We start from the raw sequence: 144,179 nt of genomic DNA, 5'->3' as shown, positions 1-144,179 counted from the left end.
TGCTACCTCTGCCTCCCAGGTTCAAGCGATTCTCCTGCCTCAGCCTCCCGAGTAGCTGGGACTACAGGCATGTGCTACCATGCCCAGCTAATTTTTTTTTCTTTTTTGTATTTTTGGTAGAGACTTGGTTTCACCATGTTGACCAGGCTGGTCTTGAACTCCTGACCTCAAGTGATCTGCCTGTGTTGGCCTCCCAAAGTGCTGGGATTACAGGCATGAGCCACCACACCCAGCCCTCAACTGGAGTCTTTCTTTTAACTTTTAGGTTAAAGGGTACTTGTGCAAGATGTTACATAGGTAAATGTGTGTCTTGGGGGTTTGTTGTACAGATTGTTTCTTCACTCAGGTAACTAGTACCCATTAGTTATTTTTCCTGATCCTTTCTCTCCTCCCACCCTCCACCCTCCAAAAGGCTCCAGTGTGTGTTGTTTCCCTCTATGGGTCTCTGTATTCTCATCATTTAGCTCCCACTTATAAGTGAGAACATGCGGTATTTGGTTTTCTGTTGCTGCATTAGTTTGCTAAGGATAATGGCCTCCAGCTCCATCCATGTCCCTGCAAAGGACATGGTGTCATTCTTTTTCATGGCTGCATAGTATTCCATGGTGTATATGTATCACATTTTCTTTACCCATTCTATCATTGATGGGCATTTGGGTTTATTCCATATCTTTGCTATTGCGAATAATGCTGCAATGAACACACACGTGCATGCGTTTTCATAATAGAACAATTTATATTCCTTTGGGTATATACGCAGTAATGGGATTGCTGAGTCAAATGGTAGTTATGTCTTTAGGTCTTTGAGGAATTGCCACACTGTCTTCCACAATGGTTGAACTAATTTACACTCCCACCAACAGTGTATATGCATTCCTTTTTCTCCACAACCTTGCCAGCATATTATTTTTTGACTTTTTAATTATAGCCATCCTGATTGGTGTGAGATGGTGTCTCATTGTGGTTTTGATTTGCATTTCTCTAATGATCAATGATGTTGAGCTTTTTTTTCATATGATTGTTGGTTGCACATATGTCTTCTTTCAAGAAGTGTCTGTTCATGTCGTTTGCCCACTTTTTAATGGCATTGTTTTTGTCTCTTCAACTTAAGTTCTTTATAGATGCTAGATATTAGCCCTTTGTCAGATGCATACTTTGCAAAAATTTTCTCCCAGTCTGTAGGTTGTCTGTTTACTCTGTTGATTGTTTCTTTTGCTGTTCAGAAGCTCTTTAGTTTATTTAGACCCCATTTGTCAATTTTTGCTTTTGTTGCAATTGCTTTTGGTGTGTTTGTCATGAAATCTTTGCCCATGCCTGTGTCCTGAATGGTAATTGCCTAGGTTTTCTTTCAGAGTTTTTACAGTTTTGGGTTTTACATATAAGTCTTTAATCCATCATGAGTTAATTTTTGTATATTGTGTAAGGAAGGGGTCCAGTTTCAATTTTCTGCATATGGCTAGCCAGTTATCCTAGCACCATTTATTAAATAGCATATCCTTTTCCCTATTGCATTTTTGTCATTTTTGCCAAAGATCAGATAGTTCTAGGTAAATGGTCTTATTTCTGGGCTCTCTATTCTATTCCATTGCTCTATGTATCTGTTCTTGTATCAGTACCATGCTGTTTTGGTTACTGCAGCCCTGTAGTACAGTTTGAAGTTGGGTAGTGTGATGCCTTCAGCTTTTTTTTTTTTTAACATTCTCTGAAGAGTTTATTATAAACCAGTTTCATAGGCCACAAGGAAATAAAAGGACTATGTACAGCCTTTCGGGAAACAGGCAGGGAGCTAGGAGGGCCAAGATGAGTCTAGGTCCTTGATGGGCACATTCTCAGGGGAGGGGGCTCTGTAAGGAAAATCAGACAATCTGGAGAGACTCTGTGAACAGCAGCATAACAAACAAATAGGCCTGTGGTAATGTGGCCCTGAGGAATCGAGCCCACGTCTCTGCGGAGCTACTTCCATACTCTGTGGCCAAGGGTCAAAGACGGCCTCGCATCCCATGGGGAGGAGGCTGCATTCCCAGAGGGGATATGCCCACTGGAGTCTGTCTTCCAGGGGAGATGCCCACTAGGGGACCATAGGAGGCCTCACACCAGGAGGTAGGCCCATCACGCCTTCAAGAGAAAAGCCCCAAGAATGTAACTCAAGTGTCTATCTTGAAAAGGTATCAGGAAACTATAAAGCTGTCCACCAAGTTCTGAGATAGATGGACAATTCCACCCTCTCAGTAGCTCCTAGAAAACTGACATTTGAGCCTAATACCTAGGGTTCCCAATGGCTTTGCTCTTTTTGCATAAGACTGCCTTGACTTTAGACTGCCCTGGCTATTCAGGCTCATTTGGCTCCATATGAATTTTAAAATAGATTTTTCTAGGTCTGCAAAGAATGTCAGTGGTAGTTTAATGGGAACACCATTGAATCTTTAAATTGCTTTGGGCAGTATGGCCACTTTCATGATATTGATTCTTCCTATCCATGAGCATACAATGTTTTTCCATTTGTTTGTGTCATCTCTGATTTTTTTGCGTAGTGGTTTCTAGTTCTCCCTGTAGAGCTCTTTCGCTTCCCCTGTTAGCTGTATTCCTCGGTATTTTATTCTTTTTGTGGCATTTGTGAATGGGAGTTTGTTCATGATTTGGATCTCGGCTTGACTGTTGTTAGCATGTAAGAATGCAACCGGAGTCTTTTACAATTCTAAAACGAGTGTGCTTTGAATTGTAACCTACATCAAGAAGTATATATTTTCTGAATCACAGAGCTAAAAAGTACCTTTGAAATTATGTAGCTTATTGATTTACAAATCTGTTTATGGATCCTCACCTGGGGAGGTTTTTTGTTTTTTTAAAAAAGGTAGATCTTCAGGACTTACCCAAAGCTGACTATAATTTGAGAATTAGGGTTCTTAAGAAATTCCTTAAATATGGCAATGCTGATGAACGGCTAGTTTAGCAAACTAAGAATAAATGTATTATTTCCAGTTTGTAGAAGATTGAGGCAGGCCAAAGGAGGTAAAGTGACTTTCCCAAATAACAGCAGATCTGACAGAAGATTCTAAGCCTCTCAACTTCTAAACCTGTGGAATTTCTATGAAAAAAATACAGAATTTTCTAAGTTATCTGAAAGACATGAATTAGCTAAGAGAATTACCCAAAACAGTGGACAATGTGTAGTTTCTGTGATTTCATATAATGGATGTCTAATAGATATAAAGTTGTTTGCTTCTTTCTTAGGTGCTGTTGGTCCACATTTTGAGAAAATTATATGTTTGCTTGAAATTTGCTGGCAGGAATTGAGGCCATGCCAACAAATGTTACTTGTGACAAGAGCAAGCATATTAATGTCAATAAAATATTCATATTATAATAGTATTTTACTCTCCTTGTAATTTTCTAAGAAACTCAATGTAATATTTTCCTTCAACTTCCAGCCTTGTGGTGTTTATAAGCTGGATTTTCAAGTGACATTGAAATGAAGCATTATGTTCTAAAAATATATTCACTTGTTTTATAATACAACATTCCTGAGATATGAGCAATTACTTTTTATGCTGCTGCAAAGCTACAATCATACTAAATTCTAGCCAAGTCAATAGGTTCAACTACAGCAGCCATTACATGAATCATAAATCATGGAAAAGGACCCCTATAATTCATTGTGGGTTTTTTTTTTTATCTCTGAAGAAACTTGCATTAATAAAGCAGCTAAAATCTATATGATCTTCATTAATTTCTACCTGTTGACATCCTTCAGTTTTACCTTAGAACTCACTGTTGATAATAAGCACTCTGAAACATTTATATGGTTCAGAATTCAGCTCCAAGTGCGTTTGGTTGAACAGCATTCTAGGTCTTTAAAAAATGATTTGTTTACAATAGTAATTATTTATTCTCATGCTGAATTGAAATTGCAGTTCTCTCCATGGGAAACCATCGCTATTCCATTATTTATTGGTTCTAGCGAGTACATTAAACTTTGATAAAGTAGACAATCCTTTTATTTTGCCATTGTAAAGCGTCTTCTAAAATGTATCAGCCAGTGCACTTTCCTGCTCTTAAATGAAAAGCAGGGGAATGTCTCTCTGGCCATTCTGTCATCAGTGTGCTTTGAAGCTTTTTATGAGGATCAATAATCATGGTATATGCCAGAGAAGTAGAGCCTTTGAAGAACAGAGAACTAGCTCTGTTCTGAAATAGCAGATTCAGGTTCAGTGCAACCACTGCAAAATGAGGGGCAGAAATAGAACATCTCCAAGGAACTTTTAGCTCCAAAGGACTATATGATTTTGTAAATGAGGGGTTGGACCACATCTGTACTGACTCTTGTTGATCATCTTCAATTTCTAGCATCAACCTCTTCTGTCATCTTTAGATTTCTATTGGAAGTAGAGAGGATATTCTGATTAAGTGAGGTTTAATCTTAATTAACTATTAAAAAGAATAATTAATCAGAACACTGATTCGCTGAGCATGCCAACTGATCAAGTAACGTGAACATTATCTGTGCAACAAACATGAAAAGAAATGCCTGATAAAACTCATTCTTGTTCTATGCTTCTCTCATACCTGTTCATGTTCTCTTATCTTGTCTACCATTCTTTTATTTTCTTTTGTTTGTTGAGACCAGGTCTCACTGTTGCCTGAGCTGGAGTGCATTTTGTAGCTTTTGTTAAACTTTTACTATGTATTTTACATTTTTAATGAATTTATAAGAAATTACATTTTTAAGTTAATAGACAACATTTTTTAGAATAGTTTTAGATTTACAGAGAAATTGAGCAGATAAAAGAAAATTTCCATCTACCTCAACCCCACTCCACACAGTTTCCCCAGTTATTAACATCTTACATTCGTGTGGTACATTTGCTCCCATTAATGAACCAATATTGATATAGCAGTGTTAATGAAGGTTCACCCTTTATTCAGATTTCATTTGATTTTACCTAGTGTCCTTTTTCTGTTTCAGGACCCCATGGAAGACACCATGTTACATTTAGTCATCATGTCTTTATAGGGTCCTCTTGGCTGTGACACTTTCTCAGACTTTCCTTGCTGTTGATGGCTGTGGCTATTTAGAGGATTACTTACTGGTCAGATATTTTTGCAGAATGTTCCGCAGACAAAATTCATCTGATTTATTTTAGGAACAGGCTGGGGCTCTGAATCTGGGGGAGGAAGAACACAGGGGTAAAGTGTCACTTTCATCATATCATATTAAGGGTACTTACTCTCTACATGATTTATAACTGTTGGTATAACCTTGATCATCTGTCTGAAGTAGTGTTTGTCCTTTTTCTCCATTGTAAAATTATTCTTTCTTCCCCCGAACCCTCATTTTGTACTTTTAGAAGGAAGTCACTATACGTAACCCACACTTCAGGATGGAGAGTTATGCTGCCTCCAAAATTACATTTTCCTTTCTTTGAAACAGGGAAGGAAAGCCTGGCTGAGTGCAGTCATGCGATCATGGATCACTGTAGCCTTGACCTCCCAGGCTCAACCAATCCTCCTGCCCCAGCCTCCCAAGTGGCTTGCACCACAGGCATGTGGCGCCACACTCAGCTAACGTTTTAAAGTTTTTGTAGATATGGGGTCTCTCCATGTTGCCAGGGCGGGTCTCGAATTCATGGGCTCAAGCCTCCCAAAGTGCTGAGGTTACAGGTGTGAGTCACAGTGCCCAGCCCAAAATTACATTTTCTAAATTGCATTATTATCATTTTTTGCTAGTGAACAGAAATTAGTATATTTATCTTTTATAACCAGAAAAATTGTTGAACTCTCTCAGTAATATTTCTTTTTTATGTGTTTTAATATAGACAATAACACCCTCTGCAAATAGTATTCGTTTTGGTTCTTGCATTCTTATACTTATTTCTTTTTATTTCCTTACTCTGTTGGCCAGATGCCCTGGTACAATTCTTAATGGAAATGTTGATATTGAATATCCTTGTATTTTCCTGTTTTATCCATATATCTGCTTTAATTTAAAGTGTACCTTGGTTGATTGTATCCTCAAGAACCTTGCAAAAGCAAATTTGGGAAAACAGATTTTTTAAACCAAATGTGGTAGATTATATTATTTTGTAGCAATTAATTTTTTTTCCAAAACTCACCCTTATTAGCATCAAGCTCTGGTTAAGTTACCTAAAACACAACTACAGTTCAATTTTGTGACAGAGCTAGGAAGTATACACCTTTGTTTTTGTGCAACTGTCACCTCTCCTGCCTACTCTGTATCCACCATACACTTTCCATTATTTCATTTTCTCTTTTTAACTCCTATCATCTCTACTAAGATTCAAACCTGCCTTAATTCAATTTCTGCTCCCTAAACAGGCATCCTGACTGTCATTTACATATTAGAGAATAAGACTTTTTTCAAAAATTGCAGCTCTAGTAATATTTCTATCTTACTAAAACATCTTAAATGTGTTGCCTTAAAGTTCTGAACCTGATGTTCAAAGGCCTCTTCAAAATAATGTCAATGTTTATTTTTTCAACATTTATCAGCATTGCCCTCTTAAATTTCTGAAGATATATTTATTAAATTCACAGTATGACTTGATAGTAAAGTGGAATTTAAAACGGATTTTTACGTCATACAAATAATGTTTTTCAGAAAACAGAGAGGATATCACCCTTTTAAATGTTCTGCAGTAATATGTTAATCTGCTCACAATCTTTAACACACTAATCCCAGTAAGGGAAGTCAGAAAACTGTTTTTTTAACCTGCTGCTGACCTATTGTACTCTCTTGTGCAAGTCTGCCTGTTCTTGTTTGCTTGCCTGTAAAACAGTAATCATAAAGTGTTTAATTCTTGACTATCAACAGGTGAATTATATTCATTGTGGATAACCTTGATTTAAAATCCTCGTTGGCTTAATTACACAGAGTAGTGGGAACTATCTTTAGCTGAAATTATATACTAACTCTTACTTACTTTCAATCTTTCTCCAAGCAATTTACTGCCCAGCAAGAAGCACTTTTTTATGAAAAAATAATATTTTCTTATTTTCAGAAATCTCTGAACAATTATTTCTTAGTAATATTTTTAAGCTGATACATTTTTCTTACGTTGAGAGGCAATGCTTGTTATCTCTAGCTCAGTGTGAGGAGTTAGGATGAGAGGTGTCAAGAAAAAAACATTAAGTAACGTTTTCTCATCTAATCAATAATTTTATGTTTTGAAACAGAAGTGCCTTGATACTTAATGCTGGGCCTATCAAACTATACATATTTACCTGGGATCATTTCAAATTCAGTTTGAATGTGGATTACAGCTTTCCTATTTCTGAACCTTGGTTATATTACTTAATCTCTCTCAACCTCTGTACGCTCATGTGCAAAGTGAGTATTATACATTTTTGGTTTGTACACAAAGTACCTTAAATAATAACTATGGAGCACTTAGCATTGTTGGAGAAACCTTGAACAAACATTCCTTAAGTACCAACTGTTACTATTTGCTTAATAAATTAAAATTCCAGGCCATTAAACATACACATAATCTCATTTTTAGAAATACTCAATTTCTGCTGATTCTTTGAAGAGACAAAGAATTATGATCACTTCACATTTTCCATGGAAGGACTGTAAACCTCTGAAGTATGAAAGATTTTTGTTTGACCCAAACATATATATTCTGTTTTATATAAGGAATTCACTTTTAAGAAATCATGTAAAAATTGACATTTTTACCATTAAATGAATTTTAATAAGTAGAAGATATCACCGTTTAAAAATTATTTCTTATACTATGTAGCCACACTTCACTTAGAAGATGCATCAGACATGTGGAATAACATTTGGAATAGTCAGAGTTAGAAAACATGAGACCAGAGGTTCTCAAGTGTGGTTCTTCAACTGCACCATCCGCATCATCTGGGGCCTTGTTAGAAATACCAAATCTTGGGCCCCATACCAGACCTACTGAATCAGAAATCCTGTGGTTGGAGCCACTGATCTGTGTGTTAACTAGTCCTCCACGGGATTCTGATGCTGCTGCTTTCTGGGAGCAATTGCATTAAAAATATAAAAAGATGAAAAACAACACTGGGGTGCAATTGTAGGAGGAAGGAGGGAGTGATCATCCTTCTTTGCTTGACGAAAATGTGAGATAGACACTACTTTTGAGCTGGTAACTTGTCCTTAAGCTGAGAGGCAATGCAGAACAGAAACATTTAGTCTGGAAAAATTAGGAAGCATTTCCAAGAAAACAAGGTGGGAACGAGAGTTAGGTCTCCACGTCACATTTAGGGAGTTGGGAGTTCTTTAGAATTCACAGAACAGAGGACAAGAGAGAACTTCAATGTATTTAGTTGAAAATATTTCTGTAAGTTTCTAGGCTGCAGAGTCGGTTTTAAAAAATCAAAAAGTCACTTTGTGGTTTAGCATATAATTAAGAATTTTCCAGCATCTAATGGTTCAATAGTGCGACCACATCATCCAAAAGCAGTGATAGAAAACTCAAGATGGCATGGGGAATTGCTATTCTCAAGGTCTTATGATTTTAAATTAAATTCCTAATTAAAGTAAGATAAAGAAAAAGGTGAAGTCTACATCTCAACAATTAAGATAGGTGTAAATTCTTTAAATTCGGTAATTTACTATTCCTATCTCCTGGTCACTAAGAAATATTTAAATATGTATTCCAAACTGGGTGGATTAGAACTAAGCTACTTTTAAGGTATTTTTTTCTTGAATGAATTATGTGAAGGTCAGAATTTAAAACAAACAAAACCCCCAAAATGCTACTAACAGACGAGCGTGCACATTTCAACCAGAGTGTGCTGCTTTGCTTCACTGAACAAATTCGTGATTGCCCTGAGGCAAAGCAATTCCCTTTCACTCCTGACCCTCTGCTCTCAGCCCTGCTTTGCCTGCTATGAGGTTTTTTGAGTTAGAAATATGTGATCCTAAGCATATGTTTGGAAATAATATTATTCTGGCTTCAAGGCATAAATTCTGCTACTTAAATTGTCAACTTGTATGTGCATGTTAAGACAGAAAGGTCTAGGAACTATTCGATATCATTCAGCAGCCTGCTGATCTGTTCTGCTAACACTGTCACCTTCTAAGGAGAAAACAGACACAGGGTTTTGCTTTGTTTTTTAATGTTTTTTTTCTCTTCTTCTTTTGTCTTTAATAAGTATTCATCTTTCTAATCAGGGGCAAGGAAGTCACCAGGGTTATAAGACCATTTAGATCTTGTTAAATCTTTGGGGATTAAATTTATCTTCGATGTCAACATCAAATATAATCCCTGAAGTGTATTAAAAATAGTTTTCCCCATCACTCATTTCTAAAAATTGTATTTGTCTGTTAATTTTTGCCAACATGCTGTTTTTAAAAACTGATTTTTAATCCCCATACAGTTGTGTGATTCTTCTATATTTTTCTTCATTTCACTCTTGAATTTCTTTGAGCAAAATTCTCGCCATCTTCAAGCTCCTTACACCTTCACTAGTTAACTGACACTCACCCTCTTCATGATTCCGCCTGCTCCTCAGATGCCCAGCTTATGGAGAATGCTCCTTCTCTCACCTTCAATGTGCCACAGGATCTCAAAACAAGGGTGGTGCTATGATTTGAAGGTATTCTCCAAAGTCCATGTCTTAGAAGTGTAATCCCTAATGCAACAGTGTTGAGAGGTGGGACCTTTAAGAGTTGATTACATCATGAGGACTCTACCCTTATAAATGGATTAATGTCATTATTTCAGGAGAGGGTTTGTTAGTACGAGACTGGGGTCCTTTTTATGAAGATTGGTTAGGTCCTCTCTCTCTCCCATGTGATGGCTCCTGCCTTGTTAAGATGAAGCAAGAAGGTCCTCACAAGATTCTAGTCTTCTGATCTTGGACTTGGATCTTGGTTCAGCCCCCAGAACCATGAGCCAAATAAATTTCTGTTCGGTATAAATTGCACGGTCTCACGTATTCTGTTACAGCAGCACAAAATATAATAAGACAGGTGATATCTCCTAATTCACTAAGGTGGCTTCCAAACCACTATCCTTGCTTTCTTTAAAAAATTATTTTAAATGTAATTATTTTTACCAAAATGAAACATGAATATACTTTAAATTTTTAAATAGTTTTACAAAGCTTATTATTTATTATAATTAAAAAAAAACAGTAGTCTCCAAAATACTAACCCACATCCCCCAGTCCAGAGATAACACTTTCATTTCTTAGCTGTTTCTTTTTGGAATTTGCTACCAGATTGCTAACTAGCATGTCTATATAATGTTTTCTTTTCTTTCCATTTTTGATATTAGCTATTGACTTCCTACAGAGGAAGAGGGAGACCTTACATTTATTACATTAATTTACCCCATCTACCCCGTTGTCCTTTATCACCTACAATCCTCCAAATATAGGTACAATTATTTAATATGTTATTTGATATTTACATTAAGATTGAGTGTTTATGTTATTACGATCATGTGATTATATTCACAGCTGAGTCATGTAGTGTTCTACACTTACATTTCTTTCCTTGTATACTTTTTTGCATGATATTTCTTCCTCCAGTAGTTGTTATTTCTCTCTCTGTGAATCTTTAGTTTTCTGTTTAACTATCACTATGTAACTATCCACAAGCTCTTTGTTATATGTGGAAGTCACATATCACTGCTTAATTTACTTTTCTGTTCTCCATAGCTGTTGTTACAAAGCCTCGCCTTTTCCTCACACTGTCTCGTTATGTGGACACAATCCTTCCGTCTAGAGACTTCTAACTTAACATCTAAACCTATATAGAAAATCAAGGTGATCAGCCATAGTTTATAAATTATAACCTCTCTGTTAACCACCCTCACCACCTTGCCTCTAGTCCTAGTAGACAAGCTTGATGCATGATAATCCTACCTTTTGTGCTCTAGACCATATCCCTTCAACAGGTCCGTAAATTACATACATCAGTAGTTTGCAGTCCATTTCTCACTCTTCATTTCTTATGCAACTACCTTAATCGAGTCCTGTCATCCTATGCTTTACAATTGCAACATTCTTGTGAGTGGTCTGCTTATCTCATGCTTCATGCCACTCCAATTCATTCTCATACTGCCACCAAAATACTGTCCTTGAACACATTTTGGGTCACCTAACTCCCTTGTCTAAATCTTTTGGAAACTCCCCAATGTATGTATGGTAAAATGCCTACTCCTTACACAAAATCACCTGTGATATGGCCTCTTCCTCTCCCTCCTACCTTGTTTCTTTTAAAATTGGCATCCCAGTTTTTAAAAGTGAGATGATATTTGTATATATAGAAATGCACAGTTGTAGGGGGCCGAGGTGGGCGGATCACGAGGTCAGGAGATCGAGACCAGCCTGGCTAACACGATGAAACCCCATCTGTACTAAAAACACAAAAAATTAGCTGGGCCATGGGCTCCTGTAGTCCCAGCTACTCGGGAGGCTGAGGCAGGAAAATGGCGTGAACCCAGAAGGCAGGGCTTGCAGTGAGCCGAGATAGTGCCACTGCACTCCAGCCTGGGCGAAAGAGCTAGACTCCGTCTCAAAAAAAAAAAAAAAAAAAAAAATGGAAATGCATGGTTATTAAGTGTCGTTCAATGTGTTTTGATAAATATGTACACTCATGGTATACATTTTAAAACTTAGGCTTGTAGAATAAGGAACTATTTGCATTTCCTCAAATATGTATGACTCTTTGATACTTGGTACTTCTGCACAAAGTACCAATGTCTTTTCTCCTTTGACCTGGGACATTTGTGGGCAATGTATCCACTCTCTCTTTTTGCTTTTGTAACTAATACATAAGTGTCATGGCATCCGTAAATCTTTATTGTCCTTTTAAATCTCATGTCTATATTCTACACCAGATTGTACACCTGCCCGAGGGAGGTTCATTTTTAAAATTTTCTGTAAATATTCAATACTTAATACCAAGTAGGCACTCAATAAATATTTGTGGAATAAAGGTACAAAATTAACACTGAATGCATAATTTTTAAAAAATAGGGCAGTTCAGGTGCATGGTGTAATGTGTAAGGGAAGCAGTTGAAGAATCTGACTGCCTGGTACAAATCAGGGCCCAGCTTCATGTTACCTGTGGGATTTGGGGAAAGTTATATAACCTAAACATGACTCAGGTTTCGAATATGTAAAATGGGGACATTCATTGCACTTATCTCATAGGTTGTTAAAAATTTTTTGAAAAATTAACCTTTTCCATAATGCTTGGAACACTTTCTGGCACCAAGTAAACATTCAACATTATTCTGCTTACTATTTACATGATTAATTATTAAGCAATAATTTAAAAATTTACATAAATAAGATAATGTTACATTAAAGATATTTAAAATTCCAGCTAATCTAATGGATGATCAAATATTCTATCTTATAAAAGTCATTTATTTTTATTAAATAGGAATCTCTTTCACAACATCTCTTATAGAAGGTAAGAAGAAACCACTGAAATATCAAAATCCTTTTATGACTGGAATGAGAATATATTAGTCTGTTCTCACACTGCTAATAAAGACACACCTGAGCCTGGGTAATTTATAAAGGAAAGAAGTTTAATGGACTCACAGTTCCACATGGTTGACCTCACAATCATGGCCTCACAATCATGGCAGAAAACAAAGGAGAAACAAAGGCACATCTTACATGGTGGCAGGCAAGAGAGAGCTTGTGCAGGGGAATGCCTATTTATAAAACCATTAGATCTCATGAGACTTATTCACTACCACGAGAACAGTCTGGGGGAAACTGCCCCCATGATTCAGTTATTTCCACCTAGCCCCGCCCTTAACATGTGGGGTTTATTACAATTCAAGGTGAGATTTGTCTGGGAACACAGCCAAACCATACCAGAGAATAATTCCAGATTCCTAGAATCAAGGTTGTTAATATATGTTATGTGGACGTTTACTTTTTATTGTTATCATTATTATTTTTATGGTTATTTTATTACTACCTAATACATAAAAACTAGTGTAACAAACTGAATTTAAACCTATATTGCCAGTATTCAAGATCACAAGAAGCCATATTAGCATATGTAACAGGATGATGTAAGCAAACCCCACCATCTAGAGCAGTTCAGGGAAGCATGGACAACTCATCAGTTTTTGAAAAATGAAGAAGGATAAAACGTTGGAAAATAAAGCAAGGAGGGTGTGCACGATTGAGAACAGGTGGGATTGATTTAGAATGCCTTCCAAAACGAATGTTGATTAGAAAGGAAATTCTTTTAATCTCCAAATCTGGTGGTAGCTTGTTTTTTAAAATGATTCTTTTAGAAGGCAACATAATCTAACTGATGGAAAAATAATGAGTTGGCAGCCCATTCAAATGAAAAAATTTTGTTAATCAAAAAATTTTTTTCTTATTTAACACATAGCAAAATTTTGCTGCAATGTATTTTTCTCTCTGTTCAACTAAAAATAAAATCAGAATGGAGACTGCAGTTAGTTTTTTCCATGTATAATTTGAATCTTTAGATTCTAAAATACTGTAGCTTTATTTCTGCCATCTGGTGGTAGAAAATATTGATGTTCTTGCAGTCTGTGAAGCTATATTAATTCTACATACACATGTATTAATATACATTGCTTCCCCAAGGAATAATTTGTCTTAACTGAAATTGGCATGCATTTTAGTATATTGCACAGGGAAAAATGGAATATATTTTCTGTCTCTGAATTTTTCAATCAAAATGTATGATGACCTATTTATTAAATTATTTGCACACAATTATGTTCTATTGTATTAAATCCTATAAATAGGTTTTTTTTTGGGGGGATACAGCTTAAAAAATAATTCAACATGCTCTAAGGCAGTGGTCCCCAACTTTTTTGGCATCAGGGACTGGTTTTGTGGAAGACAATATTTTCCGCGGATTGGGGTGGGGATGAGGAGGATGGTTTCAGGATGAAACTGTTCCACTGCAGATCATCAGGCATTAGTTAGATTTTAACAAGGAGTGTACAACCTCACACGCACAGTTCACAGCAGGGTTCACACTCCTGTGAGAGTCTGATGCAACTGCTGATCTGACAGGAGGCAGAGTTCAGGCAGTAATGCTCCCTAGCCTGCCGCTCACCTCCTGCTGTGCAGCCCAGTTTCTAACAGGCTGTAGACTGGTTACCAGTCCATGGCCCAGGGTTTGGGGACCCCTGTTCTAAATATATTTTTCTCCACATTCTTCTACTCAATGCATTTTCAGAACACCAAGACATTTTTAAGTAGCTTTCGGATAAATTATTAATTTTGGTTAATATCTATTCAAGAATGGGCAAGTAAAATTGAACACAAGATGTAAAAGCAAAGTGTAGTTACCAGTGGAGTAAAAGACAAATAGCTGGAAGATCGTTTTTCAGCATTTGGTACGTCCTTCAGTTCTGCAAAGTCCAGTTTATTGTATGTCTTCCTAATTATACAAAGTAGGTAATGCAGCAGGAGTACATGTAGTAGCAACGTGGGGAGTGAGAGCTATAGACGTTAAAGTCATTGTAGTAGAAATAAACTTCGGATAGCTCAGGCTATATGGTGAAGGGTCTCTTCTCCACAGTTTCAGGGTCAAACCTAATTGCTTACCTCTTCTAAGAACCTGACTCTGCACTCATGACTCCCCTTAAAATATTTTTCTCTTAGGCTGAAGCAGGAGAATCGCTTGAACCCAGGAGGCGGAGGTTGCGGTTAGCCGAGATCGTGCCATTGCACTCCAGCTTGGGCAACAACAGCAAAACTCCATCTCAAAAAAAAAAAAATATATATATATATATATATATACACATATATATATTTATATATTTTGTATATATAAATAAATATATATTTATCTATTATAGATTATATATTTATCTATATATATTTTTAATATAGATAAATATATATTTATCTATTATAGATATTATATATTATCTATAATAGATAAATATATATATAATTATCTATTTTATTATATATAAATATATATATTTATCTATTTTATATATATAAATATATATATTTCTTTTACTAGGTTATTGGGAACCCGTACTGTTCTGTGGCTACCAAGAGGACTTTTCAACGCTGTGGAAAGCTCCTCCTCTTAGAATGATGTTAGTCCTGTGTGGCTTATTTCTTTGTTTAAACCTTTGCAGCTGCATGTGCAAGAGGAGTGGTTCAGCTTAGAAAAAAACATGTTCAATATTGACTGAAGGTTTATTTGCTGTTTCCTTTGAGGTCTCTAGATCTTTCTTCTTTATTTATTTTATTTTATTTTTTGGAAGGGTGGGGAAGAACATGGAATTTGGAGGCAAACTACCTGGATTCTAGGCCTAGTTCCTTCTCTTAACTGACTTCATTGGATGATTTGAATCTCAGTAGATTTATCTGTAAAATGCGAATAATGGTAACACACACCCTACCTGCATCAGACATTTTTTGATGATCCATAAATACCCTGCTTCTTAAAGATTTTTAAAATTAGATTGTTAAAAAATGTAAACAATATTCCATGTCAACATTTGTTCTATTCTACTTGCTTTTTTCTATCACTGGCTCCAGCCAGTTCAAAACAAAGGAAGGAATAATATTTAATAGAGAAAGAGAATATTGTTTGAAAGAGAAAAATTTTCCACAAAGGCCAATTTACGATGTAGCCTAAGTATATGAAGAGCTACAGAATGTGCTTTAAGAATAACAGGCCGGGCGCAGTGGCTCACGCCTGTAATCCCAGCACTTTGGGAGGCCAAGGCAGGTGGATCACAAGGTCAGGAGATCGAGACCATCCTGGCTAACACGGTGAAACACCGTCTCTACTAAAAATACGCGCGGTGGCTCACGCTTGTAATCCCAGCACTTTGGGAGGCCGAGGCGGGCGGATCACGAGGTCAGGAGATCGAGACCACAGTGAAACCCCGTCTCTACTAAAAATACAAAAAATTAGCCGGGCGTGGTGGCGGGCGCCTGTAGTCCCAGCTACTCGGAGAGGCTGAGGCAGGAGAATGGCGTGAACCTGGGAGGCGGAGCTTGCAGTGAGCCGAGATCGCGCCACTGCACTCTAGCCTGGGCGACAGAGCGAGACTCCGTCTCAAAAAAATAAATAAATAAATAAATAAAAATAAAAATACAAAAAAAAATTAGCCAGGCCTGGTGGCGGGTGCCTGTAGTCCCAGCTACTCGGGAGGCTGAGGCAGGAGAATGGCATGAACCCAGGAGGCGGAGCTTGCAGTGAGCAGAGATCACTCCAGCCTGGGCGAAAGAGCGAGACTCCGTCTCAAAAAAAAAAAGAATAACAATTACTCCCTTTCCAAATGGCAACACCATCTACAGCTGCCAAACTCAAGTGAAAACATGCAATTAATGATGTATCCTTTTTTACATCTTCATGACACCTCCTCTTCAAAACATCTCTACCACAGTGAAAACACTTTGTAGGGGTCCAGAATTATTAGTTATCAAAAGCATCTTGACAGAAATACACATTGGATTCTATGGGTCAGAGGCCAAGCAATGTGTGTTGGTAAGAAAAGGAGAGGAGATGTTTTTCCTACACCTTTAACTTCTTAATAAATTTTCCCAAGGCCAAGCCCTATTTCCGTGATTTTTTTTCCAAAAAATTACATGGGTTCACTAGAATATAATTAAAATAACTCTTCACCAGAGATATAAATACTTAGGTTTGTTTTCCTTCAATATTTTCTAAACTTTCTCTGAGTTTAAGTTTGTTTTTTAAAAATATAGTTTTGAATTTGTACTGTGTGTAATTATCACTGTGGTAACCTTAGAAATAAAAATATCCCTAGCACATACAATATATCCAAAAACATTTTTGTAGATAACCTTAATATGTTGGTGATCGCACAGAAAACTTTCCATTCTCATTTAAGAAATCAGGGTGATAATTTTTGTCTTCCTAAAATTATTCCCCACCAAATATATTGTGTTCACAATCATAAAAATGGTGTTTAGTATGATGACAGGTTGTGATCACAATTTTCTCTGTGCCAAGGATAAATTTTAAAAAATACCAGTCTTGCAAGTTTGCCAATTATCATTTTATATTCCTTTCTCAATATATTTTTGAGAACTAGGTCTCTGAAATAGATAACATAAAAAGGAAACAATTACACCTCAAATGATATTCTCAATGTAGTAAAATCCTCTTAGACCTTGGGATTAGAAGGGCATAGAAATTACAAATGTGATTCTTCATTAAATATCATCAGAATATCTGTTCATTCATTTATTGCTAGAGCTAAGCCAAGAATTGTGCGGGGTAGTAAATATACAAAATGAAGTAAGTGGTAAGCGCAAAGATGCCTAAGTTGCTATGTGCTTGGATGATATGTGTAAATATTCAGCATGGACCCTGCCTTCAAGAAGCTCATAATTTCAAGAGAATGTAAGGGAGATAGTTTACTATGCAGCATAATAAGAGTAATATGGCAGATACTCAAAGGGAAAGATAAAATCAGAAAGAATGACAAATGATTCTGGAGAACAGGAATGAAGAAGCCTGCACAGAATAGAAAAAAAGATAATGCCTGCACAGAATAGATAAGAAATAAACTGAGACTTTAATGAGGAAGAGCATATATATTTTATTCACCAGGTAAATATGGTGAGTGGAGATGTGGGTAAGAATTGGCATTCTGAATACATAGGGTAACATATATAAGAACTATATATTACATAAACTAATATTTAAATAATAGATTTCAAAAGAATAGAAAATTATTAACATGACATTATACATCTAACGATCCATTAGGTATTTTTAAAATTCCCTCATTGGAGTAATAGCTACAAAAAGAATGAAGTTATTGTAAAACTTAATCTTTAGCCATTTTACTTATTTTTCTGATCGAATATTTTAAGATGTCAGTAAATTATACATGGTATAGGCATATTCAAGCATGTGTTTGAATGCTAAGGAAGCATATGAGAATTTATAAATCTTGTATTCCCTCCTCAAGATATGCTACCATGTTATAAAATTAACTTTGATATTTTTACATCAAAACATGAGACTATTTTAGTATTTCAATAATTTTGAAGTGTGTTTTTTCAAATTTTATTTAGGTAAATATGAAGACCATGATGAATAAAGATTTTGTAGACGAATAGAGTGACTACCAAATACTTATAAATCTGATTGCACACAGGACTAGAAAACTCTATTTTATTATTAAAGAATTATTTATAATAGTAAAATACTAAAACTACCCTAAATATTCAATAGTAGTGGAATTACTAGATCAATTAAGGTATATCCATAAGTTGGAAATACTATGCAGCTACTAAATGCTGATTTTTAACAACAACTTTTGGCAAAATTGTCAGGGTTAAATATTAAGTATGAAAACTGAACAAAACAGTTTTAAAATTTATTTTTAAAAATTACTTTTTTGGCTGGGCGCGGTGGCTCATGCCTGTAATCCCAGCACTTAGGGAGGCTGAGGCAGGCATATTACTTCAGGTCAGGAGTTCAAGACCAGCCTGGCTAACATGGTGAAACTCCGTCTCTACTAAAAATACAAAAATTAGCCTGGTGTGGTGGTGGACACCTGTAATCTCAACTACTTGGGAGGCTGAGGCAGGAGAATTGCTTGAACCCAGGAGGCGGAGAATGTAGTGAGCTGAGATCATGCCACTGCACTCCAGCTTGGGCAACAGAGCAAGATTCTGTCTCAAAAAAAAAAAGGAAAAAAGGAAAAAAAAAAAAAAAGAAAAAAAATTACTTTTTTTGTTGGTGTCGCAGACACCAAATCACAAAAGAAGGAGCCTGAACTAGTGTTTTATAGAGTCAGAACTCAGCTGACAGGTTGGTTCCGGGGAGGTGCTCTTAGCCACTATCCAACACTGCCTCCCTAGCAAGTTACTAAAATGTTAGTGATCATACTCTCTTAATGTGCAATTATAGTTGCTTTTAACTTTTTCTTTTTACTTCATATATTGGCTCAACTCTTTGTAATTAATATGTATTAACAGTTCTACTATAATATACCTCATTATTTTTTGGATAAAGAAAAATGTGACAAAGGAGTTAGTACTGAATTTATCAACTAGACTAACTGAAAATTTTTCTTTGTCTTTCTCACCTATATTAGTCTTGAAATAAACATGAGTGTTAATTGCTTCTATTCAGATAATAGATGAAGATAGATGAAAGACATCGCATTCATTCATTCATTCATTCATTCATGTGATAGCTAAAATTGTAACCACTGCATTTCCTATAGTTGTCTAGTAAATGATATAATTAGATTCTACTTTCAATGTACATTTTGTGAAGAAAACATGCCCATTGTTCTTGGTAGTATCCTTTAGAAGTGACATCATTTTCTAACATACTGGGTTTAATATCTAAATAAGCAGCTACATTTGGAATAGCTAACTGCAAAGTTAACCTAGGTATATATTCACTACCAATCAATGACTGAGAGTGATAACACTATACCAACTTATAGAATGCTAGTTGCAACTTAGAGATAATATAATTTAACTTTATTCAAAACTCTCATTTTTACAGATAAATAAATTATAGCCCTAAGGCTTCTGTGAAACAGTTATTCTGGCTAATTAGTAACAAAATTAAGATGATATTCGTTCATATTTAACAACTTGCATGTCAAATTCATTCCATTCTGTAATATTGCATCCAATTATCCTGATGTTTTACATATTTGTTTGAAAATATTTTAATAATTTATTTTTCAGTCTTCTAATGAAGACATTACAAATCTAAATGCAAATGTGTTTGTTAAATGAAAAAGAAATCCTAATGAATCCTGTATTGCTTTGGGTCATTTTGAGGGAGTATAATGTTTTTACAGTCTCTATTTTGTACTGCAATAAGTGAATTTACAAAGTTTCTCTGTGATATTAACATAAGTTATTTAAGGTGCTTATGTGATAAAATATATAAAACTATATACATAATTCTTAAATAGATATCAGTTTAAGGCCATTAACGGGAGACATCAAATGGACAATGTGTTTCATGGGAACTTTTTTATAAAAAGGAAACTTGGTAGCTATTGTGTAAAATAGGTATGTATAGCTTTTGAAAATAAATCATATATTTTTCTTCTTAATAATTTGAAGAGTCTATCTAATGTTATAATCTGTCTCACTTTTTAAAACTGTTTCTCACCCGCGGCATCCTTAAATTTAAAACTAATAAGTATGCTGGAACTATTTCTTATACTATGTCTCAATACAAACCAATCTATTATGCAAAAGAATGGTTCACTAAAAGCAATTTGAGAAAAGGGGGAAATAATAAGCAATTCAGGAAACTATCGGAATCATTATGGCCTGACTTAATCCATAGGTACATTTTTGAGAATCTGTAAGAATACTGCATATCCCCTGGGTAATACACCGTAGTTACTGTTTTGTTCATCTGAGCATTGAAAAATATTGAACAGTGATGTATTTTATTTTTTCTTCCTTACTGGTACATACATGACTAATTTGCCAGCTGCCAGTTATTTAAGTGCAGTCATGTCATAGATTGCTAGCTATAGAAAACAATCCTGTGTAATGCAGGATTGACTTCTGATATGGCTTGGGTCTATGTTCCCATCCAAGTCTCCTGTCAAAATGTAATCCCTGATGTTGGCAGTGAGGCCTGGTGGGAGGTGATTGGATCATAAGGGCGGATTTACCCTTTGGTGCTGTTTTTGTGATCGTTAGTGAGTTATTGCTAGATCTGGTTCTCCAAAAGTGTGTAGCTCCCTCTTCTCTTATTCCTGCTCTGGCCAGGTGAAGGTGTGCCTGCTTCCCGTTTGCCTTCGGCCATGATTGTAAGTTTCCTGAGGCCTCCCTAGCCCTGCTTTCTGTACCGCCTATGGAACCTTGAGCCAATTAAACCTCTTTTCTTTGTAAATTACCCCTTCTCAGGTATTTCTTTATAGCAGTGCAAGAACGGACTAATACAACTTCTTATGAAAATTAAATCCCTAACAAGGCTAAGTTTCTAAATAAAGGTTACCCCATTTATCCTACGAAGAGAGCCACGTAGAAAAGTGAGATAAAGACAAAGAACTGACACTCATTGATTCACAGGTGCTGTTAGAACAGAGTTGATGAGATTGTTCACAGAGAGCCTGAAAAAAATCCCAGAAAAGTGCTACATGAAGTGTACTTAGAAGCCAGAAGTCATATAGGCAGCATGAACATCAGAAAAAATAGTGCTTTTGTAGTCAAGGATGAAAATATTTCAATAATAAATTGGAGGCTGGGTGCAGTGTCTCATGCCTGTAATCCCAGGACTTTGGGAGGCTGAGGCAGGTGGATCACTTGAGGTCAGGAGTTCAAGACCAGCCTGGCCAACATGGTGAAAACCCATGTCTACTAAAAATACAAAAATCACCTGGGCATGGTGGTGGGTGCCTGTAGTACCAGCTACTCAGGAGGCTGAGACAGGAGAATCACTTGGACCTTAGGGGCATAGGTTACCGTGAGCCGAGATCATGCCACTGCACTCCAGCCTGGGCAACAGAGCAAGACTCTGTCTAAAACAAATAAATAAAAATAAAAAAAGAATAAATTGGCCTAAAATATTAAATGTCAAAGAGGAACCACATGAGATTAAACTGAAGGTTAGCTGTTATTTAGGCAATTAGGATGTTACTATTGACATTGTCTTTGACAAATAAAGACAGATTGACCTGCACTTAGCACTATGTGAGATATCAGAAGGTTCCCAGTCTTCAGAGAAATTTGACTGGTAGATGTTTGTTTGATGGTGATCTAGGGTAGATTTAGTTCATAAGAACAGAAACTATTTGTAGTCTTAAGAGGGAAGGGTTTTATAAAGGCACAAAAGGTAGAGAAGATACCTGATGGAGCAAGTCCTGGGGAGGTGGAGGAGGGTGAAATCAAGGTCACAAGTGAGAGAGGTGATCTTGGAAAATAGAGAGTATACCTACTAGAGAGAAAACAGAGATTCTAACTACCGGATAAGGTAATTGTCGTGAGCATAAAACAAAGATTTGCAGATAGTGCTCAAGATTTTAAACAACTACTTAGAGATCAGAGGTTTGGGGGCTGATTAGAGTAAATTAACTAGAGTTCTAAACAGAGTATGGGCTCATTCAAAAGAAAAACGTATCTTAGTAATCCTGAGGAGATGGAAGGCTTTCTGATTCTCCCTAGCAGTGCTTGGCAACCAAAGATTTGGAGTAGAGGAAGGACATAGATTTTTCTAGAAATGGGATTATTAGGATAGTTGTGGTAGAAAGACAATTAGACCAAAGAGATAATTGAACTGAAGAATGAAGGCTCTTTGGACAATCTGAATGAAACTACAAGTATTGGGATGCCAAACTAAATGTGGGTTCAGGAAACCTTTGGGGCTTAGAGTGTTGCTTCCAGTTTATTTTCTATATAGGTTTATCTCTAAATTTTTGTCAAAATTTGTATCAGGACTTGAATGATTTGACTACAATTACTACGACTGTAATTATTTATTTTCTATAAACACAGGCCAAAGGGAGTGAAAAAATATCAGGCACAAAATGGCATCCAGTAGTTCAAAATTTTCGCTAGTCTATACATGTGGTTGATATAAAGTAATGATGCAGGAGGCAACTTCATTATATAAACATTTTTCACCATGCAGTTGTATAGCTTAATGAAATTACAATGAAACTTTATTAGAAAGAATAGTTTAAATCCTAATTGCTCCCCAAAATGACAAGAGCCAAGGTCACTGTTGGTTAAAAATACAAAACTATATTTGATGTATTTTGTTTGTTCACAGTAGATTTCTTTCTACTCAGGGAGGCAGAGAAAAAGTGATGAGATAAGGTGACTATTTAATATATTCAGCTCATTTCACCCTTAAATGTGGCTTAAAGCCAGCTGGAAATGTTATTTTCTAGCTTTAGCCATTCCTTTATGTTTAATCAATGACACTTATATTTCTCCAAATAGGTCAATATTATACATATTTCATTGAGAAAAATTACTAATTAATTTACTTTACTTCTTGGTTATCTCAGATTTATTCTGAAATGTATTATGTTATTATCATAGACTGCAAATAGAAAAACTTGTCTTTTTCTCTCCTTAAAAAGCTAACATTTGCTGGGCACAGTGGCTTATGCCAAGAGGGGAGGATGGCTTGAGCCCAAGATTACAAGACCAGCCTGAGCAACATAGTGAGACCTTGTCTCTACAAAAAAGCTTTAAAATTAGCCAGGCATGGTGGTGCACGCCTGTAGTCCCAGCTACTCTGGAGGCTGAGGTGAAAGGATAACTTGAGCTCAGGAAGTTGAGGCTACAGTGAGTCATGTTCATGCCACTGCCCTCCAGCCTGGGTGACAGAGTGTGACACTGTCTCAAAATATGTAAATAAATAAATAGCATTTGAGAGTTTGGATTTTTGACCTCTGGAGCTGTTGTGAGGACTGAAGTTCAGTCAAGAGGGTGAGGATAGGCTTTGAACTTTAAATGTTAATCTTTATTAATTTTATCTTAAATGTGTGCATGAGGTGTTCTGGATAGAATACAGATTATTGCTATCGACTTAAGAAGCAAATAATGATTGTGTAATTCTCTTTACTCTGATTGTTACCCCTGGTCAATGTGATGAAACCTAATTATAATGCCCTAGAAAAGCAAACTTCTATCGTAAGAGAAAAAAGGAGAAAAATTGATTTTCTCTGCTTATGTACTGGAGAAAGACATAGCTGCCTCCTCCTACCCTCCCAAAATAAAGGAGAAAAATCTTTCCTTCTTAGACATGGATGAAAAAGAACCCGTGTTCTCACTGTAATATTTTGGAATGTAAATACATCTCTCCAAGGCCACTGGATTCTATGACAGAAAGATGTGTACATAGTTTCAGGCCTTTTTTTCCCTTGAAATATAAATTCACGCCTTTAGAATTAGGTCAATCTCTGGAGTTCTTTTACTATCTGTAGAGTTGTAAATAAACTTCCCAAGTCTTGCTCTCATTTGAAGATCCCAACTTTCAGAAAAATTTATTTAGAAGGCCCCACTCCCCAGAAACACAAAAGCACTTCCTCTTTCTCCATAATAGATTATCTAGGGCAATTTTGGAAAGAGGTGATAGGAAAATTGGAGAATAAGTTACAGGTAATAGGCAGATGCCCAGGACCACTCAGCCAGGATGTCAGCTAGAGTGACTACCTGACATGTGACACGTTTAGAACACGACCCCAGGGCAGTCCAGGGACAGATTCTAGGCAAAAGTCCTCACGTGAAAGAGGTCAGCATCAGGTATAAAAGCTTATAAGATAAACTTTGATTCAGGATGCAGAAAGATCTTTGAAGATGTATAAATTGCAAGGGAGTAGAAAACAAAGTAGAGAAATAGGATAATGTTCTGTGTTGAGCAGGTATGTACAAACCTGTCCCCAAAGGTGGAGGGAGCTGAGAAGCCAAAGAAAGAGGCTGACAAATCCAGTTTCTCAGAAAGAAATATTTAATAGGGACTTAGGAACAGAGCAATATCCAGGCCAGCCATGAGATGGTGGATCCCTGCACCCACTCTCCATTAAGTGCCCTTTACTTAGCAAGCTTTTATGGTAAAGACATGTACAGCTGAGCAAGGGGGGCGGTGAGATAAGCATCCTTATGTGGGGTTATCTATGCTCCAGGCATTGTTTAGAGACCTTGCTGCAGAACACCATATTATGCAGGAGTAAAATATCGATTATCATGGCAGTTTCGCTTTAAGATGGCATCACTCTTGCCATGCAGCAGGCCATTTTCCTATAGATAAGAACTTGGTTCTTTATATTATGAAATTCCTAAATTATATACCTAGATGGGTCATTTGAAAATTCATTCTTTCACACTTGTGTGCCCTTTCCTTTTGAAGACTCATGTCTCTTCCCTTCAGTCCTGGAAATTTTTCCTTTATTATTTTTTTGACAATTTCTTTCCTTCTCTGTTTTCTATTCTCATTTTTTAAAATTTCTATTAATTAGGTCCCAGATTTATTGGATTAATATTCTGCCTTGTCTTATATTTTCTGTATTTTTTCTTGACTTTTGTTCTATATTCTGTAAGATTTCCTCAACTATTGTTCTCTTCTTTCTAATATTATTAATTTATGCAAATATATATTTAAGTTCTAAAACCTCATTATTATTCTATTTGTCATAGCTTTATATTTTATTTTATGAATGGAATATCTTCATACATATCTGAGGGTAATATTCAGAATATTTCATTTTTTATTATTTTTTAAATTATCTGTTTTCCCTAAGGTTATTTTTTCCTATAAAGAAAAAAAAAAAGGAGCTCAGAGCTGTGCAAAGAATGTAAAATATGCAAAACTTACCAAACTCAGAGAGAAATGAGAATAAGCCTTCAGTCATAAGGCTGGGGGACACCCACCCACGCATGCCTCACTGGGGGGAAGTGTTTAAAGGCAATTTATTCTTTCCTTCCCTTTAGTTTCCACACTCACTGGTAAGTTACCTAAAATGCTATCACAAGTTGCACAATGTGACCCTCACCCATTATCTTCATGCTCCTGGAATTTGCAATGCAAAGAACAATGTATACTTAATCAATAGCTTATGTTCAACTTAGAAGCTGCCCCTTCATTTTTTCTTTAAAAGCACACTTGTAACTTTTGCTAATCAAACCATACAATCAGGGAAATTTGAATCTGTCTCTCAAGTTGAAGGACTCAAATTTGGCCCAAAGAAACCCTCTACTTATAATAATGTTGCCTCAGTTTCTTTCTTTAGGTTGATACCTGTTTGGGTATGCTTTTACAATAAAGCTTTTTTTCAAATGTCACATGATCCATTATTATCTGTCCATATTTAACAATAAAAAGTGTGACTAGGGGCAGTGGAAAGTAGTTGGGACTTCCTAACAGACAACTTCTTTAGTTTGGAATGAATGTTACAGAGCCAGCAGTTCTGATGGTGCACCCCAAATGCCAAAAGGAAGGAGTTTCTGCTCTGTGGTGTTTTCACACAATTTTTCCTGGTTCTCCTAAGACACTTTTATAAAAAGAAAGATTCCTGACCATTTTTGTTAAACTTAACATGTGACTGTAGGTCAAGTATTGAGGTATTGGAGGAAAGGATCTTCCTTATAGACTTCCAGTTAGTTCAAGTCTTCGATGCACCAACCCTCACTCCAGCCTTTCTTCAATTTACACTCCCTGAGTTCTTAGTTTTTCTGGAATTCCCCTTTACTTTATGGTTTCTCCAGTTGTAGCACCCATTTAGAATACTTTAGGTGAAGTTTGCTCTGCCCTTTATCAGTTGACACCCTTCCCTCTGCTTTCTGTATTCTGCATCTTTGTTGTAAATTTGCACCTGCTAAGGTGCCCTTTCCTGCTGTTTGTATTGCTGGGATTGTAACCATTTTTATTAATTTTCATCAATTTTTATGTTATCAAACATTCTGAATATAAACACATGTACTTGGTTACAGGCTAGGCACTAAGCCCAAGGTCTAACCTCTATAGCTAAACAAAAATATTCTGTGAGGTGCTTTGTGAAAGAATTCAGAGAGAGAAAGCAGAAATAAGGAAGCCAGATCCATGCTATCTACGCCTTAAACCAAATTTCATTCAGCCTGAAAAACAAACAAAAACAAAATACGCCCCAACAGGTAGAGGATGAGATGAAGCTGAATATAAAATCTTTAATATTCCACAAACAATGTGGTATATGTGACTGTTTAACAACTAAATACAAGGAGGCAGCCAACAAATATCTCTACTCTAGGAATATTCCAGCTATGAGACTCTTATAGATCAATCCTGTTCCCTAGAAAGCAGCTACTTAGGATTTCACAGCTGAGTTTTGGTGATTATCTCACTTACATGCTTTCCTAGTAGACCAACCATTCCTTGTAAACATTTACATGCTGCAGATGTTATCTCTAATAATTCCATCAAATCAAATGGAACAAAGCACAGTAATAAAAATCAGGATTGTTCTGTATTTGAGAGGATCTATTTCTTCCTAGCATCTGTGGGAAATCCTTGGATTCAGATAATGCTTTCATCATAGTCTCAGAAAAAGTGAATTATTACCGATTTGAATGGACAGTAGATAGTACATTTAGGCACTTTGTGTGTCAACAATTAATGGTTTGATTCTCTGCATGGTAAATCAATATGTACTTGGGATATATAATTGGTACACAAAATAAAATATGTGGCTTAGATATACTTTATAATTAAATTTTACACTTTTTGAAATGCTATAATTAACACAGACAAGGTTATTTTCTAATTGTGTGTATTAACTAAAATATTTTGCAAAATGAGTAATACTTTGAACTGTATATAAGTATTATTCTAAAAAATCAAACAACTATATAATTTTAAAATCATAGTACTAAAGCAATTATAATAAAATGTTTAGTGAAGTTTAAAATAACAAATACTTATGTAGTTTTAAATTTCATAATGCTTAAAAGTTTATAATAAAAAATAGTGTTGCTTTGTTCCCCATCTTCCAATATAATTCCTTGGGGTAATTAACAATTAACAGGCTAATACAGATGTACATTAAGATTTTTATCCTAAAACATATATAGGCATATTCTTCTTAAATGAAGTAGACAGAATTCACATACCACAAAACTAACCAATTTAAAGTGTACAATTCGGGAGTTTTAGTCTATTCAGAAGTCTATCACGGAGTTCAACAATCACCATTATCTAATTTCAGAACATTTTCATCACCTACCCCAACCACTAAAAAACTCACATACTCATTAAGCAGTCATCTCTTTCTACCCTACCTGTCTCTATGAATTTGCCCTTTCTGGACATTTCATATCCAAATGGAATAACACATATGTGGCCTTTTGCATCTGGCTTCTTTAACTTACCAAAATATTTTCAAGGTTCATCCATGTTGTGGCACATATCAATAGTTCGTTCCTTTTCATAGCTCAATAATACTCCATTATATGGATATACCATATTTTATTTATCCATTCATCAGTTCATATAATTTGTTTGGGTTGTTTTGTTGTGATTTTGCTTTGTGTTTCCATAATGATTAATAATGTTGAGAAAAATTTTCATATACCTGTAGGTCATTTGTATACCTTCTTTGGAGAACTGTCTACTCAGTTTCTTTGCCCATTAAAAAAAAATTAATTATTTGTCTTCTTGAGTTGTAAACACTCTTTATATATTCTGGATGCTAGACCCTTATCAGATATAGGATATACAAATATTTCACCCATCTTGTGGGTTGTCTTTTATCTTTTATTTTTTAAAAAAATTTACCTTAAATTCTGGGATACATGTAGAGAATAAGCAGGTTTGTTACATAGGTATACATATGCCATGGTAGTTTACTGCACCTATCAACCCATCATCTAGGTTTTAAGCCCCACATGCATTAGGTATTTGCCCAAATGCTCTCCCTCCTCCTTGCCCCCAACACCCCCCATGACAGGCCCTCACGTGTGATGTTCCCCTCCTTGTGTCCATGTGTCTCATTGTTTAACTCCCACTTATGAGTGAGAACATAAGGTGTTTGGTTTTCTGTTCCTGTGTTAGTTTCCTGAGAATAATGGTTTCCAGCTTCATCCATGTCCTGCCAAGGCCGTGATCTCATTCTTTTTAATGGCTGCATAGTATTCCACAGTATTCCACATTTTCTTTATCCAGTCTACCATTGATGGGCACTTGGGTTGGTTCCAAGTCATTTCTATTGTAAATAGTGCTGCATTAAACATATATGTGCATGTGTCTTTAGAGTAGAATGATTCATAGTCCTTTGGGTATATACCCAGTAATGGGATTGCAGGGTCAAATGGTATTTCTGGTTCTAGATCCTTGAGGAATTGCTACACTGTCTTCCACAATGGTTGAACTAATTTACGTTCCCACCAACAGTGTAAAAGCCTTCCTATTTCTCCACATCCTCTCCAGCATCTGTTGTTTCCTGACTTTTTAATGATCACCATTCTAACTGGCGTGAGATGGCATCTCATTGTGGTTTTGATTTGCATTTCTCTGATGACCAGTGATGATGAGCATTTTTTCGTATGTTTGTTGGCGGCATAAATGTTCTCTTTTGAGAAGTGTCTGTTCATATCCTTCACCCACTTTTGGATGGGATTGGTTTTTTTCTTGTAAATTTGTTTAAGTTCCTTTAGACTCTGGATATTAGACCTTTGTCAGATAGGTAGATTGCAAAAATTTTTTCCCATTCTGTAGGTTGCCTGTTCACTCTGATGATAGTTTCTTTGGCTGTGCAGAAGCTCTTTAATTAGATCACATTTGTCAATTTTGGCTTTTGTTGCAATTGCTTTTGGTGTTTTAGTCATGAAGTCTTTGCCCATGCCTATATTCTGAATGTATTGCCTAGGTTTTCTTCTAGGACTTTTTGGTTTTGGGTTTTACATTTAAACATTTAACCCATATTAAGTTAATTTTTGTATAACATGTCAGGAAGGGGTCCAGTTTCTGTTTTCTGCATATGGCTAGCCAGTTCTCTTATCTTTCTTGATAGTGTTCTTTGATGCATGAAATTTTTTAATTTTGATGAAGTGTAATTTATTTATTTTTTATTTTATTGCATGTGCTTTAGGTGCCATATTTGAGAAACTATTGTTTAATTCAAGCTAATAAACATTTACACTTATTTTTGCTAAGAGTTTAATAGTTTTAGCTCTTACATTAAAGCATTTGATCCATTTTGAGTTAATTTTTATACATGGTATGAGACAGGGGTACAACTTTAGACTTTTGCTCATGCATAAGTAGTCCTCCTAGCACCACTTGTTTAAAAGACTATTTTTCTGCATTTAATTTTCTTGGCCCCATTGTCAAAAATTAATTAATTATGTATAAAATTTAAGGCACTGATATAGTATCTTAGATTCTAGTAAAAAACTTCAGAAAGCCCATATTACTTTTATTCTCTATCTTTTATATTTTGTTATTTGGGATATTTGGAATTTGGTTATTTGGAATAAATACATCCAAGATTGGAATATCTTTTATATTTGGTTAGTCTGGAAAGTTTCCCTTTCCAGAAACTTTTAGAAATGTCTATTAATTCCAAGTATTTTGATATTTTACTATCAATTCATCGATGTAGGAAATTTTCAAATTCTCTATGCTAGACCTTTATTCTGACATTGAAACTGCAGCAGTTTTGAAACATGTCTACAAATCTTTGACACTCCTCCACTCAACAGGTGGGGTCTCTGTTCCAACTGCTTAAATCTAAGCTGAATATAACAACTTCTTTATAACTAAGAAGATTAATTGGTGAGAATATTATGTGACCTTCCAAGGCTAGGTCATTAAATATAATGAAGCTTCCATGTTGCATGGCTGGGACACACACTGGCTGCTTGAGCTACCATATAAGAAATGTGCCTACCTTGTAATCTCCATTTTGTGTGGAAGGCCAGGTCACATGAAGAGTTCAGACACAGTCCATATGGCTTTAGCTAAGGTCATAGATGAAAGTCAGCAGTAGCCAGGCACAGTGGCTCACGCCTGTAATCCCAGCACTTTAGTAGGCCGAGGCAGACGGATCACTTGAGCCCAGGAGTTCGAGGCCAGACTGGGCAACATGGCACAACCCAGTCTCTACAAAAAAATTTGCCAGGCATAGTGGTGCACACCTTTCATGGAAGGCTGAAGTGGGAGGATCACTTGAGCCTGGGAAGTGAGGTTGCAGTGAGCCGTGATCACACCACTGCACTCCAGCCTGGGTGATACAGTAAGACCCTGTCTCAAAAAACAAAATGAAAAAATCTCAGCATCAATTTCCAGGTAGATGAATGAGGATGACTCTAGATGATTTCAGTACCCTATAGTAATCTATAGCCATTGAGTGTTTCCAGCTGAGGGTCCTGAAACTGTGTAGCAGAAACAAGCCATTCTTCCTGGGCCCTGTCCAAATTCTCAACTCATTTAACCATGAGCATGATAAAATGAGTGTTTAAAGAGCTAGATTTTAGAGTGTCTTGTTACTTGGCAATAGTGACCAGAGCACCAGTCTTTCAATTTTGGACAATAATAACTTCCTTCCTCTCATCTCTTTTTCTGAAACTCCTTTTAGTTGGATGTTGGTCCACCTAGAATGATCCTCTGATGGTCTTACCTTTTGTTCTCCCGTGACGTGTTACTTTGCCTTTTTGTTTTTTGTGTGTGTGTGTGTCTGTATGTATCTCCATGTGTGTGAGTGTGTGTGTGTGTGTGTGTGTGTGGAGAAAGATTTTCCTTAATTTTTTCAAATTATTTTGTTGAATTTAAAAATTTTTGTCATAGTATTAACTTAAAATAATTTTTATTCCTGTGGCCTGCTACATTTTATTATATCCTACTTTTTTTTGACATGCATACAATATCATATGCTCCTTACCTGAAGACATTAATTTTGGCATTTTGTGTTATATTTGCTCTGGCTCCGCTAGTTCCTTTTCTTCTGTTGCTTACTTCCCTTTAGTTTTTTCTATCTTGAAGGCATTCCTTAAATGTCTGGTGATCCTCAGCTATCTGTTCACATTTGAGTAAATTTGTAGCTACACGTGCATGATAAGTATTTGCTGACTTCCAGGCTTCACGTTAAATAACGTTTTTATTTGTGTACTACCGAATCCCAATGTTTTAAAGTTATATTTTGTGAGGCCATTTCATTTTCCTAGGGAAGAATCTATGATCTCCTGCCTGTGGAAGCAATTCAGGTAATATCCACTTGGCTGTAGTTCATACCAGCACCGGAATGGGGGCAGGCCCTTAGAGTTTCAACATTCATTTAATTCCCCAGTCTTAGCCTCTTGCCTCTTGCTACTCTGCTGCTTCTCCTATACTAGTCTGGGACCAGTCTGACTCACTTACTCCAAACAATGAAACCTTAGGCTCTTTAGGGGTCAGGAGGAATGTAATGATTCAGGGAGCAGATCTGGAGGCTAACTACAATTAATGTAGACCAATAATCCTCCTAGTGTCTGCTCTATATTTGAAGTTGCCTTCTTCGAGACTTTGAACTCCCAGCCTTTCTTAAGAAATTATGCTTTTTTTTTTCATCAGAATAGTACTCTGATTGTAATTTTCTTTGCTCCTAAAGGTCAGGCATCACTCATCTGTATGTTTTCAGTTTTCTAAAAACATGTTGTAATGTTTTATCTGCTGTTATCTCTTTTTCTTTCTGCTTTGTGATTATAGTTTTATAAGTTCTTTTAAAAATCTTTTCTGTTATTTTAGTGGAGTTTGGGAAAAATAGTTTTAGCCAGGTTGAACTAATATTTTGCAATTAATTTAAAAAACTGCAAGTAAATCATCAGTTTTTATGAAGGAATATCTTTGTTCACTTATTTATTTTTTCAAATTTATTTGTTTAAATTTACTGTAAAAATTGTGTGTATTTCTTCTATACGGCATGATGTTTGAAGTATGTACACATTGTTACATCTGTCTAACATGGTTGACTCTGTCTAATTAACATATGCATTACCCCATATAGTTATTATTTGTGTGGTGAGAGCACTTATTCACAATCTTAATATTTTTAAGAATATGATATATTATCATTAGCTATAGTCACCATGCCCTATAATAGATCCCTTGAAATTTTTCCTCCTATCTAACTGTAACTTTGTATCCTTTGATTAACATCCCCCAACACCCCGGTCACTCCTCAACTGACCTAGCCTCTGGTAACCACCATTCTTTTGTATATTTCTGTGAGATCAACTTTCTTAGCTGCTACTGCATGAGATCACGAGGTATTTGTCTTGCTGTGTCTGGCTTCTTTCACTTAACACAATGCCTTCTAGGATCATCTATGTTGTTGTATATGACAGGGTTTCCATAAAATGGCTGAACCTCAGTTTTTTAGGACACTGTGCATGCAACATAGTGGGAATAATATGATTGTTTATATTAGTATAAGTAATGATATCACAATATTTAATATAACTGAGCTTCTGTGACATCTTAAATTATACTATATATGGAAACTTTTTTGGCATTATATTATTTGGAAAAGCATACACACACACATACACACACACACACATACACTTTATATATGTAAACATATACCACATTGTATGTTTCCATTTACATATGTATTTATATTTCAGAATATGTGGAAGTAGTTTTTTTGGTTTTTTTTTTCCTTTTTCCTAGAGAGGTTGGAGTCTGGGACTTGGTAAAGAAGGAATTGGGCAATTCTTTCACTCACAAGCTTGGTTTTGACTGATAAATTAATTACAACGCTTTCCATCTACCGTACACTTGGGGAATTTACTTGAATCTACTCTCAGAGCTGGTATCCCAAGAGAATACAGGTCAATTATGGTTCCAGCTTTTCTTGTCTCATTAGCTACTTGAATAATAATACATTTGAATGATGGCCCAGGAGACTAACCTTAGGAAGTGCTTGTCTCAGTCCCAGATGAGCTTCGTGGATAATCCTAAGTGTCTATTATTAGTTCAAGCTGTGCCATAAGACTGACTCAGTAGTGTTGGACTCCCTGTAAAACTGGTGGGGTATAGCTTTATCTGTTTTTAATATATAAAGATCCAATTGTACTAGACATCTGTAGTTAGGGGAATTATTTTTAAGTCATCAAAACTGCTTCAAAAAAAAGAACCAAGCAGTATGTCAGTTTTGCTTATTTTCCATTTGTAAAATAGAAAAGTACAGTGTTAAAATAGAAAAGTACAGTGTTACTAAAAGGATTGAGTGTTAAAGGTTTTTTAAAATGACTATTTTCTCTGTAGCCAAAAAATCACACCTAGCACTAAATTGTTTTATTATTCTCATGGTCAGCCACGTTTTGATGCATGGAGTGGAAATAAGCTGTGGACCTGTCTATAAAATTTCACAAATAATAATTACTTGGGTCATTATTTAAGTAAGTTGTTTAACAGAAATTATTATTTTATAAATTATTCCCAAACATTTGAAAAAGGAGAGCTAAGTACAACAAATACAGTATGATTGAAGTCAGAATTTGTAAAAGAAAAGCAAACCATATAGTAACAATAAAAACCACAGTCTCAGAAGGCATATGGTTGCTCCCTTACGAGGTATATTTTTAAGTATCTGTATGTGTAAAACTAGAAATAAAATCAATTGGTCTTTGAATTAATCTTTATAACACTTTCGGGAAGGTGATTTCAAAGAACAAAACCCAGCAACCTTTTCCAGTGCCTGAGGGGAAGGTGTTTCCTATTTGATTAGTGCTTCGTTTTGATAATGTATTTAGCTGACCTGGAGCCATCATTTTACAGCACATCCTTCATCTTATAAAGTGCAGATCCTCACTATTTGGGACATTAACCCTTCTTCTCAGAAACCCCAGAGTTTAGAGATAGCATGAATATAATTTTCCTCTAATTCTATCTAAGTTCTATATTATCATTAAATCTTTCCATTGTATGTTAACATAAAATCTCTTATATAGACATTATTACTGGAAAGTTCTGGATTTCCTATAAAGAGATTTCTGCTTACATTTTTCTAGAGAATTCATGAATTTTATATATGTTCATGCACATGTTCATACATAGTATGTGCAACTGACTATATATTGGATTTTATGAGTTGATAGATTGTTCCATGCATGTGAAATGAGTAGATTATAGGTGAGTAAACTTTTATATTGGCTCCTTTGTTGATACATGAGGATTACCGCATAAGTGGATATCTGTGGTGACTAACATTGATCAGCGAAAGAGTTATGAAATTTAGCATGCCTTTCTCAAATTTAGTCACCAACTGGAAACTTCATTTCAATTAACACATTGCATTTAAGCATAAAGACCCCAACTAAAATGGAGATGAGATTATTTTAGAAGGGGTTAGTTAGCATCATCCTTCTATAATGAGATATATTTAATTCATTTTGGTGGATAGTATTTGTAAACAAATGTGGCCTGGGGTTGAAAAACTTTCTGTATAAAGTTTTAAATATTAAATAGATCCTTAATGTTAAACATTACAACATAACAGGTAGCCCCCTCCTCCTGTCTGTTTCTTCTCATAGCTTGAAAACAAGTTATCTTAGTCTGTGCAGGAGAATGTTTTCTCATGCTAATATGAGGATCTCACTGATCTCATTAAAGAAAAGAGCATGCTGAATGTATTATTATTCCTGTACTTCTGCTCAGTTGAGTACTCTGAAAGCATGCTGCCTATTCATCAAAAGACAGTGACAATTCTAATTGGGATTGGCAGTGACTATGGACTGAATTGTGTCACCACAAAACTCATATGTTGAAGCCATACCCCACAATGTGTCTATATCTGGACACAACGTCTTTAGGGAATGATTAAGGTTAAATGAGGTCAAGGGTCGGGCCCTAATCTGATAGGACTGATCCCTTATAAGAAGAGATTCTCCCTCTCTCTCTGGCTTTCTCTCTCTCTCTCTCTCAATGTGTGTGTCTCTGTCTCTCTTTCTCCCATGTTGGACACAGCCATAAGCTGGCCATCTGCAAGCCAGGAAGAGGGCCCTGACTAGAAAAAGAACCCTGCTGAACCTTGATTTGGACTTCTCAGCCTCTGGAAGAGTGATAAAATTATTCTTTGTTGAGCTGCCCCATGTATGATATTTCATATAACAGCCTGAGCTGGCTAGTTCAACAGTTCACAATTGAAATGTGAAATGTGAAATGAAGGGTACTTTCATAAAAGGTCTGTTGTCACATTGAACAAGATGCCTTACTTATTTAAAAACAAACTGATTATAAATTATAATGAATTAGACAACTGCTACAGAGGAAAACAACACTTTTCCTTATAATTATAGGATAAAAAATATCTTTTATAATGTCACTTCTGTATTTAACAAAAGTTCTAAAATACTCTGGTTATTATATGTATGTCTGTAAGAATCTTGAAATATTTGTAACAATAGTTACAAATCTTTAGGTTCGATAATTGTATAGTAATAACAAAGATACATCATATTTATTGAGAACTTACTATGTTCTAAGAGACATAATTACGTGATATGTTTGAAACTCAACACTATGAAGTAGATACTGTATTTTTCCCATTTCACAGATGATGAAATTGACCACAGATATGGGAACACAAGGATCTCATCAAATAGTCTTAATGTCTCAATAAACCACAGCACCCAGTGCTGCACCTTGGCCATGGAGATATGTCTGCAACATGCATCATAGCCTGGTATCCATGGGACAAGACTGCCCTAGATAACTCTGGAGATAAGTTGCCAGTATTTTCACTCTTGTCTCCCTTTTTGCTGATGGTGTTTAGACCATTTTTTTTTTTCTCATGAACACATTTTTTTACTTTAGTCAGAGAAAAAAAATTACCTACATAAGAGCTTCCTCATTTACTATCACTTTCCAGTTTTGCATCTTCAAGCTTATACTCAGGATTAGTTTGACTGAATATGAGGTATTACCAAACACTTACAGCATCTCTTACAAAGGCCTAAACTTATTCCTTACATATTGAGCCTTTCTAATTTCTTCTCTGAGAGTAATCATAATTTTCAACTTTTGAAATGTATTATTTATATTCCTACTTATGGAGAAAAAGTAAAAGAAAGGATGGAGAGCACTCTTTGGAGCCCAGGACATTTCCAGAGCAAATCAACTCTCTCCACTTTTCTTAGATTCTATCTTTTGTAGTGGGTCCAGGCCCAATAAAAGTTTCTCAAAATTTTTGAGAGCCACCAAATAAGTGAACCAGTGATCCTTTTCAGGATAATGTCATATCTCTCCCGCTTCTCCAAGACCATTAAAATGAAAGGGAGAGGAGGGGGGCAGATATACACCCGGAGAATTCTCCCATGGACCTATGGAAAAGGGAGGAGAGTGAAACTGCTAATAGATAATCAGTAGGCAGCAAATGCATGTACTTTCCTGTGCTTCCTGCTGTGAATGTCTGTTGGGAGGATCAGTACCGCCTGGTCCCTCATCATCTAGATATGAGTTTCCTAGCCAAAGCAGATTGTTATCACATTTTCCCCAAAGCCAGTGTTTATTATGTCACAGAAGAGGCATCAAACATTAACAAACACAAGCTCATCATGTAGTGAAATGAATATATTTTAAAATATTGCTATTTGATATCACATATTCAGTATATTTAAAATATTGCTATTTGATACCATGCCAAATATTACCAAAGTGTGCATTAAGGGAATAATTTTCTCTCTAAGAAATAACCTCTTGTTCTTAAGGGTTAGTTAGGGACTTGTTTGGTTAAGCATTCCTTGAAAGGATAGGAAATCTATCTAGATTGTCAAACTAGTTGCTACAGAGACAGCTGAATCAGAGAAGGCTTCCCATGACTGATTTGTGGTGTGGATTTTGTCCATATGCTTAACAGATGGCCATAATTATTGTGAACATCATAAAACAATTTATGAAATATACTACAATAGGAAAAAATATGAAAAATTGATACAAATTAATAAATGGAAAGCAGTTAAGAAAGGATTAAAATGAGAAAAAAATAAAATAGTTCAAAATAAATTAGTGTATTTTAAAAGAAGTGCCTTTTTTTAAAAAAGCAAAAGAATTAGAAATCAGAAAAATAAAAATTTAGGAGTAAAAAATAGTGATAAAATTACATATAAAATAAAAGATAAAATGCTAAAAGTAAAAAGTTTATAACATATAAAAACTTGCATAAAATACATCTCATACATTCTGCAATCATAAAAGCAGGTAGATTGTACAATGAGAATAAGACTTAAGGATTGAAAATATTGAGTACAGATTATAATACAAAACTATGGAAATAAACAAGACCAAGAAAAACAAACACAAAAACGAAAATAATAATCATTAGACAACTAGTTAGTAAAATTAAAAAGTCATAGGGCCAGGCGCGGTGGCTCACGCCTGTAATCCCAGCACTTTGGGCTGCCAAGATGGGCAGATCATTTGAGGTCAGGAGTTCAAGACCAGCCTTGCCAACATGGTGAAACCCCATCTCTACTAAAAATACAAAAAAATTAGCCAGACATGGTAACATGCGCCTGTAGTCCCACCTACTTGGGAGGCTGAGGCAGGAGAATGGTTTGAACCCAGGAGGCAGAGGTTGCAGTGAGCCAAGATCACCAAGGTCACGCCAAGATCACGTGCCAAGATGCACTCCAGCCTGGGTGACAGAGCTAGACTCTGTCTCAAAAAAAAAAAAAAAACTATAAAAATTAAGGTGTCATAAACCAAGATAATTTTTAAAACTTTTAGAAAACATATCAAGATATAAATTAGGGTGTAAATTTGGATATAAATTTGGATATTGGATAAATTTGGATACTGAGATGTGTGGATCAGCAAAGTCAATGGCATGACCTTAGTATGGTGATCAAAATAATTCTTTATAGTAGAAATTACTAATTCCATGAAAGAAGAAACTAGTTTACACCTATCTGAATACGCTTCTCTGTCTATATTTTAAAGGTTAACATTTGGAACTACTTAGAAAAAAAATCTTTATAAACGCTTGCAGTGGAGTGGAAAGAAAAACATTATTTTCATTTTAGTATAAAGTGAAGTATAAACGCATGATTACCCACGTCAAGATAAACTGTCTCAGTTTGGAATTTTTTTTATGATTCTGTTTTAGAAACCAAGAATAGTCTTCAAGAACTAAAATAATGAACTCTGTGAGTCAAACAAATGAACATTTTTATTATGACATGACCTTTTAGTTTGTTTGTTCCTGATACTGGTGTGATGTCCTTTTCTGGATAAAGAATAAATAGGTCAGCTCGGTAATTTCTGAATACCAAATTTAGCCTTCCTTTTGTTTTTAGTTCAGCAGAGGAGAATGATATGGCAAACAGCCTTGAGAAGGCAGGAGAATGAGTCTGTGTGTGCTATTAATATCTACACTATTTTGTCCATACAACAGTCCAACCTAAAGAGACAGCAGAAGGAATAGTAGGTTGAGTCACAGGTGAAGAGGCTCTGGGGTATAGCTGGGGACAGAGAATGAACTGACGTCTGAAGGATGTGTGGATCCAGGAACTGGTAATCAGGAAACTGCAATGTTGTTCTATAGAAGATGAAGAGTTGTAGATGAAAATGCCTATTTTACACTTCAGTTGTCCCCTCAAGGACCTGTCCACTAGAGAGACATCAGGAGGGGACAGAGTGGCTTTGGCTTTATCTTGCTTTTCGGTAGCCAAGGTCTGTTTATAGCACTCTCCTCTTCCCTGCCTTGGTGCTCCATGTCTTTTTACTGTCCACAGCCTCCTGATGCACCAAGAACCCACACACACAACCACCTTCTCTGCTCCCTTCAAAGCACCATGTGCTAAATCTCTGATCTCTGCTCAGATTCCCAGTCTTAAACTGAATCTGATGTCAACTGGATTGAAAAGAAAAGCAATTAGATTATACTAATTCATACAAGAAGTGTGAATAACTGATAACCCCACCCTCTTCCAATCACTTTGAAAAAAATTTGCTTTGTAAAATAAGACATGTTAATCCTAACAAATATTCAATTAATAGTTCAGTCAATATGAGAAAGTAAGATAAAGATAAAAAAAGTCAGGGATTGTGAAAAAATTTGTGGGGAGAAGGAACATATTTAATGACTTCTAAGTGTTTATATACTTTATTTCCAAATTCTGTTCTTGAATCCTGGGATATACTTTTTAGTGCCTGGTCAGATATGGTCTGTGATTTTTCCACCTTTCTGTGTATTAATTAGTGTAATGTTTTAGGTACCAGATCCATCTTGGTTACTTCCTTGATGAAAGTTTTAGTGCTTTTTGACAACACAAATTATGAGTATAATCCTTGTCCTGCTCCAGTTTCTTTTTAAGTCATAAGAATTGAATTCTTGCTCATTAGAGCAATTGGTTGTTTTTTACTTTTTGGTAGAACAAGTTCTATTTTGTTAAATGCACAGCTATAAACAAGGGTTAAACGACCTCTTTAGATGAAACAAAAACAAAGCCATCAACAGAACTATCCCCCCTTGTAAGAAAGATACGTGCTTGTATAACTTCTATTGACTGAAGGTTATAATATGCAGATATTTAATACACATATTTATCTCTAATCTTTGAACATCCCCCACTAAATTATGAAGAAACTCTAGTACACAGCAGAGGTGAGATGTTTCCTGCTGATATCGCTTGTTCTCCAAGTTAATATTTTCCTAGAAATAAAGACACTGTCTAGAGTGTCAAATCCAAAGAAATGGACACAAAATTGGAAAGTTACTATATGTGAATTTAAACTGCAATGGGAAAGATGCCCTGGAGAGAAAAGGTGACACTGGGCAAACAAGTATAGAAGCAGCCTGAAAAGAATTCTGGAAGCAAAAGCTCTAGGTTGCAAGTGAGTGATGCACAGTTTCTACTTTACAAACCTACCTGTCTCTTTGCTGCTTTTGTAAGTGCATCAAAGAAAGTAAAGTATATTACCCATGACTGGGCCTGAATTTTAACTGTTTCTTACTTGAATGTGACTTTAGACAAGTATTTTTAACTCTCTGTGCTTTAATTTTCTAATATGTAAAAATAGGTTTAAATATGTTTACTCTGATTAATTTACATAGTCCTTGGAAGAATCAAATAAGATGATAGATATAAAAGTTATTTATACAATTAACTTACGTAAGTCCAAGATTGACATTCCTTCATAGAATTTCTCTGAAGAAACATTCATAGCAGTACTATTTAAATTGTTAAATTTTTATATCCGCTAATGTGTTTATAAGAACTGCCAGAACTGCCAAGTCCAGTGAATAATGATATAAGTAAGAATATTTTTGTCGTTGTTGTTTTATCAACAATTTTTTTTTTTTCTTTTTTGGAGACAGGGTCTCCCTCTGTCAACCAGGCTGGAGTGCAGTGGCACAATCTTGGCTCACTGCAACCTCCACCTTCTGGGTTCAAGCGATTCTCCTGCCTCAGCCTCCCAAGTAGCTGGGACTACCAGCGCCTGCTACCACGCCCGGCTAATTTTTTGTACTTTAGTAGAGACGAGGTTTCACCATGTTGCCCAGGGTGGTCTCGAACTCCTGAGCTCAGGCAATCTGCCAGCCTCGGCCTCCCAAAGTGCTGGGATTACAGGCATGAGCCACTGTGCCTGGCCCATCAATATTTCAATAAATGACCTGTTTTACTGAGTCTATGTGGTGAGCTAGTGTGTGGATATGCAATTAACGATACATTGCTTTTGTGCTAAACAGACAATATTTTACAAATATAGTTTATAAAAATAGTTTGCAGTAAAGTATATGTTATTGTTATGGACTGAATGTTTGTTCCCCCAACTCCAATTTATATGTTGAAGTCTTAACCTCCAAAACAGTCGTATGTGGAGATGGGGTCTTTGGTAGGCAATTAGATTTAGATAAACTCATGAGGGTAGGGCCCTCGTGACCGATGAGCCTTTACAAGAAGAGACACCAGAGAGCTTGCTGTCTTTCTTTCTCTCTCTCTCTACATTCACAAGGAAGTCACGTGAGCTCACAGTAAGATAGAAACTGCCTACAAGTCAAGAGAAGAGGCCTTAGAGTGAAACCCACCTTGTTGGCACCTTGATTTTTGACTTTACAGGCTCCAAAACTGTGAGAAATACATTTCTGTTGTCTATGGTATTTTACTACAGCAACCTGAGCTAAGACACTTATATAACCCTATTTTGTTAAATATCCTAATATGTGTATATTAAGAAAACAAAAGGAAGAATAGACACCAATCTTCTAACAATGGTTAGCACTAGAATTTAAGAATTTAAGGCTCTTCACATTTTACACTATGAATTTGTGTATTATAGTAATATTTTTAATATGCATGTAATACCCTTCTGATTTAAAAAAGAAAAAAGATACATTTATTTAAGAAATAAGAATAAAATCTTAGAAAGAACACAAGTTTAGAGTCAAATGACTGATATTTTTCTTGATTGTTTTGCTTAAAAACTATATAGGCAAGATACTCAAGTTTCATAAACCTCAATCCCTTCATCTGTATATTATATGTAACAATATTTGCCATACCCAAGGTCTGCAAATTTTGTGAGGAAATTTTGTGAGAGATAAAACATAAGAAAAATTTTTAAAACTGTGAAAGTACTTTTCATAACTTATTGTAAATAAGTTAGTCATTGAATTTCTAAAGGAAACATATTTCTGAATAAGAAAGAGAAAAAAACCTCTAGACATGAGAATTTTAAGAACTAGCAAGGAATACACAAAGATGCTTTTAAAAATATTATTCATCCACATGAAAAGGAGTGGAAATTGAAACTGTTAACATTTTTAACCATGTCTGAGAACAAAGAGAACTAGCCTATTATACTGAGATGTCACATATTTCCAGTGATAAGGTTCTTATCTTTTTTTATTTGAAAAAAAGCATTATTCTGATATTCTCTCTCTGCTAAGCTTATCTTTTTTTCTTCTTCCCAATTTCTCTGCGTTTCTGTCTTTGAATGTGTACTTCAGAAAATTGAGAGAGTTAACATTCTTAGCTCTGATCAGACTAGACTAATTCAAGGTCTGTGTTTCCTCATTACTTTCAATAGTTCAGTAAGACTTATTGACCAAAAACAATACTCAGAGTTTTCCTATGAAAAATAATACGTGCTATTAAAAACAAACAAATGACTCATTTCTGTCTGCTGTCTTGATTGATGCTCAGTTAACTTCAGCAGTGCCTGTAGTGAGATATTAAAAACAAGCTAAGTTTGACTTTGAGTGGCTTCACCATGTATTTGACAGATCATTCACTTTGAAAAAAGTAGTCCCATTTTCCTGTCACTTACCTTCATTGTATTGTGGGAGTAAAATCCTTGGTGAAACCAAAGTCATATATAGTATTAAATTTAAAAAAAATCTGACGTTGCTCTCTTAGAGGACAAGTTTTCTATGGAATAACTGGCAACCACAGCTAAAAATAAGTCTGATCTTGGTGCCATCTTTTACTCAACAAATAAATACATCACCTTGTTAGAAGATATATGGATACTCTGTCATATATACATGATCACAAACACCTAACACTTCATATTTTCCATTTGCGGATTAGGATAGAAAATTTCCAGTAAAGAAAATTTAATGTTACAGGCTTTGAGTTGTCACTGCAGTTTGTTTATTTGTTTGTTTCTTTGCTGAGATGGAGTCTCGCTCTGTCACCCAGGCTGGAGTGCAGTGGTGTGATGTTGGCTCACTGCAACCTCTGCCTCCAAGGTTCAAGGGATTCTCATGCCTCAGCCTCCCAAAAAAACTGGGATTACAGGTGCACACCACCACACCTAGTTAATTTTTGTATTTTTAGTAGAAACGGTGTTTCACCATGTTGGCCAGGCTCGTCTCAAACTCCTGACCTCAAGTGATCTGCCCGACTCAGCCTCCCAAAGTGCTGGGATTACAGGTGTGAGCCACTGCACCTGGCCTGCAGATTTAAAAAAAAGTATACACTGTTTCACATTAAAGTATAAAGTCGATCTGGTATCCTATGAAATTTCTTTAGTCTATGCTTCTTTTAGAAAAAAGTAAATAAGGGCAGAATTCTCTCTCTAGGTTCTCTACATTCCAGATTAACTGAGAGTGCCAGATTAACTAGATAAGAAGTAAATATATAAAACACAGGTTCCATATAAAATTTAAAGTAGTTTTTTTCTAATTCTGTGAAGAAAGTCAAGGGTAGCTTGTTGGGGATAACATTGAATCTATAAATTACACAATAGCAAAGACTTGGAACCAACCCAAATGCCCATCAATGATAGACTGGATGAAGAAAATGTGGCATATATACACCACGGAATACTATGCAGCCATAAAAAAGATGAGTTCAGGTCCTTTGCAGGGATGTGGATGAAGCTGGAAGCCATCATTCTCAGCAAACTATCACAGGGACAGAAAACCAAACACCGCATGTTCTCACTCATAAGTGGGAGTTGAACAATGAGAACACATGGACCCAGGGAAGGAACATCACACACCAGGGCCTGTTGAGGGGTGGGGCCTAGGGGAGGGATAGCATTAGGAGAAATATTTAATGTAGATGACAGGTTGATGGGTGCAACAAACCACCATGGCACGTGTATACCTATGTAACAAAGTTGCACGTTCTGCATATGTATCCCAGAACTTTAAGTATAATAAAAAAATAGAATGTTTCTACTACAATACAAATTTCCTGAGTGTGATGTACTATTTAACCTTATTGAGTAAAATGCAACATCATATGGGACTTCTGTAAAACAAGGATCTGTGCCAAGAATAGTTTTTAGAAAAAAAAAAAAAAATGAAGATATGAAAGTCTAAACTGATAATTTAGAAATGAAAATGGAGTTAAACCAGAGTAGTTATTCTTTCAAAATGAAAATGCTTCATTTTAAGAAAAAACAATTTTCTAAAAGGTTATTTGAATGCTTAGTGGATTTATTTGTTGAATTTTATTTTGATATTTGTACTGAGATATAATTCACATACCATACAATTCACCCATTTAAAGTGCATCATATCAGGCCGAGCCTGGTGGCTCATGCCTGTAATCCCAACACTTAGGGAGGATGAGGTAGGAGAATCATCTGAGGCCAGGAGTTCAAGACCAGCCTGGGCAACATAGTGAGACCCTACAAAAAATTTAAAAATAAGTCAGGTGTGGTGTTGTGTACCTATATTCCCAGATACTCAGAAAGCTGAGGTGGGAGGATAGCTTGAGCCCAGGAGGTTGAGGCTGCTGTGAGCCAAGTTCATGCCACTGCACTCCAGCCTGGGCTACAGAGTGAGACCCTGTCTCAAAAAAAAAAAAAAAAAATTTAAAAGGTGTACAATTCAGTATTTTTTCATATATTCATGCTTTCACAACCATCACCACAATCTAATTTTAGAACATTTTCTTTCCTGCTAAAAGAAACCCTGCATGGATTAGCAGTCAATCAGCATTATCACACACTCCCATTGTCCAGCAGGATCCATTGTTAATCTGCATTCTATCTCTATAGATTTGCCTATTGTGGATATTTTATGTATATGAATCACACAATATGTGGCCTTTTGTTATTGGCATCTTTATTTACCATAATGTTTTTCAAGGTTCGTACATTGAAAACAAAAGTCATTCCATGTACCAATATGCCATTTCTTTTCATTGTTAAATAATATTTCATTGATGGATATGCCACATTTTACTGATCTATTCATCAGTTGATAGATATTTGCATTGCTTCTACTTTTTGTCTATTGGGAATAATGTTGTTGTAAACAGCTGCCTATATCCACAATAGGCAAATCTATGGAGATAGAATGCAGGTTTACAATTGATCCTGCTGGAAGATGGGAGTGGGTAATACTGCTGATTGACTGCTGATCAGTGCAGGGTTTCTTTAAGCAGGAAAGAAAATGTTTTAATATTAGATTGTGATGCTGCTGTAAACATTTATGCACAAGTTTCTGTGTTTTCTATTCTCTTGAGCATGCAAATGGGAGTGGAATTGCTGCATCATATAGTAACTCTATGTTTAATTCCCAGTAAGAATGTAGTGACCTTATGTTATGGGTTCAAGTCACAAATTGACTCTTGGAATCAAGTGGAGAGTCCATTCTATACCAAGCTCACATGATGGTTAATTTTATGCGTCAACCTGGCTAGGCTTTGGTCAAACAACAGTCTAAATGTTTCTATATTGTACTTGTTAGATGTGATTAGCATTTTAATCAGTTGACTTTGAGTAAAGCAGATTGCCCTTCATACTATGAATGGGTCTCATGTAATCAGTTGAGGGCATTAAGAGCAAAGACCGAGGTTGCCTAAATAGGAAGGAATTCTGCGTGAGTTTCCAGCCTTTGGACTCAAGACTGCAACACTGACTCTCAGACTTTCCAGCCTACCAGCCTACTTGCAGATTTTTGACTTGCCAGGCCCCACACTCATATAAACCAATTTCTTAAATATCTCTGGATATATATCCATCCTCCTGACCTGTTTCTCTGAAGAGTCCTGTCTAATATACCACATGATTTAAGACTGAGGGAGACACGTTTTCACACAAGACTCAAGGTTCTGGTAGGAATGACAAGAGGTACAAAATATATGTTAGATGATAAAATCAATGTGAATACTACTAAAAATCTTCTAATGTTTTCATCTAATATCCAACTTGCTCTGAAAGGTTCGCTTGCAATGTCACTTTCTATATTAATACACACAATAATAGCACAAGTGTTTTATTTTTTTGAGATGGGATCTCACTCTGTCACCCAGGCTGGAGTGCAGTGGTGTGATTTTTGGCTCACCGCAACCTCCGCCTCCGGGGTTCAAGTGATTTTCCTGTCTCATCCTCCCTAGTAGCTAGAATTACAGGCACCTGCCACCACGCCCAGCTAATTTTTGTATTTTTAGTAGAGACAGACTTTCACCATGTTGGTCAGGTTTGTCTCGAACTCCTGACCTCAGGTGATCTGCCCACCTCGGCCTCCCAAAGTGCTGGATTACAGGTGTGAGTCCCCATGCCCAGCCAACACAAGTATCTTTTAAAAGGTGGAGGAGAGCTGTGATGAATATATTATGTTTTCTTTCTCTGCTCTATTAAGATATTATTAGCATCTATTACTTACTTTACATCTTGGACATTTTTGAAGAAACACAGTCATTGGATGGCATAGAACCAATATGTTTTAATGTATAAAATGATTATGGTGTATGTCAGAGCTACGAGTTTGGGTATAAGCACTTCGTAGATGTTGCCCAGAGCGGGAAGTCTGGGGTGAAAGTAAAAATAAGCATACAGAGAGAAGTAGCTACAAGAAGCAGTCAAATACTTCTCTAATACCAATCTCACAAAGGTTTCCATTTATTTTATAGTCGTACAGATTCCCAATGAATCCCAGGATTTGAATTTATTAGACATTGCAATAATTATTATCTAAAAATAACTAGGAGCTTGTCTACTAAGTATCAATATATATATGTACACATAAACATATACACACATTTGGTCTGAGTCTAATGGGATCTGGCAAGTGCTAGGTGGACATGTTCAGAAGCATTTCTAGAAGACACCAAGAAATACGGAAATATAGGAATAATAAAGCATAGCATATAAACCTATGAAAATTACAATAAATTTCATTAAATTCCCCTTATGGGCAACACTTTGTGTTTGGCACTTAGGTTAAAAAGGTACATGAGACTGATGACATCTCCCACAGATGTAAAAGCCTTGTTGGAGCAGACAACAGAAGCATTGTTTCAATCAGTCTGCTTTACTCTGCAAGTAGCCACACATCCAAATCACTTTGAATTAAATAAAAAATAAATATATCACAATGTCACATCCTAAGGTAGGGAGGATAAGGATAACTTAATTGGCAAGTCCTGCATCTGCTTCCCTTGACTCTCTTCACTTTGCTTGTTCTTATGTGGCAGTGGTGTGGACCTCATATCCAACGTTTATGATTTTTAGAAGAAGGAGAACCCGATAATTCTAAGTTTTAGCCTTCCATGTCAGACTCTTGGATAGTACCTGTCATTGAAACTAAAAACAATCTCTGAAACCACAAGGTTGTTATACAAAAAAAGGAGAAGAATGAGTTACTATGGAAAAAGCATCAATTTTCTTAATAAATATAAAAACACAAATCATGTGTGCCAAATTTAAGGAAACATAATTATTACTACGATAACTCAGAGAAAATAATTAACAGATTTAGAATTAATGGGAAGTCTTAATGGAAGATATATGTCAAACTGTTACAGTAAAGGTAAGAGTTAGAAAAGAGAGAATTTCAGATATATATATTATATATAATATATATATCTATATATAAAATATATATATCTATATATAATATATAGCTATCTATATATAAAATATATATATCTATATATAATATATAGATATCTATATATAAAATATATATCTATAATATATATATCTCTCTATATAAAATATATATAATATATATCTATATATAAATATATACAAAATATACATAATATATATAAATATATAAAAATATATATATAATATGTATATCTATATATAATATATATATGTCTATATATATAAAATATATAGATATCTATATATACATCCTGAGCAAAGACACAGAGACAGCCTTGCACAGGTGTGTTTAAGAGACAATGAATAAACCCGATTGTTTGAACACCATGTGTGGAGCATTTGACAGAACCCAGATTGCAAAAGGTCTTATGTACTAGTTTGAGGAATTAGTATTAATCTTTTGACAGCAAATTATACAATTGTACAGAAAATCAATTGATGCCATCTGAGGCCTAAATTCTAGTTTGCTACTAACTTTGCAATCTCTGGTAAACCACGTAAATTGCCTAGGTTTAAATCTTCTCATTAAGAAAATGAGTAGGTTGGAATATGTGATTCCTAACTTAACTTTCCAAACTTTATTTCCTTTTGATTCTGTAAAACTCTGAAATGACATCAATGTGAAAGTTCTTCAGCAAAGGAGGAATACAGAAAGCACTGGGTTAGAAAGGCAGGACTTACGAAAGTGTTTGAACCACTTTGAATGTAAAGGATGTAGCTTCAGGGGGTTTAGGTAGGAGACAATTATTGTTTGGGATCAGGAGATAAGAACCCTAGCTAGAGCTGAAGCTCTGGGAATAGAAACAAAAGAATCGTTGATTTTGAAAAGAAAACATTTTTGGAGACTTAAGACTTTTGACAGGCTTGATGATAGGGAATAGGAAGGTGAAATAAATCAAGATCAATCTAGGAACATGAGCCTGAGTAAGGTATAAAACATAAAAAATATGGAAATTAAGAGCATGAGACGGTTTGGGGAAAAGAAATCATTGAGCTCTCTAAATAAAGACGGCCATTGGGCTTTAGAACACATACTGAAATGTGGCTGAGAATGGTGGATATGAGACTCATTCACAGAGGGGCAATGAGTGATAAGACAAAAATAAAGATAAGATCAGAAACAGTACAGAACAAAATGGAAAGAGGCAACGTGATGATTCAAGGGTATGTCCATATTTAAGCAGTCAATGTGAAGGGGAAATTTAAGAAGAGAGGAAAGGAGAGCTGTCTTCTGAAACTGAAGAAAACCATGTCAAGGCTGCAGATAGCTCACACAGAGCAAGAATAGAGACATGGATATTAAATGTGGCAAAAAGGAGACCAAACATTGGTGACCTTGAAAAAAAGAGTTCGGGTAGGGTGAGAAAAGTAGTACTATGTAACAACGAGTAAGAGACCGGAAAGTGGCCAATGCAGACTCATATTTAGAAACTATGGTTTTGCCAAAAAAGGCTGTGATAGGGTTACATCTCAAAACAGAAAAGCGTGTTTGTGCTCAGGGAGGAAAAATCAGTACATAGCAAAAGAAGTTTAAAAGAGGGAATCATTAATAGAGAAAAAGTAGCAGGTGATGCGATAGAGCTTAAAACAAAGAACACAAGTGTGGGTGGAGCCTTCAAGAGAACCTGACACAATTCTCATAGGTACATACTGAGGTAGGGAGAGAAGTTGCTTTTGGAGAAATTTTGGTTTTGGTTGCAGTAAATATCAAGTAGCTAATTGAATTACCATTATTACTTTGACACCTATTAAGCATGTATTATATTCCAGGAACCATGATAAGTGCTTTCCGCATGGAATTTAATTCTCACAATGATCTTATGAGATAACTAACATTTCATGGGATAACTCACATTTTATAGATGATAAAACGTAAGGCATAATGTTTAAGCAACTTACCTAACATAACAGGACAATCAAGGTATGATGTAAAGCCAGACCTGTCTAACTCTGCTTTTAACCATTATCCATGCCCTTTCTGTTATGTTGGCCTTAATCATTTTCAAAAAGTAAAAGAGAACATCGGCTGGGTGCGGTGGCTCCCAGCATTTTGGGAGGCTAAAGTGGTACGATCACTTGAGCCTAAGAGTTTGGGAGCAGCCTGGTCAACATGGCAAAAACTTGTCTTTACAAAAATTAGCTAGGCGTAATGGCATGTACCTGTGGTTCAACTATGAGGGAGGCTAAGATGGAAGAATTGCTTGAGCCCAGGGGGTCAAGGCTGCAGCGAGCTAAGATCATGCCACTCCACTCCAGCCTGGGGGACAGTGAGAGCCCGTCTCAAAAATAAATAAATAAATAAATACAATAAAAGAGGACATCATTTGCTGACATTTAGAGTGAGTGTGGCATATGTTTGTGGACTAGATTTGTAACCTATTTTATTACTTAGAAACATAGTCTAGGGTGGACATAAAATATGAAAGCTTAAATATACCTGAGCTCTAAATTTCTATCTTGAACAGAACTGGGAAAACAATGATATGAAGGCTCCTTGTTGCCTTACCCGTGAATTTATGACTTTGCTATTCTCCAGTAGGGAGCAGCACACAACCACCTATGCAACCATTTACTCTATCGCAAACAATACAAGACAAAGAAAACCTTTTGAAGATTCCACTGTAAGTAGTGAAGAAACTGAACCTCTGATAATTGGGTCCTGCCTTCAGAAAGCATTTAATGAAATACGTAGATTATAGTTTTGCCCTTTATTGCATTAGATATGCATTAGTTAAAAGAGCTATTTTGTCAATCCTATTTGAGAATCGTAAGAGAGCTTCTTAGAAATGCTTTTGATTATAGATTGATGTAAAGAGCAAATAAATTTTAACTTAATATCAAACATAATTCTTAAAATTCAGAGTAATGAGAAAAATATTGTAAAGTCAATGCTTGGACATTGATGCATAAAAGATATTTCAGCATTTAAAACTTTGAAGTACAAATAAGAAAGTACGATTTGTCAATGATTAAATAAAAAAGGACACAATAATACTATAAAATGAAGGTTTTATTTTTTGTTTGTTTTTTTTTTTTTTTTTTTTTTTTTTTTTTTTTTGGTTAGAAGGCCACTGGGCCATGCCAAGTTTTTGTTATAAATATGATACATCCTATGTTTGTGATTTTATGGATTTGGTTCATAACATTGCTATTACATTAAACACTTTGTTTCAAAAATTATTTTGGGGTGTTGAAGGTATAATTACTACCAAATGGAAGAAAAATCATGGTTGTTGCTGAAGACACAGACCAGAAATATAAAAATGGAAGAGAAATTCAAATCATCTAGTGACTTAGCTTTTTGGTTAAAGATAAATATTATGTTTCTGGGCAATCTTACATTTTTTACTCAATGAGCACAACATTTTAAAATTAAGTACACTAGTTCTAGCTTTAGAATGTTCAAAATTAACCTTAAGAAATAAGCTTTGTTGTGTAGGGGTCAAGGCCTTTGGCCCTCTGGAGGTTCAAAAATTCCTGACATGAGGCAGATTAATAGGAGAAAGGCATACACATGTATTTCACATGTATACAGAGGCACCTTCAGAATGAAGACTCAACCCCCAGTAAGATACTGAAGCTTATATACCATCTTGAGGTTGTAGAAAGACAGTTGGTTCAGAGCATGGGAAGAAACAGGTTATGCTGTTAAATCAGGTTTTTGTGGCAAGATAGGTGACAGGAGGGACAGAACAGGAGGCTTGCCTAGCAAAGGTGGTCTTGTTGTGTAGATGAAACCTGTTATGGGAAAGCGGTCCCTATCCAGACTCCAAGAGAGGGTTCTTGGATCTCACATAAGAATGAAATTAGGGCAAGTCTGTAAAGTGAAATGAAGTTTATTAAGAAAGTAAAGGAATAAAAGAATGGCTACTCCATAGACAAAGCAGCCCCGAAGGCTGCTGGTTGCCCATTTTTATGGTTATTTCTTGAAGATATGCTAAACAAGGGGTGAATTATTCATGCCTCCCCTTTTTAGACCATTTAGAGTAACTTCCTGATGTTGCCATGGCATTTGTAAACTGTCATGGTGCCGGTGGGAGTGTAGCAGTGAGGATGACCAGAGGTCACTCTGATGGCCATGTGGGTTTTGGTGGGTTTTGGCCAGCTTCTTCACTGCAACCTGTTTTATCATCAAGGTCTTTGTGACCTGTATATAGTGCTGACCTCCTATCTCATCCTGTGACTTAGAATGCCTTAACTGTCTGGGAATGCAGCCCAGTAGGTTTCAGACTCATTTTACTCAGCTCCTATTCAAGATGCAGTTGCTCTGGTTCACATGCTTCTGACAAAACCTCAGAGGTAGCAGCCCTCAGAGAGATTAGGTGGCAAGTGTCTCTTTTTGGAACATTAAAGGTGTCAGACTCTCGGCTAATCTATCCTACAGGAAAGGGCCTAGAAACGGATCTAGGAGACATTAGCTGCATTAATGGAGATTCTCTACAGATGCAAATTTCTGCCACAAAAGACTGCTTTGCAGGGCCACTTCAGTCTGCTGACCCTGTGGCAGCCATTTCAAAATATGTCCAAGAAATATATTCTGGGGTAATAAATTATGACTTCCTTCAGTTTAGCAACCAAACGTGAGTTTTATGTATTTTATTGTTAGACATGAGCACTGCAGGAGAGAGAGCCCCCCTACCCACCACCAGGAATGTCAGGTGACCATCAAGTGATGGTGAAGTGGTTGTTACCTGTCTCTCTAAAATAATTGGTCGCAGCCAACACCAGGAAAGGGCAGTCTCCCAATTAATACAAAAAACCTGAAACTAGGGATCAGCAGCTTCCTGATAAGATCTTAGGAGTTGGGCAAGTGGGCTCAAGCACATACATTAAGAGGCAAAATGGTAGAGTTTAACTGGTGTATGGCCTTCTAGGGATATTCAGCTGGTAAGGGAAGAAGACCCCAAATGAGCATGCATATAGTTTCACTAAACACACTGTGCCTGCTCCTCTCCCAAGTGCTGGCAGGACACTGTGCATGTGGACAGCCCATCCAAAGGGAAGAATCAGGGGAGAAGGGACACATGACCCCAGATGAATGCCAACATATAAAATCCCAAGTCAAAGGTCATACAGAGCCCTTGACTCCCTCAACTCACCTGCTCAGCCCTCTTTCAAGAGTACTTTCGTTCCTGTTCTAAACTTTTTAATAAACTTTCACTCCTACTCTAAAACTTGCCTCAGTCTCTCCTTCTACCTTATGCCCCTCAGTCAAATTGTTTCTTCTGAGGAGCAAGAATTGAGGTTGCTGCAGACCTGTATGGATTCTCTGCCAATAACATCGTTGGTAAATTCTTCTTACTACCTGTGAGTTAACCACTTTCTGTTGCTGAGGCTCTGACACCTCACCTGGAACCAGTGACACAGCCTCAGGAGGTCCTGACATGTGCTCAGGGTGATTGGGCTACCGCTTGGTTTTATACATTTTAGGGAGATATAAGACATCAATTAATACATGTAAGATGTATATTGGTTCAGTCCAGAAAGGCAAAACAACTCGAAGCAAGGGCTTCCAGGTCATAGGTGGATTCAAGAATTTTCTAATTGGCAATTTGTTGAAAGAGTTAAGTTATTGACTAAAATCAGTAGGAAGGAATGTCTGGGTTGAGATAAGAGGTTATGGACACCAAGGTTCCTATTATGCAGATAGAATCCATGGAAGGGAATATTTCTTACCAGTCTTAAAGAGTCTGTTCTATCAGTCTTAAGGCCTCTGTTTTCATGTTAATGTTGGTCAACTGTGCTTGAATTCCAAAGGGAGAAGGGTATATGAGGCATGTCAGATCCTCACTTCCCATCATGGCCTGAACTGGTTTTTCAAATTAACTTTAGAATGCCTTTGGCTGTGAGGAGGAGTCTGTTCAGTTGGTTGGGAGGCTTAGAATTTTGCTTTTGGTTTACTTCTAATAAAGTTTTTTTATAATTTAGTTGAGGTATAATTGAATTGAAATACAATAAGCTGCATAGATTTAAAGTATATAATTTAATTTGTTGTGACATCTGTATATGTCTGTATAACCCTCACCTTAATGAGGATAACAAGAATTTCCATAACTCTGAAAAATTTCCTTGTGCCCCTTGCAACTTGTCCCTTCTTCTACTTTGTCCTAAGGCAATCACTAACTTGCTTTCAGTCATTACCACTTTCTTTACAAGAATTTGTAAGTGGACTCACACAATTTGTAGAAGGTATAAGAATGGTGAATAAGCAGATGAAAATTTCAATGTTTGTAGTCATCAGGGAAATGAAAACTAAAATTACAATGATAGTAATATATACTTATTTGAATTAATAAAATGTAAAAGGTTGATGACCAAACCATGTGTTGGCAGGGTGAAGCAATTGAAATTTTCATACATGGGTGTGGGAATGTAAAATGGTACAGCTACTTTGGGAAACAGTTTGATAATTTCTTCAAAAGTTAGATACACCTGTCATATGACCCAGTCACTCCACTATAGAGCATTTACTCAAGATAAGTGAAAACATGTCCATGCCAATACTTTTACGTGGATATTCATAGCAGCTTTATTTGTAATAGCCCCAAACTTGAAACAACTCAAATGTCTGTCAGTATGTGCATGGATAAACAAATTATGGCATATCAATACAATGGAATATTGCACAGTAATAAAAAGAATGAACTATTGACACACGCCAGCAACAGGGCTGAATCCCAAAGTGTGTACATTTTTAAAGCTTTCCTGCCTTTATATCAGGGGTTTTCAGTGAGGGAGAGTGAGGAGGCAAAAAAAAATGAAGGGATATCTGGCTTATTGTAATCATGTAAAGACTTTTTCCCTAAATATACACACAAGATTGATTCCATGGAGTATATCAGGCGGAGAAAAACAGAAAGAATGCTAATATATTTGCAACTTCTTTCCTTGTCTCCCTTCCTCCATGGAAATGTCAAACATGGGAAAAGGAGAACTAGATATATTTAATTTTCTTGGCATGTCTTTTGTCAAACTACACAGCTTTCAGCTTTTCTTGGGCCAAACGAATCCTAGATATTGACAGCATGAAAATATCCATGATTTTTAAGTATTTCTCCAAAATAGGAGAGACCCATGATGAATAATAGATAGGAAACCCTATTGAGCAAATAGATCTACTAGAATTTCCAGGCCCACATAGAGACCAAGCAAACCTGAGAGCCACAGTCCATTTTCTTTTAGGTAATATTACTTTGTAGTTGTCCTAGGAAGTAATACTACCCAAAAGAAAAAAGAAGAAACATCAAGAGTTAATGCAAAATATGAGCTATCTAAGGGATAACAAAATCATTCTAGTCTTTTTATTAAGACTTTTACTTCCCTGTAGCCTAATTTCTTTATAATTGGTCATCCTGATAGTGACAGGAGGCAGCCAAATGCCTAGGCAGATAGGGGCAGGTACCCGGTGAAACCCCACCTCCAAGCTGAAGACAGATTAAACCTGAAAGCCAAGCTAACTCCTGGGACTAGATTGAGAACTTGTCCTCCTGTTTGGTGTGCTTTCCTCTGATTGATCCCCACCCTTCACCTATTTTATGTATACCTACCCTTTCCTAATTGGTTTTCTATGCTGTTGTGCCCACCTTTGAGTGGTGTTTTCACTTTAACCTTTGTTACTTACCCACAAACCAATCAGCATACACTCCCCATCCTGTGCCTATAAAGACCCCAGACTCAGTCAGTGGAGGAGGAAATGAACTGACTTTGGGAAAAGACAACCTGATTTTTGGGAAGTTTATCAGTATACCTTTCCTGTCCCTTCTCTAGCTCCCTCTCCTCTGAGAGCCATTTTCATTGGTCAATAAATTTCTCTACCTTCACCATCTTTCAACAGTCCATGTGACTTCAATCTTCTTGGATGCTGGACAAGAGCTCGGGACCCACCAAGTCTGGGTACCCAGAAAGGCTGTCACACCAGCCCTTTGCCCTCATTGGTGGAGGGCAGCTGCCCCATGTGCTGAGGCAAAGAGCCAGCAGAGCTGCTAACACACCACCATCCATGGACAGCAGTACTAAAGGAACACTGTTACACCCCTTTCTGGGGCTTCAGGGTCACAGGCACCTTCACATGGGTGCTGCCACATTCGCCTTGAGGCGACATGCCTAGTCTGGCTATGGGCCCTGCATGGAGCTTGTTCCTGTGTCAGCACCCTGCGCAGCCAGCCAGGTCCTGGACTGACTCACTCTCATGCTCCCTCCCACAAGGGGTTGAGTGCAGAGGGCGGAGTAGAGGAGGTGCCCCTGCCATGAGTCCAGCGAAGGGACCAAGAAAAATCCTGCATCAATCCTTTCATAAAGCTCTTCCAATTTCAGTTATCCTCTTACTATATATTCAGTCATAAGTTTTCTTTTTGCAATTCATTCTGAATGAAATGATTGCTGTTCTTGTTATTATGGAAAGTTCTTGATTACGGATTTCAGTGTGGTATGTTTGTCTAGGTGCTTCCAACCAGCTCATGACTACTGTGACCTTTATTTGTTCTCCCCAATAGCAATCCCCCACTCGTCTCAGGTTTGTAATTAGAGCCATTAAGCCTATGTTTTTCTTTACTCTTTTCCCTTTCCCATTTCAATTTCATCTTTCATTGTCCAATAAACAAATCTGCTATTCTTATTTTTCAAGTTGATAATATGGCACATATTCAGTGAATCCCATAGCTCTGTGTATGACCTAGACAAGGGCCCCTGTCCTTCAAACTGACCTTCCACATTTGCATGCATTCCCTATGTCTTGTTCCTATATTTTTGTTTTCTCCAGATGTTTTATAATTGCTTCCATTGTCTCTCTTACAAAAGAAGACCCCCTCGTAATAATAATTAAAAGCAATCTTCTGCTTGGATCAACTAGACCAACATATGACAAGCAAAACTTCTTAGATGATAATAGGACCAGAATCTTCCTCCAAACTTGAAGAAGGCAGATTTTTGGGAAAGTCATGATCAGCATACACCTATCACAAACTGAAAGACATGTCAGTAATTGTAGAAATTTGATGAAAAGTAGAGGGAAAACAAACAGCTTCATAAACTTTGCAACAAATAGGAAGATAATTATATTTTGCATTTTTTTTAATGTGGGAAGCATTTTAATCTTATTGAAGTATTTATTTCTGTAAAACATACTCTCAGAAATTTGTAATTTAGATTTAAAAATTAAGTTTTCAAATATCTGTAATCAAATCCAATTAATGCAAAAAAGTCAGTGATTTTAGTGTAGGAATTAATATATATCAATTATAGTAACAAATTAATTACTATTAATAGGCATAATGACTCAATCTTTCACACAATCCAAAAATACACGTTCTAGTATTATTAGAAATCTACACATAGGAGACTGAAGCTCAGAAAAAATAAAGTAATTTGGAAAATATATACAAGGTAAAGCCATAACAAAAATTCATTGTGAGAGTATTCTTATGCAATCAAATGCATAACAGTGCAAATCCCCTCCCAGAAGGGGAGAGAAATGTCTCTAAATTATTGTTCTGGAAGTTTTCTTGGAAGAAAGATTTCTCTATCCATGGAAGTAAATGAAAGTGCATAAATTTTCTTCAGAGGAAGTCTGTCTCCATCTTTCTCTGGCTGTCTGTTTATAAAAGCCTCCCTAAAAAGATAGTTGTAGAGCAAATTGGCTGTTATGCCTGAATGTGGAATAACATAGGAGTTTAATGGAGAATTGTTTCTCAACAAAAAGCAGTTGGACTATCCTCAATGTATCTATAAAGGTGACTAAGCTCAGAAAATTAAGGAAGTTTATAGAGTTTGTGATATAGTTTGGATATTTGTCCCCAACCAAATCTCATGTTGAGATGTAATCTCCAGTGTTGCAGATAGGGCTGGGTGGGAGGTGTTTGGGTCATTCAGGCAGATCCCTCATGAATGGCTTGGGACATCCCTTTGGTAATAAGTGAGACCTTGCTCTGAGTTCACATGAGATCTGGTTGTTTAAAAATGTGTGGCATCCCCCACCCCCCACCTTCTCTCTTTCTTGTTCCTGCTTTTGCCGTGAGATATGTCTGCTCCCTCCTGCTTTGCCTTCCACCATGATTGTAAGTTTTCAAGGTCTCCCTAGAAGCTGAGCAAATGCCAGCACCATGCTGCTTCCTTAAAGCTTGCAGAACCATGAGCCAATTAAACCTCTTTTCTTTATAAATTACCTAGTCTCAGGTACTTCTTTATAGCAATGCAAGAACCACCTAACATAGTTTCAGATTTCTGACAGTTACCCTTGAAAACATATAATAGGCTCAAAGTGATAGTTCGGAGAATTTAGCAGCACTAGTTGCAGGACTTTGGAGTATTAAGAGATATAAAGACCAGTTCAGGTGACTCTGAGGCGACTGCTAGTTTTCAGATATTACAAGAAGGGTGGGTATTTCATCCAGCATAGGAGAAAAAAATAAATAAAAGATGTGTCTTCTAAAAGAAGCAACACAAAACAAGAGAGGGAGGAGGAAGTGGAGGAAAAAGAAAGAGAAAGAGACAGAGAGGGAGAAAGGTAGCATAAACACCCAATGGGTTAATTTTGCCCACTGCCCAGATACAGCTGATTTATTAAGACAGGGAAATTGCAATAGAGAAAAAGTTTAATTCATGAAGGGCTGGCTGAACTCTTGGTGTTGTACATTCTATGAGTTTTGACAAATGAATGACTTGTATCCATGATTATAATATACAAAGTGGTTCTATGGCCCTAAAAATCTTCTGTGTTTTGCCTCTTCATCCTCCCCTCCCCTCAACCTGGCAACCATGGATTCTTTTACTGGCTCCAGAGTTTTGCCTTTTCCAGAATGCCATATACTTGGAATCATACTGAATATAATCTTCTTAGATTGGTTTGTTTCACTTAGTAATATGGATTTAAGTTTCCTCCATGACTTATCATAGCTTTATGGCTTTATTTTTAAGAGCTGAATAATATTCCATTGTACCTCAGTTTGCTTATTCATTCATCTACTGAAGGACATCTTGGTTGCTTTCAAGTTTTGGCAATTATGAATAAAGCTGCTATAAACACTTGTGTATGGGACGAGGAGCAGTGATGCATGCCTGTAATCCCAGCACTTTGGGAAGCGGAGGTAGGCAGATCACAGGGTCAAGAGATTGAGACCATCGTGGCCAACATGATGAAACCCTGTCTCTACCAAAAATACAAAAATTAGCTGGGCATGGTGGTGGGGACCTGTAATCTCAGCTACTTGGGCGGCTGAGGCAGGAGAATCGCTTGAACCCAGAAGGCAGAGATTGCAGTGAGCCAAGATTGTGCTATTGCACTCCAGCCTGGGCAACAGAGTGAGACTCTGTCTCAAAAACAACAAAACAAACAAACAAACAAAAAACAGTTGTGTATAGTTACTTATGCCCACACGTAAAAGTACATTTGTGTACAGGTACTTATGTCCGCACATAAGAACTCTGATGAAAAAACCAAATAACTAAATAAATAACGAGACATTCCATGTTCATGGATAGGAGTACTCATCAAGATGTCAGTTCTTCCTAGCTTGCTTTATAGATTAAACACAATTCCAGTAAAAACCCTAGTGAGTTATTTTGTGGATAACAACAGATTCTAAAATGTATATGGAGAGGAAAAAGTATCAGAATAGCTAACTGAAACTTTACTTCTTAGGATAGAGTGACTTCATCCAAGCTCCTTCAATGTCAGACTGGAAACTGGGAATCTTTCAGAGGCTTTTCAGTGTACTTTTCGTCACTTCTGTGTTTGTAAAAAGGCTGCAGTCACAAAAATAACAGCTAGTACCCATTTGATGTTTAATATGTACCAGGCATTGTGCTATGTACTTTATATACATTAATATACTTCTTATAACAAATCAGTGGATTAGGAAACCATTATTATGGTCATATTAACAATGAGGAAACTGGGTCAGGCATGGTGGCTCACACCTGAAATCCCAGCTGCATTGGGAGGCCAAGGCAGGAGGATTGCTTAAGCCCAGGAGTTTGAGACCAGCCTGGACAACCTGATGAGACCTCCTCTTTACAAAAAATTAAAACATTAGCTGTGCATAGTGGTGTGTGCTTGTGGCCCCAGCTACTCAGGAGGATAAGGTGGGAGGATTGCTTGAGTCTAGAAGGTCAAGGCTGCAGTGAGCCATGTTTGCACCACCGCACTATAGCATGAGTCAAAGAGTGAGATCCTGTCTCAAACAAACAAACAAACAATAAAGAAACTGAAGCTCAGCATTTAAGTCACAGAGTTAGCAAGTAGTAAAGCTTAGGTTTGAACTTGTAGGTTGAACTTGTAGTAGGTTTGAAGTTAGGTTTGAACTTAGGTTGAACTTAGGTTTGAACTTAGGTTGAACTTAGGTTTGAACTTAGGTTGAACTTGTAGTAGAGCCTGGGTTTGAACCCAAGGAGTCTGGCTTCAGATCTTACATTCCTGAGCAATAGGCAGAGTTGATTCATATCACACAATATTACTTCTTTCAAACGTAGCAGGTGGGAGAAGGAAGAAGTTAATAACAGGATTTCTCTCACTTAATTGTGTCTATGATTCCTCTAAGGGTTTCACTGAATAAAGGCACCACTCTTATTGCAGTTTATTCATCATAAGCAGAATTTCATAATTTTTCTGCTTATTCTTATTTATATCATGTTGTACTAATCTGTAGAATATTAAAATCACTTTCATTTATTACTCCTGCCTCAACTTTTTTTTCTGAAATCATTGCTGCCGTCTTAGAAAACTTACAAATTTATAGCAAAAAATAAATGAGAGTCGGTGGCTCAAGCCTGTAATCCCAGCACTTTGGGAGGCCAAGGTGGGTGGATCACGAGGTCAGGAGATCGAGACCATCCTGGCTAACAAGATGAAACCCCTTCTCTACTAAAAAACAAAAAATTAGCTGGGTGCGGTGGCAGGCGCCTGTAGTCCCAGCTACTCGGGAGGCTGAGGCAGGAGAATGGTGTGAACTCGGGAGGTGAGGCTTGCAGTGAGCCAAGATCGTGCCGCTGCACTCCAGCCTGGGTGAAAGAGCGAGACTCTGTCTCAAAATACTAATAATAAATAAATAAATAAGAGTATAAAGAGAGGTTCCTTTCATTCTATTCATTTTGACAGGTCACCTCCTTCTTGTTTAATTTTGTTTGAGATATCAAAGGCATATTATTCACAGCAACGCAAAAGGCATACACTGGGTTTTGAAATTCATTAATAAGTCTTCACCCTCCTTTGGTATAATGGCTCTTGGATTTTTATCTTCTGCCATTCATCTATCTTCCAGCTATATGCTTGTTTTTCTCTTTTAATTAGCAAACTCAAAGGAGTGAGTCACAATTTTATCTCCTTTCCTATGAGTAGAATATTTTTGTCCATCCTTAATATGAAAAGTAAAAGTGATAAAGGCAAATTACAAGATTTGATTGTTTTGCATCTCTGCTTGAAAAATTATTTTTAAACCCTTCTTAAATGAAAAATGTTATTAACTAATTTAACACAGAGATTATTTTAAAGCCAGTACACTCCACCTTTCAGTAAATAATGATAGGAATGTTATTGCATGTTACTTGAACTAGTGTACCTTTACTTGGGTTAAAATAGCACACCACGTATCTTTTTATAGTCATCTGATTGGGATGATTATAAAGTTTAGAGCACTATATCTTCATGATTTTGAACTAATCTGAATTTCTATTCAAATGTTAATTCTCTCGCCTGCATTTTATGTCATTCTCATTAATTTTTACATGTAGATATGGAGTGGAAAGCCATTATGCTCAGATAAGTCTCATTCAAATTTATTTGATAATCATTGAGAATTATGATGTTCGGGAACTCTAATGAGCACTTTGGATTCACTATTTCATTCAACTTTGATGGAAATCCATGAAGGAAGGTATACTCTTCCACTTTAGTTGAGCAAATTCTGTTTTAAAAAAGTTAAATTTTTTATTGGTGGTTAAATTTTTAACTAAATGGGAGAACTAGGGTGAATCATCTGGTGAAATTAAATCACACACTTATTGAATAGAGGGGGAAGGAGAGACAACTTTCAACATGCTGTGGGGAGGGACAGGACTTCTGAAGCCTTGGTAGAGAGGATGTGTTAGAGCAGGACCACTAGCTTCCTTGATGGAGAGGCTCAGGGTGTATTTAACAGAAAATAAACGTAAAAGAAGTTTAAAAGGACAAGTAAGAAAGTAGAGATGATTGTTATTTTAAATTTGGGACATATAATAGTTGAAATGTTGAATGTCATTTGAATTCAACACTTCCTTTTTCTTTCTCATCTAAAAAGGAAAAGGTGCCAATCACTGCTGCCATCAGCCTCTTAGTCCTTAACTTAATTAACTCGTGACTATTATTTTGCCATTACTGTCAGCTGCATTGCTTTGCCAAAGCTTTGTCAGTGATATCTGCATCTTTAATTTCAATGGATATTTTCCAGACCTCAGCTGAGTTGAGCTTTTTCCATACTTACTACAATTAATTGCTCTTCTCTGATTTCGAAAAATTCTCCCCTGTGTTGCATCACTTCACATCCCCTAGTCTGAATCTTACTTCTTTTAGTGCTCTTTCCTTTTCAGTTTCCTTTGCAATATCCTCCTCTTTGCCAAATAACTATTACAGTTCTAAGGTTATATCCCATGCTCTTTTTGCTTCCTATTCTATATCCTTAGTCTCATTTGCACCAGTTTTTATTACTATCTACCCCTGATGAGTCACAGATGTCTGTCTCTAGTCCAGATTTCTCCTCTGAGCTCCAAACCAGAATTTCCAACTGCCTACTCAACTCTACTGGGATATATTGAAGGCCTCCAAATTAATCATGTTCAAAACCATTCTCATGTGCTCTTCCTCCCTTCCTCAAACCCGATCCTCTTCTACTGTTCCCTACCTCAGCAAGTCACAACCATCTCCAAAACGACCCACCATCCCCTACCACATCTTACGGTAATGAATTATCAACAAGATATGTTAATTTGGCCTCCAGAATACATCATACTTCTGTCTGCTTTTCTTATTCTCCTCCTTTAGTGCCCTCATTCAAGTTATTATTACATCCTTTAGAAGCATTTTGAATAGTTGCCCAGTCATATGTACAACCATACTCTTTCTCCCTTTAGTCATTTTTCCCCAGGACAAAGTTATCTTCTCAAATTTCAAATCTTATTATGCTATCCACTGAGGACTTGTTTTTAAACTAAAGACAAAATTTCTAATGTATCTTAAAAGGCCCTGCATAGTCTAATCTTTCCAACTTCACCTCACTCTATTCTCTCCCTTCCTCTTTGAGCTCCAGCCACTGCAGATTTTTACATGCTGATTTTTCTCACCTCAGGGCCTTTGCACATGCACTTCTTATAGCCTTGAATAGTTCTCTTTGATGTCATAACTGAGGTCTCATTCCCAATTCAAATTTACTTACTCAAAGAAAACTTCCTAACCCCTCTGACTAGATCATCATTTATATACTATGTACATCTAGGATAATATCTATTGCTTTCATAGCAGATAATGCATTTTATATGTATTATGTTGCTAATTTATGCAATGGCTTTCTTCCTCTTAGACTAGAAGTTCCGTAAAATTGAACTCATACTTGTTTTTGCTCATCATTGCAGCCCTCTAATTTGGCACGGTGCCTATTCTGTATAGCACGTAATGCATATTAAGTCTATGAATGAATAAATGAATGACTTAACATAGTCACAGTTGGAAACACAACCTTTATCCTACAATTCCACTTGAGATAGATAGTGTATACCCCTTACTACAGTAACTATTTTAAGAACAGACACTAGTTTTATCCGCTCATATTTCCTGCAACTGTCTAAGTTTGAATACAATAAGTGCTTTGTTCACAGGTAAACTGAAATAATATAAGTGGAAATAAAACAACACAAATCAGTGTTTTGTTTAGATATTTAATGTTTAAAGCAATGTCTCCCCTACTGCCTAATCATAAGAATCACAAATTCTTGGGTGTTCTTCAGAGCAACAGAATCAGGGTAGGAAACCAGTGAATCTGAATCTGTAAATCTGATAAACAGCAGTTTAATATTGCTATACATTTATATTAATAATAGACATAGTGATTAGAAAAAACTGACATTGTTCACACATGTCTTAAGGGAAGCTATGTTCTTCTTTTCTTCTTATCTTCCTTTCTTTCTTCTATCCATTAGTTTATATCGATACAGCCCAAAAATAAAGCTTATTTATGATAGACTTACAAATGTTCTCTTCTTTTTTCCTGATTCTTACGTACATTTTGTATTTTATCTGACCAATTTTTGCTAAGGGCAGAGATATGTTTGTCCTCCTCTGTGATAAGGAAATTGTTACTTATGTCTTGAGGTAGGAGAGACACTAGTTAAGGTTGAATGCTGATAGTGTGGTTGTACCTGATAATATGTGATTTATCCTAATCCACAATGGTGCAATTGTGTCTCATACATTTTACTGCATATTCTTTTGGGAAATCTTAACCTAAGTGCTAACATTTTTCTAGGTTCAACTGTGTGGGCTAAATGGTCTGGAAAATAGCTAGGTTGAGGAAACCATGTTAAGATTATTACAACAGCATTTTAATGAAAAATTAGAGTGTCAAGGAAGAAATTTGCTCAGATGAATAACATCATATTGATTTTTTACAAAGGGACAAGTGGTTTCCAAGGGAAAGGGAGAGAGAATCTTGTCTTTTGTTTGGCATGTTAAAATGATGATAAATCATAATAACATTCTAATGGTTCCAATTTTGGAACAACCAAGATTTCTGCCTGTGTGGGATTTGGGTTTAAACATTACAATTTCATATTTTAAACACAGCCATCTTTATCTTTCATAACTTAAAGATAGCCATCTTTATTTCATGGTCAATTCACCACGTAGAGTTAGGATAAAAGTCAAGTCCCTGAAGAACACTAAGGACTTCTCCTTACCCAGTGCTTTTTTTTTCCGTAAATTGCAGTACAAAATCTCTTCCTACATTATCTAAGTTCTATTCAGAAGAGAAGAGTGCTGGCTGCTGGCAGAAGCCCATTATCCACAAGGTGGCCTTACCAGGTTTAGGACAATACTCCCTACGTACTGGACTTTGTCAGTCATCAAAGCTGCCCTTAACTGTGAGAAAGTCTATTTCCCATGTATATGATTTATCTAAAGGGACACAAGTAGTCCGCCTATTTCATTGAAATTTAGTTTGGGACCACTTTATGCTGAACAGAATTGAAAATGAGGAAGTAGAAAAGGTCTTTTCCAAAAACCACTCACAAAGTCCATGCAATAATGTTATTGATGTTAACTTATGTAATATTTCCCAAACTAAATTTTCTAAAATAAGAGTTGCATAAGTACGAGTTCAAAAAATAAGGAATTCTTATACTGTGTTCCTTTTTTGAAGATGCATAGCAGTAAAGAAATATGTTGAACTTTATTTAACCTTGTATGTCAAAATCTTATTTGAGGAAACTAATCCCTTGCAGATTACCACAGACTGGGTGGTTTATAAGTAGCAGAGGTTGATTTCTCACAGCTTTGGAGGCTGGGAAGTCCAAGATCAAGGTACTGGCAGATTTGGTATTGCCCACTTCCTGTTCATACTAGGCTGCCTGCTCTCCGTGTCCTCACATGGTGGAAGGGGTGAGGAATCTCTCTGGGGCCTCTTTTATAATGGCATTAATCCCATTCATGAAGCCTCCACCCTCATGACCTCATCACCTCCCAAAGACCTCACCTCCAAATACTATCTCAGTGGGGATTAGGCTTCAGCATATGAATTTCTGGGGAACACAAGTACTCAGTCTACAGCATGTTAGGTTGAGTGTTTGTTGTCTCAGTATGAGTACAGACACCTCATATTGAATCTTAATCATTACACAGTAACTTTTAAGGTGCCCATTCATATAGTTATTTATTAAAAAATTGAATGAATAAATGAATGGATTAGTGGATGGATGGATAGAGGATAGATGAACAAATAAATTAGTGAATAAAAATAATCCATAGGCATACACAATGAATATAATTATCAAATATAATTATGGTAAAGATGGAATAAGAATTGCTAAAGTCAGATGTTACTGGTAAGATGAACCAATATTTGCAATAGATAGAAAAAATTCTGTCAGATCATTCTTTTAATCAATATGTTAACTTCTTAGAGGATGCTTCTTCTGAATCTCTTTCCATTTTACCTCTATTTTCTTCAAATCCCTTCCCCTTCTCCAACCAGGTCATCTGCTATACTACAAAACCTCTTTATATTTTGACTGGGAGTGGTAGCCCATGCCTGTAATCCCACCACTTTGGGAAGCCAAGATCGGCAGATACCTGAGGTCAGGAGTTTGAGACCAGCCTGGTCAACATGGCAAAACCCCATCTTTACTAAAAATACAAAAAATTAGCTGGGTGTGGTGGCCTGCACCTGTAATCCCAGCCACTCAGGAGGCTGAGGCACAAGAATTGCTTGAACCCAGGAGGCAGAGGTTGCAGTGAGCCAAGATCATGCCACTGCACTCCAGCCTGGGCAACAGATCAAGACTCCATTTCAAAACAAACAAACAAACAAAAGACAAAATCCCCCCACAAACCTCTTTATATTTTTATCATAAACATAATGATTACATGTTAACTGCCCCCTGCATTAATAATTATTAATCTCTACCATGTACCAGGCACCAGGTACTCTTCTGAGCATTCCACACATATTATCTCATTCATTTCTGTATTCTGGGCAGTAGCTGTTACTATTTTTTTTCCTCACTTTATAGATGCAGATACTGAAGAGTTAAGGGCCTCACTCTAAGCTGCACAGCTAATAAGTGAGAAAGCTGAGATATTAGCCCAGATGTCTAACTGAAGAACCCTTACTTGGCACTACTCTTCTCTATTTATAATCTCTCCACACTGGAGAGGATGTTCCTCTTATTTTTTTGTCTTTAAAAGCAAGGGCGTTTTTGCTCCTGTTGACTAACTTTAGCTCCTCATATACATAAGTTCCTATAACAATGAGTAAAATGAAACCCATATGCCTACATTGAAACTCCGACTATTATTGCATTACATAGTAACTATTGTTCATCATAATGATTACAAGACACTAAGAAAGGGATAAACTATGTTGAAAATATTCTGCCTCAGAAGACAGAATAGTCTATAACACAGTTAACTATTCTTATGCTTTAAGATACCAGGGTTTAAAAGGAACAAATCCCCCTTATAGTCTAAAAACACCCTATTTAGTAAAAAAAAAAATCCCCTATGTAGGCAGGTGTTAAAAATAAATAATGTCCTTTGAGTTCTGGATCCCAGTTTTGTTATATTCTGCTTACACAACTTGCATATCTACAGAGAGTTTTTACTGTCAAAATTTATACTCAGTTATACTTGCTCGCCTCATGACATCTCTTGTTGGAATCTTAATAAAATATGGCCCTACATGAGCTACTCGATGAAGTGATTTAAACTAAAACATGTTTCCCATGCAACCCTAATGTCCTTCATCAGTTGATGGTTAGAGATTAATGTCACAAATAGTATGTGGGTATTTAATATGCCAACCTCCTGGGTTTGGAACACTCATAAAATGCTATGAGCTCAGCTGGGCATTTTGTTATCGTAGATCACAAAGGTAATATAAACAGACATCTGCTGGGCCTCTGCCGAGACAGAGTTTGAAGATAGTCCTCTCATGGAGTAAGATTTTATTTAGGCTAAAAAAAAAAAAAAAAAAAAAAAAGACTTTCAAAGTGGAAACATTGTTTCAGCAGGTAAATATCACAATGCATTTTGTAGACTATTACATGATCATCAGAAAGTCAAATTGTGTACATTCACCATTCATGTTCTGAGCTCAATAAATTCCAAGCTGGTTGCAATTTGGTATGGTTATTACGCATGGGGAAAAATTTGCCCCTTCAAACCTCTTTTAAAATAGAAAGTGACACTAACCACATTTTTGGAATTTAAATACAACTAAGAGATAGCATAGACTGAGTAGAGGAAAAGTAGAAATCTATTGAATCTGTGAGAAGTTTTTAATTCAATTTTTCAGTAATGAAACTCCATGAATTGTGTACAAAAAAAGGTACAACCCTCAATCAATTAGACTTAAATTTGTGAGCTTGAAAAGGACTAAGTAAATGCTAGGTTTTACTAGTTAATTTTTTAGAAAACACTTATATATTTGGCAAAAACGTTTTAGATTTTCGTGAAGCATGAGCTGATGTAGTTGACTACATTCAGCAACTTGATGCTTTACAGCTAGAACACAAAACCCTTGAAGTAGCTAGGCTTGATGAATTTATAAGTTTAAGGAAGGATAATAGAAGAAACTTGAAAATTTTATGATGACTTCCCTAAGTTACACACACACGATGGTGTGCACTCATACACACATATATCTATATATGTACATATATAATGTTTTGATTAATAAAAATAATCATACTCTTCAGATATATACATCTAAAAAATAGGTGCACAGGAAATTCTTATTGAACTTGACTTTTTTACTTCCCTTAGCATGAAGCCATGAATATTCATTCATAATTTTAGTATTAAAATCATAGTTGCTAAACTTCCTCAAGAGTCTATTGAATTTCAATAGAAATCTCTCATAAATGGCTAAATATATTCTTGTACATTTCATTGAGGAAAACTCTTTTATACAAAAATATTTTAGGCTGGGCATGGTGGCTCATGCCTGTCTGTAATCCCAACACTTTGGTAGGCCAAGGTGGGTGGATCATTTGAGGTCAGCAGTTCGAGACCAGCTGGTCAACATGGTGAAACCCCATCTCTACTAAAAGGAAAAAATACAAAAATCAGCCAGGCATGGTGGCACACACCTGTAGTTCTAGTTACTTGGGAAGCTGTGGCAGGAGAATTGCTTGAACGTGGGAGGCAGAGGTTGCAGTGAGCCTAGATCGCACCACTGCACTCCAGCCTGGGCGACAGAGTGAGGCTCTGTTCTAAAAAAAAAAAAGTGTATATATATATATATATATATATATATATATATATAGCAATATAAATGTAAGAAATTCAAAGGAAAAAATACATTCATATTACAAAAAACTACAAATAAGAGTTCCCCTATTATCTACTTATAATTGTAGACATTAGAAAGTCATTAACCTGTTTGTTAGTTACCCAAGTTATATTGCAAGGTTTGAAGTGTAAGCATTTTCCAAAGTTCTGTGATAAAACTTTAATCAGGTATATATGCCTTGTTATCTCTTCGAATATTACAGACAGTGGTCATTTATAGTAGAGGTTGTTACTAGCTTTAATGTAGTACTGATATTTTGGTGAAAATATGTTTTAGGTTTATAAAGTGGTTGAGTAAACAGTTCATAATCTGTCCTGACATTAAAGAGACAAAGGCTATCCTTGGAAGGCTCAAAGATAGTTAGGGAAAAAGACTATTAAAAATAGTGTGGTATATTTAAATAGATCACACTGTACTTATTGTAAAAATATAATTTAAAAGCTATAAAACAAAATGTTTAAGGATTTTGAAGGTTGGTTCCTTTACTATTGTATTTTGTTGCTCTAAGGACAGTGCTTCATATGTCATAAATCTGTTTTTGCAAGCAGTTAGACTGAAAAAATGCTCCTAAAGACATTTCAAGATTCGTGCTTTTTTTTTTTTTTTTTGAGACGGAGTCTCACTCTGTCGCCAGGCTGTGCGGTGGCATGATCTCGGCTCACTGCAATCTCTGCCTCCCAGGTTCAAGTGATTCCCCTGCCTCAGCCTCCCGAGTAGCTGGGACTACAGGTGCACACCACCGCACCCGGCTAATTTTTTTGTATTTTAGTAGAGACAGGTTTCACCATGTTGGCCAGGATGGTCTCGATCTCCTGACCTCGTCATCCACCTGCCTCGGCCTCCCAAAGTGTTGGGATTACAGGCGTGAGCCACCTCACCCGGTCTTGTGTTTCTTATATAATGGACAGATAAATAGTTACAGAGCTTTCTGATGTGCTGCGCTTTGTTATCAAAAGACTAAAAATCCACTTGACTTGTATGTCTGCCCTCAGTTCAGCAATCTTACCTCAAGCCTTCTGAGACACTGAGGTGGATCTCTGTTTACAGAATCATCTATCAGGTGGCAAAGGCAAGGGTTGTGTTGCTTTCTTTACTATGACTTTAGGATTCTACCATTATTTCTTTGAATAGTGAAGGGTCTGGTTTTCTTTCTAGAAGCGTGTATAACTTTTGTTGACACCAGTGAAATTAGGTTAATGGCTTTGGGAGAACAGAGATTGCTGACATTTATGTAGCTTTATTTGGAATATAAAATAAATGTGTAAAGCTTACCAACTGGAAATTTTACCAAATGTACTCAAGATTTTTTAAAAGTCTGAATTGGCTAGAAAAAAAATGATGGCCTTTTACTCATAATACATCTTCTTTAGACATTTTTATTATTCCTCCCTTTCCCACCAACAGCACTAATACAGAACTGGGAACCTTAACACCTACGTACGTACACATACATACACATGCTCTGTTACATATGTGTAACATTATTTAAATGTGGATTGTCTGTTTCGTGTACTATTCACAGAGACTTACTTGACTTTGTTATAGTGATAAGGCCTATGAAGAAGGAAGTACAAGTTGGTCAGAGATCACATAGGACAGATAGTCAGCCAAGAACCGGCTGGTAAAGGGAGCACTTCTTAAAAAAGTAAAAACCTAAAGGTTGAGTTAGTCAGTCAACCAACAGGGAGAAGAAGAATGTTCTGAGAGAGGATGTTTGCCATTGTATTTATAAAGGTAAAAGATTGGGCTAGCAAGGTAAAAAGATGCCAGGTCGTTAAGAACATTTAAACAGTATGGCAGCTGGACATTGTTCTTATAGGCATTAGAGAACCATGGAAGCATTGGAAGTTGTGTCATGTAATTGCTCTGCATTTTAGAAAGAGCATCTGGTAGTTGGCTGAAAACACTGGAAGTGGCAAGAGTGGAGGCCGCCGGACAGTTTAAGAAGGTGTTTCAGGAATCTCTGCAAGAGAGATGAACAAGACAAGGGGCAGTGATGATGGAGAAAAGCAGATCATTAAAAAAAATTTAGAATGAGAATGTAGAATAAACAAAACGTTGAATAATTTGAAATGTGAAAGAAAAGAATAGGCCAGGTGCAGTGGCTCATGCCTCTAATCCCAGCACTTTGGGAGGTGAAGGTGGGTGGATCACTTGAGCCCAGGAGTTCAAGACCAGCCTGAAACACAGTCTCTGCTAAAAATATAAAAAAAGAAAAAAAACATTAGCCAGGCGTGCTAGTGCACACCCATGGTCCCAGCTACTTGGGAGGCTAAGGTGGATCACCTGAACCCGAGAAGTCGAGACTGAAGTGAGCAGTGATTGTGCAACTGAACTCCAGCCTGGGCAACAGGAGTGAAACTGTGTCAGTTAAAAAAAAAAAAAAAAAAGAAGAAGAAGAAGGATAAAAACTAATCCAGCTTGAATAACTAAGAGGAGGGATAGACTTGGAGGTAATAAATCGTAGTTTGTTTTTTTTTTTGAAATGTTGAGTTTTATTTGTCTGTATACGTTTGAAGAGACAGTTAAAATATATGCATGTAGGAATCAAGAGACTAACCTTGTCTAAAAAAAAAATGAGGCCATGAAAGACTTAAGATTTCTCAGAATGTATAGAATGAGAAGAGAAAATGGTCTAGTGAATATTTTTAGTAATACTAACATTTACACGATGATCAGGGAAGCTTGAGGAGAAGAAACATGAGATACAGCAGAAAAACCAGGGAAGTTGGCATTCTGGAAGTCAAGAGTAATAAGGAAGCTCTCCAGGAGACCTCGGTAAACAATCATTGGCTAATTTTTTTATTAATTCACATTCATTCATTAAGCTTCATTTTGAGTAAAGAGCAGGTGGGGAAAAACCCATATCTGGCCTCTGCTCTCAGGGAATGCATAGTAATATGAAGAAATAAAAATAAGTTGAAAAATTACACACATGAATATTTCTTTGTAAACTTTAATAAGTTGTAAAGAGTAAAATTACGGGCTAGATGTGGTGGCTTATGCCTGTAATCCCAGCATTTTGGGAGGCCGAGAGGGACAGATCACTTGAGGCCAGGAGTTTGAGACCAGCCTAGCCAATATGGCAAAACCCCATCTCTACTAAAAATACTAAAATTAGCTGGGCATTGTGGTGTGTGCCTGTGGTTCCAGCTACTTAGGAGGCTGAGGCACAAAAATCACTTTAATCCAGGAGGTAGAGGTTGCAGTAAAGCCAAGATCAGAACACTTTACTCCAGCCTGGGTGACAGAGCAAGACTCTTCTTAAAAAAAAAAAAAAAAAAGTAAAATTATGAAGACCCGTAGAAGTACAGTAGAAGTATATACAGGCGAATGAACTTCTCTTCCGTGAAGTTTGAGAACCTTGTCTTTTTTTTTTTTTTTTTTTTTGAGACGGAGTCTCGCTCTGTCACCCATGCTGGAGTGCAGTGGTGCGATCTCGGCTCACTGCAAGCTCCGCCTCCCGGGTTCACGCCATTCTCCTGCCTCACCCTCTCCGAGTAGCTGGGACTACAGGCTCCCGCCACCACGCCTGGCTAATTTTTTTATATTTTTAGTAGAGACGGGGTTTCACCGTGTTAGCCAGGATGGTCTCGATCTCCTGACCTCGTGATCCGCCCGCCTCGGCCTCCCAAAGTGCTGGGATTACAAGCATGAGCCACCGCGCCCGGCCTGAGAACCTTGTCTTAAGAAGTGAACTCTAGCCTAAGATTTGAAGAATGAATAGGTGCCAACAGGGCTTGTAGGGGAGGGGGCAGTCCTGGCAGATAATCCTGCAAGTGGACTTCGATCCTGCAAAGGACTGAACATGTGAAATCAGGGCCACTCTCCCTGAGTACCTGCACTCCTGAAACTTTATTTTAACCCAGAAATGATCTCAGCTTCTAGGAGTTTTAAAAAATAAAATTTAACTATTACTTTTAGGCAACCAGCTATGCAGGGAATGTAGACCTATATTGACAGGGATATTGAAGTTTGGAACATTTCCATTTCAGGCTGAGAGGTCACTATGGAAAATACGGACTCATCATTTATTAATTTAGGAAATACTTTTTAATTCTCTTACATAGGTGAGACACTATGGGTATGAATGAATGCCACATTATTCCTTTAAAAATTACCTTTATTATTTTCATTACGATTTTTGGGAGCTAACATATATTGGCCCATTTATGCATTCAATTCAGTGATGGTAACTTACCAAGTTTTTACATTATTCTTTAATAAAATGTTTATACATTAACTTATTTTCCCTCCCTTGGATGACAGAAGATGATCTACCAGGCTTAACGATGAAATGTTGCCCTGGTGAAATCTTTCCTAGGGGCATCATTTGATATCTGGTTCTTTTCCCCAGGAATAAATAACACTTTTAAGCCTTCAGTTTAAACCTAAAATGAAAAGGAAATCACAATTTTTAAACATAAAAATCATATTTTAAATGTTCATTAAAAATCTTTTGCATACCGTTCCTCTTCCTCTTTTGTTTTCTTTTAATAAGAGTTAAGACAAGCTTACTCTGGTATCAGTTTTCAAAAGAAATTGCTGAGTCAGAAGCTGAGTTTATGTTGGTCTGTCGTCTGTGGTGGTTGTTTAATCTACTCTGTTTGTTCATAGGTAAGAAAAATTACCACCTAAAATAAACAACTGTTCAATGTCTCACAGCAGGTTAGTGCTCAAACTGGGATTTAAAATTAAGTCCTCAAACATAGCCCAGTCTTCCCTACAGTGACTGTGTCACCTGTCCCAGGAGGGACAATATAGTTCAGGGGAACTTTTTGCTACAGATTTACAATGAAATACTGGATTAGTGACTTGCTGTTGGAATCTAACTTTAATGAAGCCTTTTAGGAGTGCAGAGTCCAAAATATAACTGCATATGTGCTTCCACTACTATTTTAAGGTAAAGAACATCCTAGGAAAAGCACAGCAAAGCAGCATGGCTGTGGCTTTAGATCATCAAGCAGTTGTAGGGGAGAAAAGCAGTATCTTTTCCTCATCTGTAGCTAGGTTCAAGGCTGAAACCTCTATAACAAAAGACAGGGTGACAAGAGAAAGGCATGCAAATTTAATACAAGAGTTATGTGACACAGGAGTCTTCAGAAATTAAGACCCAAAGAAGCAGGGAAAACTATGTGTTTTAATGCTTACATTGAATGAAGGCTGGACAGTTGATATGGTTTGGCTGTGTCCCCACCCAAATCACATCTTGAATTGTAGCTCCTGTAATCCCTGTGGTGTCGTGGGAAGGACCTGGTGGGAGGTAATTGAATCATGGGGGTGGATTTTTCCCATGCTGTTCTCCTGATAGTAAATAAGTCTCACGAGATGGTTTTATAAAGAGCAGTTCCCCTGCACATGCTCTCCTGCCTGCTGCCATGTAAGACAGGCCTTTGCTCCTCCTTAACCTTCTGCCATGACTGTGAGGGCTCCCCAGCTATGTGGAACTGTGAGTCCATTAAATCTCTTTTCCTTTATAAATTACGCAGTCTTGGGCATTTCTTCATAGCAGTATGAAAAATGGACTAGTACAACAGTTATGTGGAAGTATGATTGAATGAAAGAGGGCATGATCTAATGGTAATAAGCTAGGGGGACATTAGCAAGGCCTGTTCAAATTATTATCGGTGTCTCTGTGTCTTTATTTCTTTCCTTTTGGTATAGAAAGTATCCCTCTAGAATGAGGGCTTTCTGACCTATTTTAAAGAAAAGTCAGAGAATTCTTTTATGGCCTACTTCAGGGAAGAATGGTGAGACAAAGTCACAGAGACCTTTCTATTTAAGCTGTCTTCTCAAATGCCAAAGTGCTACATTTTGGGGTACATGTCCTGAACCCTGTCACTGTATTATTTGTTCTTTTTTAAATATGAAAAGGAACACAATTGTGAAGATGAAATAAGCATTTGTGTCTGTTTTTATATACTTTTATTTATTTGTTTGTTTATTTATTTATTTATTTATTTATTTATTTTTAAGACAGAGTCTCACTCTGTCTCCCAGGCTGGAGTGCAGTGGCACTATCATAGCTTACTGCTACCTCAAACTCCTGGCCTCAAGCTATCCTCCTACCTCAGCCTCCCAAGTAGCTGAAGACAACAGGCACATTCCAACATGCTCTGCTAAGTTTTTGTGTTTTTAATAGAGACAGTGTCTTACTATGTTGCCCAGGCTCATCTTGAACTCCTGGGCCCATGCAATCCTCCCGCCTCGGCCTCCCAAAGTTCTGGGATTACAGGTGTGTGCCATTGCACCTGGCCTATGTACGTTTTTATTATACAATTCTCTGCCTTTTGTTTCCAAAAGTGTAGACGATTATGCTATTCTGCCACATGTATCATTGTAGTGCACACCATATGTGGGAATAAAAATGTTAAGTGATTATTTCTTGAATAGAGGCTAAGCATTTGTGGATTCAGGTGGACTGACAGACTCATGGACCTCTAACTCCTGAGGAAGTGAAATTGTTTCTTTTGCTGGTAAATTATCTCACCTACCTTGTGCTTTATATAAATGTACACTTGTATACCAATATTTTAAGTGTAATAAATTATTCAGACTTTTAATGAATAAGATGACTGTAGCCCAGATTATCTTTTTCTTTGGCATTCGATAGGGTGCTTTATATGATAAACTTTCTTATGCTAACTCTAAGCACAATCATCTAGTTCTTTTCTCCCAGGTAAGGCTTTTAATGTATTGAATGTAAGTATTCTCCATTAATTTTGATATTGTAAAGTAATTAATACTTGATCATTTTTCTCTTTCAGAGGAGAAAACTTACAGCAGTATACTTTGAAAAAAAATATTTTCAATCACATATGTGTGCTTGGTTTTGTTCCAATCTGACGACTTTAGAAAATATAAATGTCTTTCACATAAAATACTGGCTTTGCCTGTGTCTCATATATTTTTCCTTATCTGAAAGGTGTAATAATTAGAAGGCCACTACTGTCCCCCATGAATTAAATTAGGGTCTTTTTATTTCCTTTTTCTTTCATTTGACTCTATTGATCACTTAACTAGTGTGACAAATGTGGCTTAAAATAAAAACGGTGCTATTATTAATGAAAAAATGTGCTGGTTGCAGCGGTGGTGATAAAGAAAAATGTCACAGAGCACTCATTTTCCTCTTGATTTGGTGGAGTGGTCGTTGGGAAAAAGTTATAATAAACAGAATAATGGAATGGTTAATGTTTTAGCAGAATGGGATTTCACTTTGATTTGCTGAAAAGATATACATTAATAAGCAGTCAATTGATTACAACTCACAAAACACAGTTGTCAGGCATCAAATTATATTTCTCCTACTAGTCTCTGTGAGCAAATCACGATTTTAAGCACAATACAGATGAACTGAAAGACACACTTTACAAAAGTAATAATTACTTAGACTAAAACAGCAGTTAGAAAATGACCAAAAAAGTAAGAAGATCCTGAAAAGAACCATATATCTGTGTAACACTCTACAAATTTGGAGCAGCTTCACTAGCTTTGTTAATCATAAACTTGACTAAAATATTACATATTATGTTTTGAGAATGTTATCATATACTACTGAGTTAAAGGCAAAAAATATATTATGATTCTTAACAAGATTTTATTATTTGTTTCACTAAAGTTATTGGTCATCTAGATGTATTGTTTTTAATAGTTGAAGGGAAAAACCTGTGATGTAAGTGTGCCCCCATGTGGCTATAGATTGGTTTGTAAGAACGTCAGAAAGGCATTAATGGAAAGGGGGCTTCAATTGGTTGTATTAGTATTATCTTGTTAATATTTACTCCATGCCAGAGAGTTGTTTCTCCTGTTTTTAAAGTTTTTCTAAGATAGAGGATTCTCAGTTTCTTCCATAATTCTTACAATCATATTATTTTTAGTACTCATACATTTTGACCCATGGGTCTACTAATTCTGAAGTGTATAACATAGTAAAGACACATAAATCAACACAAAAGATGTATTTTTCCTCACCTCTAAAGTATTTGGTTAAGTCAAGCCTAAGTTATTCTCTGCAAGTGTTTAAAAATACATTTTGTAAGTAAATAAGAAGGCGTATCCGGTAGGAAATTGGTATTAGGACAGGCCTATGGCCTGAGAAAATAGTTTGCTATTTATGTGATATTTTAATAAAACTATTATTAAGTCTGTTATTAAGAGTATATTTGTTCATAATTTTTTTTAACCAATAGGATATTGGATATTCATAGTCAATGTTGGTGATTCCACAGAATTTGAAACCCCTTTTCCATATAGCATCTTTGTGGAGTTGATTGCTTCCCTAATGTGTGTGTGTGTGTGTGTGTGTGTGTGTATTTATATATATATATATATATATATTTTTTTTTTTTTTTTTTTTGAGACAGAGTCTCACTCTGTCACCCAGGCTGGAGTGCAGTGGTGCAATCTTGGCTCACTGCAACCTCTACCTCCAGGGTTCAAGTGATTTTCCTGCCTCAGCCTCCCAAGTAGCTGGAATTACAGGTGTGTGTCACCATGCCCGACTAATTTTTTTGTATTTTTAGTAGAGATGGGGTTTTGCCATATTGGTCAGGCTGGTCTGGAACTCCTGACCTCAGGTGATCTGCCTGCCTCGGCCTTCCAAAGTGCTGGGATTGCAGGCGTGAGCCACCACTCCCGGCCACTTCCATATTTTGACACAAACGTATATCTTTATTTAACTCACTAGTCACTAATCCCAGGATGCAAAGTCTAACCTATTGGCCATTTGATGCTTCTGGGAAATCGCTGTGAGAGTTGGTTGTTAATGACCCCATTGTATATAAGCCCACATCTTGTTCCTGAGGTAGTGCTGTGTGTTGGCATTATAATCATGTTTGAGCGAGTTTGAGTGGCATTCACTTTTGTTTGTTTGTTTGAGCATGTGACTGAGCAGCAACTGCAAAAAGCAAGGGCACCGACTGCACAGATAGAAGCCTGAGGCTCAGCTTGAAATGCATGTTTTCATTTTAACCAACATTACTGTTCTCAGTGGAAGTTTCTTCAGGGTAGAATAAAACTTTTCCGTATTTTATTTTGTTGTATTTAAAAACTAGCCCCAAATGCTGTGCTTCTACTCTAACTTTTTATATTAAAATTTTAAAAGTGAAATCTGAAATAATTACATTTTAAAGGTTGCAATCATTAAAGAATTAATACAAACATCTATTTAATTTTTTTCTTTACTAAAAATTCTCTTTTCTTAATTAGAATTCATTATTTAGCATGGCAATATTTGTGATGATGAAGAAAACTTCTTTAAGTGAAATCATAATATTGGGAGGAATTTAACAGTTTTCTTTTTTAAAAATAATTCAAGATAACTTCTATTTTCATTTTGGTCATTTAACGTACTGTTTAATGTTCTCAGAGAACAATATTTCAGAAGTAAATATTTATGCCTGTCACTTTGTGCACAGGGCAAAATGAGTTATGTACTTTGTTTGTTTGAGATGGTGTCTCGCTCTGTTGCCAGGCTGGAGTGCAGTGGCATGATCTCGGCTCACTGCAACCTCCACCTTCCAGGTTCAACTGATTCTCCTGCCTCAGCCTCCCAAGCAGCTGGGACTACAGGCATGCACCACCACACCCAGCTAATTTTTGTATTTTTAGTAGATACGTGGTGGTTCACACCTGTAATCCTGTAATCCCAGCACTTTGGGAGGCTGAGGTGGGCAGATCACGGGGTCAAGAGTTATGTACTTTCGAAAGGCAAATTGAACCATTTCTGACCCCACCCTTTCCACCTATGTTGTCTAAAAAATGAATCCTAAACTTAAGTCAGTAACATTTCAAATGATATATTTTCCTTTATGGAAGAGTCTCTTCACACTTATGGAAGAAAACAGGTTGAAGTAGAGTGGGAAGGGAGGAAAGACAAAGCGATGAATGAAATATAATATTTGTAATATTTATTTAAAATCTCATAATATTGAACGTCTTCTAGCAAAATGTTGGATGGTTGTCATACAGATAGTGATTCTTAGCTAGAAAACTTTATGGAATGCCTGAACTAAATGATTGCTCATGCTTTTTTTCATGTGTGCTTGATATCTTGGAATTTCAAATTAATTTTTTAATATAATTTCAAAAATTTGACTGTATTTGTTGATAATTGCTTTGTGTTTTCGGGAAAAAAAGCCACAGGCACTTTAGTGAAGATTATTCATTGAGTTATTATTATCTTTATGTGTTTAGAAGGAAAACATGTCATAGAAAAATGAAGTAGCAACACTGAGAGACAGAATTATCTAAATCCACCTAAACCACAGTTTGGCAAATTGTTTAACTTATGTTCCCTGCAACTCACCTAGCTTATAAGAATTTAATTAAATATTTTTAAGAGTCATTATAAATCTAATAAGCTGACCTAATGTTCTGACTATATATCATTTTCCAGAAGTATAGAAGGATAAATGATAGTGAGATATGCTTTTTTTTTAGATAGAGTCTCACTCTGTTGCCCAGGCTGGAGTGCAGTGGTGTGATCTCAGTTCACGAAACCTCTACCTCCTGGGTTCAAGCAATTCTCCTACCTCAGCCTCCCGAGTAGCTGGGACTACAGGTGCATGCCACCACACCCAGCTAATTTTTGTATTTTTAGTAGAGATAGGGTTTCACCATGTTGGTCAGGATGGTCTTGATCTCTTGACCTCGTGATCCACCGGCCTTGGCCTCCCAAAGTGCTGGGATTATAGGCATAAGCCACCGCTCCCAGCCCAGACATGCTTTAAAAGTATGTTTTGCAGGGCCAGGCATGGTGGCTCATGCCTGTAATCCCAGCACTTTGGAAGGCCGAGGCGGGTGGATCATTTGAGGTCAGCAGTTTGAGACCGGTCTAATCAACATAGTGAAACCTTGTCTCTACTAAAAATACAAAAATAAGCTGGACAGTAATGGCATTCACATATAATCCCAGCTACTTGGGAGGCTGAGGCGGGAGAATCCCTTGAGCCTGGGAGGCACAGGTTTCAGTGAGCTGAGATTGGGCCACTGGTCTCCAGTCTGAGCAAGAGAGTGAGAACCTGTCTCAAAATAAATAAATAAATAAAGTATTGCAAACGGTAGACAATTTATGAAAAGAAAAAAAATCACCTGTAATCTTCATAAATAACATGATTTAGTTTGTAAAGCACCAACTTGGTTTTTTAAAAAGTAGACTTTGACCATTAGAATAAAATATGATAGTTAGAATGGATCATACCCATACCCATACCTCCAATGGAGGAGCTCAACATATATCTTCTAAAAATCTACGTGTTCTTCCTTCCCACTTCTTATTCACAAAACACAAAATACATGAGCGCTAAAACATCAAATTATTTTTCTCTCTTGAAGTCCAGAGTTATCATCCCAAAGCCCATGTGGTCATCAGTTGTAATCATGTTCCATGCCAATCTGGAATAAAATGTGGGGAATGGGCGTTCCATTAAAAACTATTATTCACTTATAAAGCCTTATATTGTGTATTTGACCATATACTTCCCCCTCTCTTCAACCAGGGTAGTGCAAATAAATAAATAAATTATTGAAATTTTCAACTCCAAGAGTAAATTCAGCATTAATGATTTTTTTAAAGAAAATAATGTAGGACATAAAATTGAATATATTTATTTTGCAAATGTAATTTCCTATTAACAAAGAAATGTATAGAGAACATTTCATTTGCAACTGCCTAATAGAGGGGTAATTGACTAATAAATGCCTCATGCCCTTTTAAAATAGACTTTCCAGGCCAAGAGCCGTGGCTCATGCCTGTAATTCCAGGGCTTTGGGAGGCCGAGAAGAGAGGATCACCTGAGGCCAGGAGTTCAAGACAGGCTGGGCAACATAGTGAGACACTGTTACTATAAAAAAACCTCACAAAAAAACAAAAAACTTAGCTGGGCATGGTGGCATGCACGTGTAGACCTAGCTACTCAGGAGGTTGTGGTGAGAGGATTGCTTGAGCTGAGGAGTTAGAAGCCATAGTGAGCTATGATTGTGCCACTGTTCTCCAGTCTGGGCAACCCAATGAGACCCTGTCTCTTAAAAAAAAAAAAAAAAAAAAGTCTCTACAGTACTGGCATGGTTACATTATCAACAAAAATGAATGCCTCTCAAAATCTGGCTAGTGGAAATAATATTATTCCATATTTTTTCATTATTCTATGACTAAAAATAGGCCACATGTGGAAGTTTATTTCCAAGAAAATTCAGTGTCATTGATATGTACTGTTACAGTTACCAAAATATATTAATTTTTAAATATAAGGACATCAAAGGCACTCCCATTCCCCATATTCCAAAGAAATTTAAACTGATCCAGATATAGATGATAATACATAAATATTTTTGTGGGAAAACTTTTTGCTTTACAATGCTAGTTATACGTCTAGATAAGTTAATGTCTATTCAAACTAAACACATCACACAGCACCTTTTCTTTTATATTTTGAAGAGCATACATGAGCAAGAGTGGAAGAGAAAATGGTTGATTAGAAAAGACCACAGTCTTTTAGATTCTCTTTGATTATTATATCTGTAACTGCATCAAACACAAACTTGACATTTTGCGTATCAGTAGCACAGGTCATGTGGGAATAAATTTCCTTATCTTCTTTTTTTAAATTCAGGTCTAGAAACTGGTTCTTGATGTAGTTTCCTGCATCTTCAAATGTATTTGGCCCTTGTTAAACAAAATATTTAAAGAGATAAAGATTAATCGTATGTTACAAAGAATAGGCTATAAATAATACCAGCAAGTTTTAGGATTTTACTTTGATATACTAAGTATTGCAAAATCATAAAGGCAAGGGTCAATTATCAGGGTGCTGGGAACTATGCTCACCCCTTTGGGAGCTCCTGGTGGCTAAAAGGTAGACTTTGCATCAAAAAGCTCACAATACAGTAGAAATCCCAAAATATTTATAAAACAAAGTGAGTGATACAAACACGTATACATGAAATACTATGTGTGTGTTTGTGGGTATGGGTATGGGTATGGGTGTTTTTATACAAATTAAAAGAGAAAAAGAATGGAAAAGGTAGATGACTAGGGCGCGGAAGGAGATGGTATTTGAGCTAGACTTTGAGGGGTAGCTACAATAGAGAAAAGTAAGTGAAAACAAAAAAGTGAAAGTGAGAATTGTACCACTAGACTTGAGGGTAGGGTCGGGAAACAGATTGAGCTTTGAAGAATCTACTTCGATAGAAATGAAAGATTTTTGTAGAGGAATTGTAGGAAATCAAGTAGAATAGATGTTATGGGCTAGATTATAGACTATGTTACTAACAAAATAAAGGAGTTAGGATGAGATATAAAAGGCTATAGAGAGGTACTCTTGACTGATGTGTTATATAGCAGTAATATAATGAAGACTCTGCTTGAGAAACTTCCGTCCAATAGCAGGATGTACAATGAATCAGTTGGGAAAAGGCAGAAATAAAGCAAGTAGGCTAAAAAATACAGGACTACTAAAAATGACCTGTTGATGGGCTTTATAACAGAATATGCTTTATGGGGACTTGACACAGGATAGAGCAGTAGCATAAAGACTTTCTAAAGAGATAAGTCTTTGTTTCCTACTTTATTGTAACTAGAAACAAAATTCCATGAGGGACAAGCTTTAAAGCCACATAACATGGCTAAAATCCAAAACAATTGGCAATACCAAATTCTGGTAAGTGCATGGAGTTATAGAAGTTAATTGCTTGTGGAAATGCAAAATAGTGCAGTCACTTTGAAAGGCAATTTGGCAGTTTCCTACAAAGCTAAAGATAGTCTTACCATCCAATCCAGCAATCACACTTCTAGGCATTTACCTAGAAACTTATGTCTACACAGAAGCCTGCACATGGATGTTTATAGCATCTTTTTCCATAATTGCCAAAAATTGAGAGGAACCAAGATGTCCTTCTGTAGCTGAAAGGATAAACTGTGGTTCATTTAAGGAACAGAATATTAATTTAGAAATAAAAAAAATTAGCTATCAATCCATAAAAAGACATGGAGGAAACTTAAATGCATATTGCTAAATGAAAGAAGACAGTAAGAAAATGCTCCATGTTATATGATTCCAGTTATATTACATTCTGGAAAAGGCAAAAGGATAAAAACAATAAAAAGATCAGTGGTTGCCAGGAGTGTGAGGAGGGAGGAGGCATGAATGGGGGAACACAGGGGATTTTTAAGGCAGTGAAGCTGTTCTGTATAATACTGTAATGCTGGATACATGACCTGCATGTGGCAAAACACATAGAACAGTGCAACATAAAGAGTGAACCCTAATTAAATGATGGACTTGGCAGGGCATGGTGGCTCACACCTGTAATCCTAACACTTTGGGAGAGTGGGTGGATCATCTGAGGTCAGGAGTTCAAGACCAGCCTGGCCAACATGGTGAAATCCTGTCTCTACTAAAAATACAGAAAATTAGCTGGGCGTGGTGGTGTGCACCTGTAATCCCAGCTACTCAGGAGGCCGAGGCAGAAGAATAGCTTGAGCCCAGGAGGCAGATGTAGCAGGGAGCTGAGATCACGCCACTGTACTCCAGCCTGGGCGACAGAGTGAGACTCTGTCTCAAGAAAAAAAAAAAAAAAAAAGATGGACTTTAGTTATGTAAGATGTGTTAATATAAATTCATCAATACAATTCATCAATTGCAACAAATGTACCACACCAAAGCACTTCTCTAATAATAGAGAAACTGTAGGAGGGGACGGGAAAGAAAGTACATGGGAACTCTTTGTACTTTCTGTTGAAACATTTCATTTCTCTGTACACTAGAAACTGCTCTAAGAAATAAGTCCTGTTATATATATAAAACCTTTAATTATGAGTTTATATTTAATTAGTAATATTCAAATATTTGAATATTATTTGTAATATGCAAAATATATTATTATATTTAATCACATGATAAATGTATGCATATATTATAAATATTTGTAATTACAGAAAAAAAGATATAATCCCTAATTGTAGGTTGACCAATGTAAGTATTTGTTTTGATAAAATGCCATGCTCCTAGTAACATCTGGGCAACCTTATGCACCTAAGTGGTAAAACTGGATTTGTATTTTTGTTTAAATCATAAATATGGCTGGGTGCAATGGCTCACACCTGTAATCCCAGCACTTTGGGAGGCCAGGGTGGACAGATCACTTGAAGTCAAGAGTTCAAGACCAGCCTTGGAAAACATGGTGAAACCCCATCGCTACTGAAAATACGAAAATTAACTGGGCATGGTGGCGTGCACCAGTGGTCCCAGCTACTCGGGAAGCTGAAGCAGGAGAATCGTTTGAATAACGAGGCAAAGGCTACAGCCTGAGCGACAGAGTGAGACTCCATCTCAAAAAAGTAAAATAAATTTTCTTCTTATGTAATTTTATTACCAATGGAATATCCAACTATTTACAAAAAAAAAAAAATTCTTTCTGAAGGAGAAACAGCCCTTCTGTGGGATTTCACATTTACAATCGCTGACTAACAGGATTAGCACTAAAATTCCAGGATCCACGAAAACCAGAAAATGAAGATGTCATTATTCATTCTCAAATTCATTCATGCTGTATCTCTAGAAACAACTCAGACATTGAAGAGCCTCTGAGATCTACTATAGAATTACAAGGTTTCAGTAGGACATACATTTAAAATTCCAATTTTGAATAAGATTTGCATTCCTGTTATAATTTTGAAGACAATTTGGGTTCCAATGTCATTTGATAAAGTCTATAGAGTAGCAACCCTGGTCCATCTAACCCCTTCCAATTTATTTTATTTGGGTTTTGCTTTAATGTGGACAATGTAGAGAGGGTTCTTTATTCGTAAGATTTTTTTTCCAGTTTGGATCATAAAGATGACTCAAAAATGATCATAAGCCTCATCCTCATAAGTACTAAATGCCAAGATCCAGATAGGAAATATATGTTTATACAAAAATTTATTTCTAAGGAACTAAAAGAAAAGAATCTTACCGGTGTATTCTGGAAAGCAGATACTAAGATGCACCTTGGTTACCTTTTCTTGAAAGATATCTTTTTTGTTGAGGAACAGGACAATGGAGGTTGTTGAAAAATACTTGTGATTACAGATACTGTTGAACAGGTGAAGGCTTTCATGCATTCTATTCTGTTAGGTATCAGAAATGAGAATGCGTAGGATTATTATTTGCAAAATGTGAATATTGAGCATCATGAACAAGGATCTGGAACTAACATAAATCTTTGGCAAACCTTCATGAGTTGGGCAATGTGGTAGTACTACTGAAAAGCACAAAGATTACTCTTAACCCTGGCTTTGTTTTTCTTTTAGACTTACCACTTCTTCATCTTCCACGAGGACCATGTCATAGGCACTAAGTGCGGCACAAAATATAATGCATGTAACGCCTTCAAAGCAGTGAATCCACTTCTTTCTCTCAGATCTCTGTCCACCTACATCAAACATCCTTTAAGAAAACATCAAATGAATAATCTTAAAAATATCCTCCAAAATGTTCATTGAGATTAACATTTAGAGGTATAAATGGGATCACCCATTTATACCTCTTCAAAAGGTATTCTTTTGACTTTTATTGATTATAAAATAAAATTTATTTGGTCAAATGGCTGCTCAAGGACTACAGAGAAAAAACACTCTTTTAAAATTGTCTCCATGCAAACTAGAGTAAAATAATTTACACACTGACTTTGAGAAACTGGGAAATTTAAAAGATTTTAGAGTTTTAGTAAAACATTCATTAGCCATAGAAGATTTTGATCAAGGTTTAGACATATTCTCTTGAATGAAAAGAAACTGCAAGAAGATTGGAAGTTACTGTAGTTCTGATGCTATGATTCTTGCCTATTTTCTTAAATCTTTCTACATTCTTTTACTCAAACAATTATTGTTTGCGTTCTATGTACTAGACACTGTGCTAGGTCTACTAGCACAAAGATGAAAAGATATGGTCCCTATCTTCGAAGAACATTCTGTCTTGTAGTGAAAAAAACAAACAAGTTACTATAATATTATGTAAAAAATATTCTAATATACAAGGTAAAATGTGAGCATATAGGAAGACTTAAGTTAGCCTGAAGGATCATGACACTTAGAGAAGGTGTTTGAAAACTCAGCCTTTCCTCTACTTTTGTATTTTGGTAAGAGATCATTGTGGATAGAGGACTCAATTTTAAAAACTAGGAGCTAGGCAGCAAAAAGTTAGGTTTATATCAAAGGAGCTGTTTAATGTTTGCTGCCTCAGGGCTTTTGCACACAGTCTCTTTCCTTTTCCTGTGACGAAGATTTCCTTCTTCCTTCCAAGGTTGCTTTTTTTTCTCAACTATGAAGTCTTAGCATCAATATCTCCTCCACAAAGAAGCCTCCTGGAGTGTCTGTTTAAATTGCACCTCTCTCCATCCTCCATTTACCTTCTATAGCATCACTTTCTTTCCTTTATAGTAGTCATCAATATCTATCATCTCCCTAATACAATAGCAGCCGCATGAGGTCAGGAACGTTATCTGTATTAGTAACTGCTGTATTCCTAGTTCCTGGCACCATGCCCAACACATAACAGGCACGCAAAAAATATTTGCTAAATAAATGAATAGATTCCATGTTAACTGAATAGAGAGGCAGGAAACACAGCAAACATGCTATGTTCTCTCATGCCTTGATAACTTACACGTTTTTTATAAATATGTGTAAGTTACCAAGGCATGAGAGAACATATCATGTTTGGGGTAAGCAAGTAATTTATAGTTTTGGAAACATAAAGAATAAGGTAAAAACATTGAGCTATATGGCCCAATAATTATCCATTTATCCACTCATTCAGCCTTTATTCAACAAATATTTACTAAGCACTTATTATATGCCAGGCACCAAGGATTCAGCCTTAAGAAGCTTTTAAACTGTCTTCTTTTGAGAAGTGTCTGTTCATGTCCTTCACCCACTTTTTGATGGGGTTGTTTGTTTTTTTCTTGTAAATTTGTTTGAGTTCATTGTAGATTCTGGATATTAGCCCTTTGTCAGATGAGTAAGCTGCGAAAATTTTCTCCCATTTTGTAGGTTGCCTGTTCACTCTGATGGTAGTTTCTTTTGCTGTGCAGAAACTCTTTAGTTTAATTAGATCCCATTTGTCAATTTTGGATTTTGTTGCCATTGCTTTTGGTGTTTTAGACATGAAGTCTTTTCCCATGCCTATGTCCTGAATGGTATTGCCTAGGTTTTCTTCTAGGATTTTTACAGTTTTAGGTCTAACATTTAAGTCTTTAATCCATCTTGAATTAATTTTTATATAAAGTGTAAGGAAGGGATCCAGTTTCAGCTTTCTCCATATGGCTAGCCAGTTTTCCCAGCACCATTTATTAAATAGGGAATCCTTTTCCCATTGCTTGTTTTTGTCAGGTTTGTCAAAGATCAGATAGTTGTAGATATGCGGCATTATTTCTGAGGGCTCTGTTCTGTTCCATTGATCTACGCAGCCAAAAAACACATGAAAAAATGCTCATCATCACTGGCCATCAGAGAAATGCAAATCAAAACCACAATGAGATACCATCTCACACCAGTTAGAATGGCCATCATTAAAAAGTCAGGAAACAACAGGTGCTGGAGAGGATGTGGAGAAATAGGAACACTTTTAGGTGGGACTGTAAACTGGTTCAACCATTGTGGAAGTCAGTGTGGAGATTCCTCAGGGATCTAGAACTAGAAATACCATTTGACCCAGCCATCCCATTACTGGCTATACACCCAAAGGACTATAAATCATGCTGCTATAAAGACACATGCACACGTATGTTTATTGCGGCACTATTCACAATAGCAAAGACTTGGAACCAACCCAAATGTCCAACAACCATAGACTGGATTAAGAAAATGTGGCACATATACACCATGGAATACTATGCAGCCATAAAAAATGATGAGCTTGGCCAGGCGCGGTGGCTCACGCCTGTAATCCCAGCACTTTGGGAGGCCAAGGCGGGCAGATCACAAGGTGAGAAGATCGAGACCATCCTGGCTAACACGGTGAAACCCCGTCTCTACTAAAAATACAAAAAAAAAAATTAGCCGGGCGAGGTGGCGGGCGCCTGTACTCCCAGCTACTCGGGAGGCTGCGGCGGGAGAATGGCGTGAACCCTGGGGGGCAGAGCCTGCAATGAGCCGAGATCGCGCCACTGCACTCCAGCCTGGGCGACAGCGAGACTCCGTCTCAAAAAAAAAAAAAAAAAAATGATGAGCTCATGTCCTTTGTAGGGACAGGGATGAAACTGGAAACCATCATTCTCAGTAAACTATCACAAGGACAAAAAACCAAACACCGCATGTTCTCACTCATAGGTGGGAATTGAACAATGAGAACACACGGACACAGGAAGGGGAACATCACACTCCGGTGACTGTTGTGGGGTGGGGGGAGGGGGGAGGGACAGCATTAGGAGATATACCTAATGCTAAATGACGAGTTAATGGGTGCAGTACACCAACATGGCACATGGATACATATGTAACAAACCTGCACATTGGGCACATGTACCCTAAAACTTAAATATAATAATAATAAAAATAAATAAATAAATAAATAAAAAGAAGCTTTTAAACTGGTGGTGGTGGTAGTGATTGGTGTGTGTGTTTCAAAATAGACTTTAGATATCCTATAGGATATCTGATATGGATTCAGATATCCTATATGGATATCTGACAATAGACTTAATAGGAAATATCCATATGAAAATAGACTTCAGATATCCATATAGGAAGTGTAGGGGGTGGGTTGTCATTTGAAGTGGAGTGATCAGAGCTGTAGAAGATAACGGAAGTGTAAAAACCTATGGAGATGAGGGGTTGAGCCAAATGGATATCTGGAGCAAACAATGTTATAGGCAAAGGTAACAGAGGAAACAGCAAGAGCAAAGGACTCCAGGAGTGAGCCTCACGTGATCAGCCAGCAGTGGATTTACTGGTCCTTTCATGTTACATGAGAAATGTAGATTTCACATTGCAGACTACAGAGGACTGTGGGTGATTTTTAGATAGGGAATTGACATTTTTGTTTGTTTGTTGTTGTGTTAGATCACTTTGATCTGAGTCCAGAAGCTGGACTTAATGAGGAAGAGATTAGAAGCAAAGAAATAAATTATGGGGCTATCATAATAGTTTAAAAGCAAGGTATTAAGTACCAAAAAGCATCCAAGTTGTACAGACTTCAAGGGTAATAGTTATACTTGGAGTAATAAATGTCTACCGATCTGCTTATTGAAAATAATCAAAAGTACAATATATTATACTTCATATTTCACATATGAACCAAGTAAAGATATATAGAACTAATATTCCCCAAATAATGTACTAATGCAAAATCACTCCGTTAAGCAGTAGACTAAAGGAGAAGATGCTCACAATATTGAAGATAATGGTTAAGAGTTCAATAGTTAATAGTGTGGAAATTTAAATTTGGTGTTTATAAAGAATATTATATGTGCTACTAATTATCAAATTGCAGTTTCAGGCTTGCAAAATAAATGGAAGAAGGGGACCAAAGTTTGAGTTTACGGTTATATTATGTGAAAATTAACCAATACATTTAATTTTTAAAAATTAAACAACATTCTTACAGAAACAAGGATGATAAATATGCATTCAGACATTTAAATTGTTCATCAACTGTTTTGTTAGTCCGTAAAAACAACCTTAGTGTTTTTCAGACTTCATAAACTGGAGTTTTATTTATTTCTTTGTTGAAATTACTTTTAAAGTATACATTACATTGAAACTATAAAATGTGGTGGAAATAGAAATACTTGAGATCATGACTTTCACGTTCCACATCACCAGTTGTAATGGATTAATCTTAATTTAACACACCTAATAAGAGTTTACTATTTGTCGGGCATATAAGCACCTTACAGCAATAAACTCATTTAAACCTCTTCAGGAACTTACAAGGTAGGTACGTTTACAATTCTTATTTTTTCAGAGGGGCCCTTAAGCAAATTGCCTAAGAATTATTATTTCAACTGATATTTGTTGAGGCTGCTATGTACGTGGCACCATGATAGGTTCAAGAGGTTCTGTGGCTATGATAGGTATGCTGAGAAAGTTGTTAACTTGCTAAGTCTATTTACTTAGAACAGAGGTGCACAACTAGTACTAGTGCCTGCAGTTGGCTCTCAAACCCTCACTAGTGGACAGAAATTATCTTCACTGTGGAGTCTATCCTTCTCTCAGGCCAGGCAGTAGTTCTATGTTGTCAAACAGGTCACTGGGCAAAAAATTTAAACTCCCTTCTTCTGGGAGGTTTCGTTCTTTTCTTTTAACGAAGATAATCACCTAATGCGTTTCAGATGTAGTACATATATGCTCCATTTGGTCATATATGAATATATTGTGGATCACTTTTTGGCAAAGGAATGTGACACTGTGATTGAACAATGATGATTGCCTTTTGGATTTTGGGGACCTGAGGGTAGAGTCTACATTACTAGGTTTAAACTCCCGGTGTGCTTTTCAAACTGAAGCCACGCTTTTTAACCCCACCCACGGGGTTTATAACTCATAAGGATCTCCATAGTCCTAATCTCTTTCACTCTAATCCCCACTAGGGGGAAAAAAAAACAAAACCCTTTCCATTGCTTAATGACAAACCAGTCATGGAGCCAGGACAAAGAGTAATGGAATGTTTGTGCTAAGGGAGCCCAATGTGCCATTTCCACAGCAGTGATGGCAGGGCCGTAGGAATCGAATTCTAGGGTGCCTCAGGTAAGTTTTCTCCACTAAGCAGAACTTGCATTAGTCTTGTCAACCTTTGTTTGTAGTCTCCTTTTCCCTGCTTTTATGCCCAATTATGCCATTTTCTTTCATTCCGATTGATATTTGTACTCTTTTAGTCACATTTTCAATTAGGTTATATATTGTTAGATTCTATTCACATCTTAAAAGTCTGAGAAACTCCTCTCTTTAAGGTGACTTTGTAATCGCTCAGATTTCCTGCAGAGTGACCAAATATTTTACCTCAGAGAAAATTCATCTTATTTCTCTTACGCTAATAGTTTTGTTTTTTGGTGTGTGTGGGGTTAATGATAAAAATAACCGTAGGAATTAAGATATAGGAACTCTAATTTGTGGGTTCTATGGGGGACATAAACTACCCAGGAGGAGGAAAAGAAGGGAACCTCATATACTTCCTACATATTTTATTTTCTACAACATAATGTTCTCAAATGGCTTTTCCCCAAATCTGAAACATCTGAAGCATCTCTGAGATGAAAATCAGAGTAACAGCAAACTCATTGGCTATGTCTTCATTTTCTCTGACGAGTCAGCTTCTTTGCAGCCTACTAATGATGTGTTAACAGGTGTAAGAGGTAGCTATTCTCCTCTTCTGATAAGTATGTACAACTGTGATAAGTAACAATTGCAGTAATAATACCTTACAGTTGAATAAAAGTCATATTGGAATTGTGTGCTCTCCCTGAAAAATAAATTCTAATCCATGGCCTTATGTTCCTCATAACAATTCTTTGAAGGGAAAATAGTATTTACCCATTTCTTTACCAAAGTGAAGAAACTGGCCTTTGAGAGGCTAAGGTGGTTTGTTCCTAAACTCACACTTAGTAAAGGATAGAACTCATGTACTATGCCCTTTAGCCCAGTGCTCTTTCAGCATATCATGCAGCTTCTAATAAACATGTGTTAAGTGGCTTAGCTTTCTCCCAAGGAAGAGAGGACAAAGATTGCTCAGTCTTAGCATTTTGTTCATATAGATAAAATGGATTCGGAAAGTCTATCTTAGGTTGAATGCTTACAATCGTCTTATTTTATGACTCATTTGATAAACAATATTTTTGTGTGTGCAGATTGACGTAGAAGACATACATCCAGGGAGCATTGAACCCTTCTCTAATGCCAACTGCTATTATTAAACTGAAATGCCCATCAGCAAATCAGACCAATAGCCAGAGTTTTGTTTTTGTATTGATTCTCTTGGACACTATGTTAGCTCTAAGACTAGTTACATTTTGTTTTGCTAATATTGTAGTCATTTATTTTTCATACTTTTCAGTTTTAGCTTTTCCCCAAATTTTAATTTAGTCCTTATTTTACGGAATTGTGAAGTATTACTACCTATGAAAACAATTTGGAGATCCCCAAAGTGAAGTAATTGCTTATATTTTTGGCTGAAGAAATAGTCTCCCTTATGCATAAAAATCAAAACAAAACAAAAGGCTTTATTGTGACCATTCTGTGAGAGACAAAATTAAAATCAGAGAAAACATGTATATTTGCTGCCCGGAGTTTTGGATTAGTCAAATATAATAGATTATTAATGAGAGAAATGGACATGCTTGAATACTCTTAACCCCCTGAATAAAATAATAAATCTGCCATGACGTTACATGGAACTTACAGTCCTCATTTGGGATTTTGTGTGGGGTTTTTTGGTCTTATTTATTTGTTTTTTTTTTAAGGAGGGATAATATGTATTTTGTTATTAAGTCTGACATTTGATGGAATTCTTAAAGTTGAAAAATTTAAATAACTAAAATTTATGATGTAGCTAAAAATTGACAGGCCAGGCTTTTAAGTGACAGTTGAACACTGATGATTTGTTAAATTACCCAAGGCATTAATACAGGGCAAACTAGCAGAGTTTTATGGCTTTATATTAAACAGTTGACTCAACAGTTGAGTTTTATAGTTCTAGTAAGCAGTCGGCAAAGCTTTGAGCTTTATGCTTTATGTTAAACAGTTGGCTAAATATTGGATCACATGAGATTATTCACATTTCATATCAGAATAGATTATTATAATATAATCTACCGCTTATAATTCTTGTAAAATTATTATATAATCTAGAGTAGCTAAAAATCAACAATGCTACTGCAGCTAATTTATTTGTTAGATGTCTTTGCTTATCCTATAAGCATTTACTTTGAAAAATCACTTTCTGACATTCTCTGCTATGTATATGATTACATAAAAATAAAACCAATCTGAGTAGGAATTTATTTTAGCGTATTCTATTGAATGGGATTTATTCAAGATGTTAGTCTCTATCACAGTTGTTATAATTTCTCATCATGGTTACATATGAGACCAGGTGGATCTGTGTCTTCACTATACACCCATAGCAAATGGTCTAACCAATCTTTCCCTCGTTTCTGGTCCTGAAAACAGAGAAGGGTAGATACTTGCAGACAGGAAGGATGTGCATAGACGTCTTACTAAGTCTCTTAAATCCTCACAATTAAAAAACAGAATCAAAAGCACGTATAACTGTAAGGGAGCCAAGGTCTCCAAATCATCAGAATCATTAATACCATTATATACTTTCTTCTAAATGTGTGTGTGTGCATTTGAAACTTCAAATGCCCACTAGATAATTCTCTGATTATTTAATAATGTAACTCAGAAAGCCACTACAATAAATTCTGTCACTAGAATCAATTAGACATCATATTTTATAACTTATTATTTTGGTAATACTAATCATAAACATGCCTGAAACAAATATATAGTATACATGAGTTATTGCTCTATGAGACCTTATAAAGACTAGCAAAGCCAAATTGAAATGTAGCTGTTGGGTGGACAGCCAGATTCACTCCTATCTGAGATGATGCATATGCCACACAAATGACCACGATATACACAATTCAACGTCATATCTCAGGAAAACTGTAGTTTCTTTTATATCATAGATCTGCTCAAACATTCTTATAAACAGTTATGGTAATTTATGAAATCTAAAGCTCTGTGTTGTAATAATTGTTAACCTTTTTTCCTTAGCTCCCATATAGTTTTAAGTCCTTTCAATTCTGTTTTTCCGTCATGGAAAAATTAGGGAGAAAGTTTCTTCTCTATAATTGTTTGCTAAATCCCTGTAAATACATGTCTAAGTTATTTGTTCTGAGGAGTTATTCTGTAACAATAGGAGGGCTCACATTTGCTCTGCATTTTACACTTACATAGTACATTAATGTCTATAAAGATAATTTATTTTATCAGCTTGACAGTTGCAGTTCTGGTTTGATAAGAACTCTACAGTAATTTCCATTGAATTAAATGATACACAATTATGATACAGTACATTGGCGGAGATAATTTTTCATTTTGCTGTTCCTATGTAAAATTTTAGAGTTATCTAATTTAATATGTAAATTGAGCCTTTGGCTTTAAATAGTCATAAGACGTCTTATGCTATGTGAATACAAATCAATGCCCAATACCTGGGCACTTGCTGAAATAAAGTTGGAAGGTACACTATTTTTATACTTCCTATTTTGAAATACTACAGAATTGTACACTCCAAAACCCTGTGCACTTTTGGACTATCCTATTTAGCACTTGAAAGAAAAGTTATTTAATGGTGAGAATTTATTAAAGGATTAATATATCTTAATTTCTCTAACTAAACTTAAAACTGTATTTAAATAATTTTAAATAGCTCCTCAAGAAAAAAATATCTTAAAATATTTTGTAACAAAATTTAAATATTTCCAAATTTTATTGTTTAAATAAAGACTTGTTTTTAGAAAAATTCCTTGCATTGGAGTAAGGAGGTACTGTATCTTCCATCCTCTTCCTCATTGAAAATGCCTTTAATAACATTGTCTTGAGTCAGAGGAAAAGCAAAGGCTCTTAAGAAAACAAGCTTGAAACCTGTTTTAGTATACAGTGAAGAGGTGGTAGTTGCACAGTAAAGAGAATGTTCTTTTTTTTTTCTTTTTTTGAGACAGAGTCTTGCTCTGTCACCCAGGCTAGAGTGCAGTGGCGTGATCTTGGCTCACTGCAAGCTCCGCCTCCCGGGACAACTCATTAGTGCCATACAGTGTAAGGAGTGTAGTCTTTGTAGACAGAAAGATACACGTTTTAATTCCATCTCTAGCACTGCTGTGAAAGACCTTGGGGGAAATCTTGTTATCTCAGTATAGCCTACAGTTTTTGAAGCTATCCAGTTAGCCTCAGGATAACCAAGATTGCTTATCCTGAGTATGGATAGCAATACTCAGCTCATGATGCTACTGTGCAAGTATAAAGATTGTGTATGTAGAGTGTTTGGCATAGTGCATTTACTCATTCAGCAAAAATTACCTGCATTCTTACTCTGTGCTAGCCACTATGATAAGCACTGGAAGTAGAGCTATAAATAGACATGGCCCCTAGCCTCCAGGAGCTCAGGGGCATATGAGATAGAAACAGAAACAAAAAGAGAAAACTAATAAAGAAGCAAGGCAATCTCATATATTGATAATTTTTTTAAAAAGGAAAGCAGTGTGATGTATCAATATTGCAATGGCTATATCTCACCTTGGCTTAGCTAGTGAGAGCTGTTTATTTGCATTTCTCCTCAACTCTGCATTTAGTGACATCACCTTGGTTGAGTGAAATTGGCCATGGTGGGGTTATTTGCACCAGAAAAATCAAGAGCTACAATCAGCCAGCCCTCCATTGCCTTACTGCCCCAGAAACCCTGCTGTTAAACAGTCATCAGCATGCTGCAGGGTATATAGTGAGAGGGATAAGCATGGATGGTACATAGATAAGATGGTTACCCCTCCATGAGGATATGCATTTGATTTTGGAACTTAATGATAACAAGGAGATGTTTCTTGCAGATTTAGGGGCAGAGCACTTTAGGCAAAGAGACTAGCAAGTGCAAAGGCTTGAAATGTTAAAGAACAGATACATAAACAAGGTAATTTTTGAAAGTGATCATTTTTGAGACAATACCAAATTGGTTGGTGTTGTAGGGAGTGACTTGGGTCATGAGCTTTTAGGTATTCAACAGGTAACATTATTTGTCCAAACCCGTTTATGATCCAGACAATCTAGGACACAGAGAGTTCTACTGGCTTATGAAAGGTAAGCTACATCAAGTTATAAGTCTCCACTAGGATTTTACTTCATCTAATCTTTACAACAAACTCATTAGGCAAGCAAGTAAAGAAAAGGTTAACTGTTTCTTAACTCCTACTGCTAATTATTAGATAACCTGGAATTGGAACTTTGGTCTGGGCAGCCTCAAGGCCCAAACTCAGTTCTAATCTGTTTCAGTGAGACATATGGAGAAAAGAAAGGAGAGTAAGACAGAAAAGGGACACTGTCAAAAATGCTTTCACTGGGGTGGGAGGGGCAGAGGGGGAGAAAAAACTGGACTCAGGGCCTCAAAGGAAAACCCAGAAACTCGATCAAAGGTGAGGAGTCTGAAGAAAGTAGTTGCCAAAAGGAACTATACAATAGTGAAGCCAGGACTGACGACAAACTTTTCCTACATTTGCCAAGAGAGGATGTTGATCCCAATCTGTACAGGCCCTTTACCCTGGTTTAATCTTTGGCTCATCTTTCAGAAAATTAACTATTTGTGGGCCTAAAATTTAGATATGAATTTTAAAGAGTTTTTTCCATATTAGTTGAAAATATACCTGCATAATAGGTATTCTACTTAGATATTATATCTAACACATACTTTAAAATATTTGAAGCTTTTATCTTACTAAAATAAATTTATGATGTTGATTAATTACCATTTTCTTACTTTTTCCTCACAAATGGATATGAACAATTCATGCTACTCTATCTCCAGTTTTTTACTCTTTAAGATTATTCTCATTGTTTGATGCATGAGTAATCTTATTAGTTATATTTTTACTGATTTTTGTCATTACTAAACAATGCAGCTAGAACCTGCTATTAATGTTTAATATTCCATATTGTCCACAATCCATACAAAAAGGTATTTGAATATTAAGGGATATTTTCTAACATTATAGTATGGGTTTCCACTTCTTGGTATAGTAAATGAGTGATTTTGCAGTAGAATTTCTAGAAAGCTCTCGATAAGGTAACAGCAATGAAAATAATGATTCATTTTCATACTCAAAACACGGCTATAAAATATGTCTTGTTATTGCAGTAAATAGTATCATATTCAAATAATTCTCATCTTGGTAATTTGCATTTTTTAAAATTAAGGAAACATGTTGTAGGAATATTTCAAGCAAATAGGAAAATAGAAAAGCAAAGGAAATAGGATTCCTGGCACCCATTTCTTGTATATTATTTAAATACATTTTTTTCCCCAAATTACAGTGCCAGTTTTAAGCATGAGGAAAGTAAAATCTAGTCCCCACCTGCTCAAGCCAGAAGCACTTTAGCCTGGAAGGAGGGGTGAGGCTCAGTATGAGAGGCTGGGGTGAGAGGCTATAGGAGGACAGTAAAGGACAGTGGTACTGAAGGTAAACTAGAGCTAGTGAGTACATCCAAGGATTATTGAACCTGAACATGGGCTAGAGCTTTTATCCATGAGGAAATATTAAGCCTGATGCATACTTCTGTCCACAGTTAGAAAAGATATTTGGTCATACCTGAAGTGCAAGTCTTTAAAGGAGAATTGAGTTTCAATGATTCCAGTTGTTTTCACTCGAGAATGGAGAACATCTTGTTCATTTGGCACATACTCAGATGCTGTTATTCTATCTAAATCATTAAGGTAGCTAATAAAGACAAAACAAAATTATATATGTGTATATATAATACATAAATACGTACATGTATACATATAATACATATATATGTATATATACACACATACATACATATATGTGTGTGAGAATATATATATTTTTTAACTTTGCATTTGAAGAAACCAGGATTCAGTACAAATGAATTTTTAGTGTAGGATCTATTAAAAATGATAAATTCTAGACTGGTGCTTTCCAAGCTCTGCTCATCAGAATTACAAGTTTGGTAGCTGGAATGTTGCAGAACGCAGAGTGCTGAATGTGGCACACAGCTGACCCCCAGCGTCCTCTTCTAAAGGCACCTAAATCAACACTGCCTTAACGTGTATTTTATGTGGTTTCTGTGAGAAGTTTGCTTGTATATGGATAGGAGTATGAAATAAAATTTCTCTTTATAGTGCCTGGATCATTACAAAACTAAAATCTGCCTTATAGTGGTAGTGGCTAGATGATCCTCGAAATTCTGCAATTTGAATTTAGGCATTTTCGGTTTTATGAGAGTGATTGGTTTGAATGTACTACTTTGAAGGTTGTTTGTTATTTTTGCATGGATTTGCCTCATCAGGACTCAGCCATTTCCATTAAATGCCATTGCAATATCTAGTTAGTGCAATAAAAGAAGTACCATTTGTCTCTCTTCCTGGTCTATGCTGGAAGTGACTCATGAATTTGCAAACCCACCCTGACCTGGCTCTCCTGGGGACAGAAGGGTGAACATACCCACTGTCCCCACTCCCACCTCCTCTTCCATCAATGCATTACTGTGTCTTTACCCCTTCCAGGAAGCTGTATTAAAAATTCCTAGTACTATCAGGCTGAATATGGTGTTTTTTTTCTCCTCACAGGATCTAGGTGTGGTGATGAACAGGAATAAGTCTAATTAAACTGTGTATGCTATAACAGTCTGTTAAATTAGAGGAAAAAAAACCTGCTCTCAGCTTCCTGCTCTCAGCTTCCTAACTCTTGAAACCAGATAATGTCTTTATACTTAAAAAAAAAAAAAAAAAAAGGGTTTTGTTGCTTTAAAAATAATTTGAAAACCACTGGCCTGGACTTTTGATACTAAGCTTTTAGTGGCTTAGCAATATCACTATTTCTGTAAAAATTTTAGATACAAATAGTAATAGCATGGTGATGCTTTTATGACACATTTCACCATTACACTGAACCACATTTATAGAAAGATAAGATTCGAGTGCTTCCATCGAGACAGAATTTGTGAGGTAGAATCCAGCTGAATGTTAGTCAGTGTTAAAAAGTGTTTGTTCAGTGATTAAGCTGAGAAGCTGTTATGCCTTAGCACCTAGCACAAAGATCGAAAAAACAAAACTATTTTATTATTTAAAAAAATTCATTATTAATATAGGTAATTTATTCTTGGAGGATCTTTTTCCTTTTAAGCTGAAACAAATTAAGGGTGGACAAGTGTCTCGAAGGGATTTCTGCCAAGAGTAAAAATCATACCTCAGAAACATATAACATATATAATATGAAAATTTATCACCGTTGTTTTATTGTAAAAAAACTTAAGTTTTCTTCTGAAAAAAGAGTGAAACATCAAGATGTAAATGGACTGGAGAAGTACTGGCAGAATTTGCTAGTGTATTTATTTTCTATTTTGGCAAGCAAATCCCTCTGTGAATTTTCTATTAACTAAGCCTGCATGTGTGGTAGGTGTATTGTTGGTCAGTTAGTTCATGCAAGAGTAAAAAGAAAACAAAAATAACCCAAAAATATACCTACCAAAATAAAGATTAAATTCATTTCATGATAGCTAAATGAAAACTTTGGTAAGGACACATTTATTTGCATGTATAAACAATTTCAAGCAAAGCAGAAGCATTAGCAGACTGACACATTTGCATTTACAGTGCTTGTTTAAATAAACAAATATAGAATGTGGGAGTTCAAGCCTATAATCTAAAGCTTAGACCAAATAGAGGCCCTTAACATATATGAATCTAATCATTTAAAAGTACAAAACTCTTTTCCAATTATTTAAACTAGTATTTTTCCTGGTGAAGTCCATGGTAATTCTTAAAGCACGTGGAATTTTAAAGGCACACTAGATGGCTGCAGTTAGTAAACCATGCAATCAACTAAAATGTTTCCTCTGATCATCCCTGCCATACCCCTCTTCTTTCAATTTGCTAGAACTGATGAGGTTCTGTTGCCAACTATGGCATTCCTTTCCCTTATTCTGATTGTATTCACTTTTGTTAGCCTTAACTTGAAGGATCTCTAGATTTGAGAAAACAAGAAGTATCTTACTTTCACCAAAAAAAGAAAAGAAAAAAAGTGTTAGGAGACCTTGCTCTATATAATGTATATGAAATAGACACACATTGTATTACCAATCTCATTTTATATCTAGTTTTCCAATGTAATTCAGTGTTTGGAAAAAAAAATCTGCTTTTAATTTCTGGAAGAAAGCAATGACCATTCAACTACCTTTCTCAGCAAGCTTTCCTTTTAAGGACACCTAAGAGCAGGAAAAAAAAACCCCTTTATTATTCTTATTAATTTTTGTTTATGTATGAAATTTCTCTGAGACACAGGGAAAATGAGCTTTCCCGTTGTTATTCTATTGCACCTGCAGTAATCTGGATAGTTGAAAACTATTACAATATGGGCAACATTTACAAAATGAATGCAAATTGATATTGTTTAATTGTTTGTAACTTGATGAACAGATTTAAAATTTTACTATGAATCTATAATGGAGTAGATAGTCCCAGTGTAAAACATACTTTAAGTATTTAAATAACGGAAAAACCTAAAATTAAATACTAGAAAATATAATAAAATGCCATTTATTTGCCCATTTTAACTATGTGGTTTGTATAAGACTAAATATATTAATGAGAGCCCACTTTAATCTATCTTTCTCTCTGGCTCTCTACCCAGAGCTTTACTAAGCAAGATTTTATGGAAATATTCCACAATTCAGCTTCTTACTCATTGTGACTATCCTTACCAATGAATAGTATAGGAAAGCAATGTTTTACTCCACTGCAGAGATCCTTTGTACTATTAAAATGTGGTAGGTGTTGAGACACTTATGAAAAGTTATTCAAGTTGATATAATCACAAAATGAGATTCATTCTCTCCTTCATCAGAGAGCTAGGAAAAACTTTCCTCCAAAAGCAATGTGCCCTTTGAAATTGGGGTCTAAAATAAAGATGAATGAATAATTACAGAAAATTTTTTCTCTAGAGTTTATATGGCTTATTTTCTATCCCTAATCATTCTGTCCATCAGTGATTAAAAATCTGAAGTGTCATGCAAGCTTCATTGTTCTGTCCTTAACCGATCTTTTTCATTTGTTTCACTTTTACATTACTGTTTTGATTTTGTTTAATTAAATGATGCTAGCAGCTCCTGTTGGTGGGGGGAGTTCATCAAAAGAACTATATTTACACTTTTTTCACACATATACATGAACGGAAATAGAAAATGAACAATTAGATTGTATTTACATATGCACACATCTTGCAGGCATATAGTGGGGGGCTATGTTAGGAACCACTTGCTAAAAGAATTGTTTTTTGGGGTTAATTTGGTGACAGGGTCTTGCTCTTTTGCCCCAGCTGGAGTGCAGTGGTGAGGTCTCTGCTTACTGCAGCCTTGACCTCCTGGGCTCAAGCAATCCTGTCTCAGCTTCCCAAGTAGCTGGGACTACAGGCACATGCCACCACACCTGGCTAAGTGTATTTTTTTTATAGCAACTTGGCTTTGCCATGTAGCCCAGGCTGGTCTCAAATTCCTGACCTCAAGCTGTCTGCCTGCCATGGCCTCCCAAAGTGCTGGGATTACAGGTGTGAGCCACTGTGCCCAGCACTAAAAGAAAATTTCAAATCACTTTGATAATGAACTTATAAATAGTGTCACAAGCCCCTAATTTCCTTATGGTTAATTAATGCTAAATGGATGATACAAGCAGTGAAATTTACAGAATTTTTTGAGACTCCAAAAGAATCTCCTAGTATACAAGTATTTTGGAAATCATTTCATTAATTTCTTCTAGAATTTTGCATCATGGTCATCAACCCAATAAGCTAAGGCATGTGTCATTAATGAAATTAATCTAGGAGATGATTTCACTAATATGAATAGAGGTGAAATGAATAGCCCAAAACCTCAGTGTGCAGGTCACCAGTCTGTGTTAGTGTGAAAGGCTATGCATAATGGTTAACTCTTTTTAATCAAGAGAAGATATTTGCAACATAGAATCTTCTCAGGCAGTTTCAAACTTATTTAAAATGCTCCCCTGGTTATATTTTCTTAAATCTCATTATGTCACCTTGTTCATTTTCATTTCTCTTCAATTGCTTTTTATTTTACTCTAATAAAATGTAACACCATTTATTTTCCGTATTTGAATTTACAAATGCAAAGTATGCAGAATTATAATTCTTAATTTTAAATGTTTTACCTCCAGTTCCCCTTAAAGTGAATTCACTTACTAAGCTGCTGAGTCATTGAGCTGATATTCAGACGCCCTTTCAAAGCAGGCCTGAATTCCCGGATCTCTCCACAGCCGTTTTATTACCTCAGCCAGTTGAGGCGTCATGCCACCATCTTCCAGGGTATTTGCCATTGCATAAAGTTGTCGTTGGTCCTCCTAGAACAATATTTTGGTGAGAATAAGAATGTATTATTTGGAATCACATATTCTATTTTCTAATAGAGTATTTTACTGGGATAATTTTAATCTTATTCCTTTAGCTAATAATTCCACCAAACATCTTTTTAAACTATATTGAGGTAAATAGAACTAAAGTTTTTCATGGCTGGGTGATGTCCAGAAGAGTTCTCCTTTGCAAAAACTATAAAATATTATGTGAAGAAATTAGCATATTTTGAAAAATGTCACTGACTTCTGAATATGATATCAAGAAGGATAATAATACTTTGCTGTACTCATACTGAGTTTGCAAAAGGTCTACATATTATACCAAGGTAAAAGAAAAATTAACCTGATTTAATCTGGTATTTTCTTCTTTTTTTATTCATTGCCATGAATTTTTCTAGAAAAAAAAAGGCAAGTAAAAATTAGAGTAGACCGGGCATGGTGGCTAATGCCTATAATCCCAGCACTTTGGGAGGCCGAGGTGGGTAGATCATGTGAGTCCAGGAGTTTGAGACCAGTCTGGACAACATGGCAAAATTGTTCTCTACAAAAAAATTAGTCAGGGATGTAGTGCATGTCTGTAGTCCCAGCTACTTGGGAGGCTGAGGTGGGAGAATTGCTTGAGCTTGGGAGGCAGAGGTTGCAGTGGGCAGAGATTGTACTACTACATTCCAGCCTAGGTGACAGAGCCAGACCCCGTCTCAAAAAAAAAAAAAAAAAAAGTAAAAATGGAAATAAATTCATTATTCTAAAATTGTATTTTTTCAAAAAAATTAATATATAATTTTTGTCATCGGGTTACCTTCTCATAATCATATTAAGAATGGTAAACATTTGGATCCACATAATATTTTTGAACATCCCTGTAGGTATCATTGATTGCATATGCCTTTGGAGCAAATCAGTAGGACAGAGATGAGAGTTTTTTATGCAAAGCAAGGAATTATTGTCTTAGTCCTGTTGGGATAACATTTGGAGGTTACCAGTGAAGAAGGAAATAGAAGTTTGCTGAGTAAATACTATAGTCTGCAATTTATTTAAACAAATAATCAAAATAGCTTTATGACAAATCATTTTTTAAAGATTAAGAGATTGAGTTTCAGAATAACTAAATTGACTGTGGGTAATAGCCCAGGCAAATGGAGAAGTCTGAACTCAACCTTGTTGTCAGCCTCCAAAACTGATATCCTTTTTAGCTCATAATCCTCCTAGTGCATATTATTACAATTTACAAAACTGCACATACAATATCTCACATAGTCCTCACAACCGTGAGATAGACACTATATTTTCTCCATTTTACATGTGAGGAATCTAAAACTCAGTTTTAGAAACCAGTAAACCAGTAAATACAACAAGAATCAGAATAAGAGTCAAACACAAGCACATTTTGTGCCATGTCAGGCTGTTACCGTTACAGGAAAGGGGTCCCAATCCAGATCCCAAGAGAGGGTTCTTGGATCTCACACAAGAAAGAATTCAGAATAAGTCCGTAGGGCAAAGTGAAAGCAAGTTTGTTCAGAAAGTAAAGGAATAAAACAATGGCTACTCCATATACAGAGCAGCCCTGAGGGCTGCTGTTTGTTCATTTTTGTGGTTTCTTGATGATATGCTAAACAAGGGGTGGATTATTCATGCCTCCCCTTGTTAGAGCATATAGAGTAACTTCCTGACATTGCCATGGCATTTCTAAACTGTCATGGTGCTGGCGGGAGTATAGGGGTGAGGACAAGCAGAGGTCACTCTCATGGCCATCTTGGTTTGGGTGGGTTTGGGCCAGCTTCTTACTGCAGCCTGTTTATCAGCAAGGTCGTTATGACCTGCATCTTGTGCCCACCTCCTTATCTCACCCTGTAACTTAGAATGCCTGAACTGTCTGGGAATGAAGCCTAGTGGGTCTCAGTCTCATTTTCCTCAGCTCCTATTTAAGATGAAGTTGCTCTGGTTCAAATGCCTCTGACACTACCAATGAAGTATGTTCAATAAGAACTTGCTGCTTTTCTGATACAATTCAGCTTATTATTATTTTGAATTGACTACAGCTTTCTTCTACCATTTTATCAAAAATCTGCTCTTTGTATAAAAAATAAGGGTATGTCACTTACTGTTAAAGAGACACTGGTAAGGATAAAAAAAGAAAACAACTTATTCTATCTTTCTTCACAATCAGCTTTTACTGTTAAAAGTAAACTGATCAGATGATCATTGGTCCACATATTCAACGTGTAAACCAAAAACAAAATTCTAAGTCCCCCAAGCAACAGAATTCTAAGCCCTGCAACCAACAGAAATCCCTCTTGGCCAAAAGAATTCCAAAGTAAACCTGAAAAACTAGGTCAGGCCCTGATAGGAAGGGTGGGGTCAGACATACCTCATTAGGCCCTCCTCCCTTTGGAATTCAGGCATAACTCACCCGCATTAACATTAAAACAGAGATCTTAGGACTGATAAAACAGACTCTTTATAGCAATAAGAATACAAATTCCAACCTGACTCTCAGTATAGAGCAGGCCGTGAAAGAAATTATTTTACCCCCAAATATATTTTTTTGGCATATATAAAAGAATAAAAGAAAATAACAAAATACAAGCTGTCTTTTGTGGGAGAAATTTACATTGTGTAGAGAATCCCCTTCCCTTTTCAAGGCCTTTTCTGATCCTGGTGAGTTTAGCTGAGAGTCTAGCACTTTTTAAAGGTCTATATAGGAAATATTTGCCATCTATTGCCTCTAAGGGTGCCACCTATGAGACTTCATCTACATAATAAGAACATTGGTCTCCACAGCCTCTTAACCTAGAGACTCCTTTCTATTCATTCTAGGCCTTTAGACAATAACTTAATTCTTTCAACCAATCAGAAGATAACTTAATTCTTTTCAACCAATCAGAAAATGTTTGAATCCACCTATGACTGGAAGGTCCTGCTTCAAGTTGTCCTGCCTTTCTGGACCTTGCATGTATTGACTGATATCTGCCTGTAACTTTAATCCCCATAGAATGTATAAAATCAGGCTATAACTTAACTACCTTGGGCATATGTTCTCAGGACCTCCTGAGGCTGTGCCGTGGGTCATGGCCCTCACATTTGGCTCAAAATAAATCTCTTCAAGTATTTTACAGAGTTTGGCTTTTTTGTCAACAAATGGCCAAATCAAGTCTCAACCTGATTTTCCTGCATCAACACAGGATAGATTTTTAAAACCCCATTTCTCTGTTAAATGGATATGAAAGAGAACTGCAAGTTCCGTGAAATATGCTCTGGTCACTTTCACTAGCATCATGCTATTGGCTCCTTCCACTATTAAAGTGCTATTTAGGACGAATGATGCGATAAAACAACCACCTAAGGAGAAAAAATCATGTATCTTGTCAGCATATCTTTACAAACCAAACAGATACACTGTTTCATTTCTTTCTTTTTTTATTTCTTTTTTTCTTTTTTTTTTTTTTTTTTTGAGACGGAGTCTTGCTCTGTCACCCAGGCTGGAGTGCAGTGGCACAACCTAGGCTCACTTCAACCTCTACCTCCCACTTTCAAGCGATTCTCCTGCCTCAGCCTCCCAAGTAGCTGAGACTGCAGGTGCACACCACCACACCCAGCTAATTTTTGTATTTTTTTTTTTTTTTTTTTTTTTTTAGTAGGGTCAAGGTTTCACCATGTTGGCCAGGATGGTCTCAATCTCTTGACCTCATGATCTGCCCACATCGGCCTCCCAAAGTGCTAGGATTGCAGGCGTGAGCCACCATACCTGGCCTTCCTTTTTTAAAAAAAAATTCAATTTTTAATTTCCATACACTTTATTTGTAGAGGTATCACGAATATAGTTCTAGTTTAAACACTTAAATATTACAAAGTCTCCCTTGACCACTTCAATCCTACTACCTCCCACAAAGGCAAGTTATCCTATCAGGTTGGTTTTTGTGTCTCCAGACCTTTTACTTTTTAAATTTGTGCATGCATAGGTGGAGCCTATGGTAATGATTTTCAATTCAGGCTGCACATTACAAGCATATGGTGTACCCTTAAAAATACTGATAGCAGAACTGCAACCCAAACAAAACGAATCAGAATCTCTGCATGTCAGGCCCTGCAAAGGTAGTTTTTAAAAGCTTTAAGGTGACGCAACTGTTCTGACTGCATTAAGAATTTCTGGCAATATACAGTTGTTATTTTTTTTAACCATAAATAACACTTTATTGAACATAGTGTATTTCCATTCTTAATGTTCTTCTCTGCTTATTGAAAAGCTGGTATAATTTAAATAATTACAATTCTTTAAATTTAAAATTCTTTAAAGCTTTTAAAGGATTGAGCCTACCCATCAAATGTGAATTTTTAAAATATATAACACCAAAATGTATAGGTATTATGAAAACTTAGCTTCCTCATAACGGCCAAACTGATCGAACACTTAACTCCTACTATTTTATTGTTATATTTTAAAAACTCTAGTAATTTCTCACCAAACTCAAAACTCAAAATAAAACCCAAATCCCTTATCCCTTACTGTGACTCACAAGGTTCTACATGTTTTGACCCCCTCTTTCCCTCCTTTCTCCCTTTCTCTCCCTGCCCCCACGACTCAATATACACTGAACGATTTGTTGCTCCTTGAACTCACCAAGCCCTCATTTCAGTGCATTTCAATGGTTGTTGCCTCCATTTCCTTCTGTGGTTCGTTTCCTTTTTCGCTCAAGTCTCTTCCCAATACCACCTCCTCAATGAAGCCTTCTCTACTCATCCTTTCTGCCACATTTTTCAAATAACACCCTGTGGATTTGAGTGGCATCCCAAGCTTGGGAATTACAGTGGGCCTGGAATGGCTCATTCTCTCTCTCTCTCTCTCTCTCTCTCTCTGTCTCTCTCTCTCTCTTTAAAGAATATTTATTTTATTCATTCATTTCTTATTTTACTTTAAGTTCTGGGATACATGTGCAGAACATGAAGGTTTGTTACACAGGTATACATGTGCTATGGTGGTTTGCTGCACCTATCAACTCATCTTCATTCTCTTAAGATTGTGTAACTTTGGGACTACATTGTATAGAAAATAAAATATGCGTTTTCCCTACAGATTACTCAGAACTTCATCATTAATATTAGGGATCCCAGGTGGTCTTAGAACTTTGTGGAACTTATTCTGAACCCTAGAGTCATATTTCCAAAGATCATGAAAAAAACATCAAAAGAAAGGAAGACTGTATAGTTTACCTAGTAATTGTGAGAAATGCTGAGTTAAAAATGCCATGTTTTGTTGCTACTCGGATTTCAGAATCTTTGAGTAGTAATATTGGTGGAAAATTTCCAAGTTATTGGATGCACATATACCAAACAAATCTAATCACAGAACTTCAATTGTAGAACTTCCTGAGGAATCAGTGCTTTTTGGTTCATACTGTAGAGTTGACTTTGTAGGGTTCTATATCCAAGATGATTACAACAGCACTCAAATTATGTAGTAAAAGTGTTACAATTTTCAGCATTCTTTTATGTCAGTTGTGTGGATTCTATATGCTCCAAAATAGGATATAATAATATTCAAAAGGATAAGTAGATATTTACTAAATATCTTCATTATTTCTCCTTTCCTATTTCTTCAGGATATGAAGGTTTGTTACATAGGTAACAAAAAAAAGAGGGTTTGTTAACCCTCTTTTCAAGTTCTATGCTTAGGAAATTATAAGTCTATCAAATACTAAACCACAACCAATAAGAACAAGCCCAATTTAGCTTCTTCACCTCTAACTACATATCCCATCTCTCTCCTACTCCTTGGCTATAGGTCCTGAAAATATTGTCCTTAACCATTCCAATAGCCTATTCTCATTTCTCCACATACTCCACAGGAGTAGGAGTCCACCATTCTTCTGAAACCTCTCTCACTGTATTCCCAATGGCTCCATATTTCTAAATCCAATAGATTCTATTTAGTAGTCTCCTTTTTTGACCTCTTAAGACCTTTCAATGTGGATAATTCCCTTTGGAACACTTCTCTTGAATGCTGTGATTTCGCGTACTTCTGATTTCCTTTTACTCTTCTATCCTCTCCCCTGAAGTGTTCTTTTTCTAACAAATGAGCAGAAAATACTGTTTTTTTTTTTTTAACACTCTTCCCTAGACTCTGTTATCCCTAATACCCTTCCCTTCTTAATCTAAGTGCTTCACCTATTCCATCCTACTTTTTTAGTATGAATTATATGCCATAGTATAACGGCATGCCAATAACACCTAGATTTAGATCTCTAGACGAAGTGTCCATTTTGGGCTTCAAATGCACATTTGTAATTTTTTACATATGTAGATATCAAATAGAACTTACAGACTCATTTCCAAAACCAAACTAATTAGTTCTTTTCCATCCTCATTTAATGTTAGTGTTCCCCTTCTTAGTAATTCCTTCTTTAAGCAAGGATCGAGCTCCACATTTAGCTGCACATCCCTTTTGAAACAGGGTATTTGTAGTTGTTAAACATCAAGCTCTCCTCTCCTGATGACATATTATTTCCATCTCAGTTACTGCTGATCCCTCACTACATCCCCAGTATCCAACTAAATGTCTACCACATCAATAATAGTTTAATAAAAAATAATTTTTTTCAAATGATGTTGGATGTGTAGATTTCACTACCTAAATTTTAATGATCCTATATTCAAAATATTGAAAAATAATACCTAATATTTTACTGAAAATACCTAATATTTACTGAAAATATACATTCTATAATACTCGGTATATAGTGGATTTCTTATGTTTTTGCTTTCTTCTTTAAGAGTCATTGTAACTCATGGAGGAAAGCCATAACATTCTGTGGAAGCAGACACTTGAATTTAGAGAGGTTAACTTGTCCAAACTTATAGACCCAGTGACTAATAAAGCTCACATAAATTTTCTATCAGAACTTTCTCTCTTTGGCAATCTGTGTGATGATGTGCAAATGGTTATATAAAAGTATATGCACTTGTATAAATAATTGAGAGCTAACCAGAACTCTGCAAGTCACATGTAGGTAGTGTTTAGCAATCAATCTGTTAAATAAACAATTTTAAACAGGTCAAGAGTATATTAATCTCAAAATCAAGTACTAGAATGCAGCTGAAACTGCTAGAGTTTATATAAGTTGAAATCAAAATATGAACTATGTTGTGCCTGACAACTGTGATGTTCTGATAGTTAAGAATATAGGTACTCTTGAGAAGTTATGACAATGGCTAAGTGCTGCTTAAGTTGATCTGTTTATGCCATTCAATGTACAGTTTGAATAAACTGTACTTTTATTTTTTAATTAGCATGATGGCAGCAAGGTGTAGAGTTTATTATTTTCACTTCCCCTGTATGTCAAATCATTAAGACTTCTACTAATAAATCTCACATCTCACTTTTTTTTTTCAAGACAGGGTCTTGCTCTGTTGCCCAGGCTAGAGTGCAGTGGTGCCATCACAGCTGCTGCAACCTCGACCTTCCAAGCTCAAGTGAACCTTCCACCTCAGCCTCCCAAGTAGCTGGAACTACAGGTACAAGACACTATGCCTAGCTAATTTTTTTTTCTTTTTCTTTTTCTTTTCCTTTCTTTTTTTTTTTTTTATAGAGACAGGGTCGGTTATATTGTTCAGACTGGTCTGGAACTCCCGGGCTCAAGTGATCCTCTTGCCTCAGCCTCCCAAGGTGTTGAGATAATAGGCATGAGACACCACATCTGGTCAAATATCAGGTATTTAGTGATCAGAGCATCACTGTTTCACAAACTCTGGGTTGTAAGAAAGATACAGTCTATTTAAATAAGTAGCAATAGGCAAGATTGTGATTTCCAACTTCTCTGGCACAAATGCATGGAATACCGTATTGCATCTACAAATTTAAACATCATTAAATCATTCTCAAAGGAATTCAGAGAGTACATCTATTTTTGTAACTATTATTGCCTAAGAGAAAAAAATAAATATTTCTAATCATTAAATCCTTTAATAGCAAAAAGCACTATAATGGAATCCAGGAGAAGTGGATTTTGCCATAAACTCTAGCTACTTAATGTAAACCAACTAATCTTCTTTGAGCCTTGTTTTTTTTAAATTAAGGTGGGTATACTATGTTGTTTCTTAAGAGCCAATTTAAAATCCCATGTTCTTAGGAAAAGCCAAGGTCAGATCCATAACTGAACTACATTTAAATAAGATCATGATCACTAAGTCATAGAGAGATAAAGAATAAAAGGATCATCGAGTTCGACTCCTCCAAGTTCCCCTTTTACACATGAGAGGGAAACTGTAGCCAGAGAGATAGATTGGAGCAAACTGTGGAGAAAGCTAGAAATGGGAATCAGTAAAATACCTGACTCCTTGCTTTATAAACTATCTGCCTGAAGGCCATACTTAGCATTTCCTTGTTCTTTGAAGAAAAGTGACAGGAAAAGGGGGGATTTCCCTTTCTTTACATTAATAGCACAGAAAAGGCTTTTTATGTTGTTGTTTTAATTGTAATGATTTCTAGTGGTCATTTACAAGATCCAGTGGTCATTTAAAAGGTCCACTAAGCTGGGTGAGGGAGTTCAAATGACTGCTCTTTCTTTATCCTTACTATGCTTTTGCTCTCTATTTTTATTGCTTCTATAGCAAGGTTTCCAAGAATTACACTGGTAGGCATTCAACTGGCATCCTCTGGAGGTAACCAGATGCCCAGCTGCTCCTGGAGGGGACATATGGAAACGGGTGAGTTCTTCTTGTGGATTCTACTCACTCTTTTTTTTGGGTGGGGTCAACTATGGTTCTTTGGGTAATACTTTAAGTTCCATTTGCCAAATAATTTTTTATGTTTGCCTATAAACTTTTAAAGTAAGTGGATTTCAAATATAATTTAATGTCAAATAATTAGATAGCAAAATATAAAGTAGGGAGAAAATAATTTTTTTTTATTATTATACTTTAAGTTTTAGGGTACATGTGCACAATGTGCAGGTTTGTTACATGTATATCCATGTGCCATGTTGGTGTGCTGCACCCATTAACTTGTCATTCAGCATTAGGTATACCTCCTAATGCTGTCCCTCCCCTCTCCCCCCACCCCACAGCAGTCCCTGGGGTGTGATGTTCCCCTTCCTGTGTCCAACTGTTCTCATTGTTCAATTCCCTCCTATGAGTGAGAACATGCGGTGTTTGGTTTTCTGTCCTTGCAATAGTTTACTGAGAATGATGGTTTCCAGTTTCATCCATGTCCCTACAAAAGACATGAACTCATCATTTTTTATGGCTGCATAGTATTCCATGGTATATATGGTGCCACATTTTCTTAATCCAGTCTATCGTTGTTGGACATTTGGGTTGGTTCCAAGTCTTTGCTATTGTGAATAGTGCCGCAATAAACATACGTGTGCATGTGTCTTTATATCAGCATGATTTATAGTCCTTTGGGTATATACCCAGTAATGGGATGGCTGGGTCAAATGGTATTTCTAGTTCTAGATCCCTGAGGAATCGCCACACTGACTTCCACAGTGGTTGAACTAGTTTACAGTCCCACCAACAGTGTAAAAGTGTTCCTATTTCTCCACATCCTCTCCAGCACCTGTTGTTTCCTGACTTTTTAATGATGGCCATTCTAACTGGTGTGAGATGGTATCTCATTGTGGTTTTGATTTGCATTTCTCTGATGGCCAGTGATGATGAGCATTTTTTCATGTGTTTTTTGGCTGCATAAATGTCTTCTTTTGGAGAAAATAATTTTGTTGCTATCTTACAAACAGAACTATGACTACTTCAATATACTTAATATACAAACATTTGCTTGCTCCTACCATTTGAATTCTTTTTTAAAAAAACTTAGCATTATAATCATTTCCCTGTTGCTACACAGACTTTGTAATCATCATCAAACATTAATTATAATTGTTATGTTATTATTAAACATTTTTAGTCTCTTTGAAATGACATAACTAAAAAATTAATGTAGAGATATTGCAAATCGTGTTTATGCCATAAATTCTTTTGTATTTAGCAATCACAAGCAATATTTTTATTTGTTATGGTGTATTATTTGATATTAAGTTTAATCCTCAGGAAAACAACTAATGTTGAATAATATTATAGTATACAGTAAAAAAGCTTCACTTCAAGGAAAATAAGAAATCTTACACAAAACAGAATTAATGTTTCAAAATTCATGTTTCATATTTTTAAATTTTGGGTATAGATTAATACCATGAACTTACTAAGTCCTCTTATTTTATGGCTCAAACTCTATTGCAGGACGTACAGCTGTCATTATTTGCATACTTACTGCACTTCTGGGATTTACATAATCAATTCCAAGGGTAGTCATGGCTTTCACAATAGCTAGGATGGATTGCAGTGTATTACTGTAAATTACTGCTTTGTACTCCATGCATTCTTGCTCACTGTAACCATTCTTATGGATGATCCTATAATTTAAACATGAAAAGTTTCTGTGAGTTGAATAATTGATTGTAACACTAAAGCACATCAAAATAAGTTGAATAAAATTACAGTATATATTCATTAAAAAGGAATTTTGACCATATGTATATGCTAACTCTAAGCAATTTTATGCCTTTGGACTTTTATTATTATTGTCATTTATACAGTATTTTCTTTCTGGACTACCCATGATAAATATGAAAAGACTTAGGATTTGTTATTTAAAAATACTTTTTTAAAATGGGTAAATCATAAGCATTATACTTAGAAAGTCTATTTTTTTTTGTAAGAGAAAAATTTCTAGATTCCCAGGACAAAGATATATACAGAGTTTTGAAACTTGGCCTTGTGTTTACAACCTGATGTCTAGAGGAAGTGAAGTCATTTAGAACATTCATGACTTTTCCGATCATGCTGAAAAATAGGAGTGCCTGCTTTCTATTTACAGCATTAACAAAGGCATCTTTTTTAGTACAGGTAATTGCCCTGTTAAATTTCTTGTCAGTTCCCCATCTGTGTACGTGCCACTGAGTTATAAAAGTTGAAATGCCTGACATTTTATTTGGCTGAACTCTTCTCTACCTTCCACTCATTCAGCCAAACTCAAGATTTTACTAGTAGTTTTGGAATAATAGCTTAAAATAGATTTACCTATCAAAAGCTAAAATCGTTAGATGTGCCAGTTACATATTTTTGCATCTTTATTGTAGAAATTTTTTGTTCCCTTCTATTATTTTTTCTTATTGTCTTGAAGTGCTTTGTACTCATTAGGAGTCTTTTTGGATGTCATATTACTAAAGATTTATACTGTGTCTACACGTATAAAGGCTTTAGCATGGGGGGAAAAGAGCATAAACGCCTCTTTAATGTCTTTGAAGATATTAGAACCTTCATATACAAGAAATCTGAACTGAAAGGAGTAAAGGCAGGGCCTATATTTGTTATTTGTTGTTTTTTATATTTGATTACAAATCATTGCTGAACTTCTACTTTAAACATGGTCATGTTTGTCTTGCTGCATTAAACCATTAAATAACTTAAACAAGTAAATAAAATAGACAAAGGCTGTAGAAAAAATGCAGTAAAATGTCTTTATGGATAGATCAAGAATAAGCTTATTAAAGAAATGCCAGTTTTCTGTCAAATTGAACTTAGAAAATTATTTTAATTATTAAAATGGCAACTGTGAATAAACATGAGGCACTTAGGTTATCTTCATGAAACAAGTTCTGACTACTATCAGAAGATGAAGAAACATTTATCGCAAAGAAAAATGATAAAAACAGATGTTAAAATGTCCAGTTGAAGTGGGACTTTAAACAACATCATTTTTCCAGGAGGTGCATACATAAATTTCTGTGAGACAGAGCACTCCAACTGCAAAGTTGGTTCTGAGGTCTGTTGAAATTAATAAGCTTTTACTGTGCATTTTCTGTGACATACGGTGTTATGTGTTAAAGAGAATACATTATACAAGTCTCTCCTTCCCGAAACCATAGACTAGAGCTCCGCTGTATAATACATTAGTCACTAGATGATTAATTAAAATTAAATAAAATTAAAAATTTAGTTTCTCAATCACACTATCAACATTTCAAGTGGCTACTAAAGCCACATGTGGCTAGCAGCTGCCATATTTCAAGGCAAGATAGAGAACTTTCCTATCATCACACAAAGTTCTATTGAAGAGTACTGAGTTATAAGAAGGCAGAGCATATAAAGAGATTTTTGAACATTATGATAATGTATAGGAACAAACTCTGCATATAGTAAGATGCTATAGAAAAGAAAAAGTGATAAACTCTACTAGGAGTTGGGTATAAAGTATCAAAGAAGACATCCCGGAAGCAGTGATAATCAGCTGATTGTTCAAGGATAGTTATTCCTAGATGGTCAAAAGGACAGAGAATCATTCTAGGCAGAAAGATCAGTATGAGCAAATAGATGCTCACAATTTTCAAGCGTTCAATATGTGCCAAGCACTGTTGTAAGTGCTTCATCTGTCTTATCTTATTTCTTACAATAAGCCCTTTAAAGTACAGACAATTATGATCTACATTTTATAAGTAAGAAATGTCAGCATAGATAAATTAAGCAAATACCCCCAACTTATTCAGTTAGTTTGTGATACAGCTGGGCCACAAACACAATCTGATTTACAGTCCATGATCTTAGCCATGATGCTCAGCCTTCTATAGTGTGCTAGTCTACAGATTTATACGAGGTCAGCATTAGTGAAGCAGGAAGTAGGAGGGGAGAAATTATAGGACAGGAGGATGAAGACATCGGCAAGAACTGGGCTCCAGTGTCTTGTGTGCCATGGCAAGGAGATTGATCTTGACAGCAAGGGTGAAGAGTTGAATTCAAGAGATACAATCAGCTTTAAATGGATCAGTTCATGGCAGTGTGGATAATGCAATGAAGGGAAGAGAAGGGAGGTAGAAGCTCCTAGGACGATACTGAATTAATGTAGGTCAGAAATGATGACCAATGGAGATGAATGACATGTTTGGAGACAAATTGTGTAGATGTGGCAAGACTTGGTGAAAGGGTGAAGGCTTAGCATAACTACGCTGAGATTTATTGCATTATAGACTGGCGTTGTTGTAATTAATTTTAGGGCAATAGAGGCCAGATGGGAGATCAGTTTAATGTTTATTCTGATTTGGACCTAGCCAGAGAATATAGAAGTAGATGTATCTGCCTCTCTAGTTTAGACAAAGTGTGTGAGTTTGAAAGATTCTGAAACAGTCAGCTTGAAGATTCTGGTGAAAATCGTAGAACTCTAGCAGTTTTCATTTGATGAAGGTGCAGAGTAAGTAGAGAAGTGCCAGTGTCTCCTCGTACCATAGAGACACTAACATTTTAAATGTAGTCAGAGATAGAGTTAGAAGAATAAAGGAGATAGAGTTAGACGAACTGGGAAAGAGTTCTAGAAGCTGAAGAAAAGTTTTAAGTGGGAAAAGTGATGTCATCTGGAATTAACATAAGGACTTAAGGAGACTTCAAATAAAATGGCTATTTGAAGATGACATAATAAATAATCTTCGTAAGGGCAACTTCTGCAACTTACCAAAGGCAAAAGTGTGATGAAAATGGCTGAAAGTGGAAAGTAAAGAGAGCTAATTTTGATTATTTTTTACAGAAATTCTACTGACAAAAGGAAAGATAAAGCAGAACAAAACTTGTTCTTTTTCAATAATAAAAGAAGTGCTCATTGTAGAAAATGTGAAAAGCCTAACAATATTAAAAAGCAAACGTGCTTTGAACTTTAAATTCCACTATTGAATTTATTTGAACGCTGGTATATGCTCTTTCGTTTAAAAAAATTGTCTATTTGATCATACTTGAGATTAAAATGTTCATGCACTGGGCACAGTGGCTCACGCCTATAATCCCAGCATTTTGGAAGGCCGAAGCAGGCGAATCACTTGAGGTCAGGAGTTCGAGACCAGCCTGGCCAACGTGGTGAAACCCCCAACTCTACTAAAAATACCCCCCAAAAAAAAAAATTAGCTGGGCATGGTGGCAGGCGCCTGTAATCCCAGCTCCTCAGAAGGCTGAGGCAGGAGAATTGCTTGAACCTGAGAGGTGGAGGTTGCAGTGAGCCGAGATTGTGCCACTGCACTCCAGCCTAGGTGACAGAGCAAGATCCTTTCTCAAATAAATTAAATAAATTAAATAAAATAAAAAATAAAATGTTAATGCAATTTTGTAACCTGTTTTTTTAGTTAACATAGCATTTCCTCATATTAAAACCTCCTCATATACATGAGATTAATACATGATTTGTAATAGTTATATAATATTGCAACTGAAGAATGAATAGTCCTATAACTTTGCAACCTAATTGCTTATGTTTTATTTTAATTTGTGATACTTTATTCTATCTCATATTTCGTTATCTTAAATAGTGATATAAGCCTTTTATACAGGCTTTTATATTTTATATTATTGAATTATTTTATTTTCACGCTTTTACATATTTTATTATTTTTGACAATTCTCAAACATATTTAGATCAATAATTATAATTTTCCCAGCTTACTATGTATATTAAAGATATTATTTTTATAAATTCTCTGTAATATATAATTTTACGAATAGCAATTAAAAATATCCATTTCTCAAAATCTCATTATTATTGGGTAACTATTTTAAATTATTGTTTGTCAATTTACTACAATGAAAAATTACCTCATTATTGATTTGATTTTTAACTTTTATAATTAATAAAGTTACACTAAAATACATTATTTATCTATTGAATTTTGTCATTTCTATACTCTCTATTCGTAGCCTATCCCCATTTATGTATATTGGAAGCTTATTGTTTTACTTAGCAATCTATGGGCCTTTACTGGTCACCAATTATTTATCATATTTATTATAAATTTTTTCTAGTTCTCTAATTTTGGTTTAATTTTATTTATGGTTTACTATATTTAAAAGTTTTTTTTTCTTTATTTAAGCTCATAGAGAATGGAGAAATGAAAAAAGAGACGTTCAAGCATGATCATAGCCTGGGAGACAAGAGCAGGCAGATACTGTGGTAATGTTAGAAATGAATGCCAGATGACTTAGTTGCAAGGATGGTCCTAAGAACTCAGAAATAGCACAATCCCAGGAAACAGAATAAAGGAGCTCTGTTCTTCAGAGACAGTAGGAAAGATCAGATGTTTGGTTGCAGATAAGTGAAGCTTAAATATTGGTTGATATAAAACTTACATGACATTATCACATAAAAGGAAACCAGTGGCTTAGATTGAAACCAATTTCATTATTGACTGGCAGGCATCACTCCCTCATAAAATATGTCCCAAAGAACAAGATCCTTTAACATATAATTTAAAAATATGCTCAAAAATGGTCCTCCTCCTCTTTATCCTCCTTTTTCCTCCTCCTCCCCGCTCCTTCTCCTCCTTGCCTCCTCCTCCTTCTCCTTCTGCTGCTGTTGCTGCTGCTTCTGTTTCTTCTGCTGCTTCTTTTACTTCTTTTTAGCAACAATTATCTTTTAAAATTCTCTAGCAGTAACAAAGCCATGAGGTTTCACCCATTTACCTTTACTTATCAATTACCATTTTATTCAGGTAGACACTGCATTCTTTTTTCATTATTTCCTTATTAAGGAATTCAGGTCTAGTTATTTCATTATAAAAAGGAAAAAGTAGAGAAAACAAATGCAAAAATAAATCAGAATTCATGATAGTAATTAAGCATTTTATTCCCAGGTAGGCAAAATGCCAATGAGATTAAAAATATTGTTTCCTCAAAAAATCAAATGTATCATTGATTGACATACTTTAAAATATTTACCGTTAAAGATCACATTATAAAGCCCTTGATATCCCCAGATTAATATAACTAAAATATAATGCTTTAAGCATTTTTCTTGTTGAGAGGCACATTTTTAAAAAATGGAAATTATAATATTATTCATTTGCTACACTTTCTGCTAAAGGATACAAGGTATATTTGCACAGGAACTATGACCACTCTGCTATGAACCATGATTTAGAAAAGATTGTCAATCAGTGTTTACAAAAGCATGTATTTTAAGAATGGTCAAATACATGGACAGACATCAAATATTAAACACTTGAGACAGATGTATACCTACTTCATTTGTTTAACAATAGTACTTTTCCCAGATTCTCCTGCTCCTGCAACATAAAAAGAGGAATATTATTAACTGATACACCAAATTTGAATAGATATTAAAAACTATCACTTTTCATGGAAAATCTTTAATTTTTTTTTCATAGGTTTAGGGGGTACAAGTGCAGTTTTGTTACATGGATAAACTGCATAGTGGTGAAGTCTGGTCTTTTAGTTTACCCATCATCTGAATAGTGTACACTGTACCCAACAGGTGATTTTTTTCATTCCTCACCCCCCTCCCATGCTCCCACTTTTGCAAGTCTCCAGTGTCTATTATTCTACTCTGTATGTCCATGTGTGTGCACTGTTTAGCTCCCACTTATAAGTGAGAACATGTGATATTTGACTTTCTGTTCTGAATTGTTTAACTTAAGATAGTGGTCTCCAGTTCCATCCATTTGCTGCCAAAGGCATCAAAGACATGATTTTTTTTTTTTTTTTATTGCTGAGTAGTATTCAGTTATATATATCAGATTTTCTCTGTCCAGTTTTCCACTGATGGACACTTAGGTTGATTCCATGATTTTGCTATTATAAATAGTGCTGCAATAAACATACAAGTGCAAGTGCCTTTTAAAAATAATATGTTTTTCTTTGGGTACATATGCAGTAGTGGGATTGCTGGACCAAATGGTAGTCCTATTTTTAACTCGGAGAAATATCCATACTATTTTTCCGTGGAGGTTGTACTGATTTACATGCCACCAACATTGTATAAGTGTTCCCTTTTCTCTACATCCCTGCCAGTATCTGTTGTTTTTTGACTTTTTAATAATAGCCATTTTAACCTGGTGTAAGGTGGTCTCTCACTGTAGTTTTTTTTGTTTTTGTTTTTGTTTTTTGAGATCGAGTCCCACTCTGTCACCAGGCTGGAGTGCAGTAGCGTGATCTCAGCTCACTGCGACCTCCGCCTCCTGGGTTCAAGCAATTCTCATGCCTTAGCCTCCTGAGTATCTGGGATTACAGGCGCATGCCACCATGCCTGGCTAATTTTTTGTATTTTAGTAGAGATAGGTTTCACCATGTTGGCCAGGATCGTGTCGATCTGCTGATCTCGTGGTCTGCCTGCCTCAGCCTCCCAAAATGCAGAATTACAGGTGTGAGCCACTGCACCTGGCCTTCACTGTAGTTTTAATTTACATTTCTCTGACAATTAGTTGTAGTGAACATTTTCTTACATGATTGTTAGCCATTTGTATGTCTTCTTTGAAAAATGTCTGTTCATGTCCTTTGCCCACTTTTTGATGGGGCTATTTGCTTTTTTCTCGTTGAGTTGTTTGAATTCCTTGTAGATTCTGGATATTAGTCCTTTGTTTGATGCATAGCTTGCACATGTTTTCTCCCATTCTTTAGGTGTCTGTTTACTGTTTTGATTATTTCTTTTTCTGTGCAGAGCTTTTCGTTTATCCCATTGGCCTATTTTTGTTCTTGTTACATTTGCTTTTGAAGTCTTAGTCACAAATTCTTTGCCTAGGCCAATATCCAGAAGAGTCTTTCTTTTTGAGATGGAATCTCGCTCTGTCAGCCAGGCTGGAGTGCAGTGGCAAGATCTCGGCTCACTGCAACCTTTGCCTCCTGGGTTCAAGCGATTATCCTGCCTCAGCCTCCTGAGTAGCTGGGATTACAGGCGTGCGCCATCATGCCCAGTTAATTTTTGTATTTTTAGTAGAGACAGAGTTTCACCATTTTGGTCAGGCTAGTCTCAAACTCTTGGCCTCAAGTGATCTGCCTGCCTCGGCCTCCCAAATTGCTGGGATTATAGGCGTGAGCCACTGCACCCGACCCACCCTACTTAAATTTCTAATTCGACTCTCACCCACTCTGTCTTCATTTCCCTATTCTACCTTCACTTCTTTCCTAACACTTTTCTCCTAACACTTCTTCTACATGCTTAGGAATAATTCATATATCATTTAAAAGTGTTCCTTTCATCACTGCAAAGTAAATTTCACATTGCAAAGAATCTTTGTCTGCTTCGTTCACTGATTTAGCCAAAGCACCTAGAACAGTGCCTAACTCAGTAGAATCTCAATAAAACAAATGAATTCTTTGACTCATATTTCAGAAATGAGATTTTGTCCTTTGTACTACGTATCATTTTTTCCTCACTGAAATGTTTCTGCATGATTTACAATGTTTTCTTAAGCCTCAAACAGATATAGCTACACCTAAATTTAATTCTATTCAGGACTTTTTTTTTTTGTCATAGCCATATGTAAATATATCTAGTCTCTGCAGTTGTCTGAAACAGCTGTCCACCTTATGTGATAGTGAGGAAATAAGAGTGGTAAAGCTATGGAAAATAATGTTTCATTTTTTGCTGATGATATACAGATTCTTTCCCTTGGGAAAACCTCGAGAACACACCTCTCCATGATTTTATGCTAGTTGGCTCTCCACCACCGGTAGTGAAATATGACAACAAAGTTGATAGATGCAAAAATCAAAATAACTTGCTAAAATTTCTTTACATAATCAAACACAAACTGACAGATTGGGCATAACCATCTCATTTACTAGAGGCTGCGATGCCCAAGAATGAAACAGTTGAGAATAAAATAAAATCACCTTGCCCATTTTCCAAAGACAACCGACCCTATCATTTTGCATGGCTGAGAATTATTTGTTTGTGAGAGTGGCAACTCATTCAAAAATGAATGAGCTTTGCACAATAGTCTGGTTTGCTGGCTTTAAATAATTCACTATTTTGCTGTAGGAAGTGCATCACTTTGGGGAAAAAAAAAGTCACCGAATAATATTATAAAACTGTCCTTGATAGGTTTTGTTTTAAAATCTCTAACAATAGAACTGAATATTAGAAATTCTAGCATCATCCTGTACAAATGACATAATATCAGAATATCTTATTTCTCTCTCTATATATATATACATATATGTATATACATATACATATATACATATATATATATACACACACACACACTGTCTTAAATTACAGAGCAGTGGGGATGTGGAAGAAAAGTCAATGGGCCTAGTAGGAACTGCAGTACTTGCTCATACAGGTATATTTAATGTTGTATTTTGTTCAACCAAAGTATTCAACTAGAAATGAGAAAAAAGTCTCATTTCTGAATGTCAGTTAAATTTATTTAAAGGATGATATAATTTCTACAATGAAGTGAAAATAATTTAGACCACTTTCTTTTAAATGAATTGTCTATCTTGAGATATTGAGCCTAATGAGAAAAAGTGTGTCAATGATTTTCCAGAATTGTACCAGCATATGTATTGTAGAGAAATATTCTATTGATTAAGAACCACCTTTGGACAGATTAAAAAATCGCAACCGAATTTTATTTTATTCGTTGTATATTATTGACTAGTTAAATTATAAATTTGTGGAAAAAGCGACTTTTAGACTATGTCAGTTAATGTACATTCAGAATGGTCTTCTGTACTTCATAAATATGTCCATTTGGTAAACATACTGATGACACTAAGTTGTGGCATTTCCAAAAGTATTTCTAAGGCTACAGGGTATGTTATTGTATAAGAATTATTTGTAACTTAGCTGGTAATTCATGCTGTGTTTAAGGTAAGCAGAATAATCAATCGCTTTTTTAAAAATGGCATGTACTTTTAAATGAACCTGCATATTAAAAGTTAATATTTTCTCTTGAAAGTCTTTAAAAAGGTGTCTGTACCATCCTTGCTTTATGTAGAGACTTCAGTCTTCTATGTAAAGGTCCAGTATAGTCAATTACAGCATTAACAGGAAAATTCCTAAAGAAAAGTCTATCTACTTCAAATCTCATTTATTATTTGGAACTCTATTCCAAAGTTATTTCAAAAATAAATTATTGAGCCCTATTCTCACAATGATTCTAGGTCATAGTTCACAATAGTCATTTCAGTCTTGTGAGATTAGATCATGTTACAGAGCCAAATATAGACATTATAACAGCATGTTCACATACGCTGATGGTGTCCTGAAATAATCTCTTCCTTCCAAATTGTGGTCATCGTTAATATTAGTTTCTGGGTCAAGGGGTACCAAGAGAATTTTAACAAGATATGCATCTGTTTCTTTGAAATAGATAATGTTACAAATAATTAACTGTTTAAATTTATACTTAATTCATACTGAGATACTCATAAATTATTTTTAATAATAAGTAAGGAATCCTGTTCTACATTTTTAAATCTGAAAATATTAAAAACAATTTTAAATCTACCCAATATTTATACATGTAACTGAACTTCAATTGAACACACACAAGGCTTGACTGCTCATTTCAGATGACTTGTTCAAACAGGCAAAATGAGATTACAACATTGTGACTTGTAATCACACGTAAGATTATTTTGTACAATTATGTGATTAAAAATCACATAATTGTACAGTAGAAAGAAACCTTAGAAATCAACCAGCTATGCACATCTCTTCAGTCTATGCATGAGAAAAATGAATCCAATAGAGATTATGATAATCATCCAAAGTTTCAGATCTGTCTTCAAAGAAACTATGTATTCTGACTCTTACTAAAGCTATGTCATATTGCTTTCTTTTTTAAGTAGGCACTGATAAATACCATAATGGTTTCAACACTTTAGAAATTATTTTAAATGCATTTTTTATAAATTAGTATGAGAGCAGTGTACTTTTTTTGTTGGTTTGTTTGTTTTGAGACAGAATCTAGCTCTGTTGCCAGGCTGGAGTGCAATAGCATGATCATGGCTCACTGCAGCCTTGGCCTCCTGGGCTCAAGCAATCCTCCTGCCTGTCTCACAAACTGCTGGAATTACAAGCATGAGCTCCTACACCTGGCCTTGAAAGCAGTGTACTTTCAGAGACATATTAGTATTGCTGTGTCAGTTTGTCATTCACAGGTAGACTGTTGGTATAAAAGATTTTTAGGGTAGTCTCTTTTGAGCCAACTTAATTTTGTTTCGTGTATTATTTCTCCTTTTTGTGGAGTGACATCAAGATTCTCTGTCCTTTCCACATGACAGCCCCTCACATAGCTGGATTCATCATGTTTTGAAACTAAATAGATATGAGCTTGCACTCATCTCTGACTGTGACTAAGTGTCTTGATCAAATTCAGTCTCTCTGAAAGTCAGTTTCCTCTATTATAAAATTGGGTTAAGACTTGGGAGGATTAGATCACAAATATAAATTATCTAGAACATACACTAATATATAGTGAGCTCTAAGTATTTTCTATTATTTGAAGAATGTGCTCATATCCTTTTAAAGAAATATTTCAAGTATAATATGATCCACTCCTTTACTCCTTTCTTGTGGAACATGATTTTTAGATTATTTGTCCTCTGAATCATACCCCATACAAGAGCCAATGTCTTTCTGAAATGCAGTACTGAAAATTGTGCTGTAGATACCAGATTTATGAACAGCACTGACATTCTGCCACCTAGATCTGCCTCACTCCTGGTGGGCTTGTTTATAAATAAGTAATTTTCTTAATAAAGACCGTGATTAGTTTGCCTCCTTTTTTTTTTTTTTTTTTTTTTTTTTTTTGCCTATATTGAGCTTGTGGTAATTAAAGTTTTTCTACTTTTTTTTCACATCTCTTACCAAACAGATTCTCCCACAAACCACCTGTATCTAATTGATTTTGAACCTCAATAAAAATATTTATTAAATTCCATTTTGCTTATTTGTGGCAAGCATTTCTGCTAGTGGAGGTTATTTGGAATTCTGAGTTGGTTTTGTCACTATATCCTTCCAAACTGAATCTCAAGTTTGAAATGCCTGCTTTATCCACCTTCACCCAAATCCCTGATAGGAGTATTGAAGAGAAGGTCAAGGGCAGGAAACTATGTCATACTCTAGAGTCTGTTTTGTTAACAGGAAACCCATTAATCATAAGTCCTTGTTCACTATCTGTAGTGAACAATGCTAAATGTTGGCCGTTAGATATGATAGTTACTGAAGGTTTTTGTACCTACAGTTTATCTGACTAAGGAAATTCTCTTCTATTTCTACTTTAATTGGTGTTTAAATCAGGAATTGATAAGGAATTTTATTTAATTATTTTTTGGCATCTCCTGACCTTCTTTTGATCTTTCTCTTTTAATTTGATAATGTAGTGAATAATGTTAATTGATTTTCTAATAGTATTTTAAACATGCATTGTTGGGGTAATCCCTCTTCCCCCAAAAGTCCCCCCAACCTTTTCTCTTTTTGCATTTTATGTATTGCTGGCATCGGCTGGCTAATATTTGGCTTTGGTTTTTATATTTATGTCTGTGAGGATGATGGACCCGCCATTGTCTTTGTCAAATTTTGTTGTCAAAGTTGTCAAATAATAAATTGAAAAGAATTTTCTAAAAATGTTTACATAATTTTGAAATGCTCTGCCCATGGACTGTTTGATAGAATTCCCTTATAAAGCAATATGAATAAATTTGCAGATAAATTTGTACATTTTCTTTTGCCAAAAAAAAGTTATTTTTCCCAAAATTTTATTTTGATAATTAATTTAAAAACTTACAGAAGTTCAAGAATATAGTGTTATAGATGCCTGCATTTTATACCCTTCACCTTTCTGAATTATTTGTCCTGTTTTCTTTCTTTCTCATATATATGTATAAATTTACATATACATATATGAACATAGTTTTATGTTTTGTTTTGCTGAATCTTTATTAGACATTCTACCCATAAATATTTTGAAATGCATCTTCTAAGAATAAGACAATTTTTCTACAAAACCAAAATACTATTTCCATGCTTAAGAAAATTTATATTAATTCTAAATGTTATCTAATACTATATACTCCATATTCGAATTTATCTGATTGTTTCAAAAAAATGTTTCTCATACCTTTTTTTGTTTCTTGTATTCATGATCCAATCAAGTTTCACACTTTCTTTTGTCGTTATGCTATTTAAACTCTTTTAACTTATAACATTTTCCTGGTAATATTTTTGTTATTTTGTTTTGTTGACATTGGCATTTTTCTAAAGTCTAAGACAATTTTCTAAATATATTCAATTATCTGTATTCTCTGATGATTAGATTCAATGTAAATATTTTAGATGAATACTATATCAATAATATTGTGGATTTTCAGTTTGTCATATCAGTAAACATATGGTGTCAGATATACTTATATGACTATAAGTACCTATTTCTGTGATACAGAAAAAATAAGCATCATGAATCTGTAAAATTCCTCATCAGCCAAATTAAGCATGTTTCATTTATGAGAAAGAATATTGTAGCTATGTACTATCTTTCCTTTTTAATGATCTTTTATTTAGATATTCCAACTTTCCATTTTATACTTACTTTTAAAATATCTGATAATATTTATAGTGCCTATAGTTACCAATAATGTACTGGATACTTAAAAATTCACTAAGAGGGTAGATCTTATGTTAAGTGTTCTTATAATAATAGGAACAATAAATAAGAGGACAGGAAACAACTTTTATAGGTGATGGAGAAGTCTACTGTGTGGATTGTGGTGACGATTTCACAGGTGTATACTTATCTCTAAGCTCATCAAGTTGCATACATTAAATATGTATAGCTTTTGCATATCAAGCATATCTCAATAAAGTGGTTTAAAAATGTTATATGAGCTTTCTTGGATTTTGAGAAGCATTTTAACAGATATTTCATTTTGCTTATTAACATACCTTTTAGGCTAAAAAATGACAACACTAAAATACATAATTACATGACTTTTCCCACACAGGTCTGTTGTAGATAGATATTTGTCTAAGTGTTCATTAATTGTGGGAATAGTCATGTATACTATTTTTTAGTATAAATACATATTGCAACAACGGTTTTTAAAAAGGCCTTGGTTAATCACATGGCTTGCCTATACTCACATGATATCTGGACAAAGGAAAATATAAAATAAGGAAAATGGAGGATTGAATTTATCAAGCATGTAGTTCTTACTAGAGTTATCCCTCCTAATTTTCAGACCCATATGTTGATCTAATAGATATCTCCATTTGGTCCTGCTAAAAAAAAACATAGGTTTGAATATCCTAAATTATTACCCCTTTCCCTTTTCCACAGCCTCATATTTATCCTGCATTTCACATACCAGTGAATAACATAATCAACCATAACCAATTCCACCCCAATCACTCCTCTCATTTACCATCCACATGCAGTCTGCCACCAAGTTCTGTCACTTTGTCTCCTAACATCCCTCAAAACTTATTTTCAAACTTAAAATTTCTGCATTAATTCAGAATTGCATCAAGAATTTGCACAGTAGTAACATTTTCCCAATTGTCCTACCTACCTTTATCCTCCTCATTAAATCTTTGAGCCATAGTATAGCCAAGGATAGTCTTTGATTTTTTTAAAAAAAAGCCAAGTAATATCATTTTAGTTACATAGTTAAAAAACCTATCAATATCTTCTTATCGACTACAGATACAAAATAAAATTCCTATGCAATAACATATAAATGACTTTCTTCTAGCTCATTTCTACATTCAAAGGTATACCTGTATTCTAGCCACCATGAACAAATCACAAGAATATTTTAGATTCTGATTCTGTCATTCTTCCATTCACCATACATGCATCCTTTCCTGTGCCGTAATTCAATAAAGAACAAAAGCAGATACGTTCTTTGTTCTCATAGAAATTAGAATGCAGACATTAACTTAAAACCGACACATACAAATAAAAGTCTTTGCTTGGCTGTAAATAGACATTTGATATTTGGAAACCAAACTATATTCTTAAGTTGTCATTTTCTTCTTATCTATATCATGAAAGTAATATCTATTTCATAAGATTTTCTCATAGATTAAAGCAATAACAGAAGCAGTAAAGAGAAAAATATGAGATTTATGCCAATAGAGATGGAGCTAAAACTAAATCTTGAGACAACATTGACCTTTGGACAATGGAGAGGGAATAGTCATAAAGAAAGCTAAGGAGGATTGAAATATCAAGTGGATATAATGCAAAAGGACATAACAAGGCACCTCATGGAAAACGTAAAGATACATGGGCAGCAAAATAAACTCGGGAAATTATTTTGAGATCTCCCAAAGTGTGATCAGGTCACTGACAGATACAAGGAATTTGTGAATATGGGTCAACAAATTGAGCAAAAGAAAGAATTTTAGAGTTATATCAGTTAAGTCCTGTTATGAGGTCCTCAAAAGAGAGTATAAGAGAGTACAGACTAAAACCCACCAAGGTTTAAGAACAAACCGTGGTAGATGAATCCACTTATAGATGGAAAGAAGAAGCAAGCTTCAATGAAGTGAGGAATACAGGGATATAAAATTGAGGACTGTTTAGTTCAGACTTAGTTTAAAAGTTATGGTTGGGGGTGGAGGCTCATGCCTGTAATTCCAGCACTCTGGGAGGCCGAGACAGGCAGATCGCTTGAGCCCAGAAGTTTGAGATCAGCCTGGGCAACATGCTGAAACTCTGTCTCTACAAAAAATAGGAAAACTAGCCAGGTGTGGTGGTGCACATCTGTAGTCCCAGCTACTGTGGATGCTGAGGTGGGAGGATCACTTGAGCCCAGGAAGTTGGGGCTGCAGTGAGACATGATTGCACCACTGCACTCCAGCCTGGGTGACGAGACCCTGTCTTTAAAAAAAAAGAGAAAGAAAAAATTATTGAGATGTGAATTTTGTGAATTGGCCATTATCTGCACTCTGTGAGGGATAATTTCTTAGTAGAGGAGAGCATATATACAACTTACATTGCAATTAAGGAAACAGACTAAAGAGGATAAAAAAATAGAAGCAGTGGGCATAGCATTCTTTGAGAAGTATTTCAATATAAAAACATTGTAAAAGATATCTATATAAGGTGAATTCAAGGGTGTGTTGAAGTCAAATAAATTTTCTTAGGCTAAAGAAGAGAAACATCTGTATTTGCCATGAAGAAAAAGCCAATAGATAATTTTGAAGATGACAAAATGAAAAATAATTAATGGAACAAAATTTTTAAGGTATGAAAGGTGATAGAATTTATAGCACAAAGGCTGAAACTAATCTGAAATGAAAATGAAATACTGCTTCTTTAAAACTAGTGAAAATATAAGAGAATACGTGAATGTTCAGTGAGATTTGGAGATGATCATTTATAATTGTTTTGTTGTATATTAGTGATCATCTAGGGTGAGGTTGGGGGGAGATTCAAGATGAAAGTGATGTTGGAAATGTGCGACCAGCTGCCTTTAGAACATTTTAGAAGAAAATGAAGAATAAGTAAAATAATTATTGGCCCAGCTAAATTTAAAATATGCTATGTGTCAGCCAGGAGACTGAAAATGATACATTGTTTTATTCTACAACATCTGGGAATGAAGGAAATTAAGAATTTACAGAGGGATCAGGGTTAGATCAGCACTAAGAGCTGAAAAAGCTGTTAAATAGCATTACATTCAAGAAAATCAGTTGGGAGAAGTGTATCAGGAAAATGGTAAATGGAGAACTCTGAGGGATTATCCAGGGTTGAGAGTTTGAATGTCAACTAAGGTAGAAGATTATGGAGGTGAAATATTCCTGAATTTTAGGAGAAACACAGCTGAAATGACTGGCCCTGTTTAAAAGGAAGTAGATTAAATCAGACAACTAATTCACTAAATATGGAAAACTATGAGAGATAATAGAATATAAAATTCTGGTTAAAGAGTGATTTTTTATTTATTTATTTATTTATTTTTTGAGACGGAGTCTCGCTCTGTGCCCAGGCTGGAGTGCACTGGAGAGATCTCGGCTCACTGCAAGCTCCGCCTCCAGGGTTCACGCCATTCTCCTGCCTCAGCCTCCCGAGTAGCTGGGACTACAGGCGCCCACCAACACGCCCGGCTAACTTTTTATATTTTTATTAGAGATGGGGTTTCACCGTGTTAGCCAGGATGGTCTCGATCTTCTGACCTTCTGATACGCCCGCCTTGGCCTCCCAAAGTGCTGGGATTACAGGCGTGAGCCACTGCGCCCGGCAGAGAGTGATATTTCTAAATATCTTCAAAAAACAATTTTAAGTAGTAAATTTATTCTATTGAAATATAAAATACTGAGACAGGAATCAAACCCATGACTTCCCCCTTTTTTATTAGCACTGCATCTTGTAATAAACAGAATGGATATTTTTCATATCTTATGGATTCTTAAACTCAGTTTCACCTTTAATCCTACTTTAGGTTCAAATTCTACATTGATGTATTTGCACACCAGTATTTGGAGGAAAATTATTGAAAGCAATGGCAAAAACTGCAATTACTTTTGCACGAACCTAATAAATAGGGGATGGATTCTGAACTTGGGTCTAATACCTTAAATGGAAGTATATTTTATTTTATATAAAACACATCATGGAATCCTTACACTGTGAAATGTTTTGCTACCTTTCTAACAGTATGGAGAGGTAAATAACTTGTTAACTGCTCGTGTTGCTTATATAAATATTTTTAAAGGTAAAATATTTGTCTGGAGTCAATAATTCATGCTTGAATGAAAATATGCGAATATAAATATGTTCTGTAATATTACTAGAGAGCTTGTTAAACTGTAGTTAGCAAGAGTCATTGTCAGCAAGCCAGAATTTTCAACCTCCTTAGCAAATACTATCATTTGGCTAAGCGTGGAATGTTTTACTAAATGGTTTGCATCTTTTACGTGAGTGCTTTACAAGCCTGCTTTTAAGATGTGCTGATCAATTGAGATAAATGCATCTAAAACAATCAGTCAAATATACACAAATTATTTGTCTACGTGCTTTTGCTTGTTGGAAAAGAGGGAAATTATTGGAAACTATTTGATGCTTCCATGGGCCATTCTGATAGATAAATGCAACACTGTAAATATTTGGCAACTTTTTTGTAAACTGTAAATATCTGGAACTTTCAAGTTGTTGTAGTCCCTTGCATTTTGGAGAAAAATTTAAACTCTCCAAGTAGGTCTTTTCTGCCTAAAATTTTCTTTCCACTTCACTGAGAAGCAGTTTTAAATATTCACGTTAAGAATATTCATGCATCCCAAAGATTGGATACCTCTAGAAACATAAAATAAATAATTTGTTTATTTAAATTGACAGAGAAAATGGTATGTATTTGTTGTGTACAACATGGCATTTTGAAATATATATACATTGTGAAATTGTTAAATCTAGCTAATTAACATGCATTACCTTGCGTAGTTATTTTTGTGGCGAGAACACTTATCCACTCTCAACATTTTTCAAGAATGCAATATGATGTCATTAACTGTAGCCATTATGCTATATAAAAATATTTTGTAATATTTATAAATATGTTTAAAATAAAAAGGTACTATTTTGGAGGAAGGAAAGAATGGTTTTAATTCGGATAAATAAAGCAAAACAAAAAGTTGGAAACATTATTGGGAATTTGTTTTACATGTTATTAAGAAGATTCTTCTTTTATTACCAGTGATCAGAAGGGGACTTACTGGTTAATCCTAATATATAATTATTCCAAAGAATGTGTTTATCTGATCTTATCCATGGACAGGCATGGACTATGTTGGTGTAATAAAATTTCAAAACAGTGTTTCTTAGAGTTGATGAACTTGTAATCTAACCAGTAAGTCAGAAACAACTCTGGTTTCCTGGAATCTCTCCCACTCATATCTAGGGATAATTAAAAAATAAATAAAGATTGATTAAAAAGCACACACAGAATAAAAATAATCATTTTAATTTAACCTGAGTCTTGAGTCCTCACTTCTCTTAGTTACATGTAAAAGAAAGACAAAGGAAGAATAATGATACACATTTATTGACATTTGATTTACTTCGTATTTAGGAATCTATTATGCCAAAGAATAAACCACATTTGTCTAGATCTTTACAAGTTACAAAATACTTTGACATCCATTATTTCTCTGAGTTTATGTGGCTAGCCTAAGGTCACTCTGGGAAGTACAAAACGCATTACACTTGATGAAGGTATTAATAAATCAATTTCTACCTCGGGTGGTTTAAAAATGCATTCTGTTCTAGTATTAAATTGTAGTTTCCTCATTCTGCTCCATGGTTAAACCTATTTAGCTAATTCTGCTGTGTAAGTTTTATTTTACTAATTATTTTGTGACACGCCTTTAGATAGCATCAAAAATCATAATTCTGCTACTACATACCTTCCAGAATATCCATTTGTTAAATAAGTGAAACCATTTGAAAAGTTTGAAAATGTTAAATACAATAAATATATTACCTTCGAAGTAGTTTTTGATCTCTAGACTCCATCCCTATTCATGTTTCTAAAAGCCAGATAAGTGGAATAATAGTTTAAAACAGTAAAACTCAGATTACATCATTAAAATAATAATAGTGTGACTCTTACAATATAGCACAAAGAAAAAATAAAAATAAAGGGTTTTAGAACTAAAAGAAAAGAACATCTATGATGAACTTCCCATGATAATGCTGGAAATCACTAGCTAAAAGTGAAAAATTGTAGAATAAATGTTAATTATATATATAAATGTAGCAGAGGGTGTTTTGAATATGAAGAAAAAAGAAAGCTAATTTTTTTCCTATGCTTTCCATGGGGCTTCAAATCTAACCAGCCCATGTGATGGAAATTTGCAAAAAAAAAAAAAAACAAACGAAACTGATGCAGCAAAATAAACTCAAACTGAAATTTGATGTAATAAGCATAAAGAGAGGAGAAAGGAAAAATGGGAACATGATCCATATTGAGTTTACAATTAAATGATAGGTATTATTTTAAATAAAATACCATTGAATGAAACGTTTATAAAACTTTAAAACGTACTTAGATACAGATGAGAATATTTTATCCATTATAATTTGTTTTTCTTATTAAAATGTGCTCTTTCTGGAATATCTTTGCAAGTGAATTTTTTAAAGCATGTGACATTATTTTCTTGATCGCAGTTATCAAATATGCCCAGCAATGTATGAGTCATCTCCAGTGTTTCCTAAAAGCCTACTTTTTGCTAAAATGAAACACAGATTTGGCATCTGTTCTGTAATTTTACTGAAGGTCTGAAAGGTGTAATAAAAAAGGCATCTGTCTGCAAGATGATCCTTTAATAGTAAAGTCGCACTTTGACAGCTCTTCAGATTCAGTGAAATCTTGTGTTCGATAATACCAAATGCTTACATCTGCTTTGCAGTACATGTTAAATGTGGAAAGTTGGCATTATGAGTTTAAGCTTCTAGAAATTCATTAGATGAAGATCAACATACCAAAAAAAAATCTGTCAAAAGTGGTTTTTAGTTTTCTTATTTTTGTAAATGTAGGTATTGACTCAGGATCTGGTCACTACTAAGGTTAAACTGATTAGTTCCATGTGACATGTACTCACTGATAAACTTAAAAGTGTCGTTCAGACCACACTGATGAATGAGAACGTCGTTTCAATGATGGGAAAATTTAAATAGATTTCACTGGTGAGGAGATTTGAGGGTGGGAGAGTGGAAAGTTTTGGTTTAGTTCAACTAAGCACTTTTATAATGTCTTAATGAGGGCAAATTGAATATAAAAATTACAGTTTTGAGAATTTGAATTCAATCCAAACATGAGAATGAAGTAGAGCTGTTATAAGACTGTTATGAATTTGATAATTGTATCATCATATGTAGAATTCAGATGGACTCCAAAGGGAAATTTTGCCAGATGTTTGTAATATAATTGAAATAGGAACAACTTAAGAGAATTTCATTTATTTTGTATAAATAAAATGCGACAAAGGAGTTTAGTGCACATAGTGTTGGAACCAAATAAATCCAAGTATTTTACTTACTAATGATGAAATTGTATGTATAAAATTGTAAACACCTTGGGAAAGTAAAACATGTAATAGTCCCACTAATGATTCTTTTATACTTTTGGTACAAATGTTGCTCTTTCTTCTTGATCTAACCACCACTTAAGTCTAAAAATAATTGATCTGACTTATTTTTCATTTGATAGCATTGCATACAATAAGTTGGGTCCCAGTCAACGGCTCTGTGGAGTTGAAAATTTACTAATTCTGGAACCCCGTATACATCAGTAGTCGTTGATTTTCAGTTCCAAATTTTAAAAAAAATCTTTCTTTTGTCCATCATTACATTGAACCTTTTTGACTCAATTTTCAACGATGTATTTTCAGTCATCTATACATATTCTTTTTGAACATTTTTAATTTTTTTTTTAGATTGACAAATAACATTGCATGCTTGTGTTGTGTCCAACACTATATGTTAAAGTAAAAATACACTGTAGAATGGTTAAATCTAGCTAATTAACAAATGTATTACTTCACAGTTATCATTTTTGTGGTAAGTGCACATAACACCTACTCTCTTTACGTTTTTCAAGAATATAATATATCATTAACTATAGTCACCTTGCTGAACAGTAGATCTCTTGAAATTTATTCTTCCTATTTAACTATAATTTTGTGTCCTTTGACCAACAACTCCTTTTCCCCTTGTTCCCCCCAACCACCCTAGCCCCTAGAAACAACCTTTCTACCTTGTTCTTTTCCATCACAACTGAATCTCTAGTTGACTGGCAGCTCTCATATGCTTATCTCAAGAGTCATTGCTTTTGGCATGTTTAATAGCTTTTGTCTTAGTCTAAATTGTGGTATTAGTTCTTTCATTGTTTTGGCTTTCCATTTGTATTTTTACAAAATAAGAGAATATGTAAAAAAATAGATAATTGGTATATTGAAAACACACATCTATTGAAATGTTATTTAAACATGGAGATTTTTAATACATTTTATCACCATTCTTACGTCATTGATCTTAGTACAAAAGGAATACAAAAATGCATTTGTAGGAATGCTTGTCTTTCCCTTTTACCTTTCATTTGCTTTTCCTGTGTCCATATTACTTTCACTCTTGCTCAGAAACTAAGAGAATTCTATGGTGTGTTAGGAAGCATATATCTCCTGGTGTCATTAGCACTTAACCCACATCTTTCAAAGTCACCAACCTCTGGGTAGTTACTGACAAGTGCTGTGGGCCTGTGTGCAGGCACACAACCTGTGTGTAAGGAGCAAGGATGTTTGCTTTCCTTTAAGGAGCAAGTGCTGGGAATCCCACAACTGGCTTCTGAAATACTCTTGCCACTGGGAGCAAATTAGACACAATGAAGGAATACTTAAATAAGTTTAAGTATTTAATTCATTTAATATTAAGTATTTAAGTGTTTAAATACTTAAAATATGAAGAAATTTGTTATGTGAAATATGCACGATTCTGAAATAAAATGAAGTCCTTTTGTGAATAACCAAAATCAGGGAGAACGTACAACTCATAATTGAATCAAAAATAAGTGCTTGCTTTGTATTCTTTATATAGGTCATCATTTTTATTTCAAAAACATATTTCTGTTTCAGTGACAACTGCATGTAAAATGTTTTATGCTTTATAGAAAAAATCTGCATATGGATTATTTTTATTCTTTCAATTAATTGAACATTTATTGAATTTATAGTCAAGGTAAAACACTGTTGAGTTTTGAAAGAAGGAAAAAAAATAAAAGAGACATAAATCCTGACCTGAATGAATATATAAATGCTCTAAAAGGATTTAGGTAGAGTATTTTTCAAGTGTACAGGCAATATTACAGGCAGTATTCAGGAGCCTAAGTAATATTATTAATATAATTTAAAGTACTTTATCATTATTCTCTAACTTGACTAATTGATTTTTAACTATACAAGTAAATAACAAACATTAACTTCAACGTCAAACAATTCAACATATTTCTGTTTAAACAAAATAATATAACTCTTTATAACTTGTAACTAAAGGATTGCTTTGAGTATTAAAAAGCTGACATTCAGAAAATTATTAGGGTGCAATAAAATAATAAATGTATCTGATTTTTATTTTAATAATAGTAAATCATATTGCTGACAGAGAAATTAGCTGATAAATATTTGCCTCTTTGCTTAACAAAAACATGTAATAAAATACTAAACAGAAAAATTATTAAATATTGATAGAGTACAAATAAATTTTCCTTAAGTTTCCAAACACATTTTTATAATAAATTTCCCATATGATAATACGCTCGAAAGTAAAGTTTGAGAAAAGTAAATGTATCACAATTGAAAAAAAAGTCAGGTTTTTGAAAGCAAAAGGGAAATTACCTAATAGTAGCAGCTTTACGGTTCTTGCATCTCGCTCAGCATCCTCCTGAAGCTTTTTCTCCAGTTCTTTTGATCTTTTGGCTGACTCCTTGCTCTCTGAACTAATTCCACTTCCCATCTTGTAGTGGTAGATACTTGTCAGTTTATATGTTCAAACTTTTCAAATGTTGAGCACAGCTCTGGTTTGGACATAGGATGCAAGAGTAATGCTCTGCTGAAGTACCCAGCAGTCCATTCTCTAATGCTCTAAGATTCTGCTTTGACTAAGGAGATGCTTTCTCATCTGTCACCTGATCAGGTGGTAAAACCATACCACCCTGATGGAGGCTAGAGAGGAAGTTCATTATGCTTTCAAATTAAATGACTGCTTCGGGCACATCTTCGAAAACAGGCTTATCTGCTTTAAAGAATAGTATAAAATAATGTAGAAAGTTGTCAAAATCTATACACTAGAGATGATCTACAATAAGCAATTCAAATAGAACGTTTCTCACGACTGGGCAATTTTTATTACTGTTATTAAAAGTTATTATCACTAATCAGCGATGCTTATGTCTTATCTTCAGATATTTGGCTCTTCAATTTCTTTATAATCACTCCTATATCACAATCAGAATATATACATGTAAGTTATCCAACTTTTATGGTCTGCCTATGCTTAGATTATTACTTAAAGCTATTGAGCATCTATTAGCATCTGTCAGGGAACAAAAGTATCTTTTTTTTTTTAACAATGGATACAAATACATATAGTTTTTATATTTGTACATATTGTATTGCTACAAATATAGAATTCAACACAGTTTTCTTAAATTATTGATTTTAGTCTCATAGGCTCCATCTCTATAAACTGAGCTTTTGCCGCCTGTGAGAAAGTCAATCCATCAACACGAATTGAGGGCCCACTTGGTGTAGACACTGAACTATGTTCAATTTAGGCAGCGCATTAACACTTTACGGCCATTAACAACAGCTGCTGTGCTGGAGGGACTCTTACTGATTTGGTACCAAGGGAATAAAAACCAATGTTCTTTGAAACAGCAGGTAATTTGGTTTTTCCTACAAACTAAAAACAGTAATTACACCTAAATATGTTCCATAGCTTCCAACTACCCCAACAGATACCATGTACTTCTTGAAAATCTTCAGGATTGAGGGCAGAGATTATGTTGCACAATTTTTTATTTATATGAAGCATAAAGTGCTTGGTAGATAGTCAATCAATATTTTCCTTATAAACAGAGTCGGTTGCCTGTGGCACATCTTTCAGTGTGCATTTTGGGATTTGTGAATGTGCTTAACCAGAAAATGCTAGAATACAGTCAATCCACCAACCTGTCAGCGGTGCTCTTCTTGTGGGATCATGTGCAAAATTTGAACAGGTGAGTTTTTACATATTCATGCAACAAGAAAATAGGCTGCCAGATTAAATACATATTCCTGCTTTGTTTACTTTTTCCACATTAAAAATATTAGGCTGAAGATACATAAACATAGTCAAAACTTCCTGGGTTCAATTCTTCCAAAGCCATATTATGATAGTATAAAGATGTGCAGTGGTGGGTAGGCAAGGATTTGTGCAAATCATGTGGTATTGCTTTTACAATGCAAAGGACCTGTCCCAAAGGAAGGAGATTTGCACGGCCTAATGCTCACCTGTGAACACAAAGCCCACTCTGAGAGCAACACTTAGCACATTTAATCTCTTTTTGCCTAGTGCTTTTATATAGAAATTGAATATAATAGCACCCTGAATAAACAGAATTCTTGCATGTTCTATGGCAGAAACAAACTGACAGGCTACATCATATAATTTGCATTCAAGTATAAATATACCTCATAGCTTTTTGGCAGAGACGTACCCTGCTTTTAAGAACATACGTGTTTTACTAAGGCTTCCTAATGGGATTACTAACTAAACCTGACCAACTCTTTCAGGAGTAGGAGCATACATTTTTTGCACTGTATAAAATGATGAACTTCCACTTTTCTGTTGTAACCAGTAATGTTCACCAACTTGATGAGATTATCATGTTATTTGTTCATCGGTGATTAAAATATTCTTGACATAAAATTCTAGGTATGTCTGTGTTACAGAGAGGGAGAGCAGGAAAGCTAGAGAGGAAAGGAAGACTCATTTCTCAGCCTTCTCCCCTGGGTGCCTGGGACACAGCATCATTAATGAGCTGGGCTTAATACAGCTATTAGTTCATATTGCTTCACTTAGGCATATAGCTTTCTGTACGTAAAGAAATGAGGAAAATCAAAATAGTAAACTCCACTAGCATGGTGATAATATCTTACTAGCTTGAATGGTCTACATGGTATATGGCACAGTACTAGTTATAGTAAATGTTCAAAATTATTTCTTGCTGACAAACTGATAGAGGCTGGAGACCCTTTCTTTCTTGTGCTTAGTGACAGTACACTTAGGATTTCTTTTCTAAAATTTTAGAGTGACTCAAAAAAATCAACAAAAGGCCCAATTTTAGTTTTAAATAGTGTCAGTATATACAATTGTAGCTATTAGTCCAAGAGTCACACATTTGTTTCCTCAGTCTTAAAAGTAATAGCAGCATCCTCCTTTTCAATTGTTAAACCCTGTTTGTTCTACAGTAAGGGAAAACTGATAGAAGATGACAACAGAAAAAAAAAAAAAAAAACTAAATTAGATGCTGTGACCATAAATTTTGTTTGTTCTTGAAAACAAGAAATGTGAAGCTAGCCAAAACACCAACATCATGTTAGAGTTTTACACATACATACACACACACACAGACACACACATGTATGTAAGGTCAGAGCAAAAGTAATTGTGCTTTTGGCCGTTTTAAAAGTAATTACAAAAACTGCAATTACTTTTGTACCAACTTAATGTATGTTCCAGCTAGGAGAGATGGTTGCCCCATGTACACACACTTGCACACACACACACACAAACGTGAATGCACAAGCCCATGCACACACACAAAAAGCAAGAGATTGTGTTGGAGTGCAGTGGTCTTTTAGAATAATCACTGAGAATGATGTTTAAGAACATTGTTTCTTCATTGCATCACAGTAAAATTGATTTGAGGAGAAATACAGAGATTGAACCACACTTAAGCTCCAATAGTCACTGAAATACCACAAGCATGGAGGATGAGAATAAATTTTCTCTTGATATTTTTGGTTAGGATCTCTGTGGAATCTTCAGAAAGGAACATTAGCCTTTAAAAAATTTGAGTAATCACTATTTTACATCGATGATTAAACATATAGCTTGAGGTGACATGCAATTATTTGCTACCTGCTTTTAATAACCAGATTTCAATCTATGTTTTTGGAGATGTCTCTTTTGCCAGTATCACCTGCGTTTCTACAGTCATCAAGCTGAATTTCTCATGGGGATGTTACATGTGGCTGACTCCAATGACTTGAGGTTGTTACATCTTAGGGATGTCTCAATGGCTCAGCTAATGCTGGAAATTGCCAAAACAGGCTGTGATCGGTGTTACTCTTTGTTTTGTTTCCAATCTTATAGGGGGTGTTGATTTCAGGCATTCTATCCCTAGGTGGTTTGAGTCGTGGCTGCCTTAGCAATGACCTTTATCCTTGTATATTCCCATGAAACTTGAGGCAAACCATCTCTCCTTTGCTAATGGTACTCAAATGCACACTTCAGGGAGCTCCAAGCCTGGTATTTCTTCCAGAGAGTTCATGCCTTTTGGGGCTTCCTAAGAGCAATCTTCTGATCTTGAGGGAATAAAGCAAACCTTACTCTTTCAAGTTAGTACATTCAGATGGTGCAACAAGCTTACATTGCCAACATTAAACAGCTCTTATGTTCTAATAGGTAACACAAATATGTGTTTTTATTCGTTGGAGTTGATTTCTACCTTTCTACATTTTTTTATGAATTAGGATAGAATTTTATATATGATTATTGGATAAGAGTCACAACTGTTTCCCAAGGCGCCTTTTCCTGTCTCAAATTCTGTCTTTTTTTTTTATTATTATTATACTTTAGGTTTCAGGGTACATGTGCACAATGTGCAGGTTTGTTACATATGTATCCATGTGCCATGTTGATTTCCTGCACCCATTAACTCGTCATTTAGCATTAGGTATATCTCCTAATGCTGTCCCTCCCCCCTCCCCCAACCCCACAACAGTCCCCGGAGTGTGATGTTCCCCTTCCTGTGTCCATGAGTCTCTTTTCAGATTTTTAAAATATTGCTCTTTAACACATTTCTATTACTAACTCCTGTAATCATATTTCTCAGCGATTTCAGCCCTGATTATTGCAACAGCTTCTCACTTACGTTTCCTTACTCTAGGCTCCCTATCACAGTCCAATCTGTCTGACTGTGCCGGGCTAAATTCCCTCAAAGGCAAGTTTAATTATTACTCGTTTCTGGCTGGAAAAAACAAATGATTCTACATTTACTACTTCCTCCTGTGTTACTCCTGTAACATATGTTATTATTGAGTACATGAGTATACCATGTACTCAATAATATAGTTAGCACTATCTAACTATCCAAATATATTTCCCGATCACAGGCAGACCTCAAGGATACTGCAGATTCTGTTCCAGACCACCGCAATAAAGTGAATTTCACAGTAAAGTGAGTCACACAAATGTTTTAGTTTCCCAGGGCATGTAAAAGTTATGTTCATACTATACTGTAGTCTATTAAGTGTGCAATAGCACTATGTCTAAAAAAGCAATGTGCGTACCTTAACAAAAAAAATTGCTAAAAATGCTAACAATCATCCGAGGCCTCAGCAATTTATAATCTTTTATAAATCACTGTAAATATTAACAAAATAAATGTTTACAGATAAACACAATATATTAAACATCAAGAGGTGCAGTTTCATTGGCCATTGAACATGGTTTCAATACTTTTTAAAATTAAAGTATAGGAATATCGATAACTTGGAAAACAACACAAACCTGATTTTTACATAAAGCCTAACAAGAAAATAGTTACTACTTTTTGTTGTCCTTGTTATATAACTTCTTAGGAGTATTTATATAGTAGTATATAAATAGTAATCTTTTCGTACATCTTCATCAGAGCTCTGGGTTACCATGTGCATTGTCAATTTCAATATTTCAAAAGGAATCTTTTATTTTGAGCAGTAAGTCTCAATAGTGGGCTTAAAATATTTAGTAAACCAGGCTACAAAAAAATGTGCTGTCATCCAGGCTTTGTTTTTCCATTTATAGAGCACAGGCAGAGCAGTATCAGTTTTAAGGACCCTAGGATTTTTGGAATGTTAAATGAGCATTGCCTTCGACTTAAAGTCACCAGCTGCATTAGCCCCTAAAAAGAGTGTCAGCCTGTCCTTCGAAGCTCTGAAGCCAGACATTAACTTCCCTCTCTAGCTTTGAAAGTCCTAGGTAGCATCTTCTTGTAATATGACTACTTAATGACACTGAAAATTTGCATTTAGTGTAGCCACCTTCATCAATGATCTTAGCTAGATCTTCTGGATAATTTGCCACAGTTTCTGTATCAGCACTTGCTGTTTTGCTTTGCACTTTTATCTTCTCGAAATGGCTTATTTCTTAACTCTCATGAACCAACCTCTGCTAGCTTCCAAGTTTTCTTCTGCAGCTCCCTCACCTTTTTCAGCCTTCATAGAACTGAAGAGAATTAGAGACTTACTCTGGATTAGGCTTTGTCTTAAGGGAATGTTGTGTTTGGTTTGATCTTCTATTCATGGCCACTCAAACTTTCTCCATATCAGCAATAAGCCTGTTTCACTTCCTTATCAGTTGTGTGTTCACTGGAGTGGCACTTTCAATTTATTTCAAACACTTTTCTTTTATATTCACAACTTGGCTAACTGTTCCAAGAGGCCTAGCTTTCAGCTTATCATCTCATCTTTCGACCTGCCTTCTTCACTAAGCTTAATTATTTCCAGATTTTGATTTAAAGTGAGAGGCATGTGATTCTTCCTTTCACTTGAACATCTACAGGCCATTTTAGGGTTATTAATTGACTTCATTTTAATATTATTTTGTGTCAAGGACTAGGAATGCCGAAGGAAAGGGAGAGAGAGGGGAACGGCCAGTTGGTGGAGCAGTCAGAACACACACACGTATTACGTTTGTTGTCTTATATGGACACGGTTCATGGTGCCCCAAAACTATTACTATAGTAATACCAAAGATCACATATCACTATAATAGATATAACAATAATTGTATGTATGAAATGTTGAGAGAGTTACCAAAATATGATACACAGACACAAAGTAAGTACATGCTGTTGAAAAAATGGTGCTGATAGACTTGCTCAAAGCAGGGATGACAAAAACCTTTAATTTGTTAAAAAAAAATCCCGTATTTGCAAAGCACAATAAGTGAAGCACAATAAAATGAGTTATGCCTGTATTTCTCATAACACTCTCTATTATAGGTGGGCTTTTACTCTTTCCGAACTATGAGTGCCATTTTAGTTTTTACTCATTCTTCTTTTCCTCACTAGGGATATCTTGGTCTTCCACAAATGACTTTTTTGCATAGTACTCATTCATTAAGAAAGAACCTACCATTACACTTCACATCTACTAACATCCATTGGCTGATCTTTTATATTTTCTTTTCTTTCTTTTTTTTTTTTTCTTTTGAGACAGGGCCTTGCACTGTCACCCAGGCTGTAGTGCTGGCACAATCACAGCTCACTTATAGCCTCAGCCTCCTGGGTTCAAGTGATCCTCCCACCCCAGCCTCCCAAGTAGCTTAGACTATAGGCACATGCCTATAGTGATTTTTAATTTTTTAGGTTTTGTGTGTGTGTGTGAGAAAAGGTATTGCTCTGTCACCCAGGCTCAGTGGCACAATCATAGCTCACTGCAGCCTTGACTTCCCAGGCTCCAGTGATCCTCCCACCTCAGCCTCCCAAGTAGGTGGAACCACAGGTGTGCACCACCATGCCTGGCTAACTTTTTTGTATGTTTGGTAGAGATGGGGTTTTGCCATATTGCCCAGTCTGTTCTCAAACACCTGAGCTCAAGCAATCTACCCACCTCAGTCTCCTAAAGTGCTGGGATTATTGGCGTGAGCCACTGCACTCTGCCTAATTTTTTAATTTTTTGTAGAGACAATGTCTCGCTGTATTGCCCAGGCTTGTCTCAAACTCCTGGGATCCTCCTGCCTTGGCCTCCCAAGCTGCTGTTACTATAGGTGTGAGCCACCAGGCCCAGCCTGGGCAATTCTTCACTTCTCAGATCTCTCTAGAGGGATCTGCTGCAATTGGTTTGTCGTTCCTCATCAACCAGACAGTACACTTTACAGTGGCCATTCTCTCTAGTTCTTCTCTTCGATTTGTGGGTTCTAAGCTGGTAGGACATAAAATAAAATTTCGTTTATTGAAATCATTGGTGAATGGTGGGAGATCAATAGATGTATAGTATTAAAGAGCTCTTTACTCTGTATTAAAATTGCATAATTCTCCTTCCCAAATGATTTCAAATATGAAATTTTAGTTCTGGAATTTTAGGAATCTGTTTACCTAACAATGTTCTCCTGTTATATGTCAGGAATGAGAGTTTCAGCAGTAAACAAAATAGTTAGAGACATGCCTTCATCGAGCTTAATTTCTAGTATTTGTACCTGTGTATGTATGTGTCTGTGAGGTTAAAATTGACACAGACAATAAGATACATCTGTAAAGTATATAGAATTATAGATGGTGACAGTTGCTAAGAAAAACCAAACAGAACAGAGAGAAGGAGCATGGGGATGGACATGAAGATGAAAGATTAGAATTTCACATAACGAGTCCAGACAAAAAAGCTCACTAAAAAAAAATAATTGTGTTAGAGTACGTTCTCTGAAAACTGACTTTAAGATGAAAAACACATACAGGAATTTTATTAGAAGGTGTTCTTTGAAACCACCCTTATAGGTGAGTGAGGGAAGCAATATCAGAAGAGGGAGGAATTGGATACACAGCAGTTGCAACAGAGAGCTCAGCCAATCTTGTGGGGAGTTCTGAAGCTGAGATAGTTATACAGATTTATACGAAAAAGAGACAAGAAGACTGGACTGTTGTATCTCTTTCAAGAAACAGAAATTTAATGTATGTTTGCCCTGGAGAGAGGGTAAAACTGATCCTTTTCTCTGAGGGTCATTTCTGAGCAAGGCCTAAGCTGTGACCTGTCAGCCAAGGGAGTGATTTCTTAATCTTGAAGCGGAACTATGGGCAAAGTACTTAAGCTTTTGTTATAGTTCACCTCCTGTATTACTTGGATGCAGGTAAGTTTAGTACACTCACTACATCTGGGCATGCCCAAGGATTGCAATTACTCTTTTTCCTAAGGAAACCTACAAGAAGGTGTTCAGTGAATCAAACTACAGCCCTTGTCAATGCTGCTGGTCTCAAAACTGCAACTGTTATTCATCATCTCCCTATTCTTCGACCCATGTGAGGTTTCCTTCTCCTAGATTAACACCTAGGGTGATCATCTCTCCAAGTTTTTCCAGGACTGAAAGAGTCCCGGACACTTGGGACTTTCACTTTTAAAATGAGGACAGTGCTGGGCAAATCAGCACTGGGACTGGGACTACAGAATTTCTCAGGATGTGAGATTTTTAGTGCTAAATCTGGGAAAGCCATGGAAAACTGGGAAAAGGTGGTCATCTTACTAACACTTGTACTTGTGTATGTGGCTTATCTGTTGAGACGATGCAGGTTCTTTCATGATGCATTGCAGGCCCCTGAGCATCATACCATTAACAGCCTATGGCTTCTGCCCTTGCTGTTTACTATTAAGGTTGAGCAGGGAAGTATCAATAAACATCTCACCTGGTCACCTGGGTGCCGAGTGTATGCTGGCCTGATGTGATTGTGTAACAGTAGTCAGTCCTGCTCCTAATGACTAGAGTCAATTGTTCACACCCGGTTGGTGACTCCTTTCCTTGCCTGCTGGTCTCTTGGCACAAAGAAGCCTGAAGGCATAAAAAGACAGCTGTAATTTACAGTTTAATAGAACCCTTATTGTGCACCTGGTGGAAGGATTGCCCTTCTGGAAACCAGAATTAGACCCCACAAAGTCGAATTTTGTAGACCTAGGAAGCACAGATTCCCCACATGGGACATTGGGAAAGATGGTAAGTGAGGTCACTTCTACTTCCATCC

General features: G+C 35.8%; 1 protein-coding gene across 1 annotated transcript; it reads right to left on the bottom strand.

The window, feature by feature from the left end:
• Window positions 1-81,185: 81,185 nt before the first annotated feature.
• GNAT3 (G protein subunit alpha transducin 3) lies at window positions 81,186-135,295 on the bottom strand. Its single transcript, XM_055281409.1, has 8 exons — window positions 135,040-135,295; window positions 117,919-117,961; window positions 112,141-112,282; window positions 101,707-101,864; window positions 97,084-97,212; window positions 85,046-85,175; window positions 84,703-84,856; window positions 81,186-81,412 (listed from the first exon to the last, which is right to left on the bottom strand). Exons 1-8 carry the CDS (start codon window positions 135,155-135,157, stop codon window positions 81,222-81,224), a joined length of 1,065 nt encoding a protein of 354 aa, XP_055137384.1. The 5' UTR covers window positions 135,158-135,295; the 3' UTR covers window positions 81,186-81,221.
• Between the last annotated feature and the right edge of the window lie 8,884 nt (window positions 135,296-144,179).

Source organism: Symphalangus syndactylus, chromosome 6 (assembly GCF_028878055.3).
Source record: "Symphalangus syndactylus isolate Jambi chromosome 6, NHGRI_mSymSyn1-v2.1_pri, whole genome shotgun sequence".
In the NCBI taxonomy this organism is placed as follows: domain Eukaryota; kingdom Metazoa; phylum Chordata; class Mammalia; order Primates; family Hylobatidae; genus Symphalangus; species Symphalangus syndactylus.
The sequence above is the reverse complement of the archived record's forward strand: the minus strand, read 5'-3'. Positions and strand labels throughout refer to the sequence as shown.

Excerpts from the sequence above, each read along its gene's own strand:
- GNAT3 (XM_055281409.1), bottom strand. The coding sequence starts at position 135,157 with ATGGGAAGTGGAATTAGTTCAGAGAGCAAGGAGTCAGCCAAAAGATCA. Across the intron at positions 117,962-135,039 it reads CGTAAAGCTGCTACTATTAG|GAGCAGGAGAATCTGGGAAA; the intron begins GTAATTTCCCTT and ends TTTATGTTGCAG. Across the intron at positions 84,857-85,045 it reads TCGTGGAAGATGAAGAAGTG|AATAGAATGCATGAAAGCCT; the intron begins GTAAGTCTAAAA and ends GATACCTAACAG.